Consider the following 144,179-nt stretch of genomic DNA (forward strand, 5'->3'; position numbering starts at 1 on the left):
TTCCCTAAGCCCACCGACATAGAAATGCACAGCAGGAGACTTTGAATACTTTTACCCCATTTGCCACGTGTGGGCACATCCTCCTCTTTTTCCGATTTACTAGCTCCTCTCTCTGCCTATCACAAACAAAAAAGAAAGATAGTTCATTGATTAATCATACCTACAGCTCATTTTTGTCACAATCATATATTTTACATCATTTATTTGTTTATTAAATAAAGGAAAATTCTGCAAAAAATGTATTAATAAGCATCTAAATACCATCTGATTGAATAAAAATAATATTCCCTTTTTTGAATGATACTTTTTTATCATTTATTTTATGTCAGTGTCTTAATATTAAAAAGAAATCAATTATGATGATTTAATCGACAAAATGAATTTCCAAAAATATAATTTATTGGAATATCATTCAAAATTTTATGCAATTTCAAAGTTAAACCACATTAACGTAACCATATTAAAAACAACACAATCAGGCAATCGCACATTTATAGTAAAACTAAACAATATTAGTTTAAATTTCAGTTCATTTCATTCCAATATCTTCCACAATGGTCTCTTCAGAGTTTTGTTCTGTTTATTCTATGTTAAATTTTTAATTCAATTCATAAATTTAAACAAAGCAAACTGACTAGCATAATATAAAACAACGAAATTTTTTCTCAAATTTCTTCATGTTTAACCCTGTTCTTCTATTTGGATCAATTTGACGTGTAACTGTTCTGAGCTGCTGCTTGGAAATAATATCATCACTTTATATTATAGATATTTTCTAACTTTTTTAATGACGGTAAGGAAATAATGATGTTGAACGAATTTTGTTAATGACAAAAACGATCAATCAAAACCATTTTGGGTTCATTTGACTCAAAACGGTTCTTAACGGCTGATGGGAACATTGTCATCTATAGATATTTTGTGGCTTTATTAGTGATCTTTAAGAAATAATGTTGTTGAACGAATTTTGTTAATGGAGAGAAGGACTTTCTTGTATTTATATATTTTCTACAATTTTTCTCAAATCTTATCAATATATCAATTGGATCAATATGACGCATTATTGCTTTCTCTTAACAGCACTTCTATTGCAAATCACTAATTTAACTAGAAGGGATAAAAATAAATTCCTACAAATTATTCGCTATTATAATAAATCAATTTATTGAGTTAGTATATCCTATAAGTTAACTGATATTCGAGAAATTTGAGAAAAATGCTTAGAAATTTAATCAAAGCTTTTTTCTCCATATAAAAAGTTACAGTGGAAGAACAATTACTTCCTTTTGTGACTGGTGAACTGTATATATCAAATAAAGCATCCGAATTTGAAATTAAAATATTGATTTTGTGATAAAACTTTAATTATTTTCTAAAGACACAAATTCATAATGGAGTAGATTCTTAGTCAAAAATAAAAAAATCAAGGCATACGATCTGTAAAGGATCTAATGTATAATTTTAGAGAGCACAATGGCACATCTGCAAACAGAACAGCAGAGTTAAATCAAAATTTGCATTCTCTCATACACAAACATTTACTTTAACATCGAGTCAACGTTTCAACCCGAACATTATAATGTATCATGAATAAGAACACAAGAACAAAGCTGCCAGAACTTAGTAACAGAATTCTGAAAGAAATTTTACACTTTTAAATAACGTGACAAACGATTTCTTCTTATACTTCATCAGAATCAAAAAAATCAATAATTTTTGCTCACTAAAGAACTTATTTCTGAGTATAAAAAATAAAATAGGAATCTGATTTAATGATTTTTCTGGTTTCTTTTTTAAGGAATTTTTTACTTCAGTAATTATTTGTTAATTTTTTATTACTGATTTCAGATTTATTTTATATAACTCCAGGAAAGTCACTATATATAAATAAATGTTTAAATTATTTTATTTGTAGATAGCTACTAACAAATCTCAGATATCTAAATTCGTACAAATAAAATTTTCTAAGGATATTTATGCATACATTTATTCTGCATCAAACATCACTGATATTGAGTATATTATTAGCGGATTCATTTTACTCTTTTGTTTTCTTGAATTTCAAATTTCGTAATGAATTGGCGTAACTTGATCTTTCATATAGGAAAGGCTTGTTAGTTCATTATTAAAGATCTGTTTGCATAAAACTGATGTCTGATTTCGTATCATAGTTGATCTTGACCTATTTATAAAAGACAAGCCAACACATATTTGAATGTCAGGAATTTTTAAACTGATTTTATGCATTCAAGTGCTGAACACAAATAGATTGTTGTTTGTTCGTCAGCCCTTGTCTGTAAGATAAGAAATAAGGAATGTTTATGTTTACATAGGAAATTGATCTTAAGATATAAGGCAAATTACAAATTCTTCCCTTAATAAACTTTGTAAATCATTTTACAAAGTTTATACAAATACAGCAATAAGGCTATAAATCTATAATAAATTAACTAAAAATAAAAAAATAACAAAAAGAATTGTGATTTTGTTCCACTTTGAAAATATTATAATTAATTATAAATTTCGCCCAGGTTAGTGGATTAAATAGACTTAAACTATTCCGGCAAAATAGAGCGTTCTGACCGACCGTTGGCCTGCATATTCAAATGTATGTAAATACAATAACTTAAAAACTCAAAGATTTAGACAAATGCAATTTTGCATGTGATCCTGGTATCTTAATTATAGATCTGCATCAAAAAAATTTTAATCAATTAAAAATACGATATGCTTAATGCTTATTAAGGTTTGTTCACTATAATAATAACCCAGAAAAGTCAATGGCAACTCTAACATTCTACTCAAGGGACGGGAAGTAGGAAACACTTCGTTTATGTTGTAACTAGGGATTGCAATACCGGACCAAAATTTCAATACCGGTATTCGGTATTTTTAAAATCTTAATACCGGGATACCGGTTTTAATACCGGTATTAAAAATTTTAGAAAAAGAAAGAAAACACAGGTGTTTTTTTTGTTTTATTTACCAGTTTTGTTATAGAGTGTAAATGTCACAAAAAATAATTTATAACTTATAAATTATAACAGTATATAATTACAAAAAAGTAAAGAAACATCTTATTTATTTAAATCACAAAAAAAGTGTAAATATCACTATTCAGTCTGTGGCACTATTACAAAGTTTTGAAATGTGATCTTAAAAAACATAATGCATCCATTGTACTGTCATTAAGCTTGAAAAGTAATTTTGTGTAAAAATTACCAGCTGTCGTAAACGCTCTTTCGGCATCTACGCTAGTTGGTGGTACTGTTAGCAATGCGCGATATATTTCCAAGTATTTATCTCTAAATCCCTTATCTTCAAATAAAATAAATCGATTTCTCGTCGGATGATTTTGGATATAGCTGATTTCTGTATTGTATTTTGGTTCGTTTAAATTTTTTTTATTTATCGCTAATTCTAATTTTTGTTCAAGACACAATTCCTTTTCACTATCGATAGTAGTGACATCATAATCTTCGATAATTGAACCGAATTCTTCTGAATGTGAATAGGTTTGTGGGTAAAAAATTTTAAGAAAATTTACTATAAACTTAATCAGATTTGAATTATTTTCTTTTCTTCTTTTTCATTTTCATTTTTAAAATCCTTATAATTATGTAAATACCAAAAGACATTTTCTATTTCGGTATGCCTATCTTCTGTGCGATTTTTCAATGTAATATATAATTCTTCAGGTAGTGATGTGTGCTGTTCTTTCAATGACTGCAACGTGAAATTTATTGTTGCATTAGCTGTTTATAAATTAGAATCTCTCCGACATAATGCCTCAATCGTCAGTTTTATTGGAAGTAGAGCTGATATAGTTCTGGATATTAAGTCGAATTCACTATCTGAAAAATTAATTTACAGGTTTAAGTCGATTATTGCTTTTGGATTGGATTTCTCAGTTTCAAAAATCGTTCCATCATTAGGAGCAAACTGTTCCAACGTGTTTTAGAATCTATTAACATATATTCTGTTTTATTTTCAGTTAGTATATATTTTAGTAATGTGTCATTTTTTATAGGGGAACGTTTAAATATCTGAACAATTTTTCGAACTTCCTATAAATTATAGGAAGCATTTCTTGATAGGTTAATATTTCATCCTCATTAGAAATATCTTCTTCAACAATTACATTGTCATTATCTTCATTGTCAATATCACTCTCACTCTTACACTTTTCAAAGTTGGAATCCGAAATTTCTATATCCACAGTATTTGGATTCTTCTGTTCTTTATTTTTTTGCTATAATACATCTATAACTCCTAAACTTTTTTCATAATTGTTGCTCCATCAGTCGTTATGGTTACAATATTTTCTTTCAGGGATAATCCATGTTTCGCTAATATAGATTTAAACAATTAATTAAGCCATTAATTAGCTAATTAATTTCGCCCGTTAGGGAGACTTGAAAACAAAAACGTTTACTATTTTGCTATGTTTCGCGATATCTGAACAGATAGTGGAGACAATTTTAAAAATTTCTAGTAAATACCGAAAAACCGGTATTTAAACTTGTGAATACCGGTATTACGAAATTGTACAAATGGCTCGAAATACCGGTATTCGGTATCCTATACCGGTATTGCAATCCCTAGTTGTAACCTTTCGCCTTGCCGCGAGCTCCAATTTGAAGGGTAATAAAAAATTTGCGTAATCGTGATTACATATTACTGTGACCTTTTCAAAAATTTATAATTTTTATGCTGGTGGGGGTCTGCTGGTCTTTATTAGGGTATACACGAAAAAATTTCAGTAAGCCTATTTCCTCTGATTTTTGAGAGTGGTGTATTCGCAATATACTGCATAATGTACAAATGGTGTACAATGGCAAATCGCGATGTCCAATTGATGTACAATGGCATATCGTTAAGAACAAATGATGTACAATAACAACCGCTATGTACAAATGATGTACAATGACAAATCATTATGTCCAATTGATGTACAATGGCATATCGAGGCCGCGGTGGCCTGGTGGTAAGGTCTCGGCTTCGGAGCCGGAGGGTTTCAGGTCCGAGACCCGATTCCACCGAAAAACCGTCGTGTAAGGGGGTCTGTTGTACGTTAAATCCGTCCTGACCAAACGTCCTCCCGCTGTTGTGGTGTGGTGTGGAGAGGGGGAGCCAGCTCAGGTGTCGTCCTCGTCATCTGACTACGGTTCAAAATTACGAGATTCGTTCCAAAACAGCCCTAGTGTTGCTTCAAACTAGGGATTGCAATACCGGTATACCGGGATACCGAATACCGGTATTTCGAGCCATTTGTACAATTTCGTAATACCGGTATTCACAAGTTTAAATACCGGTTTTTCGGTATTTACTAGAAATTTTTAAAATTGTCTCCACTATCTGTTCAGATATCGCGAAACATAGCAAAATAGTAAACGTTTTTGTTTTCAAGTCTCCCTAACGGGCGAAATTAATTAGCTAATTAATGGCTTAATTAATTGCTTAAATCTATATTAGCGAAACATGGATTATCCCTGAAAGAAAATATTGTAACCATAACGACTGATGGAGCAACAATTATGAAAAAAGTTTAGGAGTTATAGATGTATTATAGCAAAAAAATAAAGAACAGAAGAATCCAAATACTGTGGATATAGAAATTTCGGATTCCAACTTTGAAAAGTGTAAGAGTGAGAGTGATATTGACAATGAAGATAATGACAATGTAATTGTTGAAGAAGATATTTCTAATGAGGATGAAATATTAACCTATCAAGAAATGCTTCCTATAATTTATAGGAAGTTCGAAAAATTGTTCAGATATTTAAACGTTCCCCTATAAAAAATGACACATTACTAAAATATATACTAACTGAAAATAAAACAGAATATATGTTAATAGATTCTAAAACACGTTGGAACAGTTTGCTCCTAATGATGGAACGATTTTTGAAACTGAGAAATCCAATCCAAAAGCAATAATCGACTTAAACCTGTAAATTAATTTTTCAGATAGTGAATTCGACTTAATATCCAGAACTATATCAGCTCTACTTCCAATAAAACTGACGATTGAGGCATTATGTCGGAGAGATTCTAATTTATAAACAGCTAATGCAACAATAAATTTCACGTTGCAGTCATTGAAAGAACAGCACACATCACTACCTGAAGAATTATATATTACATTGAAAAATCGCACAGAAGATAGGCATACCGAAATAGAAAATGTCTTTTGGTATTTACATAATTATAAGGATTTTAAAAATGAAAATGAAAAAGAAGAAAAGAAAATAATTCAAATCTGATTAAGTTTATAGTAAATTTTCTTAAAATTTTTTACCCACAAACCTATTCACATTCAGAAGAATTCGGTTCAATTATCGAAGATTATGATGTCACTACTATCGATAGTGAAAAGGAATTGTGTCTTGAACAAAAATTAGAATTAGCGATAAATAAAAAAAATTTAAACGAACCAAAATACAATACAGAAATCAGCTATATCCAAAATCATCCGACGAGAAATCGATTTATTTTATTTGAAGATAAGGGATTTAGAGATAAATACTTGGAAATATATCGCGCATTGCTAACAGTACTACCAACTAGCGTAGATGCCGAAAGAGCGTTTACGACAGCTGGTAATTTTTACACAAAATTACTTTTCAAGCTTAATGACAGTACAATGGATGCATTATGTTTTTTAAGATCACATTTCAAAACTTTGTAATAGTGCCACAGACTGAATAGTGATATTTACACTTTTTTTGTGATTTAAATAAATAAGATGTTTCTTTACTTTTTTGTAATTATATACTGTTATAATTTATAAGTTATAAATTATTTTTTGTGACATTTACACTCTATAACAAAACTGGTAAATAAAACAAAAAAAACACCTGTGTTTTCTTTCTTTTTCTAAAATTTTTAATACCGGTATTAAAACCGGTATCCCGGTATTAAGATTTTAAAAATACCGAATACCGGTATTGAAATTTTGGTCCGGTATTGCAATCCCTACTTCAAACGGGACGTTAATATAACTATAACTAAAACTAAAACAATGGCATATCGCTAAGAACAAATTATGTAAAATAACAAACCGCTATGTACAAATGATGTACAATGGCAATTCGCAATGTACAAATGATGCTGAATGAGAAATCGCAATGCATAAATGATGTACAATTGCAAATCGCAAAGTACAAATGATAACAAATTTCCCTTTTAAATAAATTTCCCCATTACCAACAGGTTAGTTCACCTGTCGTACAACTAAAAACAATTTAAATTAATTTTGTCCTCACGCTGTATTAATAAATTTTTCTCTTAATCATCTGTGGCATAAATTTATCCTTTTTACTCATTTTATGTGTGAAGGCTATAATTTTAAATAATAAGAGAAGATAATATTTGCTGTACAGTAATTGTACAGGAGACCTAACATTAACCTCGATCTTCTCACTCTTTTTATTTCCTCGTTAAAATAACTGGTTTATGAGTACACGCGATTTCAAGCTTGTCATCAAGAAATTACTTTATATTTCAAATCATAACTGTCCAGTTTTTATCGGAACCTGTAATTTTGATAAGCTTTAAAGGCCATGCCACTTCACATATTTTCACATTTATTCCTAAAAGAACAGTGCCTCACCGGTACAGATATTTCAATAAACCGTTTTATGGTTGAGATAAAACTAGATTTGTTGTTTCTTACTTGAATTTAGTTACAAACTGTTTAGAAAAATGGGTAGAAAATAACAAAAGGGCTATGCTCATTTTTTTGCTTAAAATTTTAGAGTGATAGATTTTGTATACATCTTAATTAATTAAGTTTTCGCACATCTAAAAATTATCAAGGGAATTAGGTTTCAGTAAAGGTAATAATTTGGAATAATTATGAAATAATAAATATTATAAATTGATAGAAGACTTCAAAATATAAACCTTCTAACTTCTTTATAGTTATGAAAATTAAAATCTTGGGAGAAAAAAATGAAGTTGCCATTATTTTTAGAGAAAATCGATAATATCGCACTTCGAATTTAAGAAGGAGTCTGATGGAATTTCTTATTTAATTTTATTTTTAATCAAATATTGAATAAAATAAAGCAACATGGCTTCAGTGCAAAAGAAAATGCACAAAAATCAATTCATAGGTTCGTTTTCACTGAATATTCAAATTCGCTAACCTCACTTTATTTCATCACTTTTTTGCATAAATTGCATAGTGTGGTGGAGTAAATTAATCATTTTTCGCCAAAAATTGGCTTTACAAGTTTTATCTAAAAATAGCAGCATTTCTGAAGATTGAATCACGTATGGTTGGTGGCTAGTGTATAAAGGTTTGAAGTAAATAAAAAAATAATAATAAATTGAAAAAAAGTTTGTTGTAATAAATTGAAATATTCGATTTAACGGCATAGCTGTTGAAGTGTGTAGGAGAGATAAAGAAATTATGCATATTTTTTTGATAAACTTTTTCAAATATGATTAATTTTTTTCTTCCATGGAATTAATTGATAACTTCAAAAGAGATTGAATCTGCAATACGATGTGTAGTGTAATTGAGAACACTTCTTTCGTTTCACCTTTGATTAAAAAAGTGCTATTTTAGAAAGGCGGGGAAGCGCTGCAAAAATGACATAACCTTTGACCAAAATAGCAAAATGTTAATTGGATTTAAGGGAAAGATTAATTTTTTTAAAAAAAATTTCTAAAATCCACTTACAGCTTTTTTAGATGTAATTTATTTCTTTAAATTATTTTGAGATTTTTCAGCCCACCAGTTTGATCACACTGAAGCTTAAGTTTCAAACATTTTTCTTTCTATTTAATATTATGATAAAAGTTAAAAGTAAATTAAAATTTGTTTTAGAAGTTATTTCATTTCTTTTTAAAATTTCTCAAGTGAAAAAAAGCAATAAGATCAGCATTTGGGAACTTGAACATGTTCATTGCTTGAGACGTTTGTTAACGTTACCTGAATTATTATTAAAAAGAGAATCCTTAATTTTTTTTGTCCTTTTGAATAAAATCAAGGATTTTTTTTTTACAAAAATGAATTACTCTGCAGCTCTATTTTTGTGTAATTGACAAATTCCTTGATTAACTTCTAACTGTTGAATCATATTTAGTAAAATAAAAACAAATTTTTGTTTTATCACTAATATTTCACTAGTTTTGCGGCTACGATCTTTTTAAATCGTTTCTTCTCTGCTCTTCTCTTTTCTTTCTGCTTTTTAAATCGTTTATTCTCTGCTTCTTCCACTTTCATAAATGCTTAATCTGATTTGTTTTCGAATGAATATTTTATGGTTTTAAACAGCATTGTTTTTTAAATGTCAACAAATTTATATTTCATTTTAATACCTCATTTAAATTTTATACAGTATATAGACTGGAAAAAGTTTGCATTGCTTAATGTTAAATAAATAGAAAGTCTTTAAAAAATATATAGGTATTATCTAGTGTATAGAGATAATTGGAAACAAAGAAATTTTAGAATTCTCTTCAGTAAATAAATAGATAATAAGAATTGAATGAAGTTGATTGAAGGGTATGATAAATATAATATGATAAGTATGAATATGATAATATAAAGATAAATATAATCACCCAGAAAAGAAATTGTGTGATTTTAAAAGCATTATTTTACTTGGCATTGCTTTATATGTATGCATAATATTGATTTGCTCTACTGGTACATTTTATTGATATGTACAAATGATAAGTTCATTGCTTTATTGATCCTAAAAAATTATACATATAGTTATACAAACAAGTAATTTTTATTTGATGATAATATTAATTTCAGAAAAATATCTTCTAATATTTTCTGCAGGTAAATTGCGTATATTTTTTAATCTTTTTTTTTAAATCCTGATTTCCACCGCGTTCAGGGCTGCTGGTAGAATTTATACATACTATTTTATTAAAATAATAATTTTTTCTAGTTAAAGAATAACAATTGTTTCAAATCATCAAAGATTGTTAAATAATGCATTTTCGAATCCATTAATATTTTTCATATTATTAAATATTTTTAATGTAATAAATTTATTTTATATTATCAAGAAAATAAATAAACCACTCGTGATTTTAGCATTCAGTTTAATAACTCGCACATGGAGTTAGCCAAAAGAAATAGTTTTTATTATTATTTTGTGTGTTTGTGTGTGCTTTTATTGAAACAAAAAAAATAACGATTGATAAAATCTTCTCTTTCTCAGATCTGTTTACGAATTTTTTTTATTCTGTGCATTAGTTTTAGCTACGTATGCCTCTTCCAAACAGGAAAAGATAATTTATAACCTCATTATAAATAATTTTAATTCATTGTATAGGAAACTAGAATTTTAACAAAATTATTCATATAAAATATAATTTCGTAAACATTAAAACGGCTAAAAGATTTTTTTTTTCAACATTATCTAATGAAGTAAAAATATAATTTAATGGTGAAATAAGTGTGAATATTTTTACTATAACTTACATAAATATTTACGATTCAAGTATTTTTAGTGGTATGTAAGCATACTTGACCAAAATATAGTGATTTTTTTTTCTCAATTCGATTATTTTCTGTGGTAGACATTATTTGGATTATTTCTTTACCTAACAGGCTTAACAATCTAAGAAGACTTAATTTATTCGAATTATTCTCATAAGAGGAAAAGAACTCTTTAAAACATTCTTAATTCAGTTCTTGTATAGAAAAATTAAGTCAATCCTTTCCAATTTTATCTGGTTAAAAAATAATTTGATGTATTTTTATTGTATTATTGAATAGAATATTTTATAATAAAATTAATTTTGCTTCTCTCCTTGAATAACAGAAATATATTTTCAATATTTCCAGAAGTAAAGGAAAAGTATGTTTAAGTACTTCAACACAGAAAGAACATTTTATTTATTCAGGTAATTCGAAAAAAAGAGAGAGAGAGAGAAATAGAAACTTCTGAAGAATTGCAATTTACATAATTAGTTCTAAAAGTAAATATGTCTAAATTTTTAAAAATCCACAGCATAATTTTTTTAAAATATCAAAAATTATTCAGCTATTATATATGATCAATAAACTACCAAGAATTAATAAGTTATGATTTATGATTAATAAACTATTAATACAATTAAATATATTTTTTACAAATACAAATTTTTAAAAACTATAACGATATATTTTTAGATATGTAATGCATTTATTGCACTTAAGTTGCATGATGTTGTTGCACTTAAGGCTTATTTTTTTTAGCTGAAATTTGAAACACAAAATACAACAATAAATTTTGAGAGACTGCAACTGCACTTAAATGTATAGGATTACTATTTAATTCTTAATCTAAAAAAAGAATAAATATAACTATATTCGAAATGAATTAAGTTTGAGATTAAATATGTTAAAGATCCCCCCCCCTTCACTTTTGAATTTGTAAAATGCAAATAAAAAAGAAATAAGTAGAATTCCAATTGTAATTTTCATCTTGAATACAACTTTCATTTGAAACATAAATAATTTAGAATTTAATATATATATAACTGTTTTCAAAATGTCTTAGGTAAAGACATTTTTGAAAATTTATATCATTAAAAATTGTGTCCTATTATATAACTTATTAAAAGACAATTTGAAAATTTTTGGAAAGAAATGCAAAACAATAAAATGTATTATCAACAAAAAAATTCCGAAAATATTTTTATTAACTTATCTTTCAGTAAAATTGATATGATTTCTCATATTTTGTTGAATAATCTGTTTGAATGTAAATACAGAAGGTACAAAGTTTCTGTAAATGATAATGGGACAATATCCACTCTTAATACGTACCATCTACAATAGAATTGTAAAGACTAGGAGTAAGAGTCTTATCAGTTCAGACAAAAGAAATATCATGAGAACTCATTTTTAGAACAAATTATTTAAACATGCATTTCTGTTAAAGTTGGAAACTGTTTTTTAACCTCAGACACATGGGAAAACTAATTAAAATAAGTGACTACGTTCGGAATGAGTTTTTTTTTTTTAATTTCTTGTGGGTTATCATTTCACAAAAAGGCATAAATCTAAAATTGTGTACTTCAAACTCAAAGGGGCTTGAAACATTGAGATTTATTAAAATTTCAAGTTCGATTTTTTGGCGATAAATTCAAAATCACAACAATACTGCAGGTTTTAGAAAATATTCCAAATGATTACAAAAAAATTTAAGAAAATTTAAACTTCCAAGCTTAAACGTAGCATGATAATAATTCATTTAACTTAATTCTATCAACAATTATTTTCTTTTTTGTGTAACAATTTACATTATTCAATTTGGCAAAGAACCATCCAAAACACATTATTATTTTTAGTTTTATATTACAACGAGAAATCTCAATCTAATATATTTAACTTTAATTCATAAAAATTCTATGCACATTTTTTTAAATTGAAGCCTATTCTTCTAATGACCACTCTTTATGTCAATAAAATATATTAATAATTTTCGATAACTTTACATATACTCATTAAATTATGGATTTTCGAGTATTAAATTTTAAAAGCAAAAATTTTCACAGAGTATCGAAACCTACATTCCTATCTTTAAATAAATTGCGCAAATTTAACGTATTTTTTTAATGTAATGAAAACAATTATTTTAGCCATTCATTCTTTTTCTTCCATTTAATACTATGTTATAGAAACTGAATCAAATATTTTGAATGATATAATCAAATATTTTGAATGATATAATCAAATCTGACGAGCATACGTTTTTTTTTTTTTTTGACCGGTGAAAATTTGGGCTGAAAAGTAATAGAAAAGAGCAAAGAAGGAAAATATAAACCATTTGAGATTTTTTATTAAATTTTGGAAATATTGGAGAGAGAGAAGGAATTGTATATTTTATATAATCAGTCAGGATTTAGGATTTCTGAGGTGCAAAGTTCATTTATTAATATAAATTTTTTTCATAAAATCCGATTGTAGTATGCTGTTATCTTGTCAGTAATATTGCATTCAGGTCAAGAACTTTGTTTCATCTTATCACAATAATGTTAGTGACCTTAAATTAAGTATTTTGATCACTGTTATTTATTTGAATTTGGATAGAGGTGAATTATCAGAGCTATGTACGTGTCATGTAAATTATGATCAAACGTATTGGGTTCTGTCAGTAAAATTTTAATATTTTCGCTAAATTCTGAAAAATAAATCTAACATCTTAATTCCGTCATTACATGGTTGGTTCCGTCATACAAATATACATTTATCATTAACAATTCTATTTATATGTCTGCTTTATGGAATAATGCATTTTGAACAACCTTAACAATTTAAAGACATTTTTATTATTATTAGCATATAAATAAGAGGATTCTTGCATGGTATTCATTCACAAGAGTAAAATCTCTTTTGTGTGTTAAAAAGATTGCTTTGTATGCCAGAAAATGTATACTGTATCACTTAATGATATTTTTTTAAATATGATTTTTTTTTCTGTATTCTCCCCAATTATGACAATGAAAAGACCATCCCACATACATTAAAAGATTGCTTCAACAAGAAATCAAAACATCAAATGGTGTAAAAGATTAAATATTAATGTTAGATTTTCAGTCAGATTTTCTATTGCAAAATATGTTTTAATCGCAAAATAAACCACATTTCAAAGTAAATTATACATTATATGCTAGATAAGAAGAGAATCAAAATATTTCGAAATTTCTTTCCGTCTAAAAATGTTATAAGTTTTGTAGAAGTGTAACAATAATGGTAATTTTTGGATGTTTTATTAGTCTCACTTTCATTCTAAAATTATACTTATGTTTATGAAATATTTTTTCTTCTTCTTTTGCAATATAATCATAGACGTTTACTTTGAAATTATGTAGCAACGAATAATAATTTATAATATTAGAAAATATGGAATTTTAATAAAGAAGTAGTTATTAAACAATAAAGAAACAACTTCTTGTAATAAATATCAATCAAAAATTTTTATCTACATCACTTTTTAATAATTTATTTCATTTATTAAGCTTTTCCTGCTTCAATAAATCAGTTCAGTTTAAAATCTCTTCTCTCCTTTAACTTATATTTATTTTATAAAAAGTGATATATTTCATATGAAAAATAGCTATTTTAAAATTCCATCTCTATGAAAATAGGTAAATTTTAATGATTTAAATTTTACAATAAACCGAATTAAAAAAATATTTTAATTCTAAAACCTCAAAAAATGCTGGTGAAAAAAACATATTACAAAGGAAACTTCTTTTTTTTAAATGATGATTTAAAAAAATTTTTTTAATTTCTAAATTAAAAAGTAGTTAGCTAAAAAAATCCCACAACAGAAATTTTCCTGCAAAAAGGACGAACTTCTTTTAAAATTAATATTCTTAGTAGTAAAAAAAAAATCGTAGAAATTTTTCAAATTATGCTTCATCTAAAATTAATTATATTAAATTCATGCTCACATAATACGAGTCAAATACGTGGCACCATTTAAACGACAGATTAAAAATCTGCAGAAGCAAAAGGACGTAATATCACAGCAAAAAGTAGGATGACATGTAATTATATGTTTGACTACTTTTTCAATTACTTTGCCGTTGAGTAGTAACCGTAACTGGAAAAGAATCTACGTTGAGCTGTAAAGATGACAGAATTCATAATATCATTACGCTTCTCAGATAAAAATTTAAAATGGCATAATTCAAAGAAATTAAAAAGAAATCAACTGTATGTAATTGGGAAATTAGAGCATTTCTTTTATTCAGTGATTATGCGTTTACGGTGTTTATTGTACAATGCTAGATAATGTAAATCTATCTAGTGTATGTTTTACGTACGTTTTCAACGTCTGATTTCACTACTAACATCTAAAGAAAATTAATCTGAAAATTTTTATTAAGATATGGAATAAAAAAGCTCGAATTCTCTTATTGACATAATATCAATAAGAGAATTCGATTAAGATTCCAAGTGAAAGAAACTAATAAGTATTCACCGTAATAGCATAAAACATGACATTTTCCTCAAAGTACCTTAAAATTTTATGATGAAAAAAAGAAAAATACCTTTCCTAAAGTAATGGCAGGAGCAGAAAATGTATCTTTTCTTCGATCATATTCATAACCATTCGCCACTTCATTCAACTGATACGGCTGAAAAGAAAAGAAACTTCACGATTATTGACTTTATTACGAATTATTACTTTTATTTAAATTGTATGAACACAAAATTGTAAGCATTTATATTAATTATAAGTTTTTGAAGTAGAAACTGAAATATTTATTAGAAAAATTAATGGCTGTAAAATTATAACAACAATTTTAAAATTAACATTTACTTTTTTCAAAAACTGGAAGAAATAGAATTTTTAAACAAAAGCATAATATTGAGGTCATTCCGATTACATTGGTGATAATACTAACAATAACATCAATACGATAGATATATAAAAGAATGATTTTTTTAAATAAAAATTTGTCTCCATATTTGGCGCATTTGAAATGCAAAGTAAAAGGAATGAATTAATATGCAGTTCACTAGAATCAATAAATAATCGTTGCAACAATCCTCAGATCAATCGAGTTTACAGGAAGATTGGGATCGCTTTATTATTTTGAAATAATTTGTATCTGTGTAGAGATATTTTGTTGTATTTGTCATCACGTTACAAATTATCTTTTATTCGTGAAATTTGACAAAAAGTTTTTTTTTAATTTTTTATTTCAAACTTCATGTTTACCACTTTATAAAAAAATATCGCCTTAAATATACAGAATATCCATTTTATAGTGACCTAATAACGATTCTTAAACCGTTAGTGATAACGCATATACTTCCAGTTAGAAAAATCCTTTTATCAACATGAGGAATTGTATTCGTTTAAGTCAATAAATGTATTCTGAAAAAGATACGAAATTTATATTTTTATATTATCATATCAATCATATTTAATAAAAAATTTTTATGTAATTCTATCAATTATATTTAGTAAAATAATTTTTACACGCTTATATTTTTTTTTAAAAAGTTACACTCTTTTGCGATTGAAATTGACTGAGTTAGAGAGCTCTGAATATCGCTATTTAAGATGATTTTATAGCATTTTAAAATTCGCCGTATAATGGATGCCTTGAAAAACAAACAGCCATTAATTAGTCTAAAATGGTAATTATTATTTAATCACAAAAAAGTGGAACTTTTTAGGTTTAGTAAATAATAAAGGTTATTTTATTAAATATGACGGACAAAACTTGGAAACTGTCTAAAAGTAATTTTCAGTAATTTTTATTTACTGAATTAAAAAGTATAAATTATGATTTTTCTATTTCATATAAAACATTTGTTTGAAATCAAATGCTTATTTCAAACAACGCAAGCAATTAATTGTTAGGTTTTGATTAGAATGAAGACCCTGCATATGTTTATATTCAAATTAACAGGGATATCTCTCTTCATGTCATATTTTAATTAACAGCAAAACTTAAGAAATATAATGACTAGAGCAGTAAAAAACTATAGAACGTCAAAAATGATAATTTGACAGTGTAAATTATTGCCTTTTAGTTTTTCTGTTTCATTTTAAATCATCTCATTGAACACACATTGTTACATTTTATAAAGATTCTAACAAGGGGTGGACATGAGTTGGAAAACTGTGTTAGGTATGTGATTTAATATAATGGTAATATGTCTTTAGAAAAATCCTTCATAAAAATATTAAAGCGCAACAGTCAACCAATTCCGAGAAAATAGTCTTCAAACTCTTGACATGATTTATATGCTAGTAAGTTGTCGGCGTTGCTCAGCAGCTGATCAGCTCATTCGAAACGGTCCTGACTCGTATTTGCGAGGGCTGGGCTCGGTCTTTTATGTATTTATTTTTTTATTTTCCCTTGATTATTTAAATTAAATAGACGATTTACAAGAAAAGATTCATTGCTATAATGTGTATATAACTAAGGATTAATTATAATGAGTAAATAATTAATTGTTTTGTTATTCATTTTTTATGCAAAAAATAAATACTTATCCTCTTAAAGCCTGAACTATATTTTAGCTTTTGAACAATAATTGTGAAAATATTTTTTTATTTATTTCTTACAAAATCATTTAATTTAAATTATCAATTTAAAAATACATTGAATTATTATATTACTCACAACCAGGCCTAAGCATTTGCACTTCAGAATATTTAAACTATATTTACTGTGCTGAATTAAGTAAAGGACAATATCCGACTTGCCAATCATTATAAAATCTAAGAAGAAAAGAATTGACACGTTTGGCCAAAACTTCTAGGAGAAGAGGAGTTGCAGGACTGAAGAATTTCAAAATATAGTTGAGATACCATATCATCTTACACCTTGGGTTTTTTTTTTTTTTTTTTTTGTTCTTACATGTTTCTGCTAGTACGTTCTGATAACAGTTCTTCCTTTGGATTCTTGTTCGTGTTTTTTTGAGTGTGTGTCTGTATGTATGTGTGTATATATATATATATATATATATATATATATATATATATATATATATATATAGTGGCTCAAAAAACTGATAGTACACCTTATTTTTACTTGCTAAATCAGACTTTCAATATAAATAACACGTTACTGGGAAATGCAAATATATTTTTATTTTCACCCATAACAAATGGTTTAATTTAGAGAAAAATAAAGAAACATCAACGAAAAACTTCTAAATTGAAAAGTTTCAGAAGCATTTTAAATAAACATACGCAGAATTTTTCCTCAAAAAATTGAGAATACACCAGAGAAATTCTTGTAATATCTCGCATAGAAAGAATGTGTCAGTATTTAGTTGCATATCTGTTGGTTTTTATAATGGCCTCTAAACATAGTGGTACCGATTTGATCCATTTTTGGTGGTATTTCAAGATATTTTACCCCATTCTTCTTGTACCACTTGTTTTATATGGGTTTTGTTTCTAATTTTGTGTTTTTGGACCACTGCTTCGGGTGTGGCCCACAGATATTTAATGGTATTGATGTTGGGGTAATGTTGTGGTATGCGTAACTGCTGTTTACAATGAAAAAGACACCATATTTTGAAGTTACATGCATTCTGTTTGGGGACATTATCCAACTGGAAAATGAAATTTCCATCTAAACTCAGATTTTTAGCACTCTCCTTTAGATTGTTGCTAAGTATATCCAAGTAAACCATATCGCTTATAATGCTATTTATAAAAATAAAATTTCCTACCCCGGATGAAGCCATGCAACCTCAAATCATGACGGAGTCACCATCATGTTTAATTGTAGGAGGTAAATTGTTTAGATCCAAAGCAGTATTAGGCTTTCTCCATACAGTATGATGGCTGTCACTGCCAAAAATGATGAGTTTTCTTTCATTACTAAATATCGCTTTGTTCCAAAGGTTATTGATATTCAATAGATGAATTTTTGCAACTTCAGATGCTTTTTCTGAATTTGCAAGCTGATGAACGGTTTCTCTCTAACAATGCCACTTTTATATCCAGCTTGTCTAATGGCATTTCGCACAGTTTCAGCACTTACACTTCTGCCTATGATTTGAAAAGTTTCTGCAACAAGTTGGATGAACCATATGGTCACAGCAAGCTAAAGGAAAGTGTAAAAATTTGGGTTTAGATGGAAATTCCATTTTCCAGCAGAACAACGACCCCAAACAGAATGCACGTAACGTCAAAATATGGTGTCTTTTTCATTGTAAACAGGATTTACACTCACCACCGCAGTACCCCGACATCAATGCCATTGAATATTCTAGGGCCATACTCGAAAAAATGGTTCAAAAACACAAAATAAGAAACAAAACTTATTTATAACAAGTGGTGCAAGAAGAATGGGGTAAATTATCATCAGATACCATTAAAAATTGGTTGAATCAGTACCATGACGTTTAGAGGCCGTTTTATAAGAGCCAAAAGACATGCAACTTAATAGAGACACTTTGTTTCTATGCGTGATATTGCAAAAATTTCATTGGTGTATCTCAATTTTTTGAGGCAAAATTCTGCGTATGTTCATTTAAAATGCTTCTGAAACTTTTCAATTTAGAAATTTTTCGTTGATTTTTCTTTATTTTTACTCTAAATTAAACCATTTGTTATGTGTAAAAATAAAAACATATTTACACTTCCCGGTTATATGTTATTTATATTGAAAGAAGGATTTATCAAGTAAAAGTAAGGTGTACTCTCAATTTTTTGAGCCACTGTACACACGCACGCACACACACGCACGCATATATATATATATATATATATATATATATATATATATATATATGTATGTATATATATATATTGTATATATATATATATATATTATATATATATATATATATATATATATATATATATATATATATATATATATATATATTATATATATTATATATATTATATATATATATATATATATATGTATGTATATATATATATATATATATATATATATATATATATATATATATATATATATATATATATATATATATATATATATATATATATATATATATATATATATACCAGAAATATATTTGCTCGCATATTTAATAAATTAACAGGTGCTATTTTAAATTTTCAAGACAAACACAGTTTCGTAACTTAGAACAAATAAGTTTTCTCTCCTAAAATACAAAATTCAAAAGCGTTAACCGATTTTAAGATGACCATCTTTATTTAAATTACTTATCATCATTAAAGTTATATTTATAATTAGTTTGCTGTTTAAAATTTAAATTTTCCTTATAATGCAAATGTTAGGTGAAGGTATATTTATTTTTATACTAGCCGCCTTTGGCGACCAGCTGGTTCACCAATCTCAATGTTCGTTTAAATTTTAATAATAAAATATTTTACGCAATTCCTACTTTAATAGATTCTTCATCAAAATATTTTAAAACTTCAAGTTTTGATAGTCGTAACATAACGTAATATGTATCTCTCTAATTTTCTGTTAGCTCCCGTAGAATTTATGCTTTAAATTAAAGTGGAAAGAATTAATCTGCAATTAATATAATAATATTTTTTACTGAAACAAAGCATTTTTTTTATAATATGATTACTGATAACAGAGTCACTGAGCGTTTATACTTTATGGGCACTAAAGAATATCTTTCTTAATTTATGTAATATCTCAAGAATTTGTCAACAAAATTTTCTCAGATTCATCATGAACAGATCGATGAATTAGCAATGTTTAATTTTAAATGCATCAAACACTAAGAAAATAAAATGAATCGTTTAAAACAATCGGTCGAAAACAAGTTTAAAAAACTACTTAAAAAACGATGTACTTAAAACTATAAGCGTATACAAATATTATATAACTAACATAAATACAATTTAATTACAAAAGCATGCAACTAACCTAAAAATAATTTAAATCAAGAATCATCCGTTGATAATATTGTCAACAATCAGAAAGCAATGCGCATGCGTGAATTTTCAACGCCAGTTACGGTAACGCAAATGCGTGAACTTTTCTACACCAGTTGGGATAACGCTATGCAGATTAGACATTTTTAATTTCATTTATTCTGTGTTATTTTAATTCAAAAGTACTTCAGAATGAATCTGAAAGATCCATTCATTAACAATGTTTAATTTTAAATGCATCAAACACTAAGAAAATAAAATGAATCGTTTGAAATAATCGGCTGAAAATTGTTAACCCTAGCCTCATTACTGTTGGGGGAAAGAAAACATCCCTAAAGCCTTACTCATTTGGCAGTGGGGAAAATGGAAGATTTTTTGGCGGGAAGTTAGTTTTTAATTAATAATTAAAATTCTAATTAAAAATTCAAAAAATAGACCCCAGGTGCACATTTTCGACCTCTAAGGTATAAGTGTACCAAATTTGGTAGCTGTAGGTCAAATGGCCTGGCCTGTAGAGTGCCAACACACACATTGAGCTTTATATAAGTATAGATTAAATATGAGTAACATATGATAAAACCTATTGGTAAATTAGTAGTTAATTTAAATAATTTTGAAAAAAACTTTTAAAATACACGCCGAGAGCCTCTCCTGACCTTGCGGGTGCAAAATCAGCATATTGACGACTGCTTTAATCACCTGTTGATTAAGACTTATCAATATATAAACTACGTCAACAACTTCAATGCTATTTTCACAAAATTGGATAGCGATTGCGTTTGAATATTTTTACCAATGATAATCTTAAAGGCATATTATCATAACACTAAAATCAAATTCCCTAAATTTTCAGCTCGTGCCCTCTCCTTGTAAATATTAAAAACAGTGAAATCTAAATAAAATTTAAATTACGTTGACAAGTTATTTCAATAACCAACAAGAGATAATTTCATGAGAATGATTTAAGTTGAACATAAGAATTAATAAAATTATGAAACTTTCAGCTTTAACAAGAAATAGTTTCATATACTTCCAAAGTTCTTTGTTTTTAAATATTTTCGGTTAAAATATAGGCTTACAAACATAAGATAAATAATATAAAATGTGCTTACATAAGGAAAACCTCAACATTTTTAATTACTTTTCCAAATTAATTAAAACTTATTACCTATGTCAAATCTAATTAAATTTAAAATTACGCTGATAAGTTATTTCAACAAGAAATAATTACATGAGAATGATTAAATATAAGAATCAGTAAAACGATTAAAACTTTTAGCTTTAAAAAGAAGTAGTTCCATTTACTTCCAAAGCTCTTTGTTTTTAAATAATATTCGATTAAAATATAGACTTGAAACACAATATAAATAATAAACAGAATATAAATAATAATATAAACACAATGTAAATAATAAAAATTTGCTTACATAAGGAAAACCTCACACTTATAATTAGTTTTTTTAATTAATTAAAAAATATTACCTAAATATAAATAACGCCATCAAAAAATTAAAATTCTAATTTAATTTCAAAGAAATACAAGGAAAAAAAATAAAAACAGACGATTCCTGTAAAAACACAAAAATAATAATTGCATAATTTGATAAACATCAAAATAACATAACTCCAATAAATATGAATAAATTATTTTATGGTTAAATGAAATCTGGAATGGAATTTCTTTTAGGATTTTATAATGTCTCCCAGACGATTTTTTTTTTTCCTTTTCAGACAAGAACTTAATTGAAAAAAATCTAAACAATACAGAAATGCATTTTTTTTGTTAACTATAGAAATCCAAATTAGAGAATAGATTTTTTTTTTTTTGAAATTTTTCTTGCAAATATTTTGAAGCACAGAGAAAGATTTAATGAAGCTTTCAAGAAAATTAATTTAAGAGTCAATTTTGTTTACTAACTAAAACTGAGGTCCATTGCGCATGTCCAGTATTGCACTAGCAAACAATGTGTAGCGGCGAAGATTTGCTTATTATTCTAATTTAAAATAGACAAAATATATGAGAAGAGATATAAGATTCCTCTTATCTAATATCCTAATATTCCTCTTAAGATATCTTAGGATATCTTATATACTTATCCTCTGTTTCTAAAACTTAGAAAAAAAGTCTAAACTTTTCTTTTATCAAAAAATTGGTACAAAACTTTATTACTTCATTATAACGCAAGATGAACATTTATATTCCTCGTTCATAATGACGCTCTGTAAACTCATATTTCAGTTCGCACTCATGATATTCAGTAAAATATTATATCATTCTTTAATAAATCATTAACAATCTTTGAAACATTAACTTCTGCAAATTAAAAAATCATTTGAGGTAATGTGTTATGATATCTGATTTGAGTTACATTTTTTATTATCATTTATATTATATGTATGAAATTTATATTCTATTATCTTATTAAATTTTAATCAAAAATATAAGAAAGGTTTCGAAGAAAAATTTGTGGCAACCAATTTGTAAATTGACCATTATTTAAAATTATATAAATTTCATACTATGCATTGTTGGATATATCAGCTAGTAATCAATAGTCTATCAAACGTAAAATTTATTTATATTATCAAATTATAAAGTTTTTGTTATTTTGAAAAAACAACATACCGAAAGTAATATTTGATAATATTTTCAAAAGATTATTGAGTATAGTTTCACTAAATTTTTTTAATATTTTTTTTTATTTTACTAAAGCAGATGATTCAATATTTCAGAAAACCATTACAATTTTATGTATATGATATTGTACTTGTATTCAGAAAATTACGCTTACGTCATTAAATCAAACTTTCTATATCAATAGTGATAAAAGCAGATGCATTATTGTCATAATATCGATGTTATTTGAACATTTTAGATTTTATTTATGAGAGAACACAATGGATCAATTTTCTTATTTACTCAAAAAGGTCAAACTGGTTAAATAGCAAACATATATTTCATAGCCGACATATTAATCGTCACTTGTGAGTATATTAGAACTTTCTTCTGTGATATGCATTGGTATGATTTTTTTCTTTAACTTTTTCATCTCATTAATAATATTGTTTTAATTTACTAATATTTGAAAGTAAATTTAGAACAAATTAACTAGAAATAGAATTTTATAATTTTTCCTATTTGTAGAATAAAATTTCTCATTGTATAAAATTATAAGTTACAGTTAATATCAGGTATAAACTAAAAATGGAAAAATGATCATAATTTTTTTTTAATCTTAAAAGGATCTATGGTTTATTCATAGTTTCATACATTAGCTGTTATTTTTGAAAAGCTGCTAATTTAAAGAAAGCTGTTACTTTCACTACTTATTTTTAAAATATACCATATATGAAATCGTTTGCATTAAGCAAATACTTTAGTTGAAACTGGCAAGAAATGGAAAAAAATCTTCAATTGTAAAATTAATTATACTGCTTTTTAGTAAACTACTTTAAAAAAAAGTGTTAAAAATGAAAAGAAAAACTATTTTTTTTCAAAACAATTTTTTAGAAATTTTCGATCAAGAATTAGTTGTATTTTATTTTAAACTCTATATATGAATTCTGAAAATTCACCTGGGTATTCATATTCGAAACTAAGTGTTTAAGTGAATAATTCCATTAAATTTGCTAATCTGGTGGTTTACACTAATGCATGCGAGGCTTAAAGCTCCCTTTACTTTATTGAAGGTTGCTATGTTTAATGCAATAATAACTACAAAATTATTTGCAAATATAAAATTTGTCAGCGTATGAAGTTTAACAAAAATTTATCCGTTTGAAAGTAATATGCATTATGAGCTTTTCTGTTTCCAAGTTTAACTTATTTTATTCAGGAAATATAGTATTAAAACATTGTTTGTATAGTATGCCAATATATTTATCATCTTTCATTTTAATTTGCACTTAATGTAATGTACTAATGAGTAATTTTAAATTCATTTTTAGGCTGCTATGTTGCAAATATTGCAATAAAATAAATGTAGTAAGAGGATTAGCAACATATTTTCGTTGTATTATTCCATGAACAGGATCAAAAATTTGACTTAACATCAAATTAAGTATGCATTCGTTTTACGTCCATATCTATAATAATTAAAGATCGAATGAAGTTTCATTTTTCCAACTTAGCTAAAATTGTAAATCTTAAACAAAAATTTAAAAGAATTTTTTTTTCAATTCTCTTAACAAATATTTGCATTTACTATTCATGACTAAAAGCTCCAAAACTTTTCTAAAATTTCACCTGACACTTTTTTTTCAACTGAAAGTTAAAAGTTGAATAAAACTAATTTTAAGAATTTTTAAGTGATTTCAGTTGAAATTTTTTTTCTAAATAAATTCAGACAAATCTTAAATGAAATCGCATTTTTACTAAATTTATTCAATAAAAAAATAGAATGTTCTTTTAATAATGAGTAATTTTCAATTAAAATGTGAAATACAATTTTTTAAAAAAAATAATGTTTAAAATAAATGTTTAGTAAAGTTAGTTTAAATTCATTTTTATTTATTAGTTTAAAATAGTTTTAGTTATTAGTTTAAAATAAAATAGTAATACTTTACTTTACGAGTAATTTAATTTGAAAAATGTGAAAATGCATCACTTGATAACATTTATTCATATATTTTTAATATTTTTAATATCTAAACATTGAACTGGAAAACTTTTAAATTAATTATTAATTTAATTTATTAAATTTTTAAGTTAATTTTAATTATTAATTTTTATAACAATGATGTTTATAATCTTATATGATTATGTTTATATTGCTATTTATGGAATAAAATTATAAATAATTTAATATTTAAAATTCTAAAACATTCCAAAGTAAATGAAAACAAAATATTGTTAATACAATTCAAAATTTCTAAAAATATATTGTGTTCACATTCTTTTTACGAAATTCATTTAGAAATTGATTTCTTTTCAAATACAGTTTTTTTAACTCTATTCCAACAGAAATTTACACAGATATGAAATTTAAACGATTGAAGTTTCACACAGATTTTAGGCATCTTAATTAGTGCAAAGCATAATTTTCAGAAACATTTATGGAACTGCAATATGATTAAGTTATTATCGAAAATAATAACTCATTCAATTTCTTAAATATCTTTTCTTCATATTAAAAAAAGGTAAAAATGTATGAAAGCGGATTTTTAACAAATTATATAATATGTTAGCAATATCATAATAAAATATTTTATTAACTTAAATAGAATTTATAATTATTCAATGCAATTTAGAAGATATTTATAATCGGACATTATATATTTAAAATTGGTATCTATCATTCATAAAACACTATTAAACGCAGATTTTGTAAATGTATTCAAACTTAGAAAGAGGAATTATTTAAAATTATTAAACATTTTCATTCTGGCAAATGAAACAGTCTTTTAATTTGAATAGTAACAGTTTTATTGAATTTGAGAACTGGAACTGATTTTCAATATTAGATAAATAATAATATAAAGGCAACAAAAATTTTAAAACGACATTTAAACAATTATAAATTACTTACTTTGTCTTGCATGATATTTTTCTATCAAAATGCCACTTTCATGCTACTTCAATGACAAATGGAGGATTAACAGTTTGCAAAAGATTTCACAATAACAGTACAAACTGAAGTTCAAAACTCATTTTTGTAACTGAACAATACAAAAATTTGCGGCTAGATAAGCCTGTCAAATTCAATATCCTTAACCTGATCTATTGCCCTTAATACTGATACGAACGTGTAATGTTCATTCATGGCTAAATGTAATCTAAGATAAAAAAAAAGGTTAAACTATCAAATCAAAACCAATATCTCTGTATTGTCTCGTTTGAGAAGATTCAAGAGTATTAAAAAATAACGTGGAAGTTTTATCTCAAGAATGCAAGGATGTAAACAAAAATTGGAAACCACAAAAAAAATCAAAAATAGGAAGAATTACTATGTGAAATGACAATAGAAAATTAGATAAGTCACCATTTATGTTTATATTTAAAAGATAGAGACAAATTTATAAATGTATATCAGATAATTTTTTGTTGCCTTTTAGATAAATCTTGTCCTTTTTTTAAACAAGAGGTAATTAGGAATTTAAATGCTTTCAAGAACATAATAAAAACAAATACTTTTGGATATAATTAAATATTCGAAATGATGATAACAGTTTTGATTTTGATGATGGATTTGATGATTTTTAATGATTGATGATGATTTTTAAATGAATGATGATTTTTTAAATAATGAATGAACAATGATTTTTAAACAAGAGGCAATTATGAATTTAAATCATTTCAAGATCTTAAAAAAAAACACTTTTGGATATAATTAAATATTTGAAATAATGATTTCTATATAATAACATTTTCCTTTTTAAATGATTTGATTTTTTAAAAATAAGTTCATAATATAAATTATATATGTTATTTTATAAGCTCATTATCATGAAACTTAACAAACATTTTATGGAAACTATCGAATTGTGAATGTTTTCGTTAATTTTGCATGCTATTAATTAAATTCAGATAATGAATTCAAATTACATGTTCTTTATTCGATTTTTTTATTTTAAATTTAAATTTGAAAAGAATAAATATTATTTCCTTGAATGGTCAAATATCCTTTCAGATGAAATTATTAATGACTAAATATTAATTTTTAAAACCTAGATATGCAAAAGTAATTTTTCTTAAATTAAGAGTATGGAATTAGAATAACAAAATAGATTGGAATAAAGCATATTTAAATAAATACTTTTACTTGCAAATTTCAAACCTCTGCAAAAATTCGAAATTATAATTTAATGTTAAGATTTAAGAAAATGATTGCATCTAAAGATTTCATTTTCTATATAATTTAATCTCTAAATAATTCAATTTCAAGGTATATCCAATATTAGTTAGTGTCTTCTAGGAAAACAAAAGATCAAATGATGCTTTCAAAAATGATACATTTCGCCTTGCATGGGCAGTTAAAATAAATCAATATTTATACAGAAACCGGTATTTAATAATCTTTTAGACTCACTATTCACCATTTTTATCCGAAATTCCAGAAACAGCGTGGGTTTGAACTTATTTCTGAGACAGTTTTGCGCCAGTCATCAACATTTCTGATTCAATGTTTTGCAGCTGAGCAATGAGGGATTTCCAAATAAGCAGACTAGCCAGATGTCTAGACCTACTATACCAAAAGAATAGATGCGGGAATGTTGAATGGGAAAAAATAAAATAAATAAATTTGTAACAAATACATTTTTTTTATTATTATTAAATATTAGTATACTATATTGTATACACATACATGCACGCGCTTGTGTGTGTGTGTTTAATAATATTTAGCTTAATATTTGTTTGAAATTTGTTAATTCTTCATAATCTTTCTTAATAATTAAATGTTTCTGTTTTCATATCTTAAGGCAGTCATTAATTATGATTAACTTTGACTTATGACTAAATTGTATAGAATTCTATTACTTTAGCCATTTTTTCCAAAATAGGCATACTTGTATTTCATAAAATAAAGAAATAAATTAAAATAAACATTCGCAAATTAATTTAGTTAAAAATGTGAAGCAATACTGAAGAGTCATTAAAAGAGATGTTTCTTAACATGCGTTACAGGGGTCACAAAATGCCTAACTCCATAGAAGCTGAAGATAAATACTTCTTTTTCTTTCTTTCTTTCTTTTTTTTTTTTTGTTAAATTTGCCTTGATAAATAAGTTTGAAAGTTCTTAAATGGATTCTAAAGATTTTTAGCATGAATATCTTGGATGTATTAATTAATCTTCAATTATTATTTATTTTTTGAAGTTTTATTCTTCGACATGTGTAAATAAATTTATCTATCTCATTATAAAAAGGTTTCAATGGACAAGTATTCAATAGCATTGTTTCTGTAGTCTGTTGAGTTAAAGTTTTTTAATGAAAAATCAACAGTCTCCACTACACTCGACAAAAAGTATCATTATATCAAATACTAATAATAATAATAAACCAATTAAGTGAAGATTTGAAAATAATTTTTGTTCTCGACCCAAATATTAGTAAATTAGAATTAATAAAAACTGAATCTTTTACAGCTACTTGATTTTACAAAAAGTAAAGGAAATTCAACAAAAAAATACTACATATGCATTTTATTTAATTGATTGAAACACTGGCTCATTTTAGTTACGCTCAATAAATGAGTAATAATGCATTTGCTAATTCTTTTTAAAACAATTATTTTATATAAAAAAAAAATTCAGCTTGGCTTTTTATACTATAAAAAGCTAATAATGGAAACTAAAGTAAAAGATAGAATTTCTTTTCATTTTTTAGACTTTCTTGAAAAAATTATTCCACAGATCAAACAAACAAAAAATTGTGTCAATAAGTACTTAAATCTTACAATTTGATGGAATTTTGGTTAGGATAAAAGTCCTATCTATGTGATGGTCCAAATTTGAAGTAATTTTTTTCTATTCACCAGAAATGCAAAGGGAAAAAAGGGAAGTATAAAATACAAAATAATTATTTAATTGTCTGCAATTTCCTAGAAACATGCACGTAAATTTAGAATCATACATTTAGAACAAATTGAAAATTACAATGACAGCCTTGACAAAGTTTCTTAAAAAATAGACAGTAATTTGCAAATACTTTACCTGCAAATAAAACATTAATTCCTGGCACTTTATTTAAGAACCAAGCTTTGCATGTGGATATTGCACTGGCATGTGGATTACACGTGCTTGGAATTATATATTTAAACATGATATTTAAATTATTCTGTGCCGAAAAAATGTGTGATTGAACAGGCTTTCCTACTTAGAATAAAATGAGATATTAAATTTCAGATTTATATGAATTTATGTGATTTTAAGCTTTCTAAATTTGTAAATGATATTTTTTTCTGAGAATTAATCAGCATTTATTTTTTAAATTATTAATATGAGTTCTATCTCCCCTGTCATGAACAGAACGTTTATTATTGTACAGAAAAAAATGAATTTAGTACAACATATTTGGATAAATTCATTTAGAAAACATTCATAAATATGATTCAAGTACTGGCTTGTAAAATAAGCTACTGAATCAAGAAAACTTTTTTTATTTAAAAATTGAAATTTCAAAAATCTTCTATTTTCCTTTTGTTTCTCAGCAGATACTTTTTTAATTATTTATCAAAACCAATTAAAACAGCAAGCTATTTGTAAATAATTAAAAGGCACGTATATTTTCAAAAGTTCTGTAGCAATTTAAAATAAACGTTGAACATTTTATGCCGGATTTTCTTGAGAATTCTTAGCTAACATGGTTTTAGACCCCTATATGGTGCTGGCTATTATTTTATAAGTATTATACTAATTTTTCTACTTTCGAGTAATGCCAATGACTCGGAATTTTTAATTATTTGTTGGTTAGTGACACAGTATTCAATACAATGACTAAGTGAAACAATTTTTCTCTCACATATTTAACAAGTTTCAAGAATTTGATCTAAATTCTTCACATTGTATCTCCATGAAAGTATGAAGTAATACTAGGAATTATTCTTTTAAAAATTGCCAGAACAAGTAAAAGAACTAATTATTACTTATATTTATTTTAATTTGATTTTAAAATGCTTTCTGCGCATTTTGTTTCGTTCAGTCCAATAAACTAAGCAAGATATAAAGTTTTAATTTTTATTAAACTGAAAATTATAGTATTGTTTACTAAAATGCATTATTATATACATAGAAATTATAATTTCATATATGTCCTCTGACTGCAAAATTATAGATAAATTCCTTTTTAATAATTTTATTCCAAGCCAATTTCTCCCATCCCATTTATTGTTTTCTACATTCTTTGTAAACACGGTATCAGTCAATTCATTTCAAAAGAAAAGTAACTAAGATTTCGAATTCTAGGATTTCTACTAAAAAGCAATAACTAATATTTTTTCCATGAAACCTTCTTTCCTTTATAAGAGACATGGAGCATCGTTATCGCACTGACATTGATTGATTATCAAATGCTGTACATTGTAAATGCGCCAAATCTTAAGACAAAGTTTACAGTGAGGCAACCATTCTAACGCTTGAACGCATATAACACAATTAAAGAAAATGCGACAACTCATCAATTATTATTCTATCATGTAAATAAAAAAATATCATAACTTTTTTTCGATACCAAAAATTTTCAGATAAATTAATAATAATCCAGATAGTTTTCTTTTAAGCATCTAAATTTGTCATTTTTGAATATTTTTCTGATTAACGCTAATTTGAAAATTCTTCTTTCCCCTCTGAATGACAAAATTAGACTCCTATGTTTTTTCCCCTCTATTCTCATCTATAACATCTGAAACACTTTGATAATTGTTTTAAATCTCCTCGTTTCTTTTTATTAAACCTCTTTCCTTTATTAAAAAAAGCTGTTTCTACTTTATTCAAAATAAAAATTATTTAATTTGTTTTTGACAGTGTTATCAAAATAACAAATATCTTAATAGAAAATGTTAAAATATATTTAACAACCTTCCATAATTTTAATGATCTAATCAATAATAATAGCAAGTATAAATATTTTAAATATAAGGGTGTGATATGTATTTTTTTACGAGGCTTAAGTCATGTTTTTAATGATTGTCTTATTTTTTTAATATTAAAATGTTGATAAATATTACAATGCTGCTAGCTTTTTATAATTTTTTATTAGATTTTCAGTTTAATGATAAAATTAAAACACAATTCTGTTTTCAGATTTTAAAATTATAAGTAATCTCAAAATTATTTAACTGGCCTTAAGTTCTGCTGTTTTTTTTATCGAAACATACAAGAATGAACCAATAGATATCAGAGCTTAAGTACGATATCGCAAATTTCAGTAATTAGATTTTTAGTTTAAAGAAATAGATAGTCCTTTACAATTGTTGTTATAATTTAATTCTTATATAAAAGCATTTTCTATATAAACAGCTGATTTAATATGGAGTTATATTCCATTGGAGGGGATTTTATAATACGAAAGAAGAATTCTAGACTAAAATTATTTTTATAAACATATTTATAATTGAGAATTCTTCTTTTCATAACTTCATTTATTTGTTCATATTTGTCATAATAATATTGTTTTAAAATAAGATTCATTTCTTTAAAGAAAATTCGTGATCTCAAAGTAAACGTCAAAATCATGAGATTCGGAACTTTCCGTGAATTGTTTATATTCTTAAAGAATATTTTACAGGTAATTTTCTATTCTTTGTCGTTTAATTGTGAGCTATATGTTACGGAGAATCTGGCCGGTGATAAGTCCACCGAGTTCTAGAACAGATAACTATGCTTTCTTCCATGAAAAATCACGGAGAAAGATAGAAAATACAACTGAAACGCACAGAAATACATAATAAATGCACACGAAAGCAACGAATCGCTTATTTAATAGTAGCACAACACAATGGCTTTTAAGAGCTTTTTCTGTGATAAAACTTCGATGTGAGAATTTATTTAACACGTTTTAACCTCCATAGCGTACTTTAACGTTCCGCCTCCTCCATCCTCCATTTTACATAGATTTGAGGAAAAGACATCGAGAAATTAGAAAGAATAATCAAACCTCGAGCCTTAATAGAGATATCGCTTTATTTCATGAATTTTACCGACCTTTCATTTTTGTCGCCAAAGTCATCAAATATTTGTCGCCACGGTAAGAGGTCATTAACCTGTCATTTATTCAGCATCCATTAAAATATTAATCAAACTTTCTTCGTTATTATAAGACCAACTGAGCGATGAAGTAAATATTAGAGATACATAATAATATTAATATTAGTATATTTAACAACGATTGATAAAACTGTAAGAATTTATCGAATTTTACGACGCCCATCAAAGTACTAATGTGCAAGACAATTTACGCAGTGAAATATCAATTTTTAAAGAGGGCAAAGAAAATAATTTTAAATGCCCACGTCATTTTTCTATGATAACAAATGGAAAAAGAGCCCAGATATTTTTTATTTACAGAATTCATTTAAAAATTTGTTCTCAGAGAGAAATTTTGAGATGATTTTGTTAATTAGTTTAGTTGAAATTTTTCTGTAATTTTGATAGAAAGGTAGCTTCAAAAGTCCATGGAGCAACTAAATTATTACTTTTAAATTATTTGTTAAAACATAGGAAAGCAGATAATAGAAAATTTAATAATGGAAAATCATTAACAACTCTTAATTGCTCAAACAGCATAGTCAATGAATTACTCCAACCATATGGAACCTAATTACTACATATAAATTTCATTTGATTAAACAATTTTTTTTCCGGAATGCTCGCATGTTGTCCGAGTTTTATTTAATTTGAATCAAAATAATGCTTCCAAAAGATAAAATAATTTTTGATTTAATTGTCTCCTACATCATTGCCCACTATGATGAGATTCCTGGATAGCAATTGTGTGCTCGAAAGACCAAGAATTTCAACTCAATTTCACCAATGATTCTTAGTAAATGCGGGTCGTTGTGGATAAAACCTGTTTACATCAGAATGATCTTTCTCAGAAATTTTTATCATAAATGTTTTCTTGATCATTTGGCAGTTTCGCAAGCCGCCCGCAACAAATTATAAAATTGACTTTTTAGGTTTCGAACAATTTCATTAGCATGCTAGGCTTCTTCAATTTCCTATTAAACTGCAGATGATGAGAGATTAAAATTTTCAATATATCACCAAATGGCGGCTATTTTTGAATCAAATAATGGGGAGAGACATAAAAAAGTAATATTATATTTTAAATTAGAAAACTAGTTAAAAAATAGTTATTGCACATTATCAGTTCATTCGTCCATTCTATCAGCTTGCCTTAATTCTATTGTTTTTGGTAATCGTAGATGGGAAATAAGATGGTATTCAAAGTTAATATAAATTTAATGTAAGTTTCATTGAATGGAAAAACATTTTCTCTTCTGACAACCAATGAAGGCATTGGCAGTCAACATTCCGCTTGCAAATAATAAACACCTAGAACTAAATGTTGTCGATGCTTTCTTAAAAATTAATTTCGTTTAAATTAAATATTTGCAATCATTTTTGAAACATTTTATGTTGATGTGACGATGGACGAGATGATATATTTATTTAAATTGATCAAGACAGAAAAAAAGAATTTTAAAAACGAACCATTTTAATACAATAGATACAAATAAACATTCACAAGTCACAAAAAGTTTTAACATAAACAATATAAATGCAGTTTGTTTAAGTATGGCAAACATTAAAAAGTACAAAAGTGGCAGTAGTCGTATGTATTAGATGCCGATTCGGGTACATCGGTATCAGCTATCAGAAAACATCTTCTTTGTACCCTTCATTCGCATAAGTGGAGTCTATTGTGGCAATACTGTTTTTAGGGAGTTTCGTTGAGTGTTTGGAATCTTTCTGAGCTCTCCATTCGGCGTTGTGGACAGGATTGCTGGGCCCCCAAGCATCGGAAGGTTTTAGTGCATGCACAAATTTCTGAAAGAAACAATATGAATTTTTTATACACTCACAAACTTTGTTGAATTTTTTTTAAAAAAAATTATCAAATGGAAAGTTTTTATTTATAAAATTAAAATATTTCAAATAATGAAACAAATGGTTTTTAAAAATACATTTTTAATGGTGTATTAAAAAGTGAGTATAATTTTCTAACTCAAAAATGTGTTGGTTAAATATAGCAATTAAAATATAGGATCTAATGAGTTAGCTAGAATTTTTTGTAATCAACTTATAAATTATTTCATTCGTTAATTAATGTTAATGAATTTTCTTTTCTATAATAAATTTTGAGGTTTAGCTTATTTGAAGTATTTTTTTTCTAGTCTTGACGCCTTTGTAATCTTTTTTTTTAATTATATATTTTTAATAAAAGAATCCCTTTCCACTTTTTAGTAATCAAATAAAAGCACGTTTTAAAAATATCTTTATTATTATTGTTTTCTCAATTTTATCCTTTAATATTTCTCTTAGTTCATACTATAAATGTTATAGAATCACGTAATTCCATGCTCATTACCAGATAGGGTATCTGATAGGGAATGAAACTTTACATTAAAAATCATTTAATTGATAGTTAAGTTCCGAAAATATTTCTACACACAACTATACAAAAATACAGAATTAGTACAGCAGAAAGTGAATGAAAAAACTATTGCTTTTTCCCATTTTCCTAAATACCAAAGGAACTAAGTTTAATAAAAGTGTCTGTAAAGAAAGAATAACATTCACGTCACAGTATTTATAAAAGGCATAGACCAAAACATTTTTTAATGTATCAATAAATTGTTTATTCGTAAAGTAATTAATTTGTAATTGAAATAATTCAATTTCCTTTTGATCTAGAAAAAGTATAGCTCGTAATATATATACATTAAAATTAAAAAATATGTTTATGAAAAAAGATTGTAATGGTAATGGAGTTCATCGCAAAAAAAAATGTTTTTTTTAATTTATGCTAAATTTTAGGAATTATACGTAGGACAAAAAAAAGAGGATTTAATTTTCTGCTTTATGGAAACAGTGTCTGCTTCTTCTGAGCTCTGATATTAAAAAAAAGGTTTTGTCAGGCTCACGAAACACTAAGGTGCAGGACATAAAGAAGTTTTCCAATGTTCAATGCAAAATAAAAAAAAACTCTTTCCTAAAAAGAAATTAATATTTAGGAGTAATGTAACGAATTATTAAAATCAAAGGTTAATATCACGATGTCTGAAGAATTTTGGCTATAAACACATAAGCGATGGATTAAGAAGAAATGCATTTGTGTGTAGAAATGAATAAGAAGTGCATAAATTTATTATTCTCCAAAGAAATTAGTGATACGGTCAGTATTGTTCTTCAGTATTACTCAGATTGTATAAATAAGACTCTTTCAAATGATTTAATAAATTTGCAGTCCAGGGCACGTCAACTTCCAGTCCTTAAAGGCTCAGGAAGGAGATAGCCTCGATCCGAAGCGGGAGCTCCAGATATTTCCAAATCAATGATATAATAAATGTCTGGCAAATGTTAAAATCTCGTTTTTCTGGTTCTTGCTTTAAAAGTTTTTGAAACACTTTTAATTATATTGAAAGAATATATATAAGCACTGAAATTTTTTTAATTCCAATTTTTAAAAGAAAACTTGGTTTTCGGTTTCAAGTCTGTCTGGTTTCTAAAAATAATTAAATGCACAAAATGTATCGTTCAACCATTATAACCTGCTATCAGTTTCACAATAGAGAAAAAACGCAAATAGTGAAAAAAAAAAATTTTCTAACAGATATTTATATAAAACAAAATATAAATTATTTTAAAAGAATGACAACTTTTAAACAGAACAAATAAAAAGAGGAAAAAATAATTGCTATTTTTAGAATAATTGTAGATGTAAACGGATAGGAGTTGGGAAAATTTGAATGAAAATGAAAAGACTTTTGTGAAATATCTGGAAAATATGTTGCAAAAAAATTGCATCCCAGAACATGATATGATTTCTTGTTCCCACTCGTCATTATTGATTTAGAAAATGAAAATGACGTTTGGAGAATGATATTATATTCTCGACCTTTTATCATATTTTTCTTTAAGAAAATATAATAATGCAATAATGTTCCTCCTCCAAGATTGGCGCCAAGATCAGTACCCTCTTTAACCTCTGTTCTCTATGCCATTGATAAGTAGCTATGCATTATTTTCTTAAAACTTCCCCTTCCAGGCACTAAAACTGAAGACTTTTATCATTCCAAAGAGAAATTATATATGAATTCATATAATGAATATTTGTAATATTTTACGAGATTACCTTAAATATTCCACTGTGTGGGTTTCTGTAAACCTCGATGATGAACCATAGCGGTATTTGAACAAGAGCCAGAGCAGCCAAAACCCATCCAACATTAGAAGCCCAGTCGGAAGCGGATGAATCGCTTTTAGATTCCGCATCAATAATACCAAACACGAAGATGATCTGAAAAAATAAAGTTTTTATAACATTCAAACAACTAATGGAGTTTAAAATTTATAATTTTAATTTCTTTATCTAAATATATATCTTTTATTTATATATATATATATATATATATATATATATATATATATATATACAAGGTGTCTCAAAAACCTTGACCTCGGCTTTTATTCCTTAAATACTGATCACAGACATATACTGTAAATTACAAAGTTGCGTATAAAAAAGTGCAAAATGTTATGAAATCGATTAAAATTTTCAGGGGATTAAACTTTAAAAAATAAAAAAATTAAATTTTTATATGGATCCCGTACAAAAAATTCACAGTGAATAAAAGATGCCTCATCGTTTAATAGGTCATGTACAAAATTTCAGAATTTTATCATGAAAACTCTCAAAGATATAAAGACATTTTGAGGTTAAACAGAGAGAACTTACCATGAGAGCAACCGGCGCAGTGAAAAACCAAGTGAATTTCCAAAATATTCCTGGTCTTTTATTTAACATGAATTCGACGTCGTCGCAGAAATTCCTTAAACCTATATTGAGAAAATAAAAAAATTGATCCAAAAGTCAGAAAAAACATAAATACAAAAGCTTCTTTAAATGCAACTTTGATTATCGAAGATTAATTTGAAGATTAAGATCTTAAAATCAACGACAAAAGTGGACGTTTACCATAAATCCAAGCAACACCTACAACTTCCAAGACTGCATAGAAAAAGACCGCAACGCCAACTCCATAGTTGTTGAGTAAAACCAAAATTTGTTGACCGTACTGAAAAAAAGAAAGAAGGCGATTAAATTTTTACTTGATAGTTATAAGTATACACAGGGTGCTCTGAAAGAGACTGATGGTTTTCAAAAATGCGTAACAGGAAAGCGGTTCAGGTTAAAAAAAAACAATTCTTGCAGCAAATACATGTGATTTTTCCTTCCTCAATTTTTGGTTTTAATTCAAAAACTTGTCGGTAGATGGCGTTGTAGAGCGTAAACATATAAATAAAGAAATAATTGAAAATCCTACCACAATTTTTTGAAATCTTCCAATAAATGAAAATCACTGTATAATATTTTCGAAATGTCCACCATCAGCCGCAATCATATGCTGTAATTGGAGGACGAAAGTGATAGACATTTTCTGGAAAGGAGAAAAAAGAAGAAAAAAAAAGGACCCAAATACACCTCAACTGAAAACAGCTGCCCATACAGTTACTTTTCGGGAATAGAGAGATTTTAGAGCACATGAGAGTTCTCAGTTCCATAAATTCTCCAATTTTTCTTATTCACGAATTGATGGAATTGCGATGGAAATCTGCTTCATGTGAAAATCATATGGAGTTCACATCAATATTGTTACCGTCTATCATATCCAACAATTCGTTATCAAACATGTTCCTCTTCTCTACGGATATGGTAGCAGCTTCTGTGTTTGAATTTTATACTGGAACAAGGCTAAGCACTCACACATTATCTTATGCATCACCGTTTTGTTCGCTTGGAATGCGACTACAGTTTATCGGACTGATTTTCTAGAGGAGCTTTCAATTGTTTTATAAACGGCATTTGCTTCTGTAATAACCGAAAGGTGTCGTGCAAAAGTTCCGACTTCTTCATCCGCAACACTACTTGTTCATTTGAATTTCTGATACAACTGCTTTATTGTATACGGCTTCGGACCATTAGCGACGTGGAATTTGCACTGAAAGCTTCACCTTGTCGCAGTAATACTCTTCCCCAATCCGCAGAATTCCAATACAAGAAAAATTCTTTTCTCCAACGAATGCGCCTTTTTCAAAACTTTCCTACATAATCTGCTGTTCAGCTCTCTACTATTGTCCAATCACAGAACACTCTTTTTAAACTCGAAACAGTAACCCCTTCAGAGGCTGCATATTTCGATTATTTGCATTCGGAAAAAACGATTAAAAAAAGGACATGCAGCGCCATCATCGGGGATTTTTTTTAACTAAAACCAAAAACTATGGGAAGAAAAATGTATGCCCTGACACGTGAATTTGCTGCAAAATTGTTTTTTTTTTAACCTTAACCGTTTCCCTGTTATGGATTTATGAAAATCATCAGTCTATTCCCGGACACCCTGTAAAAGAATCATACTTTTTAATGTTTCAGTCAATAAATGTGCAGCTGAAAAGATTTAAAAATCTAAATTTTTGTACAGATCATGGGTGCTATTAGCCCTATTTAGTAAAATATTCCAGGGACAATAAAATTTTAAATATTTCCACTTTTCTGTGATTAATATTGATTTAGTTACAAAGCTTTGTATAAAGCTATATAAGGTCTCTTCGAAAAAAAATACCACGCATTTATTGGTAGATCTTCCTCGAGGTGCCATGCAGATTATATAAAAATGAGTACAATGTTAATAATTAACACTTCATAAATCAGTCAGTCGTAGTAAAAAGGAACGTTACAGTGTCAAAATTATTTGAAAATACGTTTAAAGAGTTGTATAATAATCCTGTTTGTAATTTTTTTTCAGCACTGCATTTATGAAAACAAGTAAAATAAAATATACTCATTTACATCATTTAAGCATTTTTCAAATTGAATGTATATGTCTGTCACTGATCGTTAAGAAATTAGCTCTTGGGCCACAGTTAAAATGATCACTTAGTATATAAAAGTTAAGTGCCTAAATGGTTAGCCGGGAATATTATTTATATTTGATTTCAGAGAAATCCTTTAGATATAGCTTCATGACCATGATTCTGCCAGGTTATTCCGCATTAAAGCCGTATTATTTCGATTGTCTCATTTAAGTTCTTTTTATTATGTATTTGAGCCTTGCTTATGAAGGCAGTCCCATAACATCATAGCGCTATTAAAAATGCAAATATCCGGTTCATTTATCTACTAAAATTCGTATTATTATAATTTTTTTACTCAACTCGTAAACCACATAGATATTAAACAAAATCCTTCTTTACCTTTCAAAAACAGAAAAAAAAAATTCGTACGATTAAATATTTGACGAAGCAAAAAAAAAAAATGATTTGAATTTCAGTGTAAAAATGTAATCTAATAATAAAAATTGAATTAAAAAATATTTTTTTTAAAAATTGTCGAAATTCGGCAAAAATTTGCATGATTATTAAGTTGATATCATTAAAAAGACAATTTTCTTTTCAATTTTAAATTGGTGTAAAATCCATTTTTGTACAATAATATCATCGGAAAACGTCAAAATTCAATTGAATTTTTAGTTAATTAAAATTCTAATAAAATGTTTTAAAAGTTCGTTCCGAGGTGCACGTTCCTGCCCCCCCCCCCTCCACATACAAAGTAACTTTGAGCCAATTCTTATAGCTATAGGTCAAATGACCTTGTCTGTGCAGCTCCAACTCTCTCTTTCCCTCACGCAAATTTTTATTAGTAGTAAAAATAAGTGAAAATATTATTTAGTAATAAGATTTTCTGCGTAATAAAATACTCATCAAAATCGGCACTACTTACATTCGTCGTGAGAGGCAGACCCAGGCCAAAAAACAGTACGCACGCAGTAAGAGCGAGGAGCCAAATTCTCTTTCGCAGTTTCGGGAATCTGTCCTTTATGACCGTTAGAAGCGTTTCCATTTGAGACATCTGGAAATGCAAATCAGGCGTTAAATAAAATAAAAGCTATTTAAATAAACCAATCATTATATCAGTGATAAACAAAAGGCATAATCTGAAACTAGCATTAACGAAATGCATATTTTACAAATTTAGGAGTACCGTTCGGGAAAAAAAATGTGGAAAAATACAAAACACAGTTTTTTTTTGTATGAAGTGTGGAGTTTGAATGAAGTATGGAGTTTGAATGAAGTATGAAGCATTCTATTTTTCAGAATTATGAAACGATGCAATTTGCTTACCGAGCTACCAACTCCAAGAACAAAGAGCATAAAAAAGAAGACAACGGACCATAGCTGCGGGACGTATGAAATGGCAGCTAATGCTTCTGGATACACAATGAAGGCCAGACCTAAACCTACAAAGACAAATAAATGTTTTATGATTGATAAGTACCCTCCATTTTTGTGTGGTTTATCAGCTGCTATAAATATATAACTTTATAAATATTATAAAGTTAAGTTAATTGAATTAATATCATAAAGTTATAATATTATAAATATTATAACTTTATAAATTTTATTAAGTTACAGTGTAAATTTCGAATTAAAAAATTTAGAAACAAACTCTTTAAGCAAATACCTTCATGGTCTACCACCTCGTGTATGTTCTTTGCGTATTTTTTAGCCAGAGAGCCTAAAACAGCAAAACTCACGCATCCAGCCAGTAAATTCACAACAGTATCCAGAACGCTGATAAGAATGGCATCTCTGTAAGAAAGGAGGAACACACAATAAATTCATGGTGGAAAACCATTTAAAATAAAGTAACATTAATCAGACAATATTGAAAAATATATAAACATTTTTTTAGTCTTGCTTAAATCAGGACTTTTGTAACCTGAAAGGTTTTATAAACCTTAACATAAAGGTTTATAAACCTTAGTGTTTATAAATAGACCTTAGAGCATTTCTGTTTCTAAAATTTTGATTTATTTCTATAGTTCATTAACAAAAAACTGGAAGGTAACTACTGGAAATTAACTACATTTTTACCGTCATAGTTATGATGACAGTAAAAGAAAATGCTGATACTATTTATCTAAGGCAGCACATGCGTTCTTATTAAACAGCTAGTTGCACAATTGATTAAAAAAATGCTCATTTTTATGTAGAAATTGTCTAATCTGAACTTGAAGTTAAACATAAAAATTTACTCCTTTCATTGTAATATTAAATACAATCAGCAAGAGTTGTTTCAATTTTGTTGTATATTCTTCAAAAAGATCTTAGTCTACCCTCCGTATAAAATTGTGGATTTCATATAAGGCGACGAACGTCTAGCATGGCATTGGCAAATAATGTTTAAAAATAGATCTTTGGCATAAATCTAGCATTTTTACTGATTTGTCGTGCGAATATATATTTTGGACGCTTTTTCCCGTGCGATTGTAACCAAAACTTGACGTGGAATTATAATTAGTCTCAAAATCACATACCAAATTGCATTGATTTAAATCATTGTATTTAGGAATTACAGCGCTAACATGTATGCGAAAGTATAGACAGACAGACGATCAATCTTTTGACACATTTTGTTAAAAATTTGGTAAGAATATAGAATTTAAATGCTTAATCTATATATCAACTATTATCTATATAACATCTTACGTTTTATGGTTACCAAGTTTACTTGTACTCGAACAGATAGATAGATTCACTGAATGGATTTTGTTTAAAATTTTTCAAAAATCGACACATTTAATTGTAAATCTATATACAAAATCTCATCTGTCTAGTTCAAAGCGTTTTGTAGTTATCTTGTTAACAGAAAGACCGACATAATGCAAAAAAAATGTTTTTTGAATACAACGATTCCTTAAAATCGCGCGTAAGAATTGTTTAAGGATTACTATACATTCTCTGTACTTCGTGTACAAGAAAATAAAAATATAAAGAAAGCATTTTCGAATGCTTTTTAAAGGGCTTTCTTTTTTTTAAAAAAAAATTAAGATAAAACTCCACTACAAAAAAACTGTCTTTACTAAAAAAAAATAAAACAATGCTATTAAGATTAATACTCACCTATAAATATTATTATGAAACTTGTTATAACTAGCAACCATGATGATGCTTCCGTAGGCTATATTTAATGAAAAGAATGATTGTTCAGTAGCCTTATACCAGACCTAGAAAGCAAAATAACGGTCTGCATATTTATAATAAATTGCTTAATTATATAGTAAATCACTTTCTAGCCTAAAAAGTACCTTCATGATAACAAAGAATTCGAACTTACTGTTATGTCTTTGAGTTTCTCCAAATTGGGCCTGAAGAAATACTGAATGCCTTCCCAGGCTCCTTCTTCCAAGCATGCGATGACAAGTAATACAAAAAGACCGAAAAACGGAAATATGGATGTGAAATATGACATCTGAAAGAGAAGTATTTACAGTTAAATAACTGATGTAACGAGAACGATTGCAACAAAATTTTAACTTTAAGTAAATAAATAGGTCTCGAAAATTATATTTCTATTCATCAACGCAGAGTTTAGAATATTTTTGAAAAGTAGATGGTATAATCCATTCACAAGACATCAAACTCTTATGAAAAATGTAAGTTGCATATCATTTAAATCATATTACACTTAAATTTAAGCAAAATTGTGACGCTTCATCCTTTTTACATCTTTTAAGATTTGAAAGATTTCCAAAATCAAATGTAGTATATTTAGTGTGTATCTTGTAAGCAAAAATTACATTTATTATGGAATTCTTGCTTACATGATACACGCTTATTTATTATCTTATAATATTAATATTTTGAATTTATAATTATTATTATAACACTTAATATAAGGCTTAATTATAATTATTTTTTGAAAGATATCATGGGTTTCTATTTCATATTTCATCCATTGTGCAATATTTAATCTTGTTTTACCTAATATTTGTTTACTATGTCGAATCACTACTTTAAAGAAATTTGTTAATTACGCATAATATTGTTCATTTTGATTGGTCGATAACTGTAGTAACAACTTTATGTTGATGGGAAGAAAAACTTGAGTACTGAACATTTAATATATCTAGAAAGGAATACTGGAACACCCAGCAGGAAAATAAAATTCTTTGCTTGCTGTTGTGAACTTAATAAAAGAATGATATATAAAAGAAAGATGACAATAAATGCTTGGATATGCTGAAGATTTAAGTTGTATGCAATCCTAATGCTGGCATAGTTGGAGAAGAGTACAGAAGACATTTTTCTAATTCCCGGTATCCTTTTAGGAAGCATGTTTATAAAATAGTTTAAGGATTACAAACTACAAAAACCTTATTTTTTTATAGAAAAACGGAGATAATGAGGAGTTCTATATGTGACACAGAGATTAGCATTTTGGTTTATTTTTCAAATTACTCTCATGCTAGAGTACGAACAGTTAATCCAAAACTCAATATTGCAAAAGATGAAGAGAACATCTCAATGCAATAACCGACATCTATACAATATTCGTAGAATCCATGGTCTGGTACAATACTTACAAGAGCAACTATCAATCAACGTCTAGAAATTTACAATTGGGCCCTACCGTATAGAATATCAAATTCTTCTTTTCTGAGAAATACAATTTGAACTGACGAATATTGTTTTACTCGAGATGGGAACAGTAATTTTCAGAACTATCATTTTTAGAAGGGTAAAAATTCATTTTTCATACAATTCATCATCATTAGTGGCAAGTGTGTATGTGTATGTGAGGTGTGGCATTTTTGGCAACTATTTGATTGGTTCTTTTTCATACAATAGTATGTTGAATGGTAACCGATTAACTGTTCATTTTGATTGGCATTATGCCTGAATGAAAGAGCGAATTGGCTATAGAGTATACACTCTGCAGATCATTGCTAATGAATTCAAAAAACCTTTATTTAAGTCACAATTGATGAACCTTGTCTCATATGTGCAAATATTGTTCAAGGAACAACCCTGTATAGATGTCGAATATGCTCATTTGAATAAGTTTTAAATACTTCGATTGATTTATTATATGATCATTTTAAATGAATGATAATTAATGAATGCATTATTATTTTTTTTATTCTGCCCTTTTAATAATCTTTCGTAATACATATATATATTGCCGCATTGAACAGAGGTGGTGAACCCTCCATGGCAGAATGTTCATAGTATTGCTCTCATAATCAAGAGATCGTAAGTTCGAATCCCGCTAGAGACAATGCGATTCACAGTCTGTGTAAATATTCAATTCCTTGATTTTATGTTTTTCTTTATTTCCTGTTCCAGAAGATTCTGGATATTTCTTTAGTTTACCAAACCAGTATTCTGGACTTTTCTTACTGTCTCCAGAAAAGTATTCTGGAACTTTCCCTGCAAGTATAAAAGCAGATCTGTCAGTCACTGTGTTCTGAGTTGAGTTAATAAATTGGTTTAGTTCTACTTTCTGTGTGTGTCATTGCGTTTCACACTAGAGTACCTACGTGACAATGTTATGCCTATATTAAATCTAAAGTCATACTCAAATACTGGCTAGAAGTATGGAATAATAATGAAAGTCAGTAAGTTTTCCTTTTAATATTTCAGTAAATTTTACAGATAGGAGCATGAAACTGTGTGTCCTTATAGATGAAGGAAAGAAAACATTTTCTATATTGACACTTTTCCGTTATGGAGGTCATATAAAAACTTAATCTTTAAATTATTTTACTATCAACTTTTAAACCAAAATATTTTCATGCAATTAGGTATCTTATTTGATGAAATTCGCGGTTGAAATTATTTGCCATAATAAAAGAAATCCAATTGCCATAATAAAAAAAAAAATGCTTGTTCCGATTTCGGCACACTCTATATAATGCAATGTTTTGCTCATCATATTTTTGTGTCACACACATAGAACAATATCTGAATCTTTTATCTTTACTTTATACGAACCGCAATGCTTACAGCTATTTCGTACATAATACATATTTTAAATCATCGTTTTAGCAACTCATTTATAATATAATGAGGAGCGTTTTCTCACATTTTTGCATTTCCTATAAGACGTAATATTTTTATATATATATTTCTTCTTGCAATCTATTATTCTGTCATTCACACATTCGCTATGTCAAACATACGTTTCTCTTTTTCATTCATAGTATATTTTCACTTTTATTTTATCCTCTTACACCTAACATAAAACATTATTTTTTATTTTATCTTCTAATCACTTAACTTTGTATTCATATCATAAACAATATTTCATTTATACGCTAGGTATAACTTTTTTAAGAAGTTCATCTGTATACACGAAACCTGATAGAAGTCTCCTAAGTTACGGTCTCATTAATATATCTATCCTATGCGTTAACAACGAACAATATCGTCTAGTTGCTTTTTCAATTGTGTAATAATTGCGGACAAAAAATTTTAAATAACTTTTTTTATTATGATAAAAAAAGAATGGTTAAGTCGCATGACTTTTTAGGAAATCACATTTTCTTAACTCTGAATGATGTGCATAATGGAAAATTATCTTTAAATATAATATCTTTTCTTCCCCCTTAGTACTCTCACATTATCAGCGAGACGATCCTTCTGATAAAAAAAAATTTACTCTTGGTATTGCTACTCCATGGGACTCGGGTTCAATTCCTAGATAAGACAATGCGAGTGTGAAACTTAAATAACATCAGTGATATCTCCAATGATATCTCCGTAAAAAGTAAAACGGCACTTTTCTCAGAGATTGTGCAATGTAAAAATGCTTTTTTGCTTTTGTATGTTTTGTCTTCGGATATCAGTGAAACTGAATTTGATGAATCACCATCAGTAATAATAGCATTATTAGTAAGCTTTTCTGCAGTGTACATGATTTTTTACTGATTATGTAAATGAAAAAAGATCTTACATTATCTAACTAATGTTCGCGATTTGAATCCAGTTGATGCAAGAAGTTCTGTCTATACTTTTCCCATATATATATTTATATAGTATGAATACAAATTTTTATATATGCATTATAATTCCTACTTCGAAATATCGCACATAACAATTAATCGCATTTGACGCAATTTCGCATTTGGCGACAGCTTGTTCTCACAGATTATTGAATTTTTATGTTATTAAACAATTAGAATATAAAGTGTTTTTTTAATCTCACCTTTTTATTTAATACGATTGCAAAACATGAAAAAAACCCGCATAATTCTTGTGGAGGCGAATTGAAAAGTGTATATACTACGAAATAAAAGCGGAAATGAAATTTCTATTGGGAAGTTAAGGTCCATAGAAATCCATTTTTTATCTTAATTTTGTTACTGAAAAAAGCACAAGACTAAACGTTTTAATGGAGGAATTTTATTAAAATCATTTTTATTAGCAATTTTAAAAGCATTATTATTATTTTTATTTTTTAGCATTTTTATTTTAATTATTAAAACATTTAAAAACATTGCATTAAGTTTAAAAATTTTATAAAAAATAACGAATAAAATTGCATAGAAATGAAATTGATATCATTGAAAGGGCAATTTTTTTTCTCGTTTTAATATAACGCGAAACCTTTTTTGTGAGATAATAGTTTGAGAAGATATGGTCATCAACTTCCATAAATAAGGCATAACGATTACTAATATATTTCCTGATTTCTTTTACATGTTCTTACCACTGACTGGAATTTTTCGTTATTCGTCAAACCCTTTTCCGAGCATTTCTAATAATATTTTGTAATTCTATTAGTTAGAGAATCATTAAATTAAGTGCAGCTGTGAAAAGGTTCAATGAAACAGTCTAAAACATCCTATTGTTACCATTCGACAATAAATAACAAGAATGATTTCTTATCGTTTTATACACATAGATGTTTTAGATTTGATTCCCCTCTCTTCAGATTTTAAAATTTAATTTTAAACATAAAACAGCAATAGCGTGTAAGCAAAGATATAAATTTAATATCCTCAAGCATACGTCAGTATAATTGCAATAGTTAAACGTATAAAAAATGCTATTGTAAAATACAATTTAAATTTTTTTTAAATTTATTATAGTTAAAAACAAATTAATTAAGAAATATAATTGGTGTCCTTTTAAAACCAATTTTGATAATTAAAAATATGTGATTTTAGTTCAAAAATATGCTTCAAAATCATTGAAGGAAACTGTAAAAATTTAATGAAAATATAATAGAGCCATTTCTTAGGGAGCATCTCCTCTCCGAAAATAACTCTGAGTCAAATCTCGTAGCTTTAAGTACAACGATTTGTTTTACAAAACATATTGAATAAATTTAGGCATATCAGAAAAATTATTTTTCTACTTACAGATAATATGCTAACTTATAATCATTTTTGCACTAAAACAGTATCCAAAAATACTTACCAATGAACCACTTTAGATAAATATTGCACAAAAATATTATATGATCATCGATTCCTCAATATCACAAAACTATTTTATTTATTTGTTAATATATTTAAGAAGCCTTTTAAAAACACTTTAATTAATATACAAAAAGTAAGAATTTTGAATTTTAATTATTTTCAAAAGTTTATTAAGCGCTTTATTTTTAATTTTTAAAATGTATGATATCTTGAAAGCAGTATTTTCTCCAAATTCATCATCCATAGACGTCATTCTTACGCGATAAATATTTAATTGAAATAATCAGTTATGATGAATTATTTCTAGAATGATATTTGATACGATATTCCCAGACTAAAAATAGTACACTACCGAATATACAAATATACAAAATTTAGAACATCAAAAATGAATTAAAAAATCGATTAAAAATTTACATTTTTAGAAAATAAAGTCAAATTAAATAAAGATGTATGCTTAAGAGAATAAAAATTTATTTTCTGTTCCCCTTCTACGGATTTACTGCTCCGAGTCATCTTATCTTTTACTTCTTATTGGACCTTATAACTTCTTTATACTATGCAAAGTAATTTATTGTAATCTAGGATAATTTAAATTAATTTTGAGCCAACAGAATGCAATAATGTAAAATCCTGTTAAGATAAGTAATATCTTTTACCTTATTTAGAAAATTGAAAATGGAATAAGGTTTAAATGCTCACATTTCTCGTTGTTGCCCTGACTGAGACAGAATTACGTCAGTCGATATTAGTTTCTTGAAATAGCATCCAATTAACTTTCTGCTAGGCTTATCCAATTCAGCAAGCAAAAGGCATGCTTAAATAAATTTAATACCGCAAAATCATTTTCCATGCCATGGTTCTCTAAACCAATGAGTGAATTTTCAACAAATTGTCAAAGTGGTCCGATTTAAATTCATAATTATGTACGGAATATGTTTTAAAATTAAGTTTTAATGCTTTTTAATTATGTTTAATGATTCTTATTCATTAAATTTCTCTATTCATGGATATTATTTTCTTAAATTACTCAAAAAATGCTTTATTTTTGCGTTAAATTATGAATTGATTATTTTCATAATTAAAAACGCACAATGAATAATGCTATTTTTAAAAATAAATTAATTAATGTTACAAAGTATACATGATTAATTTAATTATACTTTAGGCTCTTTTGTTTTATTATAATAAGTCTTTCACTGATGTAAAAGAAAGCTAAATTATCTTAAATAAATATCTAATAGTTCCTGAAAAAAGCAATTGTAAAAGTAAATTTTTATAAAAAGAAAATGAAAATATGTTCTTCATAGTTGTTTTTTATTTCTAACAATAGGTTTTCTTAAGGGACACACATACATGTGTGTATGTGTGTGTGTGTGTCATATTCAGCATTTTTCATATATTTTATAAATTAAACTAATTAAAAATAAAAGTGAATTTTCATTTTCTAACAGTCGTCGTTTACCTAGTGCTTTGATGCAACACTATTTTAAAATGTTACTGTACTTTACTGTCCAATCCATTTTTACTATTAACCTGTACACGTGATAAAATAAGTGATTCTTATTTGATATTCGAATGAATCAATCAAGAACTTATACAAATCTAATGTCTAACTATTTCATGATTATTTAATGTAAATACTATATCATTTTAGCTAAAAAGCAAACTACCTTTAACTCAAAAAGCAATATATTTTTCCAACCTCCGATAACGTACTATTTTTGACCCGTGGTTACATTATTGAATAAGAGCATATCCATTTTTTTAAAAAAAGCAAATTATTATGAAAACGCTATAAAAATAAAATATTATTTATATCTATAATAATAAAATGGAATTATTCTAAAGCAGTCTAAATATTATAATGTAACTTTCAAAATAAAATTGGATAATAGTATTTCAATATCTGTTTTTTCGAGAGGATAAAGTTTAGTAATTAATATGAAATTATTTATAAGATCATCAAGAAAAATAAAATTGCTACATATCAAACGTAATGGCTGCGATATTTCATCTATAAATACAACAGAATTTTTTTATTTAATTTTATAAGATAAGTACTATGTTTGGAAGCCACAGTTTATCCCTTAAGCTCAATGAAAACTTTTTTTAAAAAATATGCTCTTTCGTTGACATATTTTTAGATTATAACAAATTATAACATTAAATTATATTTTATATAACTTATATGGTTAGGAATTCTACTTTAAGACAAACATATACTATGGAAATTTATGAAACAATTTATGTAAACTGAAAAACGTAATTTTCCTTACAGTAACATCTTTTTAAAATATTTGAATCAAATACTAGAAATAAAATTTATTTCATATCTGTTAATTAGCAGTCATTAATTTGTAACTCATGAGAAGGAAATATATATTATGGTCAATTTAAATTAAATCTCTAAACGTATAACTTGATATTCAATAAGTATATAACTTGATATTCAATAAGTAACTTGATATTCAAGTAAGAATTTGATAAAAGCAACCAAATCGCATGATATCACAGTGGCATTAACATTTTATTTTTTGCCTAACTTATTTCAGTTTGCAGGCTGTCTTTTGAGGTAACTTTCATATTTATCACGTAAAAACTTCAGACAGTTAGCAGAATCCCCATTAGTTTTCAACGAAGGTAGAAAATCACGCGATTAAATATTTAATAAGGCGATGAAAGCGGTTTTAACTTCAGTGCAATGATGAAATCTATTGCTAACCAGCGGAAATGCCCTCTTCCAAGCTTCCTCGCACACTCTCTAATAAAGCAGTTGTCCCACGAGATGTTAACTTTGGCGAGAATCTAGCATTTTTACTGAATTCTATCGTGTGATACCTGACGAGTCATTTGGCGATTAATCCATTTGCGTGTGGTTAATAGTATCCGAAAATCTAGTTTGTGTTTTAGATAAGGTTTCTCAACCGACTGAAACAAAACTTCGACGCAGGACACTCGTTATCATAAAATCTCCAAAGCCAAATTTGATATATTTAAAGCATTTTTTTTTTAGTTTGTTGAAAGCACAGATCGACGGACGGTTAATCCCTTGTTGCATAGATATCTACACTATAGATTCTAAATCTGTGTAACGAATTTTATCCGTCGAGCTTTCTTCGTTTTATAGTTATATTTGATCAATCTTACAGACTTCCTCTAAATCTGAACGGAATTTGCTGAAAATTTGACAGAAATTTACAAATTTGGTATAAAAGCAGAAAGCGAAATTTCATTCCATCTAGCTGAAAATATTTTTAAGGTATTTTTGTCACAGACAGACGTTTATCTTCCAAAAATGTTCTTTTCAAACACAGAGAGGTCTGAAAGCGTCGAGAGTAGTCAGAATCTCGAGTTCGAATTTTTTAACAATTGCAACACTTCCTCCATACTACGTATACAAGAAAGTAAAAAATAATTTTTTTTTTAATTTTCTGAAATGAAGAAAAATTTACACAGCAATTAAAGTGTCAACATTAAAAAAACATTTTTTTTTAAAATTTTAAAATAGCTTTTAAAATCAAATTCATGCCATAATATTTTTTAAAGTTATATTGAAAGAAATTAAAATTTCACTTAAATTTTAATAAATAAAAAAATTTTAAAATATCTCCTTGGAGTTCATATCTGAAGCATACTTTTACCGAATTTGATAGCTGTGGGTTTAAAGGTGAGTTTACAGAAGCGACGACACACACAAACACTTTCTTTTATAAGTATCAAATATTTCTGACTGTATAAATAAAAGCAAAGTCATTTCAAAGAAATGTTCCTTAATCCTTACCTTTCCCAGAGAGTTAGTACCCTGCATAACAGAGGCGTACACGATAATCCAAGTCAAAAGCAAACACAAAACTAATTTCCAACTTATGGATAAAAACTCCGCATCATCTGACTTTTGCAAAACCTCCTTCCTAAAACACACAAAATAATCTGATTACTAATTCCTCCTCTATATAGTCTGCATAATGTAAATATTAAGCAGACTTATCTTTTTAATTGAACGAGTTATTTATTATGTTCGCTATAATCTATGCTGTAAAGAACCAATGCCAAACGATATTTTCTAAAGCTGCCATTTTCGCCAAATATTTCAGAAAAATTTTGATAAATTAATTATTGAATTTTAAGTAATCTGTTGTGCTACAGATTCTGATTTATTTATTTTTTTATATTAAAAACTAAAAAAAAAATTTTATGTTAAAACTACTCAGCATAAGTACAGATCTTAGTATGAATCCGAAATTACATAAAATAATAGCTGGTTCTTTCTTGAATAACTGTGATTAATCTATTTAAGATATGGATGCACTCGAAAAATTTATTTTATTTTAAAATTTCACGACATTTATTTATTCTAATTATTTATTCTAATGTAAACACTTTTTTAATATTTTAGTAAAACCCCTTTAATGCTCAGACTTAACCCCTTTAATGCTTTTAATGGTTCAACATAAAATATGAAAGTCACCTGCATTAAGTTATGTTAAATATATATTTTATATAAACTAGAAATTTTCATTTGTTTAATGCAGAAATAAAATTTATTTGATATTCGCTGTTAAGACTGTCTGAAATTTATTTCTGGATTAAAATAAATATTTATTCAGTTTTAATCTAGCATATCAGAATTCTTTTTTTAATAACAATCAGCGGAAACTCATCGACTCAAAAGACAGAAACGGAGAAAGGTTAAAAAGTTAATTTTTAAACTTGCTTTTAAATTCTTAGGATATATGTCAGATTTTATCATATTTTTAACTGTATCAAGTAAACTAAATTAATATTTGCTGAATTTTTTTTTCCCTTTTTGATTAATTTTAAAATTCATTTTAAAAAGATGTTTTCATGTCTGAAAAAAAAGTTACTTTTGTTTAGATAATTTGTAGCAAAAGAATTGAGGGAGGCATTTTAATAATAGTTCAAAAACAAAATCTTTCATTGTAGAATATAAAAGTTAAACCATTATAAATATTAACTAATTAATAGTTTAAAAGAAGAAGAGGTAGTTTGAAAAAAGTATCTATATTTCATATTAGAAATGGAGTAACAATGGTAAAGTCACATGAATGCTATAATTTTATTTTTGAAGTTTATTTTGTCCACCAAATGATTTAGAATAGAAAATTGAATTTTTTCTATTCTGCAGCCCAAAGAATATTTTTCGAATTAATGTTCGCAGAAGAGCAATAAGCATCCACAAATTATCTAATTGCTCTTTCGGTATCATAGAACCTTTTTTTATAACTAATTACATAAGGCCAACAAAATCCTAATAAAGAAAAAACGACGAACTTCATGAAAAAAGAAAATTATATTTTGAAATAATCTGTATTATTGCTCAGCTCTGCAAGTCCTAATGAACTAGATGGCATTAATAATAGTATTGTTTAAAATTTTAAATTTTTAGAATAGATAGATTAAACTAAATATATAGAACTCTTTTGGCGCTTTTACAAATTATTTTTATACTATGATTAAAAATTCCAATTTCTTTCCATTTGTCAGTATCTAAAAAGTCTCACATTTCTTCTAAGTAAAATGCCAATGTCCTAAATATTTCAAGGGGGCCCTTCGTCTGGGCGTACCGTTTCTATTACCTTACATACATATGGATATTCTAAAAGTGCCTGTCGGGCCTCCTGTTCTAGTTTCATTTTTAATGATCACCTTCTTGTTTTACTTCCTAGTATAATACTGATATCGTTCTTTGACTCACAACATATAACCGGCGTCATTGGGCAGTCCCTAAACAACAAATGGCATATATAAAATGCAAAAACAGAAGGAAAATGTATTATTAAAATAAGAACTGAAAAGGTATTCCATTAATATAAAAATATAGCATTATCCTTAAAATGTGAAGAAAGGAAGCGATGAAAGCATTTTGACTATAAGTAATAAAACTTAATTTACTATTATTTAATTTAAATTACTGCTGATACATATATACATATGATATTTTCAGGTGTGGATATTATTTTTATTGAAATATTTAAAAATTAAACCTTTTAGCCATTTTAAAGAGAAAAAAACAGTACTTAATGTTATTTTAGATACATATTAATAATAAAATGTGAGTCAAATAACCATAAAAAAATCACATTACTTGTATTCACATTACTTTACCAGATTTTCGATATATATATATATATATATATATATATATATAAAGTCTTTGCAAAGATAACTCTGATTAAGAAAGCCAAAGTTTGTTCTTCAAAAACAACATAGGTTAATTTATATATCTTAATATTTTATAATAATATTTTTTATGCTTTTTAGTAGAATATAATTTTTTGTTGCCTCCCTTTCCTTTTCTTATGCAATAATCTTCATATAATAAGAGGTTTTTCTGATTTTTATTTTCTCACATACGAAAAATTACAAAATTGTACTGTAATTACAAAAAATGAAAGAAAAAACACTGCAATTGACTCAACTTTCGACCAAATGTTTAGTCATTTTTGAAGTTTTTGAACATCTTGAGTCAAGTTAAAAATTATATTCAAAAATAAAATCTTTTTTTAAATATAGATATGTAATCATTAAAAAGACAATAATTATTTCTGTCAGTATGCAAAAATTTAAGGTATTTTTGTACTGATTTTAACATAAAACTGGCATGTGATTTAAAAATTTAGTAAATTAGAAGATTGATTTGAATACTTGATACTTGATTGATTTGAATACAGCAATACAAGATATTGCTGCAAAAGTTTAGTTAGAAATTCTTTTAAATATTTGTGAAATTTGATTCTATTCGACAATTAGCTCTGTATCCTTAAAAAAAATAACTTTTAAAGTGTGAAAATCCTATTTAGCAATAACATTTTCGAAAGTTATAGTTACTAAATTGTGCATCTTTTTTAGTTCTATAAAATTTAAAAAAAAAATCTATTTGTGTATTCCCACTCCAAAATAACAACCAATCAAAGTTGGCTCTAATTTATTGGTAAATTATATTATATTGTCAGTACCAACTGAAAGAACCTGTACAGAATCATTAAATACAGTTTGCAAAGTGTAGTCTAAATAGCTATTTTTTAATACTACAAAAAAATAACGGAATAAAATTTCAAATAATATTTATTCTAAACCCTTAATTGATACTGAATAAGTGTACTTATTTGCTTTAACGTTATTGACAATATCTTCAATAAAATACTTCTGAAACTCCAAAAGGAATTATGAAATTTTCCTGTAAGCGCCTATATTTTGGGAACTTTTAAATAATTAAAGTTTTAAAAACAGAATCTCTTAATCTACTTATTCGGTTCCCATAAATCGACGGAAGATGGATTATTTATTGTTATTAGTAAATTCAGAGAGAATGCTCTTTAGTTTCATTACTAGAAAACGCTTCTGTTTCAAAAGGAAAATATAATGCAAGAGATAAAATATACTTAATGAAATTTCCGTGAAAAGATACTTACATCCAGAAGTACTCCGTCGGAGGTTTTCCATCTGAGGTTGTTCCATTCTAAAATTAGAAAAAAAAAAGGCGCTGTCTGAAATAATAATGATTATGAATTGACTAGATACTCTAAAAATAAACAACTGCTTTTAAGTTAATGGGAATTCCATTTAGATCAAATATCAAATTTACCTCATTAAATGTTCCATTAGGAAAATGGCATTCAGTCCAAGGTAGGCACGATTGCATCGAAGCAAAAATATAAAATATGCTGAGAGCCATTAAATAGTTGTAAAAGATGAGGACGTAAGCTATGGAAACCACCTGAGCATATCCGATACCTAATTAAAAGAAAACTACTGTCACTGAATTATCTGTTTAGTAACATTATTGAGAAAGTAAGACCACTTTTAAAAGGACGAACATTTAAAAAAGGAAGCCGATGAAATGGTGTTCATCAGCTTCTATTTCATCTGTTGCGTAAATAAGGAAAGTAGATGAAACAGATAAATAAAAATAATTATGTCATATTTTTGTATTATATAATTATGTATATATATTCGATAAAATAGTGTTAATTTAGCTCATTTATTACAGAAACATAGAGAGTAGATAAAACAGAAAAATACATATATCACATTTTTGTTTTATTTTGAAATATTTATTACTATATACTATTTATTGTATCAGCTTAATTAGAGACATTTTCTCTCTTTTTTTAATTTAACTACATCTTTTTAAAAATGAATTTTCGAACCAGTTTCCCCCTCCTGTATGTGTTAGAATTTAAGAATTTAGATTGTTTGTTTATTCTTACTACACAAGTCCATTTAGGAAGGTATCGCAGATTAAGAGATGAGAAACTCCTGTTTGAAGGCTTGAAATTTCTATGACCACCAGAGAGATTAGCTCCCGCCTCATAGAAACAGTGGGCGAAAAAAGCCCGGTGATGACAGAAATGGCAAGCAATGGCAATCAGGATTCGACCATAATTCTCACCCATTGCTTTCGCGGCGTCAATCAAATCCGCATGCCTTAAGGCAATGCAAAGTCACTCCAATATGATATTCTCCATGATACGATATTATTTCAATATTTTCAGTCTTAATTATCAATTTTAGGATTAATCTAATAAAATTTTGATTCCATATAAGTGACTCCATTTGTTAGGGATTTTGAGAAATTATATAGGATTATTATAATATTTATAATTAGCTTCCTTTCAGATCAGTTCATTCGTCGGGATTATTGCTTCTTAAAAATTTCAAGTAAATATTTTGTGTAACATGGATATAGTGACATTCTCAACAAAATATTTTTAAGTTAAAATTTTGATAGACATATACTATTATATAAATCTTATACTATTTTGCTCATTATGCTACTCATTTCTCTAATTTTCTGTCTATTTCATTGTATGTCCAAAAAAAATGCAGTAGGTTTTAAAAATGAGTGAACTTTAAAAAATTTTCCCCGTTACTTGATTCTATAATGAAACTTTAATTGTAACTTCAACAAAGTTTCTTAAATTATTTTACAAATTTATTAATTTTATTAAATTATATCTCATACTGAAACCTCCTAAACATAAAAAATGAGCCTAATAATCCTACGACTTGGATCATCAAAATGAAAATAAGGTTAGGATGTTATATTAAAAGAAACAATAAAAATTATTCCTTTATAAAAAATATTCAAGCATATTTTACTGCAATATGTTTCCAACAAAACATATTGAAGTAAAATATATTTTTAAAATTATTTTAATTCATTAAAAATTGCAAATCTATACGTTATAAAAGTTGATATAATGGAAAAAAATTTTTTATTTTTATTTTAAGATGATATATAAATCATTTTAGAGTTATAATATTTTTTAGAAGTTATCGCGAAAGAAAGTCAAAGTTTCATTTAATTTTTAGTTATTTAAAATTTTAAATAAAATTTCAAAAAAATTCTCTTCGAGTTACACATTTTCACTTCCAAAGTCTATTTGTGCCAAATGTGGTAGCATCTTTGCCAAACGGTCTCGTTTGTACAAGACCTGTATTGCAACCTACACATATACATTAATTTTTAATTTCTCGTATATAGTATAGTAACCTTCAAGAATTTGAATATAGTATAGTAACCTCGGGATTGAAGAATTCCTGCGTTTTAGACCTCCCTGTGTTCGAGAAACACGTATCTGGGAAATGCCCGCCTGTCTATCTATAACAAAGGTAATTCCAAAACGATATGAGCTAGACGGTTAAATTTGGTATACGGTATTTACATCAAATTTTCAGATTTCTACCAAATTTTGAGTAAAATATGTTCAGAAGAAATCCATCTATCAGATTGTTCGAATATAATTTAACACGATAACTAAAAAGCGAAGAGATCTAGAGTGATAAAATTCAGTACACAGATTTAACATCTATAGTGAAGACAACTGTTAAGTTTTGAATCAAATCCAACTACGGGTTGACTGTTTGTTGGTCTGTACTTAGAATAATAAGAAATAAGTAATAACAAATTTCTCTTAGAAATTTTAAGAATTGAGACTAAAAAATTTATATCCGATGTTCTAATTCCATTATATTTCCCAAATTTTTATTACTCATAGAGACAGTATCACAAATTAAAAATCACAAAATAGAAGACATCTTTTTAAAAAAAATTCACAGGTTAGTACACAGATAAAAACATATTTTTAAAAACAGTTTTTACTACACTTTGTTCCACATTGTAGCTGATATAGATTTATATTTATACTTTTTAGAGCGATTAAATATATATTTTATTGAATAAATTTATTGTTATTAAACAATTTCTTCCTCGTGCGGTGTTTTTTTTTTTTTTAACTTCAATTAAAATGTCACCTAACATCATCTATGTCCTTCAGTCAACAAATATGGCAGTCAATTCACAAAAAAATGCCACTCCATATCCTTGAGGCTAGAATAATAAGATCCTTGATCACTTGAGTAGGCATCGAATGGAAATAGCATGCGTGAGAGTTCAACTGAAATTCATATGCATATGTGACTGAAAGATAACTATCTAAAATCAAAAGCAATGACGCAGGAAAAAAATTCGGATATAGAGTAAAAAAACACACACCCACGAAGAATACATACACAAAGGAATATAATAAACAAATGCGACATAAAACACAAAAAATGGGCAAAAAAACATAATATGAATACATGACAAACTAAAATACAAACAAGTAAATAAAAAAAAACCTTCAAAGGATGTGCAAATTGAATAATATCACTTCAAAAAACTTAAATAGTTGGCTTTTGAATCAACTTTGAAAAACGCTATTGTCATCTTGTCATTTGTAGGGCGAATAATATGATTTTATTCTGGGAAGGTCACTCTCTGGAACTAAGTTAACCGCAATTTCAATTCTGGTTTCTACATCCGTCAAGAGCATAATAAATGCTGGATCTGGATTTCATGGCTATAATTCGATTGGTTAAATAAGCATGAGGGTATTTAACATAGGGTCCATGGCGGGGAAAAACATTTCTCTTTATCTTATGATAAAGAAGAGTCTTTTCCCTTGGCTTATTGAGTGATAAACTTTCGATAAAATGTTATAAATGTTCTATATTATTATTGTCTCATTAAAACTGTTATTTGCCTAGAAAAGTTTCTTGAGACACAGCTCACGTGATACTATAGTCACATGAAAATCCTATTGCGTAAATCATCAAATTCCTGATTACACGTTATCTTAGGCTGCCTAACTTCTAAATGCAAGTTGAATAAGGAAATCTAAAATTAAATAGGAGCACGACTTCAAATTAATTTGTACTGATTTCGAACTTTTATCAAAATTCACATCATTCAATAAAAAAGTTATATCCAGAATTTTTGCATTAGTATAATCACACATTGACTACTCTGCCCTGAGGCACACTTATAAAATCTAATTGACAGGACTTCCGCGACAGCATTGGTGGAAACTAAGATTGATTCCTAAGGACCATCACCGGCCACGATACAACCCCTCTCGGGGGTAGCACATCCCGTCATCGGTAGAGGCGGGACTATCCTGAGCCATTGTCTAAGAGTTGTTTACTCCATCTAAACAGATCTGAACACTATAATATAAAGGAAAATTCTATCACTCGCGGGTAATTTATTGAACAGAATTGCTATTGAAAAAAAGTTTATTACATACTGGTTTAGCCAACGCAAAGGAAAGAAAATAATAATCTAAAAGCAAGTAAGTCAACGGAGTTACAGCCATTTTATCCGCCAAAATTTACACCAATACACCTCTTACGTCCTGGGAACAAACACATTTCTCGTAAGTGCCACAAGTTGTTATATAAGAATCTAAAACTCAGGGAGTTTTAATTCCATTAGTTATTTCTCATTTATGTCAAGTTAGACTTTTGAAAGTTCGAAAATAATAAGAAAATCAATGCAGAAAAGAAATTAAGGTAGATACGACCATTTTGTTACCACAATGTGAGAAAATGCGTAATGGTTAGAAAGTTCATATATTCGCTAATTATATTAAATAAAATTTGCTCATTAAATTATTATGTAATTTAACATTTATTTATATTTACCTGAATTATACAAAAATTATTAACTATTTTGGAAAAAAAAATACTTATATTTTTAAAAATTCCTGGACTCAGCAAGAGCCCCGAGAATTGAAAAAAAAATTGAGAATCAGTGATTTAAACAACTTGATAATTCAGAATAAATTCGTATAGTTATGAAAATGTTAGTAAAGAGATTTTTTTTCACTTTTTAGCAAACAAAAAATTGCATTTCAAGCCACGTATAAGTGCATCGACAAAACAGCAAATTTCTCTAGAAAAACGTTTTACCAAATAAGTATAAAAAAATTAGATATTACTTAAATGTTTTATTAAGGTTTTATTTTCTTTTTAACAATATGAACGTGGTGTTGGAGTAAAACTGTATTCAAGAATTGATATAAATAATTTTTTTGTAAATTGCTTTCGTACATTTTGATCATATATTAAAAAAAAGGAAAAGTTATAACACGTTTTTACAGTTAATGATTTTTTATTAGATTTCTTTTAAATTTATGTTCTTGATAAATTATCTTAACTGTCCTTATACCTTGCGTAGTAAACTGATGATGCAATAAATTGTAATGTCAGTAATTTTTGTTAATAATTGGGAGAAAGATGACTTTCAAATTGTTTCTCATTGCAAATTTCCAAACATTATCTCAAATAATCTTAAAACGTAACTTTTCTGTGCAAAATATCCATGCAGTAACTTTTTCAGTGCCTTTTCTTCAAAATATATCTTAAAAGGTGATAAGGTGAATAGTAACAATATTTTTTTCAGAAACGTTTCGTCTCAAAATTTATCTTAAGTTGCCGCAGGAAATGATCGCTCACAAACTGCAAGAAAACCTTATATATATATATATATATATTAATGGTAGCAATTAATATTCATATTTGTACTTTCTGCATAATTAAAAAAAATACCTAAAAAGTATTACATTTTAATTTTTAAATGAAAAAAAAACTTTCCTTGGTTGTTATTCTTTTTTAATCTCTGTAGGCCTGTAGGCTGTATGTCTTATCCGTAATTATGTCTTCGCTATCACGGGTGAGACAAATGTCCAACCTTATCTGTCAAGCTAAAGAGTAGAGACATCCATATTGCCCAAGCTAAGCCCATATTGCGTACGTATAAAAGTAATTTCGAACACCCAGGGTTTTTCTATCATAAATTACCATTAGGGCACAAAACATCAACCGATTAAAAATTTGTCCATGGCTTTCTTCTTAATGGCACGACTAAATCCTTCTTCTGTCACAAACTCTAAAGAAATATTTAATTAGACAATAGCGCAATGGCCTCTTTAAAATTAAGTTCATAATTATTCATGTCAAGGAACAGGTTGGAGCGCACATTTGCATATTCGCTGAGTTCATTCTGTTCTAAAATAACGAACGCCTTCAACTAATTTTAGTCATTCCCCGCAGGTAGGATATTGAGAAACGGTTTTTCCACCTGTAGAGTATAAAGTGAGGAGTTGTAAGGTTACCGAAAGAACCATTTCCAAATCTGAAATTATTTGCGGCCTTTATTTGGGTCATTTTTTAAATATTTATAATTAGGAATGGTTAATATGATTGAGACATTATTGTTATGAAAAAACTTACTTTATATTCGGAGTTTGCTTTTAAGATATTTCCAGTTATTTCAGTACTTTCTTATTCTTTTGAATTTAATATGTTTTGTTTAGTCAATAAATTGTTCTATTTCTTGACTAAAGTTATTATTTTTGAAGATACTAAATAATTTATTTCTTGACTAAAAATTAATTATTATTCTTTTTAAAGAAGTAAAGGAGGTTTATATTCTGTACTAACGTCATTATAATATTTGTTTTTATGAGTCCAGTGGCATTAAAATAAAAACAAGTAATATGTATTTAAAAAAATTTTAAGTCAATTCCTACTTAGGCCAACATTTTTTTTTATTTTAGATATTTTTTATTATTTATATATATCTTATATTATTTATGATCGGGTGTCGCGTCAGTAATCTCAGAGCTTGGCGACAAACTGGGTAACCATCTGAAGAGAGTGAAAAGACTTTTTACATTTTTAAATTCTTTTTAATCCATCGGGAAAGCATAATTATTTACAAGAAGGCACGGACATGGCACGTCCGTCACAACGCGGCATAAAAGCGGAAGTGGGGAAGAAGGCTGAAATAAATTATCCCTCGTCTTATATAACCAGAGAAATTGATAGGGAAAATATTTCTTCATAGTGCCAATATATTAATAAGATTCTGAAGGGGATTTCTGACGCATGTCATCACAAGTAAGGGAAACACAGGGATCTTTAAAAAAGACTGTGCTTACTGGACATTTGTCTATCGCTTCAGCGGAGAGTGGGAAAGTGTCGGCGTTTAGTCGATTCAGCAATTTTATAAAGCTTCTCTTGAATTAATTAAGTAGAGAAAGTGGAATTCGATCACGAAATAAGAGAATATTTTTAGAATGAAGTTACTATGGGCTAAATTAAAATAAAATCTTGGAAATTAATTAAATTGTTGTTTAATTAAACCGTTTGAATTTTGTTTCTAAGTTTAATTTTTGGGAATTTCTGCTGATTTTTATATTTGTATTTATATACATTTTAATACTATTTTACAAATTGAAAAATTATTTTCACAAATTCTTATCTCTAGTAGAATTTTCTTACGAAATACCTCATACATTAAAATATATTTTTTATGTTCTGTTTAAATTTAGTATAATAATTTTTATACATGTTCTGCAGTTTCTGAACAAGAGAATAAGTAATCTATTCATTTAGAAATATTCTATAGTTGTTTTAATGCTTCACAATTCGAAAAAATCGAAAATTTCGTGTTATTTATCAGTTGGACAAGAGGGGTTTAAGAAAATTTAAATAATGATTAGGAATGCTTATTTTTAGTTCAGGTATTAGATAATCTAGTTTTTTAAGCTCGCAGCAAAATTTTATGCAAATTATTTGACAAACATTTAAACTAAAAGGTTTAGTTTATATTATAATATTTTTTTGTCTTTTTAGTTAGGTGTTTATAAAACAATTTGCTTAAAATTTTGAAGCTTTTTGACATTTAGCTGCTATATTTAGGTTTCATACATGTTTTTTCAAATGTTTATGCAAAACTTAAAAAGAAAATATAACTATTTTAAATGTATTTCATGTATTTCAAAAATAACATCCCAAGCCTTGTCACATACCTTTCAAAGAAAACCTAAAATTTACTCGTACCTTTGAATGCCGGGACCATTCTCCAAACTTTGATAGGGCCTTGACTCGAAAACTGACCAAGGATGAGTTCTAAGTAGTAGAGCGGTCTGCCAATAATAAACAGCAGCAATAAATAGGGTATCAAAAAAGCACCTAAAATTGACAGAAAGATATTTTCAACAAAACACAAACTGCTTTTGGAAGAAAACTGTATTATATAGTTTCATTGTTTTATTTTAAAAGCAAATACTTTTTACATATCTCGATTTAGCAAATCACTTTTTTTATTCATCTCTTTTAAATTTAAATGCTTATTTTTTACAAATGTTTTTAAAATATTTATAATGTAATTCTTATTTTTATTTTATTATTTAAACTACATAATAGAAAAAATAAATAACTATTATGGGAATGAATTAAAATAATATTTGGTAGCATTAACTCACCATTAACCACATCAATGTGGAAAGAAAATTGAATATGTAAATGTTTTATTTAAATCAAAGAACAATGTAAATTTGGTAGAGAAAAAAAATGGATAAAAAGTAGAGATTACTTCTTCATGTCCAAAGATTTAAAAAATTAGTTTTCCAGAGAAAATATATGTTTATATGTATTTGGTTAAAATTTCGTTCCAGCTATAAAAGTAGTTTAGAAAAAAAATATGTACGATTATTAGAATGAAATCATAATATAAATCGCCTGACAATACGTGTTTTTTTGTTTAATGCGTTCCAAAAATTCATCTGATGCCATTTTATAATTAGAAAATGTAGTTGTGATGATTGTTCATTCAATTCATTTCTCACACATTTTTTTTTATTATTTCAATTTTAATGTTATGTTAATATTACCATCAGTTTTGTATTTAAAAAGTAGTATTTAACATAAAGAACGAATATTTCTCATTTGTTGAAATAATCGAATATTCTATAAGAATTTGAAAACCTCGTTTAACTAACTTTTAAACAATTTATTTTTGTCCGAAAAGAACATTAAAAAAAAGATTTAAATTACTGTCAGTGCAAGCTAGTATTCGTTTATTTAAGACTAGCCGCCTTTGACAACCATCCAGTTCGTCAATCTTAATGCTCGTTAAAATTTAAATAATTAAATATTTTATGTAAGTTCTACTTTAATGGCTTCTTTGTGAAAATATTTTAAAACTTCAAATTTTGATAGTCATATAATTCACTCATAATATTATAAAGGCCTTCAGTCATAACGTAATATGTATCTCTCTAATTTTCTGTTAGCTCCCGTAGAATTTAAGCTTTAAATTAAAATGGGAATGATTAATCTGTAATTAATATAATAATATTTTTTACGGAAACAAAGCATTTTTTTTATAATATGATTATTGAAAACAGAGTCACTAAGCATTTAAACCTTATGGCACTAAAGAATATCTTTCTGAATTTATGTAATATCTCAAGAATTTGCCAGCAAAATTTTCTCAGATTCATTATGAGCAGATCGATTAATTAACAATGTTTAATTTTAAATGCATCAAATACTAAGAAAATAAATAGAATCATTTAAAATAATCGGTCGAAAACTGGTTTAAAAAAACTACTTAAAAAACGATGTACTTCAAACTATAAGCATATACAAAAGTTATATAACAAACATAAATATAATTTAATTGCAAAAGCAAACAACTAACCTAAAAATAATTTAAATCAAGTCCGCATCCGTTGAAATTATTTCTCAACAATCAGAACACAATGCGCATGCATGAATTTTCAACGCTAGTTATGGAAACGCAAATGCTTGAATTTTTCTACACCAGTTGGGGTAACGCTATGAAGATTAGAAATTTTTAATTTCTTTTATTCTGTTTTATTTTAATTCAAAAGTACTTCAGAATGAACTGAAATATCGATTAATTAACAATGTTTAATTTTAAATGCATCGAACATTAAGAAAATAAGCAGAATCTTTGAAAGAATCGTCCGAAAATTTACTAAGCCTAACCTCTTTAGCATGGGAAAAAAACTGAAGCTTTACTCATTTAGCGGTGGGGAAAATGAAAAGATTTTTTGGCGGGAAAGTTAGTTTTTAATTAATAATTAAAATTCTTATTAAAAATTCAAAAAAGGGACCACAGGTGCACATTCACGACCTCCAAATTATACATGTACCAAATTTGGTAGCTGTAGGTCAAACGGTCTGCCTGTACAGCGCCAACACACAAACACACACACACATTGAGCTTTATTATAAGTATAGATAATACTTTATGATTGCGTCTTGCAAAACATGGAATCAACTCATAACTGTGGATTCACTCCATAATCTAGATCGATTTTATTGCAATAATTATCATCCTTTCTTTCCCTTTAAAACTCTTTATAAAAAATATAAACTTTTTAAAAAATAATAAAAATTTCTTCGTTTTTTTTTTTTTTTTTTTGCTCACATTTTTTAACAATGCAACTTTTTTCCTTTGGTTTAAGTATTATATAACTGAAATGACTTTGGTCTATTTAGTCTACTACCGAAGAGCAATTAGATGGGGGAGGGGGGGGGGGTTCCATTGTATTTTAAAATTGGTAAGTGAAATTGTTAAACAAGTAATTCATCCATAATTAGGTCACAAAAATGCGATTCACTATATAAATACTGTGCAAGTTCAACCTAAATCTAGTTATAATAAATATTAATAAGTGAGAACTTTGTATCATCAAATTAAAATAAAATTAATTCGATATAATTTTTAGTTTTTTTTAAGAAAAGAGCGAAAAAAATTTTATTTAAGACACGGTTCAAAAAATATTTCAATGAAAAAAGAAAGTTTTTTTTTTTCATAAGAATTTTCACGAAAAAAAAGTTTGAAATCAGTAAAAGAAAACGATCTGGGTCAGAATACATTTTTTTTTTTTTTTTTTTTTTACTTGAGGAAGAGGTTGATTGCCATTTTATAATAAACAGGAGTTGCGGCACGTGTGACGCACGTGTACAGCTGCAAATAACTTATTAAAAGTTTTTTTGGAAAATGTCGCAGAGATTTGTAACTCATTTATGAAATTACACGTATTCTCATAATTAATAGAAAATGAAATAATACAAATCCAGTGCCTAAATTCTTTGATTGCACTTGATTGTTTATTTGCTAAATCTTTTCCCAATTTATACGTTATCAAACGAACGAGGCAATTATTATACATCACTAAATGCAACCATACTATATTAGATTTTTTTTTCTCATTTTACAACTATTTTTTTATATTTTGCATGAAAATCTTAAAAGATTCTCATTGTATGCAAATTGTCTTTCTCAATAAATTACCTTCCTTGAAAACAAAAGCTGTAGCAATTGTAATATTATATAGCATTCACCTACCTCCTCCATTGTTGTAAGCCACATTTGGAAATCGCCAAATGTTCCCAAGACCGACAGACATGGAAAGGCACAGTAGTAAACTTTGAATTCCTTTGGACCAGGTGGCTCTTTCCGGATTCTCATCTTCTTTGATCGGGACTTTAGGCTGCTCACTGAACTGAAATGAAATCATAAAATTTTCAGATTTTTTAGAGCTAAAAAAGTTTTTATTAATTCGTATTTTGAAAAGATTTATCAAGAATAACATGAATCTGCACATTTGCTCACAACTCCATTTTTTCATAATTTTCATACATTTCATTCTTATAATTATTATTAAATCTTTTTTTCTTATAATTGTTATTAAATCTTTTTATTCTTATAATTATTATTAAATCCTTTTATTCCTATAATTATTATTAATTCTTTATATTTTTATAATTAATATTAATTCTTATCATTCTTCAAATTTAACACAATATTAAACGTTTTCTTTGGTGATATTTTTACTTTCTCGAATACAAAGCAATACAATGCATTATCAACAATTTCTGCTTCAAGATGAATCGCCAAGCTCCAATCTTCGCTGAGGCCAAAAAAAGCAATGTTTACAATTACGTCATTTTTATTTCTATGTGGATGCAATAAATTCTGTTACTAGAACTAAGGAATAAAATTATAGATTTGATTCAAATTTTATAATAATTCCACTCAGAGGTCCTATCTGTTCATTCATACTTGCATGCAGAATCCAAAATGCAACAAGTTGTATGACGGTACTCAGTATATGATTTATACGCAAAAATTGCTAATAAGAATAAGAATAAGTACTTAATCCGACGAAGTGATTAGCTCCTCTTATATATATATATATGAAATGGTTAACTCTAAAATAAAGTATTTGGGTAAATTAATGTATGTTATACCATTACACTAATTTATAGACCTCTATCTAATGTTAAATTAATCCATCAATGACTAACCTCTCCATTTTGCAGTCTATTCCTGCGTATGATCACAATAACTCAGAATGTTAACAGGATAGCTGACATTTGGTATATAGCGACGAAATATGAACCAAATATGAATAACTAATTGAAATCTTTCCACATATTCGGTCAATGGGAAAAGACACAAAATCTATACTCGGTTCTATACTTTTCTTGTCACATAAAACAAAATGCATTTGATTGTCTGACTAGAAAAGAAATTGAGTGGATAATGTTAAGTTTTTTATGAATTCGCTACTTAAAATTTTTACTCATTGAAAATCTTTAGTTAATTGCTCACATAAATAAACTTTTTTTACTACTTTGAGCGCTTACAAACTAGCAAAAAAGGCGTTTCATTTAAAAATGTAAGATAAAATTTGATTTATACCGGTTTGACAAAGAAATCATGCTATTGACTTCAAATCTATTTTAGTTTTCTTAAGTAAACCACATGAAAAACCACAACTGACCTGCGAAATAGAGATCCGAGGCACTGCAAAACTGTCTCGACTATTCCGTTGCTTTTCAAGGTCGTATGAACTGGAACTGAATCCCAGATTAAGAGCCTGAAAATAAATGACACAATTCTAGTTAATTATTTAATGATGTTGCATTTGGAAATAAGAAAAAAGACACAAATGAATGTTTATTTCATAATATATAATATTTATAAAATTTCAATATTAATTTCAAATTTAAACGAAAAAATGAAATTCTCCTCCATAAGAAAAATAAGGAAAAAAACTTTTTCTTTGGTAAACGAGAAAAATATTTGAATTTGATGATTTCAACGAATTTATTTCCCGATATGAATATAATAAAATCCACTTATCTTTTCCAATCCTGTATAAAATTGTTCTAAAAAGAGATTTATAATTAATTTAATTTATTATCATTACAAATTAAGTAAATTTACTTAAATCTATTATTGATAAACAAATAATTATTAGATAAAATTCGAAGGAAAGGTGCGAACGATCTGTTCTTCACATACGGGTCGTTCTACAGTCCTCCTTCAAAAATTCAAAAATACTCCAAATCTAAATATATATATATATATATATATATATATATATATATATATATATATATATATATATATATATATATATATATATATATATATATATATATATATATATATATATATTCCTCTCCCTATGTTTTTGCTAATGTAAAATTTTAAATTTCAGAAACTTTAAACCTTCGGTATTTACAGTTTAACAATATAAAACACTGGATTGTTTAAATTAAACTTGTCAAATTATGAGGGCTGTAGTTGACATTCTGTTAGTCCAAATGATACAAAAAATATTTCGCCTCATGCGCAATCTACATATAAATATCTACAAAAATTAAATTAAAAAAAAGTATAAAATGTCGATGAAAGATGATGTTGTACTATACAAAAATAATAAAAATGCAAATAAAATATCTTTACTTCTACAACGAAAGATTATACTGCAAAAGATTCAAATGACTAGAGAGATATTTAAAAAAAAACTCTTTAGAAGCTTTAAAAAAATCTTTATTTTTTATATTTTATTTATTTATTTATTTTGTAAGCAGTAACTTTTTATAGGGTATCAAATTTTTTTCCATTACTGGACAAATGAGTTACAGAAAGAGTGGACAAATGAGAACTAGACAATGAATGACTGGACAAATGAGTTGACAAGCTTTTAATTCCAGAACTTGAACAACCTCGGCGTATTCAAGGCTTAATATCAAACATTGAACAAATTGGGTAACGGTACACCTCCCATTACTCAATTCGCTCAATCTTTATAACGACAAGCTTTCATAGACTAATCGGTGATCAACCGCTTTTCGCTAGTTTGACATCCTTACTAATCTACCCTCATTCCATGTGATATTTGGTAAAGTTATTTCTTAAACGACCCACTTTGTCGTGAAAATTCTGTGACTTTTTTTACTTGTTTTTTTGTATTAATTTTCACTTTTTTTTTCTCAAAACTTTTAATGATTTTGTATTTAATAAATAACGACCGTATCATCTGAAGAATACTTCTTGAAACTTCATATCAGTCGGAATAGTAGTACAATAACCTAAAGATATTTAAATTGAACAATTTTGAACTTTTATATGAATAATTTTAATTTGAATAGCTTCAACTTATATTTGTTATTTATCTATGCAGTTAAATAATAAATTTGTTCATTCCATTTATATTAAATCATAGTGAATTATGCTGTTTATTAACACAAAAGAAATCTATAAAAACACAAATTAAATGAAAAGTCAAAATCCAGGCTGGATGTTTCTGCAAAATCTTCCCTTGAAGGGGAAATATTGCTCATTAATTACAGTAAACCAGAAATTGTCTTCTTGCTCTCGTCTTCAATGACTATAACCGTACTATAACCTTTGATTTATGCTTTATGTTACGTTTGTCAAAATAAATTAGTAAAAATATAACTAGTTCGAGCAACATCGGATATATCAGATAGGGTTCAACAACTGTAAAGTTCGTATTTCGTAAAAATATACATTTCTTTTGTAATGAAAGGATGGATTGAGAATTACTTGTTGTAAATTTAAAAATGATTTATTGGTGTCTCAAATATTATTTGCTTTAATATTATTAATTTGCTAAGTAACATATATTTTGCAAAACGATTTTTGCGATGTTTAATAAACGTTCTGAAAAGGACAAATTTCGAATCGTTGTTTAAAATACTAATTTAAAAAAAAACAAGTATATATCTTGAATTTATTATTAATACATAGTATAACCTAAATTCATCATTAGATTTGCTAGACTGTATTCTGCAATAAAAAAATTTCAAATAATCTCTTATAACTTTGTAAATTTTAAAAACATCCATATTTGAAAATTCATGTTTCAAAAATTAAAGGGAAAATCTAATCTCTAGTACGAATCATCGCTGTAAGATAATGATCTACGATGGATTCCTTTACTTGTGTATAATTTTTAAGATGTAAGCTGAATTACAACAACGATAATATACACACAAAAAATGTACTTAATATCGTCACAAAAATCTGAGCAAGAACGCAGCTATTAAATTAATGAAAAAATTTTGTTATTTTGAAAAATTATTTAAAATTAGAAATAAAAATTAGGAATAAAATAAAATAAATATTAATGAAATGCTCATTTTCCTTATTTTAAAATAATGCAAAATAGTTTTTGTACAATAATTTGTTTCTAATTATTGAAGAAAATAGTGAGGAAATGATTTATTTTAATTACAGCTCTAATTAAAATTTTGAAAAACATTGTCTTTCTGAATATCTGCAACCTAAGAAGTAATCATATGCCAAATTTTAGTGCCGCAACAATCCATTTCATAGAATGTTTTGCAGATTTTTTTTTTCCTCTAGCAAACTATTTTATTACGAAATAATAAAATGATGTAATTTACAAATATTATGCCAACTTATATACAATAACATGTTCAAAAGGTAGAAAGAGTTATTCTTATGAACCTAGGAAAATTCTCCTGCAAATTGTTTATCTTTGTTAAAAATAGTTTCTTACTTCACATAATAAGGTTAATCGAAAAACGATGCTTCGGTCGTTACTCTAAATGACACAATATGTATTTGCGTTGCATTGTTTTGCTCACTTATGTTCAACAACATATTATAAAAAACGCTTTAATCAGCATTTGTTGAAATCCATTAGAACCCTCAAACCATGCGTCTTCGCTTTTGTAAAGGAAATTATCATGTTTTTTTAATGACCCGTGATTAAAAGTCGACATATATTGAAATTATTTTCTCAGAAATGCTTTTGAACATTTTGTCAATAACCATTTTCTTTTTCAATTGAACGCATTTTGCGATGTAATTTAAACTGGTGTATTACAGTTAATTATAACTAGAATTCAATTTCGTATCCTCATTATTCTTGTTAAAAAGAATTATTGTTAATACGGGGAATTAGAAATGTCATTTTACCAAAAAATTACAGCTTTAATGTTTCTTTCAAATGAGAACGCACTTAAGGTGTCACTGTTAACAAAATACGAGCTTTTCAATTCACTTGTTTACAATACGAATTTCCAGAACTTGTATAATGTATATTAAATTATATAGATTGATTAACATTAGAAATGTTCTATCATTATCATATCCATTTCTTTCAACATAATTATACGTCGTAATTTACTGTAAAACGATTTTTTGGTCAATGGATTTTATTTTAATGTCAATGCTTCAAATCCCCAATATCCCCAAATTAAAATTTTTTCACGTTTTAAACGGATAAGTAAAAATGTAATTTATTATTTCCTTGTATACAAAGAGAAAGTATTGTATTCGTCAAAAAAAAATTCGACCTCGAGATTTTGATGTGAAACTCCTCGTTTCAAACCTCTTTGAGTCCAAGAAACCTCTATGCTGCTCTGTAAACACGATAATTCAAAATCATTTTGAGTTAATTAAATGAAATTGTGCATATAGACTTCATACTATATTTCCAGATTTTTATAGATGCATTTCATTCGTTAATTAAGCTAAATCCATTTAGAGGAAGTTTGTCCGTTCAGCTGTTCACGTGAACATAATAAAATATATATATATATAAAAATCTAGATGAATAAAATTTTGTATACAGTTTTAGCATCTAACATGTAGATTCTAACCAAATTTTAAAACAAATCTGCCGAAATCTGACTCTCCGTATTTTGAAATCCATGCAAACGCGATAACAAAAAAACAAAAAAAAAACAAAAAAAAAATTCAATGACTTTAAATAAATGAAATTTGGTGTGTGATTTTGTAACTACAATTATATTTCTGTATCAAAATTTGATTTCAGTCTCTCAGAATTAACATTCAAAATGCAAATTCCATTGTCGGGTGTTTGTGTATTAACCGCATATCAGGAATTAATTGCCAAAAAATTTCCAAAGTTTATAGATTTGATTCAGCAAAAATGCTAGATTTATGCGGATGATCAATCATAACTTTAACTTCCCAATGGCATGCAAGGCATTCGTTGCCATGCCCAAGATTCAAAATTTTATGCTGGGGGTGGGAAGATAACACCTTTATTAGATAGTATGTGAAAAAGATTTAAGAAATCACTCCCTCTGTTTTTAGATATTTAAATATTTATTTAAAAAGATTAGTAACAGTATTTTGATTTCTCTTTGAATTTTTTTTTATATTGACATAAAATATTTTATATACAGTATCCCAAAATGTCGGTTACAACTTTAAAGATTGGCCAAGAAAACAAAAATAAATAATTTTTGCACTAGATCTAGGAGTCGAAACTCCAAAAAGGAACTATAAGGGCTCTTTATTAACGAACTTAGTAAAAGAAAAGAAACTTCAAGCAAGTTTTCAGGGCATGTATCCCAGATTTTATGGAATGAATATATGTAATAACACAACAGTCCAGTTGCCTTGTTGAAATTCAAAGTCCTTTGAATATATACTTTATGTGCTCCAAATACTAAGCAAGCATGATGTTGATACTGCATTCTACTTGCCATTGTCGCATCTGCAATGCTGTGTAACCCTTGTTATGTTGCCTCACAAAATAGCTTTAATGGAATATATTATTTGTTTTGTATGATTGTGACGAAATTATTTGTTTTAGTATGCCTCATTAAACCTTAAATTCTGTAAACAACCTTTCAGTACATTCTGTGGATAGATCAACTAATTAAAAAGATGTGCACTTTGTAAAATGGAAAATATGAAACGCAACTTTGAATAATATAGTACAATGATATATATTAGTGTTGTTCCAGCAATACAATTAAAAGGGCAACTGTTGCAATATTGGGTACTTACGTATTAACGCAATCAGGCCAAAATTCGCATAAATCGCCAAATTTGGCGACCCTAATTCTTACTCAACTTGTACAAATTTATCGATACTAATCGATATATCCAAAATTGCAAGATGTTTATTCTGTCTCCATTATTGAAACTAATGAAAATCTAAAATGTTGTCATCTTGAGTTTATTCCAGTAACTTTCGCCTTAGCAGTATTGGTTGGTTGACAACATGCAATTGGATGAATTTTTCTTTTAACATATTATTCAAGAGGATTTTACTAGGAATTCTTCTGATAAAATTTTGACTTCACAAACACAAACATATTTTGTCACTACATGAATAGCTAAAATGGCAAGTTGTTAAAAAATCAGATTTTAATAGAAGGTAAGATGATGAGAGCAAATAACTAGAGAAAAATTTAAACGGTATTATCAAACTGTTGCAGAAAAATAACTGCATCGGGATGTTAGTTTCGCTAAATATTTTTTTATTTCACAATGTTTATAGCCCGGTGACATATAATCTTTAAATTGCGGCATATGTAGTGAAAAAATAGAGCAAAATTCTTTAAAGAGAAGACCGTTGGACTTGATACTACAAAATTGAAAAAAATAGTGAATTTTTGGGTAGTAGGTAGAAAAATGTTTTAAATTTTCAAATTAACCACAAAAAATTTATACACTACATTAAAACTTAAAAAATTCGACTTTTCAGTTATATATTTCTTTGAGTACAATTTTTTTTTCTTAAATTTTAATATAGTATTATGGAAATCATCCAGTAAGTGTACGATGAAAAAAGTAAAAACATTCGAGAATCGAAAACGACGCTTTATTCTACATGAAAACATGAAGTACCAGTAACAAATTACAGCCAAGTAGTGCACAAAATATTTTCGTTTGTAGAAACTCAGAACATAAACAGACAGAAAATAACAATAGTGCTCGAAGTGTAATTAATTATAGAGCTCACTGAAAAAAGAAAACTCAATTGATTCCACGTGCCAGTGCTTCGTATTTTATGAACCCACAACATAACACGGAGTTTAGAAGAATTAGGGATAACTCAATGAGAAACAGATATCTAAAGATCTTGAAAACTCCGTATTCTTTAGATAAGATAGATAAGATCTTTAGATATATGTTTCTCATTGAGTTATCCACTAATTTTTATATTTTCCAGATCTTTTATTTTTATAGCCAAAGTCGCCAAAATGGAAATCAATTTTGTCGCCAAGGCTGAAATCACTGAACTGGCATCCATTCAACATACATTATCAATATATGTAAATCTTTCTTTTTAGTGGACATATTAGTACTGCAGGAAAGAAAAATTATAAATTCGGAATTAATATCACAGAACAATATATTTTAATATGTTTCGCAGTAAAACTTTTCATTATTTTAGTAACTGCTTTTATACATATACATGTTTGAACGATATTAAATATCTTTTTTACTTATACATAATCGTTGCCATAATGAAAAGTAAATTTTTAAAAATAATGTAAAGATCGATAAATTATCCTACGGTCTTATCGAGCTGTGATAGTTTTCAGATCAGAGATCCAAATATATTTTAATTATTTTTTTGGTATTTTCTCAGGATCAGAAGCATTATAAATTAATTGGACGAGTCATTTGTTAAAATTTTATGGTAGAGACATGCAATAAAAGAAAACTTTTATTGGAATTTATTAATATTAAGGTTCATCTTTCATTTTGTTGTCTCAGCAAATGGCAACATAAAAACACAGAAAAATAACTGATGTAATACAAAAAGAGATACATCTGCATACAGATTATAAACCTTCTAACAGGAATACGAAATCTAAAAAAATTCTGGGATGCATTTATTCATACATGTTTCTGCTGCCAACAATAAAATTAAAGGTTTGAGGTATTCCACATTGCATAAGCTGTTGCAATCTTCAAAATGCAAAATTAATTCTCACAAGTCAATAACCCTCAAATTATACCATTTGTGTTTTCAATAACAATGCGAATGAATCGTGAAACATTGTTTATGTTTCTTGTAAAAATGAAAGACTCTGAGAAAAAAATTATTACAACAAACAACCTTGATGAAACAAGCCTTACAACAAGCATGCGATCAATAACAATGGCCCTAAAGCGAAAATACAAAAAGATGTCTATTCTTACATCAAAATTGTTTTCGTGTTGTTTTTTCTATCTTCTTTATATGTGACTTGCGTGTTTGGGCTGTTTTATTTCTACCAACACGTTGTATCATTAGTCCTCCACCATAAAGTCATCTACAGAAGCAGGTGTTTATAAATGAAAGGGAAGTAGGTAATATTATTGCATTCTCAGGTCGTTTGCTTTAACGATTGGAAAGAACCAATCCCTAAATGTAGAAATTCCAGCAGATTTTTTTTTGTTATTATTATTCTTTCCATTGAATAATGTCTTGTTTATATATTTTCGTGTTGGAAATCTATTCCTCGTCCATAAATATTTCATCATCTTCACGCGATAAAAACATTTTCCGCTATCAGTCACTGAAATCGGAATTGATATCTAGGTAGAAAAGTTTAAAAAATTTTGTTCGAAAAAAAAATAGAAAGGGAATCAATTCCCATAATTTTTTATTGCCTGATGCCTTAAGAGAAAAATTTCAAATTTATATGTATGCGTTTCGATAAAAGTGTTAAATATTTACTGAAATGTAATTTTCTTGTTGGCACGAATGAAAAAAATCTATCTTGAAAAAATAAGAAATTATTGATATATTTCTGTTGTATTGCTGTTATATTTTGCCAGCAAACAGGAATAGCAAAATTGATTCATTTGATATTATGATGAGGAAAAATTTGTCGTTCGATTTATTCTCCATCTGAAAAAAAAATTGCTCTTAGCTTACTTACTTATTAACTTATTTATCTGTTCATATTAACTTATTTATTAACTTATTAACACATATATTTTTATCGTCAACTTATTTATTAACTTATTAACATATTTATTTTTATCGTTAACTTATTTATTGAACTTTTACCATATTTATTAATTTATTAATGAATATATTTATTTATTACTAAATTCCTCATATGTATGATAAAATTTTTACAGGAAGAATAATATATAAATAGGAATCCCATTCGGCCTCGGCACACAGAACTTTCTGATGAGAGAAATATAATGATATTTTAGCTCTAATTTCAATTTAATTAATTTCCAAGGTTTTATCTTAATTTAGCCCATAGTAACTTCATTCTAAAATATTCTCTTATTTCGTGATCGAATTCCACTTTCTCTACTTAATTAATTCAAGAGCAGCTTTGTAAAATTGCTGAATCGGCTAAAAGCCTAACTTTCCCACACTCCGAATGAAGGAACAAAATACCGCTGACAAGACAAATTCTTTTTTAAAACCGCCCTGTGTTTCCCCTGCCTTGTCGACCGTCTAACGAAAATCCCTATCGAAATCTCATTATATATTAGCATTATGAAGAAATATTTTCCCTATCAATTTCTCTGGTTATATAAGACCATGAAACGACATCATGAAATCGAAAGGCTTTTCACTGTCTTCAAAACTGCAGCCTGCTTCACATGCTATATATATATATATATATATATGAAATCATTTTTATTTTCTTATTACATATTCTTGAATTACAACGGTCGAATATAAACAAATCACTATACTAACGTTTCAGACTGCTTCATTGATTTTTTAAAGTTTTATTTTTCAAGGCTTTGCTTATTAATGAAACTGCAAAATATCTTTAGAAATGTTCTAGATAATGTTCACCGAAAACCTTATTTACTCAGAGAAATGAATGTCAAAAGTCAAAAGAGTCAAAAAAATTTAATCGTGCGTTAAATTAGACTTAATCATTGACAAAATGATTAATTTCTATGACTTATCTATGTAAATTTTTGCCATATTTTGCAAAATTATCACACAAAAGTGGCTTTTGCACTATTATCAAACTCAAAAAAATTATATTTTTAATGAAATCAATTTCGTCTCTATACAATATTTTCTTTATTTTTAATATAATATACGATTTGTAACAATTATTTTTTTATATTATGAGGAAATTCGAACTCATCCATTAAAATATTCCGTTGCGTGATTTAGCCAATGTTAAAGTTAATATTTTTAAAAATGCTTTATTTACATTTTAATTCTTAAGTAGGATTTCCTCTTCCGCTTTTCTTTCTTGCACATACACTTTTTAATTTGCACACACTATAATTTGTTTTGATTTCTCCAGTTAAACTCATATTTTTTTCTTATCAGAAAAGAAAGTTAATTTTTTTTAAAAAAATATGCATTTTACAGTAATATTTATCAGTCTAAAAAAATCAAAAATCTGGGCGGCGAACTAGCTGATCTCTACAGGCGGCTAGTAATTTGGAATAATGTAAACCTATAATCAAACTTAAAAAATCAATCATTTTAATGAATAACTTCCAAAATATTCCGAACTGTGTGCCTTTTACCAGTTTTAGCCACCTTATCTTGATCCAAGTACAAAATATTCAAAGTATAGAAGTTCTTTAAAAAATATTTGTCAAATGTATTTTTTTGTTATAAACCACCAAAAATACAGTGTCTTTCTTTAACAATATCTGTTCCATACGCTATGTAAGATGATAAATAACTAAAAATTTATAACTTCTTCCTATCTTTAATAATTGGCAATATTAAAAAAAATATATCATAAATAAAGAACTGAAATATTTATACAAACAAAAATTTATTCCTCATTTAAATTAAAGTCTATAGATAAATAAAAAGATCTAGTAACGTCGTTAACTATAAAGATTAACGAAAACTTAATTATAAACATCATCTAATAAACTTGGAATGTACTGGAAAATTTCCAATCTTATAATTTCTTTTTACAAGTCAAACATTATTCCTACGATTGCGTAACAAGCAGTGGATCAAAGCACGTGAAATGACACGAGAGTATGCGAAATCTTGCATCGTTTCATCAGAATTAAATTAAATTTCGATAAGATTATTGGTATTACATATTTAATTGCATTTTCTCTTTAAAAAATTGAGTTATGAAATGAATAGGCAAGATATTTTTCTATGTATTCCAAGGATATTTTGATCAATAGAAAATATCACACTTTCGCTTTCATCAAGAATATTTAATTCGCGGATTTTGGTATGCATAGTTGGGTTACAAATACCTTCAGAATAAGGAAAACATTTAATAAAAAAATAATTTTAAAGATCCATACCGCAAATAATTTTTTGGAATGAAATTCTATGGCTAAAAAAAAATAAGAGTTTTAATAATAAGTTGCTGAATAGGAAACTGAATTCAAAATAAAGAGAGATAAAACAGGACTAAAATAAAAAAGACTGGAAAGTGACCCGTTTCGTATTTCTTTTTAAAGACAGTGCTCAAAATGTAATAAGTATGTGTTATAAAATGAATTAAAACCATATTTTTTTAACATTTATTCATAAAAATATATAAAAAAATATAAATTATTCTTTCATTCGCAACCCGAAGTTTCTTTTCAATTATTTCGAACGAAAAAATAATACTCATTGAAAAAGGGATATGTATCCTATCAAACAAAGAATAAAAACACTACTTTTATTGTATTTTTTACATCCAAATTACTTATTAATACTGCAACACTTTCTCAGATAATGTTATCTCTCCTATCCATATTGTTCTGGATAGAAATTGGAAAAAAAATAGAATTTTATCTAGTTTCACTTTTTTTATATTATATATCTCTAGCTTGAGTCAAAACTATGCTATTTCAAAAAATTACAATTTATCGTAAAACCAAGTGTATTATTCTTGGCCGTAATTAACTGTATTCTGCTGGGTTTAGTACTATTTAAATTCAATATTAAGTTAGGAATTGTATTACCTAAAAACTTATCCTACCTTAAACTTTTGAGTATCTTTCTTAAATCGAAAGATAACCAAAAAATTAATTTAACAGTTTAATACTTCGTTGCTGTTCAAAAACTAACTAGATGTTTATAATTCTTTGCTGATAACATCTGCTCGTTAAATTCCTTAAAAAGATCATACAAGTACTTTGATTAACAGCCAAAATTAGCAGTTGCAATCTGAATAAAGGTTTGTATATATTGTTTGAATAAAAATCTGTATTTAATGTATCTTAAACCAAAAATATGCATGCAATCCAACGTCTTAGTGATGAAGCACCAGAAAAATCTAAAAGTTAAAAACATTTAAAAAAAAACAATAATTAAATGAACAAGTTGAAGTTCAAAAGTTTAAAATCAATGTTAAATCAATCAATGTTTATTAAATTAATCAATGTTTAAAACCTCTAAGTATTATATGCTAAAAATTGCAAATAATATGAAACTCATTCAGGTTTTCTGGAAAATAGAATTTCTGTTCTGATTAAAGAAGATGAATCTTACCTTTACTATCGTCATGAATCTTCTCAAAATTCATATTGAATTAAATTGTTCTTTTAAAGAAGTAAACGTCGATACAATCTGACCCTGATATTACGGAAACACGTTATACGATTACTCAATCTGACGTTATCTCTACAGGTTAGTTTGCCAGGTCATTTGCGGTTTTCGTATTTGTATTTAACTATAAAAATGGCGCGTTTTTAAATAAAATGAAGAATAGTAAGATTTTTTTTTTTTTTTTTTTACAAAATTTGTGCAAATGTGATAGCTAATGATGGTCTTGGGGAAAACATATGCACTTATATTTCTGTCGAGTCAACCTTTTTATTTTTCTGTCACCAGTATTTTAATAATTTAAATGCTGGGAAATATTATGCATCGCGTAATAAATTTATGCCTAAAATATTATGTAATTTTGAAGCTGCGTCAATATTTCCAGAATGCTTTAATTTCATGCTCGTAAACTTCCCAACTATGTTATTCAATGTTTGCATTGCAAAAGGTTGTTTTGATTTATAGGTGAGCAACACTAAAGAGGAATCTTAAGCACACCCTTTTGTAAAGCAGAAGGGGTTACTCACAAACTAAAACATTTTTGAATATAAGTCAATCGCAAACAAGTGAAAATATAATGAATTGAATAATATAAAAAGTCACTTATAACAATGTGGCTTTTGCTGTCATATTTCTACACAAGAAGAACATACGAACCAGCGATTTTTTAACTGACTATATTTGGTGTTCCGATATATTTGGTATTTTGACTGTATTTGGTGTTCCGATATATTTGGTATTTTGACTGTATTTGGTGTTCCGATATATTTGGTATTTTGACTGTATTTGGTGTTCCGATATATTTGGTGTTTCGATACCAAGCAAGGAAACAGTATATCTAGCAGCTCTAGTTTGTGAGATTAAGTGTAACTGAATTATTAATATCCCTCAAACTTATGCCACCACTATGGGAACATAAACTACATGCAAGCTTTAGGCCTACAACAAATAAAATAAAAAACATTTACTCAAACACATAAGCATGCCTTTACTGAGATCTCAGCTACTGTTTTTGGTCGTTAAATTGGTAAAAGGAATCGGGTTGTATTTTAACCCTTTAATGGGCCATTTTTTTCTAGTCATATTATGTTAAAATATTTTTAGACTTGAATTAGAATAAGAAAAGGGGTTCATTTAGCTTATTAGATAAATTTAATTTGATTAATTAATACATTTGGTTAATTAATAATTAAGTAACAAATCAAGACACATCATTTTATCTGAGATAAAGAACTGAAGCATCTAAGTTTCTGACTTACTAAAAAAATTTGTCAGAACTTATGCCAACCTACATAATTTCATACGAAGATTGATAAATTTGGCGGGAAGCATACTTCTCACGGCCCTAGAAAGGGTTAAGGAATTTAACTGGCGAATGAGATTGGCAAAGCATTATAAGTATCTGATTAGTTTTCGAATAACAAGGAAGCGTTAACGATTAAGATCTCTAAATTAAAGTTATTCCTCGGATAGATTAATCATATGAAAATAAAAAAAAAGAATATTGGTATCTTGTCCATTGCCAAACGCCTTTAGGTGAATTGAAAGAAGAATATTACGATCATAAGCAAGATTAAATTTAATAAACATGAATAGAAACTTTGTTAAGATTTAAAAATAGTTAATTTTCTCTTTGATAAGTAATGAAACCACACGTAATATGCTTCGTATGCCTGAGAACAGCAGAATCAGACAAACCTCTAGATAAGAAAAGAGCTAATTACGACAGAGAACATAGTCGCTACAAAAAGAAAGTTCATTCGTGAATTATTAGTCGAACGAAACATTTTTATTGCCACCGTTTCAATGGAAACTAGAGTTAATGAAATAGTTATAAAAGTTCTTGAGCAGGGTGCTTTTTGCTTTGCGTACATAACAAATGCCAGGAATAAGTAAAGAATAACTTAACTTTTAAATGCATGAATTTTTATTTTTAATAAATAAAATTATAAATCAATCGGGAAATGAGTGTAGTTAACAGGAAAAAAAACTCATAAGAATTTTTTTTGAATTTTCAATATATATATATATTATATATTTTTACATTATTATGAGCAATCACTCCTTGAGTTCTACAAATCCACTGCGTACAATAATATAATATTTAAAACACAAATAATACCTCTCATTACATGTAATGTATTACAAAATATGAAAATTCAACAAATAACTATTTTTAGCATTTAAAGATACAGAAATATTGCTAAATGACCATTGTGTGGTACCCTTACATAGTGGAATTTTGCACCTCAGCCTGTTTGAAAATATAGTTTTTTCTTACATCCATACACGGCAAAGGATGAGATGACCTAGGTTTAGTGAGCTTATGTAGAGCCTACTTTGCGTATTGATGTATTTTTACATCCCAAAAAAGGCTACATTTTTCTTGCATAAATTTATCAGTATATACAAAAAATATAAATATTATTCGTTACTCTTACATTGTTTCCATCCGAAAACAATTTTTCCTGTATATTTTTATTACTTTTTATATAAATAATCGTAATGAGTAACACCCGCCGAAATCAAATTGTACTCAGATAGTGCACCAACAATGAAAATTGTCACAGATAAAGAAATAAACTGTCGAAGATTCCAGATTCGTTTGGAAACGATAAAAAATTTTTGAGAAAATTAAAATTAAAAAAAAACATTATACAAAGGTTGCTATATAAAAAGATATGAGATTTTAAGCATACTATGCAGATCTACATCGCTATACATTTAAGGGTTAAAACTCAAACTTTTTTGCGTTCTACAAATCATTTACCTCATAAACTGTCCCCATTTTGTGGATTCCATGAATGAGACAAAGCAAAAAGCATAGAGCGCATTTGTTCTCGTAAAGAATTTTCTATAAGGTCGAAAATTACAACGCATGCTTAACAGTTTCTGAGACCTTGGTCGTACACGAGCGTAGAAATTCACTTTTTCGCATTACCATAAAAACTGTTTCTATGATAATCTTGGCGATACTAGTGAAGAAAATGATAAACGATTTCATCATGGCATAAAGACAATGTAGAACTCATATGAGCTCAGATGCGATATAAATATGATGGTAGATTTCTGTTCGTTCAATAACATTCGTTCAAGAATGCTGAACAAAAGAAAGTCTTCAACAAACCAATTTTAATTTCTATTTATATCTTCCAATTTTGAATTGTTACAGTTGTTTTTTATTTGTGTTTGTTAATTAATTAAAATGTTTTGCAAACCTTTTTCAAGAAAAGGTTTTTATTTTTTAATTTATTCCCAAACCAAACCTAATTCAATGAGCTGACGTAACTAAAGCTGCTGTCTCATATATTTTACAAACAAGAGGCAATAAGCAAATATTTATATCATAAAATACTTAAATGGCAGCACATACGAACTGGTATCAGCAAAGAAGCTATGAAAGCTAAGTTCTCTTAAGAATGTCAAATAAAAGAAGTTTTCGAAATGGAACAAAATAACTTTTTCTTTGATTCTTATCTGATTCCTTTCGTTTCTAATTTTAATAAAGCTATTTTAAATTTTTAAGAAAATCACTGAATTTTTTAATTAATTAGAATGTTTTACAGATACAGTAAAAATGTTTCTTTAATTAGCTCCTAACATTCCAAATCTTAAACCTAATTCAATGTACCGAAATAAATAAAGTTGCTGATGGCAAACACGTGTATCATATTTATTGTCAGAACATAAAATACACATAAAATCAATTTTAAACATCTCCGGCGCCAAAACAACTGTCGGGCTGTGTAAATCTAAAGTTCAAGAAAATGGGAAAAGAAAAAAAAACAACTGGTTCCTTTTCAAGCACAACAACTCATGAACTTATTTTCGCTTATTTTATTTTGATTATTTAACATTTAATTGCACAGGTTAGAAGAATGAACAGATTTTTAAACTATAGTTTTGTTTTCAATATTTTCCACATTTTAGTTCCCAATTTATAACTTATTATCATAAATACTAGGGAATTATAAAATCTATTTTTCGGAAATTTGTTATCATATAGCATCCCTTCATAGTGTGGAATCAAAAATTAATTTAGTTAATTGATTGGCATATAATTAAATTCTAAAAATATAAAAAAATATTACATTGTACGCAATCTCTACAAGCAATAAAAATGAAATTGTGCATGTGTTTGTGGGTACTCTAAAGACCAGGCTATTTAATTCAGAACTACCAAATTTGGCACATATATACTTGGGAGGGTAGGAATGTGCACCTAGGAGAAATTTTTTTTTTTTTTTTTTGGAAATTTTAATTCATTAAAAACTCACCGAAATGTTGATTTTCTTCCGCGATAACTTCTGAGCACAAATAACAGCACAAAAATGATTCTTAAGTAATATAAATTTTTTAAATATCTTTTTAATGTTTTCCAATTTTAAAACTGTACAAAATTTTCCTGAATTTTGGCAATCTTTTCAATTTTTTTTTTTTTTTTTTTTTTTTTTTTGCCTAATTTTTATAAGTAGATTTTATTGCTACCTTGCAATTCAAACCATTTTCATTGCTTCATCAAATACTGAATCGGATGTGTTTTTTTCCATTGTTGAAAGCTAAGAGGAATTCTGTTTAATATTTGACGATTCTATTTAATAACGTGAGACGAATAAGAAAATGGTTACAATATATTAAAAGACAGATGAACTGGGTATTTATGTTTTTCTAAAGCTATACTATTATGGGACACTCCCCAGTAAATAGTTTCATGTATTCACTGAACAAATGTTGAACAATTAAAATAGCTAAACTTTAATGTCGGATAATTTGACAGAATTAGGGATATAAAGTTATATCTAAGGGATTTAGCAGAAATTAAATAAATCAACATTCTCGGCGAACCAACAGGTCACCAAAGGTGATTAGTAAAAAATATGCAAATGCACAAAATTTCAAGACTAAAATACCAGAAAACATTTGAATTACCCTTAATATTGAAATACCCTTAAAATTCTAAAAAGGTTGAAATCTACTTTAATAGCTCCCTTGAAATTCACACAAATATGGTATCTCAAACAAGCAATTGGAGAAGCCCCATGTATATAGTATTGTGTACCTTGCTGGCTATCTTGATATTTGATATCGGCATTGTTGGCATCTTTAACACATTAATGTAGATGGCAAACCCTTGAAACAAGTCGAGTTAAATAAAAGAATATAATAAAACACAATGTTGAACAACAAATTAAAACTTTTTTTATAGTTTAATGAAATAAACGAAATTTTATTTTAATGTAATAAGAAATTTAGAAAATATCATCCATTTCTATAAATCGCACATCCAAAAAAAGAATGCAACGTACTATGTTTTTTCAAGGCATATAATTTCAAAAATGAGTTTACCTGTTTTGCAGAATTTGAATTCTTGGAGAATTTCCCATTTTGAAAGACATAGTTAGTAATTTCGAAAAACTTTCAGATGCAACTGAGTTGGCACACCGATTTTCCAGATAACCCCAATAACATGAGAACATTGCGCTTATTGCATGCATGAAGTCAACGATCTGACGAAAATTCAGATATCATACACAACATAGAAGATTATATCAAAACGCCATGAATAATTGCGACTGGAAAAATTCAAATTACACGCATCTGTTCCATTGTTTATGTTTCATTTTTATTTGTTTTACCAGTATAATGGATAATTCAAGAAGGCGTGTATTTAAATAAGATATAAAACTTGAGTGCCCATAAACATGTAACCATTCCTTTAACTTCGGGACTATAAAATAAAGTATGCCAAATATCTATGCCATATATATGGTAAAAGTGCACTGGTGATATAACTTTAATTCACAGTTTTAATCTTTTTCATTACTAAGCAAAAGCTACATCTTCAGAAGTTTTAAAAAATTATTTATTTACACTTTGATCAATGGCACGTTCATTAAAATAAACATATATACATATCACATTTAAAAGGGAATTTAAAAGAAATCTAGTTCAGGAAGTATTTATTTTTGCCATATGACTTTCGCATAATGACTGCAGTTCATTTTGAACCGTTAAAGGTATACAGAAATTAGACTCTGAAGAGAAAACCAGAACACTGCACAGCTCAAAAATCAATATTATATGTTAGCAAATAACAAAATTTTATTAAAAGAATTATACTAACATCGTTAACATTGATAATCAGTTATTAATTCGCAACAGAAAAATTTCATCTCCAGAAATCAATTAAGATAAAAGAGACGCTTTGTCCAATTGACGCCAAACTAATAAAAATACAAAATAATTTTGTACCCCAAAGTGACTCAAAAGGATAAAATAAAGGCTGTCCCAAAATTAACGCAAGATTTGAATTTGCCACTTTTCGTGCAGTAAAGTGTTAGCAGCCCTGTAGTGAATAGCATATAAGCCAGTTAACAACGACGTTACATAAGCATATGCTTTTGTATCTTGGTTATGTTACTGGACTACGAACCACAAGGTCCCTCACTCAATCCTCTATCAATCCTCGGTTCTATCCTCACTCAATCCTCGGACGATGAACCATCAACCTTCGTATAGCTGGTGTGGTACCCGCAACCAAAGTTGCCAGGCTCACTTGGCACAGCAACATCCACAACCACTCACCCACACACGCTCGCCATAACGCTTGGCGCTACTCAAACTGGGTATAAGCCCATTAGACAACAGCTAATAAATATTACATCATCACTCAACAGCCATATCGTTCGTCTCACCTTCGACTCACTGGAGGGAGAGTGTGGTGAATAGCATATAAGCCAGTTAACAACTACGCTACACGAGCATATGCTTTTGTATCCTGGTTATGTTACTGGGCTGCGAACCACAATATCCCGGGTTCTATCCTCGCGCATCACAATCCGCTAAAGCCTTATTAAAAAACCATTTGACAGCTGATAGTTTAGGGTTAGTAAAAATGGAGCGTTACACGATAGAACATGTTTTCATTGCTGAACAATATTTCAAAAATAATGAAAGTCTTACGACCACAGTTCGAAAATTTGAGAATTGGCCCCCTCGTTTGTGTGATGTAACAACACAGAATTTCTTTTTATGGGGTTATTAAAAGTCAAAGGTCTATGCCAACAAGCCCATAAGCATGCGTATGTTGGAGAAGGAAATTCAATGCTGCATCGAATGAAATTCATCCACATTTATGCAAAATGGACATGGGAAATTTCGACTAAAGAGTGTGTATGTGCCATCAAAGCCATGCAGGCCATTTGCCTCATGTGTTATCCCATACATAACCCAATCCAATGTACTTAGGGATTCAATAAAAATATAACCATTTAAAGGAAAAATCTGTGTTTTTTATTTCATTCAAATCTTATGTAAACGCGTTGCTCTAATATGTAACGCTCCATTTTTATTAACCTTAAACTATCAGCTATCAAACGCTTTTTTAATAGGCTTGCCAACACTTTACTGCACGGTGACAAATTCAAATCTTGTGTTAATTTTGAGACACCCTTTATTATATATGCGATATTCCAGAAAGCACGTGATAAAACATGTATGTTTATCTTATTTTAATCTCTGATACATACCTACATATCGATATTTTTTTTTCATAATATCTATGACATTATTACTGGGAGTACATACTTGGTCTTAAATTATTTTTTATTCTATTTTTTCATTTAATTTCACTGTTCAAAAATCAGACAGAGCACATCCACAAGTTCTTGGAGATTCAAAATTTCAATTCATGCAGATGATATGCAAGTGTCCAGAAGAGCATTAAACTGTGAAATCTGTAATCAGTGCCAATTCAGTATAGCAATATGTAAAAAGATTAAAATGACCAAACGATAGATGGTAAATTAGATGCACAAAAGGATAGAAAGGTGAGATAGACAAAGAGAAATGTACAAAATTGAAGAAAATAAACTTTGATTTGAATTCTTTTTAAATACATTATTTATTATTTCTTCGCTTACAAAGACAAAAAATAACAAAATAACAATCGGCCAAAAAACTCAAGATTATAATGAATCTACACTTTTAACCCTTTTATTCAAAAAGAAAGTCAATTTTTCAAATTATATTTATCTGTCTGCAAGCACAACTCGAATGCACAAAGAAGTGAAAAAACAAATTTGATACCTGGTCTTTATGCCAAAATTGTTGATTTCTGTCAAATTTTGGATATATGTCTACAGGAATTTTCTTAGTTCATCCGTCAATCCGTGTACATATGAACACTTTATTCAAAAGTTCAAAGAGTTTGATATGTAAAAATTTTGCACATGGCTTTATTTCTAGATATGTAATTCTATATCAAATATTGTGCCATATCCATCAAAACGTTGACTATTTATTGATAGCGTTTGTGAATACGATAATTCAAAAATATGAAATAAATAAACTAAATTTGCTATGTGGTCTTTTTGGCCTAAATTTTTCCCTGTATTTTATCTGAAGACTGAAAACGCTGAAAGTCATTAAGGATTGCAGATAGTTTTAGGTATTTACAGGCCTGATTAAATAGATTTGTTTTCTTTCAAATCGATTGAGTTTAAATAAGAAAAGGCAATGTTACAGTGCATGCGCATCAAAAGAAAATCAGGAGGTAGAGAAAATGCAGTCCCTTAAGATGTCTCTCAGCAAAGAGGGGTAAGAGAAAAAAAAGGCATAAAGAATATAACTTGCTGTTTAGTTTTCCCTTTTAATCCTGCTTTTTACTTGAAAATTAAAAACGTCAAACGATTATTGGATTGTTATGGGTGAAATAAATTAAATAAATGGTTAATAATTATTTAAATGAGTGGTTAAATTTATTTACTGAAAAAAATGGAATGCTATAGCTTTTTTAGGATTTGCACAAGAGTGATCTTGTAAATGAACAAGAAGAATCCAAGAAACTACATCGAGCGCAGAATACGATTCATTCGCATAAACATGATTCTACGATAGCAGAGTAACGGGACATTCTTCTTATTTTCCTATTTAAAGATTATAACAGTCTGAAAAAGACTAATATGTCGAAAAGATTACTTTTGTTTTGATAGGATGTATTTTCGTCTGTTTAGAAAATAATATTGCTCGTTCATCCACAAAATGGAATTTTTCAGATTGAAATAAAATAAGTAGAGCATAACTGAGTTCTTTTTTTCTGCTACAGTTGAATTATTTATGCTTTGTTGCTCCCATGTACATTCTTTAATCCAAATTTAGTGAAGCACAGTTCATTTGTTTTACATTTATTTCAAACATACGAAAGAAATTTTAAATATAAACATTTCCTAATTTTTTGCTTTGTTTGCTAAAATGTAGTCGTTGGATACGAATTCTTTTTGTTTCGTTCTTTTATTTTAGACTAGCCGCCTTTGGCGACCAGCCGGTTCGCCAATCTTAATGCTCGTTAAAATTTTAATAATTAAATATTTTATGTAATTCCTACTTTAATAGCTTCTTCATCAAATATTTTAAAGCTTCAAATTTTGATAGTCACGTAATTCACTCATAATAATATAAAGTCCTTCAGCCATAACATAATATGTATCTCTCTAATTTTCTGTTAGTTCCGGTAGAATTTATGCTTAAAATTAAAATGGAAATGACTAAACTGCAATTAATATAATAATATTTTTTACTGAAACAAAGCATTTTTTTTAATAATATGATTACTGATAATAGAGTCACTGAGCGTTTAAACTTTATGGGCACTAAAGAATATCTTTCTTAAGTTATGTAATATCTCAAGAATTTGTCAACAAAATTCTCTCAGATTCATCATGAACAGATCGATTAATAAACAATGTTTCATTTTAAATGCATTAAACACTAAGAAAATAAAATGAATCTTTTAAAATAATCGGTCGAAAACAGGTTTCAAAAAACTACTTAAAAAACGATGTACTTAAAACTATAAGCATATATCAAAAAATATATAACTAACATAAATACAATTTAATTACAAAAGCATGCAATTAGCCTAAAAATAATTTAAATCATTGAAAACAGGTTAAAAAAAACTACTTAAAAAACGATGTACTTAAAACTATAAGCATATACAAAAAATATATAACTAACATAAATTCAATTTACTTACAAAAGCCTACAACTAACCTAAAAGTAATTTAAATCGTCCGTTGATAATGGTTGCCATGCCAACAATCAGAACACAGTGCGCATGCGTGAATTTTCTTCGCCTTTTACGGTAACGCAAATGCGTGAATTTTTCTACTCCAGTTGGGGTAACGCTATGCAGATTATACATTTTTAATTTCCTTTATTCTGTGTTATTTTAATTCAAAAGTACTTCAGAATGAATCTGAAACATGGATTAATTAACAATGTTTAATTTTAAATGCATAAAACATTAAGAAAATAAACAGAATCGTTTGAAATAATCCGCCGAAAAATCTTAAACCTAGCCTCATTACTGTTGGGAGAAAAAAAGAACTAAAGCCTAAATCATTTGGCGTTGGGGAAAATGGAAGATTATTTTGGCGAAAAAGTTGGCGGTGGGGAAAATGGAAGATTTTTTTGGCGGGAAAGTTAGTTTTTAATTAATAATTAAAATTCTAATTAAAATTTCAAAAAAAGGGACCCCAGGTGCACATTTCCGACCTCTAAGGTATACATGTACCAAATTTGGTAGCTGTATGTCAAATGACCTGGCCTGTAGAGCGCCAACACACACACACACACACACACACACACATTGAGCTTTATTATAAGTATATAGATAAGGAAACATCATAAAGATTCTTTAATAAAAGTAAATTTTCTTTTGTCAGATAACATGAAAAATATATGAGAAGACGAGTAAATATAGCTATTATATTTATCGTCTGCATGATTCTGTAATGTTAAAAAATCAAATGCTAAAATTGTGCTTTTTTTTTTTTTTTTTTTTTTTTTTTGCTATTTTAGCAATTATACTTCTTTGAAAAAACTTTCTTTACTTTCTTTTTCACGAAGTAAAAAAAATACGTTTTATATTTATATCTTTCTAAAAATTATTCCATACAAAATTTATTTGACGTTAGTTTCATTTTTTGAAAAACAAACATTTGAAGTAATTTTTTAAAAAATCTTTTAGCATATAAATATTAGATTTTGATGTCTCATACATTATCGACTCTTGTAATTTTATTGAATGTGATGTATTAATTTTACTTTTATTTTAAATAATAATTTTAAAAAATTATGCCCTTACATTCTGTAATTGTAAAAATTATTAAGAAGTTTTACCTAATTTCGATTAACGATAACGATTTAAAATTTCATTTTTCAAAAGATAAAACATGAAGTGGAAATTTATTATTATTTTATAATTTGCACTAAAACAATAAATCGCAGAAAACTTCCAAGTAAAATGTTATCAAGATTATCTATAATAAAATTTTTTATCATAATTCCTTTACTTATATTAACTCAAATCGCAAATAAATTTTGTAAAATAAACTATATGAATTCAATTTCTAGTTCCACTAAAAAAATAATTTTCTATACTTTAATAGATCAAATGTAGTAATAATGTTCGTGCAACAGAGGAATTTACTGATCACAAACCGTGTATAGATTTCGAAATAATACTAAATTAAAACTGAACTAAATTAAATTTTCCTCAAATGGTGAATTTTTTGGCCACATTAATGTTCAAGATTATGTATAAAATATCTGCATCAAATGTAATACAATGTTACAATGCTTATAGATATGCACAATTATCATATTTTATAAAGCAAGTAATTTTCACTGTTTAGTTATTAAGAAACGTCTCTAATCAATTTCATAATCGTAAAAATAAACATTGTTATATTGTTCCTTAAAACTTAGGAACCATACTTTTTTTTGAGAATTATAGTTTAATTTGTTGGTTGATTATGAATGCAACTGAGCAAACCGAACATTTTTTTTCTACTTATGAATTTTCAATTGAAACAAATGCTACCTACATAAACATCTTTTTGGAAACAAATATGTAAGGTTATCACTACTAGTTTACTTAAAATCAACTATTTATATTTTTAAAGCATTAATTAGTTTCGTACTTGTAAAAATAAATATTGTTCAAAAAATTTAGGAACCACGGGTTTTTTTTTTTTTTTTTGAGAATTATAGTTTAATTTGTTGGTTGATTATGAATTCTACTGAGAAAAACGAACATGATTCTTTTTTTTGTTACCATTTATAAATTTTCAATTGCAACAAATGCTATCCAAATAAACATCTTTTTGGTAACATATTTGTAGGCTTGTCACTACCACTTTACTTAAAAATCAACATTTATTTATATTTTTCTAAGCATTGGAGCAAAAGATAACTCTTAACACATGATTCTTGACGCCATCTTAGAGCGGTTGTAAGTTTAAGTATCCTCAAGTTTTTGAGAAAACATTCTGAAATCTTAATTTTGAGTACAAAAAAAATTAAAAATATCATTATGATTCAAAATATTTTATTAAATTTTGACCAATAGTTTAATTTGATTTCTTTTTATTTATATTGATTTATTATTTATAAATAATTTATTTACTCAATTTTCAATCGGTATCACGTGAAAATGAAAACGAGGTATCTTTTGTTTCATTGATCGAAAAGCGGTCGCAGGTGAAAACGAGTTAGTAAATACGGGCTTAGAGGCTTCTAAAATGGAATAAAACCTCCATATAGTTATTATATTAATAAAAAATATTGGATAATCAGTTACACTCACCATTTTAGAAATCTTTGTATATTCAATATGAAGTTGCCTTAACAGAAAGTGAAATCCATAATGTGATTCGAATATAAAAACTAGCACTTCACATGTCCCGAATACGCGCGCGATCACCGGTTCCAAACCTGCGAGTGTTGAAGTCTACAAGTGACAGAAAGTGTGAAACACACTTTGAAGAGTTGGCAAGACTCCAAAAAACCTGTTACGTTCGTGTAGAGAGAGAGGACGTTGTTTCTTTTATTATTGCCATCATTATTCCCTTTTTGTATCCATTTTTTTTTTGTAATATCATCATTAGGTAGGTCAGTGAATGGCGAGGAAGTTGGCGATCGCGAGCGAGGTCGCTCTGAGTTTTGAAACGGGAAGGTGCTTCCTACTGTCATCTGCTTTTCAGTATCACGCAGGTTTACATTACGAAATTGGCCTATAAAATGTCGTTTGGTATTATTTGCTTGCAAACGATTTCGTTTCAAATATGGATGAGTGGCGCAACCGATGTTTGTATCATTCTTCTGAACAGTTTATTTGTTCGTGACAAACTCGCAATTGGAAAAGAACACTGAAAGGCTTTTGATGATGCGTATCGATTTTGTCAGATTGAATTACTTCAGTTACAAATAAATAATGCGACTCGCTGATTCCAGAAAACTGCAGATATGTGCGATTAGCAATAAATTGGCGAATGCGTGCATGCAAATAAAAGAGGATTTCGGTTATAACCTTTCAGTTGGAAGAAAAATGCATTTTATTTGCATTTGTATATCTATGAATGAGATATTTATTGCCAGCTATCTTTGGTAGCCAGCTTCAGTTCGCAAGGATTACTGATTGTATTTACTTTGAATAAAATCAATTAAATCTCTTATGCAGGGCTTAATGCTCATGACTCGCTAAAGAAAACAAATTTTACCGAGGACACCAACATACTGGCTTCAGTTCCCTTCAATTTCATATTAATCTTTGAACGGCGCCTCGTTGATATTATGTTGCTACGTTTCATTTGCATGATCACGAATTCATTCCATAGAAATGTATAAAAATAGGATTTGTGTATAAAATGTCCGTGAGAGGAAACATATTTTCTCTAAATATGTTCTATGAGCATTATTTAAATAAAATGAAACCTTCGCTTTTCCAAAAAATTTTTCAGCTGTAAATGATCGAATGAAATGGGGTTAGTTGCAGATAAAAAAAATAATGAAATGAAATGCGAAATTTAAAAAATTAAATAAATATGGTAGCGCTACTTAACGGTTCAGAGGAATAAAATAAAATGACAACAGAGAGTCTTTTTTTGCATGCAAAAATTTAGCACGAAATAACTGTTGAAAATAGTAAAATAAATTTTTCATCAGGTCTGAGATGTCCTGGCTTCAAAACGAGGGTTGCAGTGTCGGTACCCAACTCCATAGAAAAGCTGACCTGAAAGCGAATGTTTTCTGTTGTGCATGAAATCCAGCAGGTCTAACGGTTCTTCCGCTGGTGTGGTGTGTAAGGTAAGAGAGAGTATGCCAGCTCAAGTTCCGTTCTCTTCATCTGATCACAATTTAAAATTACGATAGTCCACATTTTAAATATAGTTAAGCTAAAATTTTCATTATTGCTCAGCTTCTTTTTTTAGTTTCTTTATCTCCAAATATATAATGTAGCTAATCATATCTAGAAATAATAAAAGAAATTTTGATGAAATGGCATCAGAGAAGAAGATTATTTAAAATACTTCAATGTTTCATGAAATCAATTTTCTTTAAAGGAAGTTCAGATATTTTTAAAGACGTTCTCAGTTGTGTGTAATCCTCACGTTTCTGTTGTGTCTTACGACACTTTACAAGCCCGCTGACAATTATCTATCAGTGATTTAAGCCGAGTGAGCGTCTTTTGTTTTTTCAGTTGCACTAACTAGGGCCAAGAGTACGACTTACCTACTTCATGCGTAACATACACTTGCACAACCCCTTTTTACAGGGGGAAACATTCACACACCTCACAGATAAAACACAGAAGAAGAGCAACCATGTCCGAACCGAAACTCGAACCCGGTATGCCCAGATCACGGGGAAGATGCGCTGCCCCTATGCGAGAACGCCGGCAGTTCACATTTCTGTAAAGGTGGGTTCAGACGAGGCTTATTATTGCGCGCAATAGAAGGTCACGCCTACTTCAGGAAAATCACGTGACTGCAACGGGACAATGGCAAATGGTTGTCCCGTCGGGACAACTATTAGCCATTGTCCCGACACGTTGTCTCAACTGTTCACACGGGGACAATAGAGGGACAACAGTAGAGAGACAACGTTTGCGCGCAATAAAAAGCCTCGTGTGAACCCACCTTAACTCGTTTGTTGCTGGGTGAGAAATTTCCTGTCTGAGATTGGAAGAGATGAAACATAGGGTTTCTTGATCTTACTACTCTTGTTTGCTTCTCCATGAGTTATATTTAAGAAAGTATCTTTGTCATGCCATTTCGCTACATTGAAGTCTAGGATAATAAACGCTGTGTAAAGTGTTCCTTAGCAAATGTTGGCCAACTCGTGATAAGAAGGAAAAACGTCCCTTATTTCTTCTTATTACAAAGAGAAAGCATATTGTAATATACTAAATTAATTTGTCTTATTACGAAATCCATTGCGATATTTTCCACTTAGTAAAATAAGCATATGCGTAAGTGTAATACTTTCAGAGAAATAACTGTTTAGCCTAGAAAAGACTTTGTCCTGTGTCATATTAACTTTGGAGCACTAAGGTAAGTTCGATTTTATTTTGTACGTCTACCATTATTGTTGTTGTTTTTAAATAAAAAATGTTTAGTTAAAAATTTTTAGGTATTCTCCTACAATATTATCTTTCATAGTTTTGCCAATTCAGTAAACTTCGCACGCTTTGTTTTTACAAAATGTAATAAGTTTTTTCTGTTCTCTAGATCAACAAACGTCATCAAATACTCGCATAAATGCGAGAAATGCTGGAATTTGTTCGTGAAACTCGGACTTCTAATTGTATTCTATTTATTGATTGCCATAGCAATGAACAAATACAAGTGCATGTTATACATTACTATTTTATTATTTTGAATTTTCTACTTTATTTATTTGAATTTCCTTATTCAAAATAATATAGATATTACATTTTTTTCTCTTTGTAATAAATGCTGACTGCTAATATTATATCGGCATTTTAATCAGTTTCCTGATTTTGTTAATACCTATAAAATCAAAGTGACTCTATCTTAAGAAGTAAGGCAATATTTTGTACTTAACACTATGAGTTTAAAATTAAACATTAAGAGTGCTCTCTCCAACACTTTATCGCATACTCTATCATAAAAATGTTCTCTCCTTTCTCCCGCTTAAAACCGTTTCCCTGGACCGCGAATAAAACTGGGGTAAGGCCACAAAAGACAGGCATGCTTCGGTTTATAATAATTACAAAATGCTGATCTTTGGCGTAAATCTAGCATTTTTATTGAGTCTGTCGAGGATTTTTTTTACGACTAATCAGTTAATACACAAGCACTAGAAAATCAAATGTGCATTTTGGATGTGTTTTTTTCAAGCGATTGCAACCGATATTTGCCACAGAATTATAATTGTACTCCCAAAATTACATATCAAATTTCATATATTTAAATCATGGCGCTTGTGAGTTTTCATGTTTACAAGTATGCGAAAGTACAGATTGACAGATGGTCAGCCTCTTGTCAGACATTTCATTTCAAGTGCTAAACCTGTATACTATATTTTGTCTGTATAGCTCTTAGTATTTTGTAGTTGTAGATCTCACTTGTACTAGGACAACCATAAGATGATTTTTCTCTAGATGGATTTCATTTAAATTTTGATTTAAAAAAATCTATAAGTATGATGTCGGCCCATTTTTAAATTTCATTCATTTAGTTCAAAACATTTGTGAGTTATCTTGTTCATAGACAGACATAATTCTAAAAATATCTTGTTGTTGTTGTTTTTTGTCTTAGGAAGGTCTGAAACAAGGGTATTCGTCAAAAATCTGGAGTGCTAATTTTTTTACAATTATGGTACTTTCGGTTTGTATACTTTCTGTACAAAAAAGTAAAAACAAAATAGTACAGATCAAATGAATTCTGACCTGCGCCAACTATCGCCAAATAATAATGAGTTCATAAAAGAAACTTTTCCCAACATCATTAACAGACATTCATCTGGTCAAGTGAATCGGTATTGTTTTATTCGTGTCTGGGTCTGAAGAGCACAAAGAAGAGCGATAACTTCTGACTTTCGCTTGCTCAAAAGTTGCACCACTGTTCATGCAAGTTGTTCCAAATTGATATGATATTGATATAAGTATTGATGTCAATATGAGATGTGATATTTTGGCATGATTTTGTTTAATGATAATCTGCTTGAAATGATCATTATCCCATCATCCTGCGGTAATCAAGTCTATTCTTTTATTCTGATTCTATGACTCTATTCAATGAAGAGTTACTAATGTCCTAAGGGAACAATTCTCATGCCTACTGATAAATGGGTTCAAACTTGGTTCAAGGAGAATGAACAAGATCTTCTTGTTTGAGTCCCTGAATACTCTAATTTGAACCTCATCAGGCATTTTTAAGAACATTTGTAATTCAAAGGTCATACATATATTGCACCTCCATTCACTCGGCCATAGAGCCCTGCATTACTGGACATTTTGGGAGCATTTGTAATTCAAATAATATGCATGTATTAGGACTCCAATAACATTTTCTGAATTAGTATCCTCTGATTTTAATACTTCTTCTTGTGTACTGCTATCACTCCACTACCACTAAATGAAGCAATATCAAAAGTAGATTTAAATACTATCGGGGATATTTTTTGGAACTATTTGTTGAATTTTAATGCATGTTTTCTGCTTTCATCGACATTTTGGAAATTATCAGGCATTTTTGGAAACATTCGTGCTTCAAATCTGTTGTATGCATTCTGCATCTCTTCACATTGTCGGAATGAACGACCGCTATTACCGTTTCTTGGGCTTTGTATTCACTTAAACATTCTTCGTAGCTCTTAGCCATCCATCTCAAACCATATCGAGTTTGAATGAGGCCGGGATAGCCTGGTTGGTAAGGCGTGGATGCGCATCCTGTGGGTTGGAAGTTCGAACCCTGCCGGCCGAAAACTCTACGCTTGCGTGGTAGCTGGCGCTTGTATAAATCTGTCGTGGTCGCAAAGTTCTCCATGTCGAGAGTAATACCACTGGATGTAGTGGTTCAGAGATGATCTTTCTCTGATTCAGGTCTAAATTACGATCTGTGGACGAGTAAATGAAATGCATGAATGACGTCCTCTCCATAAAAAGAGTTGTAACGCATGAGTAGCTAAGACGTACTCTTGGCCCTAGATGGCGCAATTGAAAAAAACAAGAGACGCTCTTTCGGATTAAAATCGCTGACCTCGCCAGCGGGCTTGTCTATGACAAACAACAGCATAATTTGATTCCTTTTTTTTAACCTCACGGAATATACTTCGCACCCGTTTAAACCATGGGAAGTATTCTGGCCTCCCTTTTAAAATCACAAAAAGTATTCTTCTCTTGTCTTTTCACGTATACGTAGCATTATGTCAAGTGCTGTATTCAACTTCGTATTATAATAAGAAAAAAAATCAAGCAGGCTATGTGGATTTCCTTTGGAGTAAAGATTTAATACTGAGTTTATATTTTTACGTGAAAGAAGCATTCTAAATTTACTTTATTTTACTTTGTACATTTTTTAATTAAAAAAACTTACACTCACATGCATATAGAAACCAATAATATCATAACCATAAATTGATAAATTTGGTAAATATTTGATGCAAATCTATAGTTTTGAGGGTAAAATCATACGCTAAGTTGCGTCATCTAACTTCTTGTGCTTTCGATTTGCCGTTTGGACATCAGGCATTCAAAATTTGATATAGATTTACAGTGCAAAAATTTAAATAACAAATAAATAGAGTGAGTAAGACACATTGCATTTGAAATTATATATATATATATATATATATATATATTGATCGCTTAAGAGTGACCGACTAATCTACAAAACTATTTAGCATTTAATTAACAAATTATTTTGGCAGTGAAAAAAAATGGATGAATACTGCTTCAAAACATTTTTTTTTTTTTTGTTTAAGTAATTAAATTGCTCCAGGACTGTTACAAAAAAATTTTATAAACGTATTCTTTTTTACTGTTTTTGATTAGAAAGCTCAATATAATTTAATTTAGCATGTTTCAGTTACTAACTCTTAACTTCCTGAAATTATTTTAATCGTGGTGAATATGCAAAAATATTTCAACAGTATATTTTTAATTAAAAAAACGTACATTTAAAAAAAAAACCTTAATGATTTTTGTATAAGATAATATCCAATTTTTTTTAACAAGACTCGTTATACGAGCATCAATTCATGTTTTAATTAATAAAATTATAAGTTTTAGAAGAAGTTTACATAAAAAATAGAATTCCGACAGCTGTCTAAATATTTCATTTCCAAAAAAATATCTCTTAAACCTTTAAATTTTTAAATAATAAAGAAGAAGTAAATTTTTAAATAATAAAGTCTCAGAAATGTAAGAATTTTTGGAATTCAAAGGAATTTATATTTTCTTAATTTATGAACTACATCAAACTCAGTTTTCTGGAAAATATCTCGTTATGCTCAGAAAATAGCAAAAAATTCTGCATATTCTGAATTAAAAAATCTCAAAAACATTCTATATGAAAAAAAAATTGTAATTAATGCAAGTATTTATATATTCTGCTTATGGCATACTTTAAAAAGGAAAATATGTGAAAGACTTTTCCGGAACAAAATTTGTAGCTTAAAATAAAATTTTAGGTTTAGAAAAAAAGGACCATTTTTATCATCTTCGATATTTTTTCTTGTGTATTATTTAAATAAATAATAAGCTGCATTTCAAAGCAAATGCATATAATTTCTTTCTACTTCAAAAAAGTTGATTCCTACTTCAAAAAATTCTTTGTATGAAAGATTCATTCTAGTCTAAATAAAAGCACTTACATTACAAAAAGTAATGTTAACTTCAAATTCATTTATAAAAAGTAAATTGTTTAAGCATCATACATTGCATAAGATTTTGAAATATCCATTAAAAATGGTAAACAACAACTCAAATAACTCATTTATCAAACATTTAATTTACTAATTAAGCAATTTAATTCATTTATATTAACTGTATAAATTCAAGGGCATTTATAATGGACAAGAAAATAACAATTTCATTCATTCATTTATGAATTGGAACATAAGTTTCACAATATCCATTGTGGACAAATAAACAACAATTTAATTCATTACTTTCAAAAGCATGAGCTATATAAAAAAAATGCAAAATATCCACAATAGTTTGATACCAGGGTCAAGTAAGCAATACTTAAAGCAATTTACGTTCTTATGATTGAAATCAAACTCTTACTGACAATTTAAATTCGAAATCCATTATGGATTTTGTTTTAAGAACATCTGCGTATTTGTGTGTATACAGAAGAGTATGAGATATCGTGTAATTAAATATATGGAAGACGATAGGCATAATTACATTTGCCACGTGACTGTGATGTCATGTGATTTTATACCATTTTTTTTAAATCACACATAAAACTCGACAGCCATGAACTTAGCCTTTTACATATAAGATTAATAGCTTATAGGTTATGATAGTTCATATAAATATTTAATAAAAAATAGAAAGCTTAAAAAATCATTATTTATTTATTTTAAAAAGGTATAAGTTTTTGTTTCTTCATTCGGAAACACACAAAAGCAACACTTAAATGAGTTGTGCCCTGGGAATCGACTTACAGATGAAAAAAAGTGAAATACTTTTACTCGAAATCACAATTTATTTTTGTGACTCAAATGGAAATTGTGAAAAATAAGCAATTCATAAGGCAAAATTTGAAAGAAAATCCTGTTAAACATATGAGGTTTTAATTGTATTGAAACTCAGATCCCTGAGAAACAATAGCCATCGTATTTAATTTCTTCCTATAAATACGAAGATCACTCAAGTTTTATATATATTATGTAAATTCCTTCCCTCTTCCGCGATGAAGTTACAGCGGATTGGTGGTAACGTATCTAATTCGGGTCCAGATTCGTAACTTAATTCCATCACCCATATGTGTGTATGTACAATACACATTAAGTATGAAATCGAGAATTTCATGTCTTATAGCTGAATTGGCTCAAAAGTTTGGAAAGGGGATGCCGGAAGAGATGTCGTCTTAATCATCAAACAATAGTTCAAAATTATGAGGTTGGGTTTTCAATGACATCGTGGTGATTCAAATTGCAACGTTAATTTATTTAAACTAAACAATCTAATGTTACTTTAGATAATATCCTTACAGTGTTCCAGTTCGAAATCCAAGTTCATTGAAGAATCGCTAGAAAATGGGAAAATGGTATACCTTAAACCACTCATAGGCAAAAGTCTTCCCATTGGTATTGTGCTGTAGATGGGAGAGAAAAATGCCTCCTCGGGTTAGAATTCGCGATCAGACCTCATTATCTGATTGTGGTTCATAGGCACGAACAGTTTTGTTTGAAAATATTTAATTTTAATTTTTGATAATAGCCGCTCAAGCGTCCCTATATTGATCAACTCAAGCTATTGGAAGCCGACATTCTTGCATAGGGGTAGCCTGTTATCTGGGCGTTATCTGGGCGTTCCGGGTTCGAATTCTGGTTCGGGCATGGTTGTTCTTCATCTGTGTTCTATCTGTGAGGTGTGTGAATGTGCCCCCCTGTTAAAAGGGGTTGTGAAAGCGAATGTGTGAGTTTCATCTTCATATGAAGCTAGAAGTCAGACTTCTGCCCTCGGGTGCTCAGGGGTCTTTACCCTCAGAAGCTACTGCACCCCCTTTCCTTGGTAATGTGGACACGACATCATCATCAAGCTATTGGAAGAGAGCGTAAACTTTCCCAATAACCCAATAAAATCGAAATCATAACGTGTGCCATATCCATGAAAACAAATCAAGTTTTTAGTGAAATCAGGTTTCGCCGGAGATATCTAACCACAAAGCCAAGACTGCAAAGCCATATCTAACTGCAATAGCCTCCAGGCTATTGCAGTTCAGACTCCATGTAGTGGAGGAAATCGTAATTCCAAAAAAAAAGAATTAGGACATGCTACATTTCAGATTTCCAAAAAACATCAGAATAACTATCATATTTATAAAATAACCACCTCTGGCGAATATGTAATACGACAAAATGCTATTCGTATTTCAATTGAATTTCTTATACACGACTTGAGGTTCATGATTTCTCCCGAAAAATTTATAAAAATTAAATTGTGGCAGGCATTAAATTTGTGTCAGTATAATATTTTCATATGTGTTCTATTATTATATTTGAATAATCCAGATGGAGTCAAGTCCTGTGACGTCATGGCTCTATTAAAAACGTAATTGTCCAATTTATCTAAGTTTTCTAAGTTTCGTGTCACTGTAACTTCTCTTGATTATTCCTCATGTAAACTACTCAGGTGTTAAACAAATTTATTCTTCTTTAGGTTTCAAAAATGGAAAAGAATCGCCTAATTAAATATTTGATGAAACAATAAAAACGATTTTAATTTCAGTTTCAACAATGAATTCATTTGTTGAAAATGAAAAATATATTTTTAAAAATGTAAAATTAACATGACAGGAAAATTAAAGTGAGAAGATTTGTATCATTAAAAAGATAATACACAATAATATACAATAATAGTAGTAAAAAAGATAATATACAATGTATAATAAAAAGATAGTATACAATATACAAGATAATATACAATATATAATAAAAAGATAGTATAAATATACAAGATAATATACAATATATAATAAAAAGATAGTATAAATATACAAGATAATATACAATATATAATAAAAAGATAGTATACAATATACAAGATAATATACAATATATAATAAAAAGATAGTATATAATATACAATATATAATAAAAAGATAGTATAAATATACAAGATAATATACAATATATAATAAAAAGATAGTATACAATATACAAGATAATATACAATGTATAATAAAAAGATAGTATACAATATACAAGATAATATACAATATATAATAAAAAGATAGTATAAATATACAAGATAATATACAATATATAATAAAAAGATAGTATACAATATACAAGATAATATACAATATATAATAAAAAGATAGTATACAATATACAAGATAATATACAATATATAATAAAAAGATAGTATACAATATACAAGATAATATACAATATATAATAAAAAGATAGTATAAATATACAAGATAATATACAATATATAATAAAAAGATAGTATACAATATACAAGATAATATACAATGTATAATAAAAAGATAGTATACAATATACAAGATAATATACAATATATAATAAAAAGATAGTATAAATATACAAGATAATATACAATATATAATAAAAAGATAGTATACAATATACAAGATAATATACAATATATAATAAAAAGATAGTATACAATATTCAAGATAATATACAATAATGGTAGATAATATACAATAGAAAGAAAATATACAATAATGGTAGACATTTCAATGATGTAAAAATTAGAAAATTAAAATGGTGCAAAAATTATTCTTGCTCAATAATATTTTCGGAAAATATAGCGGAATAAATGCTAGACTTTCGTTTAATTTTCAATTAATAAAAGTTAGAAAAAATCGTTCTGGAGTGCGCATTCTCACCTTCCAAAGTATATCTGTACCACATTTAGTAGCTCTAAGTCTAACAGCCTCTACTGCAAAACTCCAATACATGCGAGCACAGAAACGCATGTTCATCTTTATTACTTTCTCGTGTATGAAGTATACGAAGAGAAAGTATTGTAATCGTCAAAAAATTCGAATTTTACAAATGTCCACGTTTCAGAGTTTTTTGAATTCGAAAAACATATTTCTGTCGTTATATATGTCAGTGAAATACATAAATCACACACCAACTTTGAGCTAAATGAATGAAATTTGGTTTATGGTATCAAAGTTTTAGATTTCTATCGAATTTTGAAAGAAATCCATTCAGAGGAAATCCGTCTGGTTAGCATATCAATATAAATCAATACGCAAGTAGTAAAACGAAGAGAGCTAGATAGATAAATTTAATACGCAAATTGTGAGCTAAACGAATGAAATTTGGTTTATGGTATCAAATTTGTAGATTTCTATCGAATTTTGAACGAAATTCAATCAGAGGAAATCCGTCTAGTTAGCATATCAATATAAATTAATACGCAAACAGTAAAACGAAGAGAGCTAGATGGATAAATTTAATATGCAAATTTAACATGTAAAGTTAGATGCATATCAAATTTAGGAACCAAATCTCTAAAGGGGTTGATCGTCTGTCAGTCTGTACTTTCAGAAGCATGTAAACATGATAAGTGAAAAACAAAATGACTAAAATATATAAAATTTCGCATGTGATTTTGTAGTTTATAATCAAATTTTAGTTTCAAACAATCAGGAAAAAACATTTCAAAATATACATTCTATTTTGCTACTTAAGGGTTAACCAAATCCTGTTTATTAACCTCCAAAGATCGCACTTTTATAGACTTTTTCGTAACTATTGATGGCCAATTGCTTACGGTTATTAATACTCAGTACATTTATTATAGAATATGTGAGAAAATTTCAGGGAGTCAACTTCCGCCGATTATTAGTAAAGATAGAGATATTAAGCTGAAAGAGACTATTACCCAAACAACCTATTATTTCAATAACACTTTTAGAATTATTTATAAATAATTTACATTTCCCCGAAGTCTCCGATGAAAAATTGTAGAAATAATTAACAAAATAAAAATAAAACAAAATCCCAAGCATCTGCCTAGCTTAAAACAATAAACAAACACTATTTTTTTCTGAAGCAATCATCGTAAAATTACTGCTTCTGTATTGAAGACAGAACTATAAAACTTTCAACAAAACTGTCCTTTATTGACTTCTTTTATTGAATTTTTCTATTGAAGTTTGATTTATTGCGTCAATTCTTAAAAACTCTTTCAGCTTTATATGATTGATTTTACTTAAGCGATAAGACAAATAAACTTACTAGAAACTTTTTTTTTCATTTCATCGATCACTTAAAAGAAAGAATTTGATAGCAAATCCATTTTATTGTCCCGATTGCTTATTCTTATTCAAGGTTATTCCTTTATTTTTAATTCTGTGCAGTAAAAATGATCCTTCTATTGTTTGGTTTATGTTCAGCTTCTTCAGCATAAATGTTCAACTTAATTTTATAGCTTTTATTAAACATTCGTAATAAGTTTGTAAAAATGGGTTTTAGCTTTTACTACTTTTTACCAAATTCGTATTATGGTATACCTTTCAATATACAATTGTGTGTTCTCGAATATAATAGCCTATTTCAATAATTTGATATCTTACTACCTAGCAATCAAAGCTTCTAGTTCTAGTCATTCATGGAGAATTTTAAAGTTAGAATTTAACAAACGTAATTATAATCCTACAAGTTCTCATTATTCTAAAGTTATAAAAAATAAATGCGCTTATTATTTTTCCAACGGCTATTATACAATAACTGATGGGCTGAATAATTAAAAATTAGAGAAATTTAGCATAATAAAGCCAATAAAAGCAATTTTTAGAAACATACTACCAAAATGTATATTGAAAAGCACTTTTTGTTCTAATTATTCAATTATAACATTTATTTATATTATAACGTTTTTTTTTTTTCAAATCATTCTTGCAAATTTAATAATAGATGGCACCACTGATATGGAATCCTAATTTAATTTAATTAGTCATCTGATTGATAAACATTTCTGAAAATAGTTCATTAATATCAACAGCATATGAATATGCAAAATTTCAAAATTTTTCACTGTAATTCCAATTTTACAACATTAAAGAAATCAAGTTGTGTATAAAAATAAATTTCGAATCTATGCTAATAAAGTTGGAGATAAATTAGGTGCTAAAAAAACTAAATAAACTATAATATATATATATATATATATATATATATATATATATATATATATATATACTAGCCGCCTTTGGCGACCAGCCGGTTCGCCAATCTTAATGTTCGTTAAAATTTTAATAAATTTTATGCAATTCCTACTTTAATCGCTTCTTCATCAAAATATTTTAAAACTTCAAATTTTGATAGTCATATAATTCTCGCATAATATTATAAACGCCTTCAATCATAACGTAATATGTATCTCTCTAATTTTCTGTTAGTTCCCGTAGAATTTATACTATAAATTAAAGTGAAAAGGATTAATCTGCAATTAATATAATAATATTTTTTACTGAAACAAAGTATTTTTTTTTTAATATGATTATTGAAAACAGTCACTGAGCGTTTAAACTTTATGTGCACTAAAGAAGATCGTTCCTAATTTATGTAATATTTCAAGAATTTGTCAACAAAATATTCTCAGATTCATTATGACCAGAACGATTAATGAACAATGTTTAATTTTAAATGCATCAAACTCTAAGAAAATAAAACGAATCGTTTAAAATAATCGGTTGAAAGGTTAAAAAAAAACTAAAAAAACGATGTACTTAAAACTATAAGCGTATACAAAAAATATATAACTAACATAAATACAATTTAATTACAAAAACATGCAACTAACCTAAAAATAATTTAAATCATCCGTTGATAATGGTTGTTATGTCAACAATCAGAACACAATGCGCATGCGTGAATTTTCAACGCCAGTTACGGTAACGCAAATGCGTGATTTTTTCTACGCCAGTTGGGGTAACGCTATGCAGATTAGAAATTTTTAATTTCCTTTATTCTGTTTTATTTTAATTCAAAAGTACTTAAGAATGAATCTGAAAGATCGATTCATTAACAATGTTTAATTTTAAATGCATCAAACATTAAGAAAATAAATAGAATCGTTTCAAATGATCAGCCGAAAAATCTTAAGCCTACCCTCATGACTGTTGGGAAAAAAAATTGAAGCCGTACTCATTTGGCGGTGGGGAAAATGAAAAGATTTTTTGGCGGTAAAGTTAGTTTTTAATTAATAATTAAAATTCTAATTAAAAATTCACAAAAAGAGCTATCCTATCTTTTAAGTTAGATCAAACTGCACACGGTGTGCAAATTTGATTAGAATCGGTTAAGTAGTTTAGGAGTCCATCGCGGACAAACAACGTGACACGTAATTTATATATATTAAGATATATATATATATAACCAATCTAAAGTAAGAATTAGTTTGAAAACGAAAATGAATAATGAAAACGAAACAAAAAAAAAATGAAAACGAAACAAAACAGTTTCGAAACCGCAACTAAAATTTATTACCTATTTAAACTAAAACCAAAAAAGAACTTCATAGTATTTAGAGAGCGCAATTGCAGCTACTTCTAAAACACAGATGAATTGATACAAAAGTATTAGAATCAAGTTAATAGGAAAATCAAAAAATCAAATAAAAATTAAACCAAAAAAATTATAAAAAATACATAAAAAAGAATCCGGCTATCTAATCTATTAACTTGATTCTAATACTTTTGTATATATATATATATATATATATATATATATATATATATATATAGAGAGAGAGAGAGAGAGAGAGAGAGAGACTTTTTGTGCAATGCCTTATGTTCTAAAAAGATCTTTTCATTGATAGATCTAATAGATCTTTTTACTAAATAATAAAAATGATAACCAATAAAAAATCATACAGGTTTTTTACAACTTAATTTTTCAAGTTTTGAAACATTAATTTTCATTCTTGTAATGCAATTAAAGATAATTTCATCGTTTAACAAATCTTTAAAATAGAAAAAAATTATTAAAAGAAGAAAAATATATGAAAATTCTACTACAAATAAATAACTTTTACGTAAAATGCAAGTGTTTTGATTTAACTCCCTCACCCCCTTTTTTTTAACATATTAAATATTAAAGAATATCACCCAAAAATCATCAATAGCTTCGAAGAAAATACCAAATAAAATGAATACCTATGATACAAACAACTTCTAGAATACACATAATGTTGTTACAAAACATTTATATTGTTTGCCTGTGGCCATTCATTCCCATAAGATAATTTGAGCTTGTGGTCATTCACTCCCATAAAATAATTTGCATAACATTATTATTATTTTTTGAGTTAAGAGTTTCGTTTCCAAAATGTTTAAAAACGCACGAAAAACTGATTTGCAGCTTGCTGCTACAGAGTTAGGAGTGGTAGTAACTGATAAAATGACGATCGTCGATCTGATTAATATTATAAAGAATACTGAGAAGTTCAGAGATGAACCTGAATTTATTTCGACTCTCATAGACGGGATAATCGAGGATCGGAAAATTGAAGTAGAGATATTCGAAAAGAATAAACAATTAGAACAAATTAAATTGGAAAGAGCAAAAGCTGAAATAGAATTGTCGCACATGCAAACAGTTAAAAACACCAACGACGACGATTCAGAAAATAAAATTGAGTAACGTGATTCTCTGGATTCGCTAAAAAAAAGTATTAAAACTTTAACGATTAGAGTTCCGAGTCATCCAGAAGGGTAGAGTCTTTTTTTTTTTTTTTTTTTTTTTTTTTTTTTTGCGTCTGGAAAGAGCCTTTGCAACGAAAAAGGTACTCGATAAATATAAAGCGGAAATTCTTTTGAATTTATTAGATGAAAAAGCTTCTAATGTAAATTCGCACATAAATGATAATGAGTTGAGTGATTATGATAAAGTAAAGAAAATTGTATTGAGAGAGTTCGAACCAACCCCTCAGTCGTACTTAGAGCAATTCAGAAAAACTACTATTCAAGCAAATGAAACTCATGTGCAGTTGGCATCACGTTTGAAAACTAGTTTTGTTTATTATCTAAAATTGAGAGAAGTGTCTGATTTTGAGAAACTTAAGCAATTAATTGCATCAGACAAATTGTTTCAAAAGCTTGATAATGAAACCGCGTCCCATGTAAGCGTTAAGCAATCAGATAGTTGGTTTCATCCCATAACTTGAGGAAACTTATTTTGTATCACGAGGAAAATCTTTAACGGAAAACACTAATCAAAAATCTTCTAATTCTAGAAATGTATTGAGAATATTTCTTGCTGATAGCAAAAATGTAAAGTGTATATTGTGTTCTGAAAATAATCACCCCTTATATAAATGTAAAAATTATTTGGCTTTGCCTGTTTCTGAAAGAGTAGAAGTAATTAAGAAAAATAGTTATTGCTTTAATTGCCTTGGCAAACATTTAGTAAATAATTGTAAATCCCATTTTTCATGTTCTTTATATAAACGAGAAGAAAATTAAGCGTCATCATTTTTCTTTACATTTTTTTAGAAGTTTTGAATCATTGCGTAATGAATGTGAAACCAATGAGTGGGCGGAAATTTCCTTCCCTCCTTCGAGAATCTGCAGTCCCCCCCCCCCAATCGAGAGTCTGAGCTTTCACCAAATGCTCCGATGTTTCAACCAGCTATTACTTCTCAAAACAATAATTCAGTACTCTCTACGAGAGTAATAAATCAATCAAAAACTGTTTTGCTGAGTACTGTGAATTGCTTACTAAGTGATGATAGAGGAAATACTTATCCAGTGCGCGCGATTTTAGATCAAGGAGCAATGAATAATTAATGACCTCAGACGGTGCGAATAGTCTTAATTTAAAAAGAAAGAAAACGAATATAACAGTTTGTGGTATCGGAGATACATGCACAAAAATTAAATATGTTGTTAATGCTGCAATTTCTAACTTCGAAAGAAACTTTGTAAAAGAGTTGGATTTTTTGATTGTATCTAAAATTACCGATTTCATGCCGTCAAAAATATTAAAGATTAATATGCCACAATTAAAATATATAAAACTTGCAGATGAGAACTTTAATGTGCCAGGTCATGTAGATTTGCTTTTAAGTGCTGAATATTTTTATGAATTGTTGCGGCCAGGTCAGATTTGTCCGGCTAATAACAATCTAATTTTCCAAAATACTGTTTTTGGATAAGTAGCTAGTGGAAGTGTTCCCGTTGAAACTCAGAGAAGGGTACATTACGGCTTCATTGAGAATAATGCTACTTTAAATGAAACTGTACAGAAATTCTGGGAATTAGAAAACGTGCAGATTGAGGTACCAAAAATGAAGAAACAATAATTTGCGAAAAGCTCTTTAAAAAAAACGTTAAAAGAGATAGTACAGGAAGGTACGTTGTAAAAATGTCATTAAAAGATGACCCACTGTGTTTAGGGAAATCTAGAGATATTGCCCTTAAAAAATTTAATTCGTTGTGGAATCGGTTTTTAAAGGAACCTGAGTATTTAGCATTATATAAGGAATTTTTACGTGAGTACGAAAATTTGGGTCACATGACAGAGATTTTGGAGTGTGAAGAAAAAAAAAAGGCACATATTATATACCACATTTAGGAGTCTGGCGCCCTGATAAAAGTACTACAAAGCTTAGAGTGGTTTTCAATGCCTCCTCACAAACAACATTAGGGAATTCTCTTAACTCCTTACAGTAAAACGGTGGGGTTATTCAGGAAGACTTGTTTAATAACATATACATACGTAAACATATTTATGCATTCGTGGCTGACATTAAACATATGTATAGGATGATTTTAATTGATCCGAGCCAAACATTATGAGAATTCTTTGGAAAGAAGGAGTGAGTGAACCAGTTAAAACCTATGAGCTCAAAACTGTTACTTATGGAACAGTAAGTGCACCTTATCTCGCAACAAGAGTCCTACTTCAATTATCTAGAGATGAGTGCGAGAACTATCTATTAGCTTCCCCAGTGTTAGAGGGAGACTTTTATATGGATGATGTGTTAACCGGTTTTTATAATTTAGTTACCACTAACGAACTTCAAAGGCAGTTAATTGATATTTTGGAAAAGTCTGGCATGCAACTAACTGCATAAATGGCATAGTAATTGTGATGAGTTAGTGTCAAGTAGAGAAGAAATCTATAATTTTACATACTCCGAGGAAACGCAAGTTCTAGGAGTTTCTTGGAATACCAGAAAGAGACAGCCTTTACTTGAAAGTCGATTTCAAGGCGTCTCAAGGTAAAGACGGCCAAGTCACAAAACGTTGCGTTTTATCCACTATAGGAAGACTCTTCGATCCTCTTGGATTACTAGGACCTGCAGAGACAAAGGCAAAAACATTTTTACAACATTTATGGTCTTTGAAGCTGGACTGGCATGAGGTATTGCCTGAGAAACTAACTAAAGAGTGGAAAAAGTTCGTCGAATCATTACAGAGTGTTAGTAGCATTGAATTTGAAAGATGTATACTTACTGAGGGAGCTGACGTGATAGAAATCCATGGGTTTGCTGACGCATCAGAAGCCTCTTATGGTGCAGTTTTCTACTATAAGTGTATTAAAGATGGTCACACATCAATCAAATTGTTTGCCAGTAAGTTGAGAGTGTCTCCATTAAAAAGAGTTACCATCCCAAGATTGGAGCTTTGCGCTTCAGTGCTTCTAGCCAAGTTAGTGTAAAAGGTGATATATGCTCTCAAATTACCAATATCCCACACCTAACTATGGAGCGATAGAATGATCGTTCTTTCATGGATTCGCAAAGAACCATTTCTTCTTAAAACATTTGAGGCAAACCGTGTAACCCAAATTCAAGGCCTCACTTGCATTGACGATTGGACATATGTCCCTTCTTCTGAGAATCCTGCTGACGTCATCTCAAGAAGACTCGATCCCGATAAACTTCATCAGTGCAGACTGTGGTTCGAGGGACCTACTTTCCTGTCTGATCGAGAGTATCCCAATCGGGAAATTCCTACATCTGTCATAAAAGACGAATTTACTTGTGAACTTAAAAATGCAGGGCAAAGTGACTTACCTATTAGTAATAATTATCTAAAAATTTTGCATGCTGTAAGTTATCTTTTCAGATTCTTCCACAACTTGAAGTACCCAGCTGAAAGGAAATTGGGACCATTAACAACAGAAGAGATCCACAAGGCTGAACTTTTTATTGTGAAGGAAAATCAGCGAATAGAGTTTTCTGAGGAGCTAAGATTTTTAACTCAACAAAAAAGTATTCCGATTAAAAGTAAGATAAGGTGTTTAAATCCCTTTATTGACAGAGAGGGAATACTTAAAGTAAATGGCAGAATCAAGTATGCTAATGTAAGTTTTAATAGTAAATTCCCAGTTATTCTGCCGAAAAGTCATAAATTAACTAAACTTATTTTAGAATCCTATCATAAGCGATATTTTCATTTAAGCCCTACTGCCTTGCTACATTATGTTAGACAAAAGTTCTGGCCTGTTCAGGGTAAGGCAACATGTAGGAAAGTCGTGCACGATTGCATTAAGTGTTTTCGAGTTAAACCCATGGGTGTGGAATAATTAATGGGCGAGTTACCGAGAGAGCGTGTGACTCCTGACTTCCCATTTAACTGCTCAGATGTTGATTTTTGTGGCCCATTCTTTGTTAAGCACAAACACCAAATGAAAAGAATTTATCACAAAATTTATGTGTGCATTTTTGTATGCTTAGCCACAAAAGCCGTTCACCTCGAAATTGTCACTGACTTGACATCAGAGGCTTTCGTAGTATGCTTAAAAAGATTTGTGGCTCGCAGAGGTTTATGTTCGAAGTTATTTTCTGATAACGCCACAAATTTCATTGGAGCAAACAAAGAGCTTTGTAAGTTATATAATTTAGTTATGAACCCAGACTATTGCCTTGCTACTTATATGTCATCTGAAGGAATTAATTGGAACTTTCTGCCACCGAGAGCTCCTAATTTTGGCGGCCTCTGGGAAAGCGGAGTAAAAGCTTTTAAATATCATTTCAAAATAGTTTTAGGCAATACTAGATTGAGCTATGAAGAATTCCTAACAATTGTTAGAGGGAATTATAAATTCAAGACCACTTGTGCCTCTGTCGTCCGATTCTGATATGTATGATGTGTTAACTCCTGCCCATTTCTTAATTGGCAGACCATTAAATGCTGATATAGAGCCAAATTTAATTGAGATTAAAGACAACCGTTTGTCTAATTGGAAAAGACTGACAAAAATAATACAAGTTCTTTGGAAAAAATGGCATATACAGTATTTAAATAATTTGCAACAGAGGTCCAAGTGGATGGTAGTAAAAGATAATGTGAAAGTCAATGAGTTAGTGCTTCTTAAGGATGAAACCCTACCGCCGCAAAAAGGGGCATTAGGAAGAATAATTGAATTTTATTTTGGTGAAGACAAACGGGTCAGAGTAATTAAAGTGAAAACTCAAACTGGAGTTTACAGACGACCCATTTCACAAGTCTGTATTTTAACTAATAATGTGTAATCGAGTGTTCTTATAGTAGTAATCTTATATTACTGTTTCTTTGTGAATTATTTAATGTTATTGTATTGTGTTAATTTTCTATTTACATTTGAAATAACTATATGATTTATTGCTTGAATGTAAACATTGCAACGTGGGGCGGAATGTTCCGCAACCAATGGCAAGCGCTGTTGCAACAACTTTCAGTGTAATATGTGAGCAGCATGATGTGAACGTCATGTTTTTTATCTTAAGAAATGTGAGCATAAAATAAACTGAGTTTAAATTTACAGTCCACGAGAATGAGTTTGAGAATAATTTTCCAAATACAAACATTAGGTATCTCTTAGGTACATAGGTAAACATAGGCAATAGCTCTATTTGAAGCCGAGATCCACAAATCCTTCTAGAGAATTCCATATCCTTCTGAGAAATTATAAAAAGAGAAGCGGCCACACGTGATCACACGTTTACCTCTTTGGAGTACTGATCCACGAAGCGTTATTGTGGTGTTGCGATGGTTTAATAAACAGAAGTGTGACTACGGTGGGGCATGCTGGGTATTTGACCTGGGCGCAGTTGTCTGGGAGTACAAAATTAAGGAATCAATTCACTGTATTTAAAAGAAAATTAAGCTTTTAACAAACTTTTATTCTCAAGATGTTTAAAAAATTAAAGGTATTTAAGTAAAATGACAGAAAATTAAAAGTTTTCAAAGATAATACGCTTTTCTAATTGGGTATAAGGGCTCAGAACTTATGGTTATTTTATATGCTAAATAGAGGAGATGATAACAAAACTCATCTTAAATAACCTCGGTTTTCGTCTTTTTTTCGGCATGGAAACTAAGCAAAGAAAATAAAACAAAGACATTTATTTATACCTCTTTTAATAGAGTATCAAATACTATTTTTTAAATTTATTTTTTTCACTAATACTTAGTATTTAATTTAAAATTCATTAATATAAATATTCTGAAATGAATTTTTATCAATTTCACAACCAAAGAACGCCACTAATATGAATAATTCAATGAATTAATTGATAATTAAATTCTGAAATTATTAATATCTACAATATATAATGTCATCTACAATAAACAAATGTTCAAAATTTGAGAAATCTGTGGCATCATTCAGTGAATGAAAGATCTACATTTAAAATTCGATTTTTCAAATTTCCATGAAATAAATAGAAATGTTTTAAAACATTATTTTATACAAATTTATTTTAAAAAGATAGCTGAATATTTGCACTAACTAGCCATGAGCCGTCACCCTCAAAAAAAAATTTTCTTCTCTCATATCTCTGTACAGACGATATCTTAGAGACTTGTCTATTTCTCTGATTTTCGTATCTTTACTGCTAAATCTATACAAACTTTCTCATAAATAAGCCATAAAGTGGAACGAAAGTAACTGCATCCGTGATAAAAAGCACTGCACGAAGTCGTAATTTTCTTTTATGAATTTCCATCTTTTAAGATGCTTGCTGAATACAAATAAACTATAATATGCCGTGTTCTAGCGTTCATTCTTGTTGCGACAACCCTAATGAGATGGCTCATCACGTTCCAGAATGGTAAATTTAGAATCGAAACGGATGTTCTCTGATTCAAAATCTATTTTCAGTTTCGTATAAAATGAAAAAAATAAATTTGAATTTTGTAATTATAACTGCCTCGAGAAGATACGACTTGCATAATTTTCTTACTCAATCCCTACCGAAATAACTTGATTTTTATCAAATTCTGTGCACTTTTCTCCAATTATTATGTCAATGACTTTCCATATATGATAATAAAACTTTTCTCCTTTGTCTTGAATTGTTATGAAGATTAGGTTAGGTTAACAGTGCAAGGTAATATGTGAACATTATGCGACAAAATGGTCGTGAAGTGAAGGAAAAAAAGCTATAACTCTACTAATAATTAAGGTGTGTGTGTGTGTGTGTGTGTGTGTGTGTGTGTGTGTGTGTGTGTGTGTGTGTGTGTGTGTGTGTGTGTGTGTGTGTGTGTGTGTGTGTGTGTGTGTGTGTGTGTGTGTGTGTTAGCACTGTATAAAACAGATAGTTTTACTTAAATCTTTTCAATTTTACTTTGATTTTTTGAAATTTTAATTAGTTATTAATTGCAAGAAATTTTGGACTTTTTCTGCTGTGAACACACAGAAAATTATACGATTTTACGATTTTAGTTGTCGTGTCAATTGTTTGGGGAATTTGGATAATTTTTGAAAATTTATTTCTTGTGATCTTCAACTATAATTTCCATTGTTGTAATAAAACTCAAATATTTAAGGTTTTAATTTCTTCCATTGTCCAAAACTAAAAAAGAAAAATTCTACTTCTTATCAACATGGTTTATATGAGGAATCAGAAAGTGAACTTTTATTACTATAAAACAACACCGTACAATTTGAAATTCCTTTAGCCAGATACATAAATTTTAAGGCACTTTGATACTATCACAATTTACTCCATTATGAAGATTCATATATACAATAAGCAGGTATAAAATTTTTCAAATATTACAATTTTAATGACTGTCACAAAAATTGCTTAAATTCACAATCTGATGCGTAAAAATTATTTGTTAATGGAGGCACCGATTATCAAGTTGTATATTAAAAATTACTTAAAATTAAATATAACCTTATTCCTGATGAATCAGATGAAAATAAAACTGATTTGTTTAAGAAATCAAGAAAATTTGTTTTCAAAGTGCAATGGCCAGAAAATAATTTAATCTTTTTTTTTCTCTTGGAAGCTAAAATGATGGCCAATATTATATGAGTCAGAGGTTACCATCATTTACTGGTGCAAACTCATCGTATAGAGAATTATCTATCTTCTGAAATTTCTACAACTGTTAAATTTGCATTTGATAAAAATATTCTTAACATAATTTTAATAAACAAAAAATTCAGTTGATAAAAATTCAATTGAACAGTCAAATTCAGTTGAAAAACTGTTATTATAATAATACGATGATATATTTAGTCATATATTTTCATATGAAACAAAAATTGGCGAAATCAGAACACTAATTGTTGCGACAGTACTCTGTCTTGTTATTATTTTTTATTCTTTCTTTTATTTATTTCTTTATTTCTTTTTCTGTCTCGTTTTAATTATAGCAATGGGAAAAAATTGGTGATTATTTAATTTCAATGCAGCAGAGCGAGAAAATAATTTTAAAAGAATATTTTACAGAATTTGCTGAATTTTCATATAATCATACCATTCTCATAAAGTAATCCATAGTTAGTCTAGTTTCCTTGCTTGTTTTAATTAATATTTCTTTGCTTGTTTTAATTAAACAATAACTATGCTTTTTATAAATAAAAGCTTTAATGTCATTTAAAAAGGATCTAATACTTTTTACGCGAATTACAATTCCATTTTTTAAATATAATAAATCGCTTTGTAAGAGATAATAAACCATCTAGCTTTTAAACAGAAGATTTAAAAACTAAACTCATACTGACTTTAGTACGTAGGCACAAATTCGTAATTGTGATCTATATATTATGGCATTTGCCTTAAAAAAATGAAAGTTTTAATGATGAGTCAGGAATTGCATATACTATTATCTACATTTTTGGAGAAGGGGATGTTGAAAAATATCTTATTATGCTATTAATAAATAATAATGCTTATTCTTGATTATGATATCATAAGCTTTGGTATGAAATCAAAATCTGCGAAATTGGATTTGTGCTTGGATCTGTACAATAGGTTCATTAATTTCTCCTTGTTATTTTAAATATATAGAGAAGCAAATAATTTTAATCATAAAAATTCCAAAAATTATTAAAATGATATATTTTCTCAAATGGCAACCCTAACAAAGAATTGCAAAGTGTCAATAATTTAAATCTAAATATTTTTATTTACCTTGTTGTCCTTGAAAATCTAATGAAATGCCAGTTGCTGTAATACATTCCTTATTATTCAATTAATCGTATTGATAGCAGTTTCCGTAATTCAATTCCCAATTACATGTGCATAATTACTGTTGCAATATATCCCTTAAGTTGACTTTTGTAAATATAATATTTATTTGAATTCTTATTTGAATATTCTTAATGTTTTAAACTGTTGTTTAATCATCAGCTGGCTTCTAAGCATTTTATTCGTTTTGCAAACTAGTAATAAATGTTATACATTCCCGTTGCGATATAATAAATTCTTATCAGAATTCATTTCTCCATATCTTTATATCGTAATAGATTGGTTTATGAAACTATGTTTGTGACACATTATGATGCGTATGTTGACTACTTTATGATATTATAAATGCAATTTTACCGTTTTATTGTAAGTAATCATTTTTAATTTATTGGCAATAATTTGCTTGTAGGTTTTTAAAGGTTTTTCTATAACATACACCATTTTTCCACCCTTTTTGAACATGGTAATATTTAAAGGCTAAATACTATTATTAATTATGGGACATACAAATCAAATGCTCTGGTCGCTATAACTGGGAAGAACAGAAATGAGAAATCTTTTAATTGTTTTTAAGAGAAAAGGTACATTTTTCTTAAATTGTTTTTGATTAATAATTAGTAATTTATGATAGTTTTTGATTTAATTAATGGCAAATGATTAAAAAAAATTCTTAAATAGTTCCTTAGATTGCTAAAAATTTGAATGGTTATATTAAAGTGTGATAAAGCATATAGCATCCGATAATCTTTTTTTTTCAACCTAGAACTTAATTAAAGGCAAATTGTTTTTGTATTGTTTCTCAAAACAAAATTTTAAAAATATGTTTTATAGAATTGATGACCAAAACCACAACCTTTGAAGGAGAAAGCTCTTTTAGATTTTCTTCAAAGATTTCTGTCTCATAGTTAGGGAAAAGGAATATACTTAGGCAAATTTTATAGAATTAGGAAGAAAATGTTCTAATCAATTACACAGAATATGTCAAAATTTCTCATGGCAACCAAAGAGATAAAATGTTATAGCTTTCATGTCCATATTGATTCGATACCAGTATCTTCTGAAGTTTATGGCAAATAAATAAATTTCCTTATGCTGCGATTCAGATGAAATAGCCTCCCGAATATTTAATGCAAATTGTGTAGCTATTAATATTACAAATGAATGCGTGTCGTTTGTTTGTCTTATGGTGCATTACAAAGCTGACTATATGTCTTAAAGTTCTTATATTTGGGGTGTGCTTTGAAAGATACGGATTTGCACTTTTAAGCGATTTTTCCGATCATTTAATGTAATTAATTTAAAAGTAAGCGAAATTTTGTAGGGGTTGTTTTCTGGGGGGGGGAAGAGATGACAAATTCCAAAAATATTACTTCAAAGAAGCAAACTTTTACATCATTTAAAAATTTCAAAAATTATCCCTTTAATGATATAAACTGTTGTTCCATATTTTCAACATTCTTTAAAAATGATTTGCAACAATATCACAATTACAACTATTTCTTAATTTCATCAAATATTCCAATCATTTATTGAAAGAAGTTGATTTATTTCGGGGAAATTTTAATCAAGAATTACTTTAATTAATTAATTATTTTTCTCATAAGTCATGAAAAGGCGATAGGTGATTCCATGATTTACGAATAATATATTTTCTTTTACTAGAACTCAGTATGATTTTAAGCAAAGGTGATTTTGCTTTTGATAGGTATTAAATGCAGATAAATTATTTAAGAGATTTTCATAGCTTCTAAATCTATAATTATTTTGAATATGCATTTAACTACAAAATGCCAATGCTTCTTATTCCCAGAGTTGAAATATCGACAGCTATTAATTGATTTTACTCATTCATGCTATATAACTAAATCAAATATGTATTTTCTAATCATCTCAAAATTGCAATTAATGTGATAACCGTTGGAAACATAAACATTTTAATGACTAAAAAAATCGTTACGTTTCGCTTTTTTTTATTAAAAATGTAATCTTTTACGTTTTTCATATCTTATGGATGCAGCAGTTTTTTCCCCTGTGCACGTTGCTACGAACATATAATTAGAAATAAATTTGGCATGCCATATATTTTTTTATGTACATGAATGATTTAGACGGTTGTTATGTTTTTTTTTTTTTTTTTTTTTTCTTATTTGCTTGCAATTTGTGCATTTTTCATATGGTAATATTACTTATTTTAAAGCTAAACGCATCTGCAGGAACTAATTTGCATATTCAATTAAATGTAATAAAATACCTCAAATACGTATTTTTTATTTTGCTAAGCAATGTGCAATTATTATAATTTAAATTAAATTCCTGTTGACTAGTGATTAGTAATTTTAATTAAATCGAAATCTTCGAAAATGGCCTAATATTTTTTAAAGTTAAATAATAAGATTAAATTATTAACTTCAATAACTGCAAAGCATTCAGCGTATTTTTCTTTTGTTTATGTATGAAAATTAAATTTATAAAGTGATATATTTTTTGTGCTTTATTTGTATTTCCCAGTTTATTTCTTGATTATTTGTGGCATTTAATACTTTCAGAGTACTAAAACTTAAAGTCAATATCTAAATTAAAATTGATAGACAATGAAATAGTTTACCATTAATTTGATAGATGTAACTGTTACATCATGTTAGTTCAAAATTGCTTTATGTATTATTAATTAAATATGATTTCAAATTCAATATTTGATCACTCTGGCATAAAATCCTATAGGGAAAAATATGCAATTGGAAGTATAAAAAAAAAGAATGGGGCGCCTTTATGGAATTTGCATTGGAATTTGTATCTATCAAATTCCAATTTGGAAAAATCAAAAACATTTATTGTGGAATCTAATTTTCAATTATAAATAGTTAAAAATTGATAATTATTTGTTTACTGTTTCTTTGCTAAAATTTGCCGGCATTACATAAAAGTAAGGATTTGAAAGAAAAACGTGATATAATTTTAAAATGAATATAGAAGAATACAAACAAATTCTCAGCTTAAAATATCTCGCGGGTTTCATGTTTTACGCACTAATGAAAATAAATTCCAAAGTTTCATCTTTCTTGCAAGTATCGCAACAATGAAAAAAGTTTAATGTTATTTGAATAGCTTTGTTTTGGTAAGATTTTTTTGGTTCGGAAAACGGGTTAGTAGGACATTCATGTTTCTTCTGTAAGGCATTAAACGATGTTAAGGTTTGATGCTACTGAAATACATAAATTCTTTGTAATTTTTCGAATTCTTCCATATTGCTTCTGTTTCGATCTACTTTATTTTCAAAATAATGGTATCCATTTAGATATACTTATATTTATTTTTGTGCAAGCTAGAATATCAAACAGTAAGCCTCTGGCGATTCCGAAAATATCTGCAATCTAAATGTATTCAGTGGAGATAATTTTTTTGGTAGCTTTCGAAATTTCTTGTGCCAAAATTGATGACGTGTTACGATGCATACTGAAGGGCTTTTAACATTTTAATGATCCATTTTTTTTTCTAATCATGATATATTAAAATATTTTTAAGACTGAGATTAACTTAAGAAAAATGATTCATTTAGAGTAATAAATAATTTAAATAAAATTAATTAAATCATTTGGTTAATTAATAACTAAATAATAAATCAAGATACACCATTTTGTGTGAGATAAGGAACTGAAGCATTTAAGCTTCTCTTTTATTGAAAATTTCTCTGAACTTATGTCAGCTTACATTATTTCATACAAAGATTGATGAATTTGATGGAAATCATACTTCCTATGACTCTTCAAGGGGTTAAAATAGATGAATTCTCGATTAATAAGATGAGTTGTTTTGGTTGATTAAAGAAAATATTAATTACATGCATTTTCCAAAAGCTTTTTCAGTAAATCTGCTATAATAAGCTGAAACAGAAGCAGACACTGTTTACCGTGTAGTCGTATTTGAAAACATCTTTGTTGTTCGATTAGGATGAGTTATACGCTAAAAGCGTTTTATCCATCTTATTATACCATTTATGCTTTAGATATAGGTTTTCGATAATTAATTCTAGCATGTTTTTGATTTGGAAAAGAGTGGAATCAAGACAAAATATTTTTTTTTTCATAATACTGTAATGGATAAAATTTAGAATGCAGCAATTAGGTAGGAAATTCCGTTTATTAATGAGATCTGGAAATTTTTTAAGGGAATGGATCTTTTAAGTCTTGGGGGTTGTGAAGAGATAAAGCACTGAAACTAAACAGCAGAGAAATCAAATGCTAAATATTTATGAGGAAACGTACAACTAGCCTTTCAAAAATAGATACAGAGGTCTCTTTGAAAAGGATAAAAACCGGGATACTTTTTATAGACTTTTTTGCAGTACAAAGTGAAGAACAGTACAGCACAGGATTTCCAAAATAGATGAATTGCTCATACTAGTTGTTAAATATCCAGAACGCCTGCATTCAAGCTTACCTCTAATGGTTGTATAATTACGTTAACTAAATGAAAAGACAGACATCCCTATTTGTCTACTGCAAAGAATTTGAGCACTTTCTACTTTTTAAAAATTGAACTTCTTTTTTCAGATGTCAAATTATGCTTAAAAGTTAAGTACAAAGAAAAATATGTTCAAGGATTTTAATATATTGTTTCCATGGAATTTTAAAGTCATTTGTTTTAAAGCGACATTCAAGTGATCGTCTGATATTGGAGAAATCAATTGTTTCACATTTTTCTAAACGTTTTTTAATTTCTACCATTAGATTATTTTATAAAGAGTAAACTGAAATTTGTAGGATGGTTGAAAGATCTAAATTTCAACTAATAAAATATCTTTGATTTCATTTAGACAATCCGGTCTTCAAGCATTGAAAAGAGAAGTTAGCTTTGCACGCTGCCTTATGGAAAGAATACCTCAAAATGATTGTTTTATTATCAATTAAAAATTTCTTCATAATGCGGAAAATTTGTCTAACACAAAGATAATAAGATCATTGAGCTGTTTTTTTGTTGTTGTTGTGGTTGTTTTGTTTTTTGGTATCAAGGCGAAGAAATTTGTGAAATTATCTCTCTCCTAATTATATCAATTGCTGATGTTGTATCAAATTTGATGAGAATGAAAGTTTTATCATTATTAGTGTTTTTATGCTTTTACAATTTTATGATGACAGAAGGAGAGAATGGCAATTGAAATTTTTATAAGGAAAAAAATTAGCATAATGAGAGAGTAATATTGTAACAATATCATTATTGATTATTCTATACGAAATACATACCATTAAAATAATGCATATACAATTTCGCATGTACGTGTTTATTTTAATTGTTTTAAATTAATTTGAATTCAATTTAAATTTCTCAAAAAGTAATGCAGATATCGATCTGAAATTTTTACATGCCATTTTCTTCTATTTAAAATTGTATTTAGATGTTTTCTTCTATTTAAGTGAACTCATAAAATTTTTAACTTTTAAATGGACACATAAAATTAATTTTATTTAATTATTAAATAAAATTAATTAATTTTATTTACTCATAAAAATTTAAAGCTAATTGAAAAATTAAATATCTTTTCATTCTTTTTAAATTTTATTCCTAACTTGATTAACTTCTTCCGGGGTGGTGCTAACAAGAAGGGTAAATTTTAAAATTTTCCTTTAAAACAAACAATCTTTTCACTTTGAAAATCGGAAAAACTATTGAAAAGCATCATCTTACTTCCTTTCAAAACTATAGATGGCAGCACGATAGGATATGGCCTTTCAACTCGTATAACGTTTCTTGGTAATTATGACCTTTTAACTTAAACATTTCCTCTCAGATTAATAATATATGTCTTTTAAATAAAAGCAAAAACTTGATAATAGTTATTTTTCAGATTCTCTTTACCTCATCTGGAGAATAAATAATTCGGCTGCTTTAGATGAAAAATTTAACAACCTGCATTTTTCCCCCCGTTTTGATACTTTACACGTAATTTCAAAGTAACTATTAAGTTTTAGGGCAGGCTGTAAAAATTTAAGATAAAAGGAAAACAAAAGATCTAACTAATCAATTGCAAGAAAAATTAGGGAAGGGTTAAATATTATAATAAAGCAAACTAAAGATAGTATTATATAAAGTTGATTAATTTTCCTTTAAAATACCTCCAACATGTAATTTACCAGATAAAAAACAAGTGCGGATGTTCTTAAATAATAAAATTGGAAATTTGGCAGCTGCCAAAAGTTTCAAATAAAATAGCAGTTACTAAATGACCTGCGCCCTATAGTTCTCGCCTTTCAAATGTTATTGATAATGATGAGAACAAAAGGTTCGTTCACATTGTTACAATATCTATTTTCAGCTTTACATTTTTTAAAAATTAGAATAATGAAATGTACGTTTTATCTCTCTTTCATTACTTTTCAACTGTCAATTAAGAAATATGGATTTTTAGTTACATTTATATCATTTTCTAATACATAGAAGGATTCAAATTAAAGTATCTCCGTTTAAGAAACCTTGGCTAGAAAAGCAGTGAATATAAAACTTTTATATTTGGAAAGAAGTATATATACATGAGATTATAAAAAAATTTAAAGGGAACAAAAAAATTAGATCAAACAGAGGCCGCTAGGCGAACATATATAAATAAATTACTGTTGCTTTTCTTAATTACACAATAATTTATTCGATAGTGAAGATTGTAGTCTGGGTGAAATGACTTGAAGACACAGGTTGTCTTTTATGTCGTTTATTGGTAACATCAACAACAAAAGGCATGAATACGCCATAGTGTAGCAAGTCTAGAGAACTACACATAAAATTTCTCGGGAGAGAGTCGAGATCACACTTCCCCTAGTACAGGAGTCAAGTTCGCTTCTGGTGATGGTGGGGAATACTAACATAAACAGGGAGACCACGTGATATTTACATGATTTGCAGCTAGCTCCGCCCAGGAAGATCACGTGGTTAACTGAATTCTTAACAACATATGGTTCTTTGATTGATTTAAGATTTAAAAAATGCAACATGTTATAACAAAATAAGAACAGAATACGAGGTATTGGTAAATAACTTTATTATTACTTATTTATTACACACAAACTTATTACTTATTTATTATTATTACTTTATTATTACACACAAACCGTGCTAATTAGGTGAGGATTAAAATATTCGTCTGGGCTCGCAGTATTGGAGAAAAAAAGTTTGAATTACTAAATGATCGTCGTAACCAATCACAAGCGAGAATGGCCTTCTCGAACCATTATCGTGAACACTCTAATAAAAATGTCATCCTTCTACATTATCGTAAAACTATGGATATTTGGCAAAGTAAAGAAAATTTATGCTTGTATATTAATCGCATGTTAGTGGCGAACAATAATTATAAATCAACTTATTAAGCTACTATCTTTGACGACTTTTTTGGCGATTAATCGTGGCATGTGGTTGTTACAAAAGAGCCAAAGAATTTAAAATATATTTCAGACGAATTTTTTCGATCGATTGAAACCAAAATTTAAATGAATTGCAATTGTAGTCAAGAGATCACATACCGGGCTTCAATAATTTATGGCAAAGTGCTTTTCAATTAATGCGTTTACATGTATGCAAAAGTACATACTGAAAGCCTTGACGGATTTGGTCTGAAATTTGATAAGGGTTCTACATTTTAAATTTGTGCACCAAATTTTATCCAGATAGATCGAGACAGTTCTTTTCATTGTATAATTATCGTAACAAATTGTGTTCAGACATCCAGCCAGATTTCCTCCTCATAATTTAGTTCAAGATTTGTCAGAAATCTTCAACTTTGGTATTGTTGTTTTTTTCTTATGGCACTTGCCACGGACAAGCCCGCTGATACGAAGACAGCGATTTAAGCCGGTGGGGGAGCGTCTCTTGTTTTTATAGTAGCACCAACTAGGGCCAAGAGTACGACTTTGCTACTCACGCATCACTCATTCGCTTGCATAACCCCTTTTTACCGGAGGGCACATTCACACAACTCACAGATAGAACAATGGAAGAACAACCATGCCCAAACCGGGACGCCCAGATCACGGGGAAGACACGCTATCCCTATGCCAGGACGCCGGCTCAACTTTGGTGTAAAAACCATATATAATATTTCACCCTTCTAGCTCAACCCGGTTTTGAGTTATTGTGTTCGTAAACTCACAGACATAATTCTAAAAATGTATTGTCGAATTCTCGAAATTCTAAAACAAGGGGAATGGCGAAATCTTGAGTTCGAATTTTTTGACGATTACAATGCTTTTTCTTTTCACACTTCGTGTATGAGAAAATAAAAAGCAGGGTGAACAAATTCTGGACATTCTTAGACCACTACGATATTCTCTCGTCGTCGAAGCATACTTTACTATTAGAAGCAAATAATGCTGTCAAATAGTTTCATTGAATCGGTTTATAAACAGAAGATTTTACTTTCAGGTTCATGAAATGATGTATATCCGCGAATGGTCAAGCATTTCGGGGAAACTAATAGCTTTGCAGTTCAAGTAGGTCGAGGGGAAAAACAGATATCGCAAGTGAAGATGATGTCACAACCACCGTTCTTGAAAGAGCAATGTTAACTAATACAGTAGAAAGATCTACGTCGTAAAGGGCAATTGGATTTGCTATAAATTAAGGGATAGAGATACTTGTGGATTGTACTCAAACTCTGTTCGTATCAGATTCGCCACTAACAAGAATTAAAACTTGTTGATAATGATCGCGAAACATTCGCTTTGACATTCTTGACACAGATAAAGACTCATCGGAATTCCTATGTACTGATCCTATGTACTGATAAAATTCACTTTTACATGTATAAAATGGTTAACACACAAACCTCCCACATTTGGTCGTCTAAAATTACTTGCCTCTATATGTTACTATATGGATAGGCCTTATTACAACCTTTTTTTAACTGAGCTATTTTTCTCTGAGAAAATCTTTCTTCAAGGATTAAAAACTCATTCCGCAACTACAATAAGTTATCGGATCATGTTGTGAGGGAAAGTCATTTTAGAGCTCCGGTAACATGGTCGGAAGCACTCCAACAAGGAAAGCATCATCTTCCAATAAAATGGTACACCTCCTCACTTTACATGTGAGATTCAACGATTGCTGCGTTGTCATTTTATAAAAGATTGCTTTATCAGTCTTGCATTTCCTACAGCATGATCTCCACGTTCACTATATTTAATCTGGTGTTACTTTTGGTATTTGGGTTACTTCAAAAATAAAGTTTAAAATATAGAAAATTTTGTGGGTTTGTAAAATAAAATTATTTGTACATAAGCAACATCGGTCCCGATCAAAAACATATCACTGTAGATCATACTGTAATCAAGTTACGTATATTAAGCATGAAATAATGATCACATTGTAAGCAACTTATGAAACTTCTGTGCATTCATTTGTGCTTGCACTAACATTTTTGTAGGATTGACCATTTATGTCTAAAAATGTAATGATAAAGTTAATTATCGACATCTGGTATTCTGTTCTTTATTGATAGTGTCATGTTACATTTTCATTATCTTAAATTGATCACAGAAAAATTGACAGCATTTTTTTTCTGTTGTCTTAAAAAAATAAGTATGCAAAATTTCGTTGCATTTTTTATTTAAGAAGAGATATCATGGAACTCAGACTTTTATTTATATTAATATTGATGGATTAAAAGCATGTAATAAACTTTTAAAAATATTTTTAATACCAGTATGTTTTTCTATAATATTACATTAAATATCAAGATAATGAAATCCGTCGATCCTATAGATTAAATTTATTTTCATTCAGAGATTAGTTATGTTAGCTTCCTATTTCAAAGAAATATCTAGACTAATTTAAGATGGATCTCGTAATTTGAACCTTGATCAAATAAGAAGATAAAGTTTCACTTGCGTTTCCTTTTTTCCAAGCTTCCATATTGCCTCAATGAGGGAGGAGAAAGCATTTTGGATTTAGCAAAGTTGGGTTTAGCTTTCGCTAGAGACGGGAGGAAAGAAAAGTAGATCTTTGGTGAAATCTTGTTCATGTCTGAAACTCTCTGATCACCTTACCACTAGGGGACTGAACCCCATATTTTCATTATAGAAAATCATTAGCAGATTTATTGAACCACTACCACGTGATTTAAATGCTCTAAATTTGAATCGCAGTTAGCATTTTGAAGACTCAAATATATGCGTACGTTCTGAGGATGATCATCGCTCCGTTCTATATTTTAATCGTAATCGCCGATTGTCATGCATGTTTGAAGTGGAAATGGAAATGTTTGTATTTTTTTCCAACTGTTGTTGACAAGTTATTTTGTAATGCTTGATAAGACTATGTAACTGCAAATTACTTATATTTTAGGCATTGTATATAACTGGTTTAAGAAATTTGGTTACGGCATGGTTAGTTTAGGGAATGAAAATAGAAGTGGATCCGGCGGTGTAAGTTGTATTCTAACTTGTTAAAATGCGTCAAAAACCGCGTGATACATATGCAAGTAGATGTCTAACTACTTTTGCATGTAATCTTTTATTATTCAATGAGCTTAACGTGTTAATGCTGTAATTGTTTTTATGTGAGACTTTTCAGATGTATTGCAAATAATTGTCATAACATTTATTGTTTCATTTTTTTTTTTTTTTTCATAATTACTGTTTTGATGAGTGCGTTTTCACGTTTACTTTTTTTAAATATTTGTAAGTAGCTTTTCTTTCATTTGGTTTGCATTGACATTTTATCTTGTACATGGCCTTCATTTTGTGACAAGATTGATAATTGTATTCCACAAATATGAATTGGAGAGTCAGAATTTAGCTTAATTATACGTTCTTGTTATGGCTTCTTTGATTTATTTTTTTTATTAGAATGATAAAATTCATCTGTAAATGACAGATTATAATGGAAATGATTGAGATCCTTTATATCTTTCATTATTAACATTCCTTTTTCAAGTTGATTAGACATTTCAAAATGTGTAACTTTTTGAGCAATGTTTAGATTAAAAGACTATGTATAATTTTCCTTATTTGATAATTTGATAGAGAACTTATTGTATCATCAACATGCCAGTGATTAGTCACCAAAGACATTGTATTAATCTATTGACTATGTTTGCCAATGGTATGTAGTTAAGCTTAAAGTTTCCTAGTAACATGAGGTTAAGCCAAAAGTTCTCAAATGGCATGCAGTTAATATGCAAATACCTTTGAATAGATGCTGAAGGTTGGCAATAAAACTGGAAAATTACAGAAATTTTTAAAAATATCTAAAAGTCAGAGAAAATCACCTATAACAACTTCAGACAGTTTTCTTTCAAGTATATGGAGACTTGAATTTTATTATCATAAGAAGTTAACAGCAATTCTAATAAAATTTTCGGAATGATCGTTTTTTTTTTTTTTTTTTTAATTTTTCAAAAAACAGAGTGAATAAATTTTGGTTCAACCTATACTCAACCCAAAACCTTACAATGATGCCATATCATTATTTAAAGATGACAATTTTTACTATCTCATGACAACATTGTTGTTAAGAGGGGATTTTTGATCAATAAAGATTGTCTGTGGGAGAATATGAAAGAATAAACTTTCATTTCAAGAAAAAAAATTTTTTTTTTTTTTTTTTTTTTTTTTTCTGCATTTAAAAAAAGAAAACCAACATTTGAATGAATAATTTTAAAGTGCCAAAACAATTGATTTTAAGTGTAAAAAATTTGTGTGCTAATTATGAAGAATATAAGAAGAAACAATAGAAATTATGTAAATATGAGAAGAAAATAAAGAGCAGAGTATCAGTTCAAAGAATTAAAGACGAAAAGAAAAAGATTAAAATTCTTGAAGCAGCTCAAAGAACTTGAAGAAGGAAACTTCTTTCGTAGAATTTTGATTCCACAAAAGCTTTTAAAAGTTTTAATTCTCTTCAAGCAGGATTGGCTATTCTGAATCAAGTATTTTTTTATTAGATTTTAATAATTGATATTTCAATTTTAAAATTAATATTTGATCATTATGTAATTTTTTGTATTTTAAGTGTAAGAGGAGAACAGCTGTTATTTGTTACTTCCATTATTATCTTTAAGCATTATATGAAATAATAAATAGAATTTTAAAAAGAAAAAATTTATCTTCGTATATAAATATGTACGCTTTTGATTAGAACAAATAATTTCTTCTAATTTGGTAAGGGAAAAAATTAGTAAAAATCTGGCAGTTTCACTTGTTTAAATCTTTACTAAAATACAGATTATTAGGTTTTTATTCTGCCTTTATATTTATGCTGCAACATGTTATTCTGATACTTATGTAAAAAGCATGAATTAATTATTGAACTGATTTAAAATTTTGAACAGAGATTATATATGTTAGTAATTTAATTAAATTTGTATTTCTTAGAATTTCTTGCAATTTTAGAAGCAAAGTATTGTGTTAAAATTTCCAGTATTTTTTCCCATATAAGAAATGTAATACACTATTTGAATAGGTTTTTTTTTAGGATGTTCATTCCATTTTTGCATCTGCAAATTAACACCCCTGCATTTGTCTACACTTGGCTAGTCTAGAATAATCATTTTTAATGAATACAATATTTGCTTTGGGACATTTTTGAAAATTATAGATGCTGATATATTTTATATTTTTCCATAGAAGAATAGATTTAAAGCTATTTTAAGAAAATTTAAATTTTAATAGTATTTATTGACAACAAAATCTCATTCTGTATTCAAAGTCACATATTTCATCTGATGTTTAAGCTTGATCTCAAAATTGAATTCATAGAAATTTTATTATTTAATTTTCAAATTTTTAAGTAGGTTAATTTTTTAAAAATATATGTCTGTTATATATTTCTTCTAATGCCATTTAATTTATTAAATAATGTTTTTTTTTTTTTTTTCTAGGGATACTTCTTTGATAGAGATACAGCTCAGCTTTATGATGAGACAGATGAAGCATCTTTAGTGTCAAGTGTTCTAATTTCAAATGAAGAACCTTCTTTTAAGAAAATACCTGTTACAGGAGTGATAGTTCTAGAAATATTTCTTACAGTAGGTTTGTTTCTGATGTACAATAAAATATGTGAAATTGAGAAAACTATAAATTTGTATAAATAGTAATGAAATACATAAATAATTTGAGAAATAGATATACTAACTACTGAACAGATTTCTTTCATATTTAATGTAGACTTCTCTAACACCTTACTGTGAATATAACAGGTACTTTCACTGATATCTTAAACATAAGAATGGTATTAATGAAAGCTGTGTGACAGTTAATTGAATAGCTAATTTTTGTATTAATAAAAGTATGAAAACATACTGTTGAGCAATGCCAGATATATCATTTGACAATATAGTAAATATATAATATGTAAAAGTAAAATTTTAAGTAATAGTTTCTTTGTGTGTGTTTAAAATAGCAAATTCTTTTACAGATTTCTTTGATTGCTTCTGCTATAGCTGTACCTTTCTTTTTTGAAGAAGACTCATGTTTTATTTTAAGTTGTTCTCATACAGCTCTTTGGCTGATCATGTTTGGTACAAATTGCTATCGAAACTATCAGCATAATTATATTCAGAAATGTGGATATTTGGAATTCTTTCGTAATACACAGTTGCTTCAAAGGGTGCCTTTGATTGTTCTCTCAATTGGTAAGCTATTGCTCTTTCTACTTTTTAAAACAATTACAATCATTTATTTTTAAAATTATGTAACTTTAATGTTGACTTCCTGTTATCCAAACTTTTTTTATTCTTTTGTTGCAAATGTTTTATAAATCATATATAGTGATAATGTTATTTTGCCTTTACAATTCTGAGCAGAGGATTATAAAAATTGATTTTTTTTAAATTAAAATTTATGATAATATGTATCATTCTGACAATGGTTGAAAACCTTGCTTTAGCTTATTTTCATAGCAGCATGTCATTGGTTTTCTTTTGTTATAGTCACTTTATCTTTCTCCAAAGATGCCGAGTCATAAAATTTTGAAAGATAGTGATCATGAATCATGTTTTTATGAATCTGTATTCTCTTGTAGTTCATAAAACATGTTATGAGCTTTATATTATGAGATTACAAAATCTGCTACTAATGACTGTGTGTCTAAAAGGAATGTAATTTTATGGAATATGATTATTCTGTCATAAAGTTCTTCATACTTGTCATTATCTTTCCAAGTTGCTATAAAATTTTATCAAAATAGCCAATTTACTTAATGTGCAAAATGAAAATAACTGCAATATTTTATCTGCTTAGTTTTCAGTCCTAAATTTGAACTTGCCTGATATTAAATGTATAGCACAAAAAGACTTCCAGCTTTATCAACTATGTTATATATGACTGTATTGAAATAAAATGTAACTGCAATATAGTAAAATAACATTGGAAATTTTTTTATTTTCGTACTGGTTTTGGTTCTTATCTCTCTTGGATTGGCACTTCTAGCAATGAATCTAAGGTCTAAAGGGGAACTGTGACAGTTTCTGTTAATCAAAGTGGCCTTTGAAGTACTTAAACAATTCCTAAGGAGAAACTGTGACTTAAATTATAATAAGTGGTAGTTCCTAAGGGAGTTGTAAGAGAAGCTGATCTACTTTTGTGTATATGATTGGGAAAAAAATCTCCTGCAATCATCCAATTACAGTGCAAAATTCTTTGTTAAAGTACATATTGGTCTACCAGTTTTGAATAATGCAATTTACGAGCACAGGACCTAGTACAGAGCTCATAATTTTCTGATTGATACTCTTTCCCATTGTAATATTTTCTAAGTCACTAGTGAGCTTTTTTTTATTTAATAGATTTTTCAGGCAGGGTTAAAAGTGTTAGATGCCTAATAATTTTAACAATTACAGTAAATCTATTAATTATGTGATTGTAGCAAACTGAGGTTGTTAGAAAAAATATTCCCTAGATTAGACAAGTGCTTTTGTTAGATCTTTATACACCAATATTAATTGAGTTTGCTATTGGTAATAGACACCTCTATGTCAAAAACACACTTTAAAAAAAAGCTTCATTTACTTTTGAAAATCTATGCAGTAAAGTACTGGCTTGAATCTCAATTTCATCATTTGGCCACTATTTAAATTTACCAAGCCTTTTCATTATAGCACCTCAAACAAATAAAGCCTAGAAGATTTAGAAATAGTAACTTTAATATTCTAACAAATTAAATTATGTAAACATTTTACTTGGCTATGCATCCCAAAATGAATTTAGATCAGTGTAAGGTTTTTTGAATTAAAATATATTTACTGTAAAATAGCTTATTCTAAACTTCAAATTTTTACTTAAGTTTTCTAGTTAAAAGCTGTCAAAATTGTAATACTTTTTCCTAAGATCAGAGGAGTAATTGAGCTCTTGAGAAACATCAGACATTGTAGATTTGGTAATTGGTTAATGTATCTAATAAAAATTACTCGGTTTTCTTATTGTGTTTAAAAACAATAACTAACAATATGCTTTTATCTTTTGGTCTGTTATTCATAATATAATACATGGAGTACAAAATACAATTTTTTTTTTTTTTTTTTTGCTTTCTATTTTCTTATTTCAAATAAATGAATGACAAAAAAATTTATCATAAATCATAAATGTCATGCTGTTATAATTATTTTCCTTTTAGTAATTGAAAAATAAAGATAAAGCAAAGGCCAAAATTAAATATAATGAAATTATTTGTTTAGAAATAACTAATAATAATTTTTATTCGTTTAATTTTTTTTTTAAATTTAGATCAAATTTAGTAAAACATTTATAATCTTGGTTTATGTTAAAAGAAAAATTAAATTCAATAGTACTAAATAGCAGAATTTTTAAACTTGTTATAAATAAATGTGTTAACTGCATATCTGTAAATTGTATTGGGTTCTTTTTCTAAACTTTCATAACATTTTTTTTATTTCAGGAAATGCTGTTCTTGTTTTGGTTTTAGCAGTGTTTCTGAGATTTTGCCCTCTTCCTGAAACATGTCCTCTAAGTAGTGATCTGCATTGTGAGAATTACTTGCAAATTTTCTTCGGAGTTGAAGTTTTCATCGTTTTGCTCTGTCTTGGCAAATACCTAGGTAGACTCTTTTATGCATCAGTGTCAAAGCTTGTATATTGAAGTGTCTAAAAAATTTAAAGTTCTGTTGTCATATCCATCTTTAATGGCTCTAAATTTATGAACATGTTTGAAAAGGAAGGAAAAATCAAACTTAAGAACTCTTCCAATTAGCAAAAGTTAAATGCAGTATGATCTTTATTTTAATAAAAATGTTCTTTTATTTTCTTTATCTATTTTTATATGTTAAAAGTAATAATTAGTTACTTTCTCTTATAAAATGTATTATTTACAAGTAAATTTACTGAATTATTTTGATGCAGCTTTGTGGAATTTTTGGATATTTTAATAGATTATATTATTTAAGTATTGTATTACTGCTTTCTAAAATGTTTATTCATATGTTAGTTCATCAAATAAAAATATATTAATTCTATATTTGTTCTGTTGAACATTGAATTTAAAATCTCAAATCTTAGAGGCAAATTCTATTTTAGTCTAGCAATGCTTAACTTAAATATATCAGCGATAAATACTCAATAAAATTAAATTATATAGAACATTTTTGTTTTAATATCTAAAAAATTTAAAATAATAGTATCATGACTTCAAACTCAGGTTAATAGATAGTATTTGCTTATGAAAGAATTTAGATAAATATTTACCTTTTAGATGAAACAAAAAAAAAAATGGAAAACTTGAATGTATGATCAGAATTGAAATGTAACTATCTTTTAAATGGAATACTGACTTCAATAGTTATAACATAACCATTGAAGGATTTTTAAAATTTAAATCTATTTGTTTCAGACCAAATGTATGGAACAGTTTACTTTCTTTTTTCTTTTCATTACTTTTCTTAAAAGGTAGTAACGAATAGAATAGAAAATTAAAAAACTAGAAGATTCTGTAGAGTAAAAATAAACTTTCTTTAGAGAATGTGGTAGTAATAATCGTAAGCCTTATAATGTGCTTAAATTATCATTCATGAAATAGCAGAAAAATATCATTATGATATAGTAATATATTAATAATAGTTTTAAATGAAATATTTAGGAAATATGATTTTCTTTTTTATATAATTTTATTTAAATAGTTTTATAATTTCAGACATTTTATTTATGCTGTTTCTAATTTTTCAGTTATAGTTGTAAAATTCAATAGCAGTAAGGCGATTCCTGATGTACATCAGGATGATTTATTGATAAGTTATTTGCAATCTTATGCTCCAACTAATGAAGTAGGATTTCGGTGAGTTGAATTTGTTTCCCCTCTTTTATTTGTTGTAGAAAACTAGCATTTTAAATTATACTTGATTTAGATAAATAACTGTTAATTTTTTGAAAATAACAATTTGATAATTTTTCAAAATAATTGTCACATAGAAAATACTGCAGCATATATAAATCATGTTTGTCCATTATTTCATTGGTATTTATCCTTTCAGTGTCTTGCCAAATGTGTTATCATTAAATTTACTGAATCTGTAAGTTATTACTGATGTGAGATTAATATATGATTATATTACTAGACTACCTTTTATCAAAAAGTTTTTAATTTTCTAAAAATAAATTCTTGTTAATTTATTATATATATTAGTAAATGCATTTGAAAGCAATGCTAAATAGAATGTTGAATTTTCTTTCCCCTAATTTTTTCTACAATAATAAATTTTCTTAAAATATACAAGACATTGTGAATATTATTAATGAAAGTAGTAAGAAAATAAGTTCAATTTAATATTCTCATGTAAAAACAAAATCAAATCACCTATATTTAATTACATGCAAATTATTGTTTGATAGTTATTAATATTTTCATTTTATAAAATTATTTGCAGGGAGAAATAACTTATACTACTTAGCATGGTGGTTTGCTGAAATTAAAGAATTGAAATAAATAATATAGATTTTCTCAAGAATTCAATAATGTGGTTATGATTTTAAGTTAATATATGCAAATTTGATACTTTAACTATTTATTTTTACATTTTATTTTCAGGGATGAAAGTTACATGGGAGAAGTACTTGAGAAACAAGCTGATATGATACGATACTTAAAACAACACAGCAACAACTTGAGCCGAAAAATATTGCGCCTTAATGCTCAACTTGAAAGCATGCAGAATAATGCACAACGCTACTGAACAATTTTAGGTTAAAAATGCATGTATGGTTTAACAAATGCTGTGATATATCTCAATTATTTATTGTATAAATGTGTTGAAATAAATATGCTTCCTATTTTTGTGTCTTTTAAATTTAGTTCATTATTTTAAAATTGCTATACATTACATTTTTTTTCAGCCATCAGATAACTTATGTACATAATATTGCAATTGAAAATTTTCATTAAAGTTTTTTTGCATAACTGAAAATTATTTATATATATTAATCTAACTAATGCTAATTTATTTTGAAATTAAAAACAAAAAGCTCTTACCATGAGAATTATTATTAGAGAACGAAACTGTGGAGATTATCAACCCTGTGCTATCCGTACACCTATTTGGTCGTTTTTTTTTTGTTTTTTTTGGATCATGTGGGTCTGACTCGGATAATTCCAATTATCATTAGTTCAGACAAATTTCAAGGGATACCAGTATGATGTTGTCGGAAGACATAATATTAAAATACTGAAAAAAAGGACTCAAAAGTAATTATTTTTTAGAAATATACATATATATTTATCTAAAACATCCTAATAATGTAATTATATCTTAAATTAGAATTGCATTTACAAGTACAATGACTACAATAGAAGACAAATTTAATTTTTTTTAAATTGATATATTTATAAAAAAGTTAATTTTAATATAATTATTACTATGATACATTACTAATTTTTACATTCATTTTGATTTTAAGTTATCCTGATAATTAACAATATGAATTTTCTCTAATTGTTAGTATTTAATATTAATAGGTTGATTGTATATAATGAGAATTGTATTTAAAATAATCGTATATATAAAAAAAAATGTGAAGTGATATATTTATTGGTGCTAATTCAACTTCGATACAATTCTAAAATTTGATACTTGAAAATAAATGAAACAATGATATTTCAAAAAATAATTTCTTACAGCATGATCTGTGAATTTTTAAATATATAAAATTTTTCTGTTTTGTAACAATATTTATAATTAGTTTTATATTTTACCTTATTAAAAATACACCAGAATACTAAAACTTAAATTGTAGAATATTTTCTTTTAAAAACTAGTTTAGGATTCTATAACTACTTGGTATAATGATATTTACAAAGATTTTTTTTAAATTTATGTTTACTGCAAAAACATGTTTTTAAAATTTAATCCACTAAGATGAAAAGAAATTACAAAAAAATATTTTCCTTCTTAAAATATGTTGTTTTCTTTATCCATAATTTTCAGAATTGGCACTACAAACTATAGAAATGTTTTAAGCCTTCTTAAATTATTTATTTCTATAAAAGACCAGTCATTTTCTAAACAGTCTATAAAATAGTTTTGAAATTTCTTAAGCTTTTCTTTTTACTTATTTTATTGCATTAAAAAATTAATTTCTGTTTTACTTCAACTTAAAAATAAGCTCAAATTTATTTGAAGAAAGCAAAATTAGAATTTTTTTCATTTTAAAAATGTAATATTCCATAATTAGCAAAATTAAAAATTTTCTCATTAAAAATTCATTGAATCCAGGATTATTTTTTTTTGTAATATTTTTGTTCTTAAAATCATTTTTTATTTAATATTGTTATCTAAATAAAAAAAAAAAAAATTCTACATTCATTGTTTCGAGCAATAAACTGAACTTTAAATCATTCATATCCACTAATAAATATTAAGAATGCTACATCACATGAATAATACTATTTGCCAACAATTCGTAAAAACAGGATAGCTAAAGCCAAAATGAGATTTAAAAAATAATTCATTTTCTTGAATTATCTGTTCAATAAAGTATAATTAGAATTCAGAAATTTGATTTTGACTAATTTCTTCCATAAAGTAGAAATGATAAAAAAAAAAATTAGAAAAATGAAAATACAACAATAATAAAAATCGTGGTTGCAAACGGCATGGCAAATGTAAGCATTATAATTTCATGCAGTCATATCTTATATCTGAATAAAAGACAAAAATAAATCAAATTACATTGTCAATAATAATTTTTGATCCACATCATCAAATATAATAAGGGGAATTAATTTTAAATTTGCTTACACCTTTCTTTATAATATCCTTTTTTGAGATTTATAATAATTATAGCGATAAATTGCGCTTAAAGAAAAGGGCAATGATATCCAGGCTACTTGGGCAGGTGTTGTTGCATGAACATCTGCAACCTTTTCGATAGAATTAAAACACTAAAAAACAAAATCGCTGTATCCAAATAATCATAAACTGACAATTTGGAAAACAGTACAAAGTAGTAGACTAAAGCATATTTTCACCAAGTACAAGCTAGATAGCCACAAGAATGAAAAATGCGAGATTTTTATATCATTATAGGCAATAAATATTCACAATGTTAATGCTAATACATTTATATATAATTATTAAAACTGTATAATATCAAACACTAAGTATAAAAATGTCCAATTCTGCTGATTTATGAAACTTCATCATAGAAATGGGATAATGTTATCTAAAATGCAAATTATTGACACTTTATCCAATGCAAAGATTGTAAAAGAGTATCAGAATATAATATGGTAATGCTTAGTTTAACAAACTTATTGCTTAGTAGTATTACATGATTAATCAATATATGTTTACACTCAAAACACTGCTTTAAATTTTTAAATTGGGAAAAAAAAGATTAAGGAGGAAGAATTTTGTTTCAAAATAGATTTTTAAAAATAATTATAAAGATGTATTGCAAGTTCAATATTTAAAATCAACATATTTCCTTTATTCATTAAAATTCTACAACAAATATAATCAATAATAACAAATTTAAACCAAAACAAATTCATAAATATTACAACACAACTTAATTCTACTCATTCTTAAAATAGTAAAAAACTTTTATGGCATTTGAATAAAATATGATAGTTAATGAAGTAAATAAATCATTAAAGAAATGAAAAGACAAAAAAAAGTATATAAATTACTTTGCATAGAAAACCCCTAAAACAAGTAAATTTCATTTCTAAAAATTCATTTAGCTATACATCACTTATTCAATATATCTGCAAAAAAAAAATAATTGTAAACAATCTTAAACTAACACTAAATACAAATATGCTGCAAATAATTAAAATATTTTAAACAAATTCATAATTATATAATAAGCATATGTACATATGTTCATTACAACATATTCCTTTTAACTAACATAACATGAAAAAAATAGTTGTTATAACACAACCCTCAAAATATTTTATTAGATATAGAATTGAATTATTTCATTAAAATTAATTATTTCATATTAATTAATAAAATTTCAGTAAAAAAATATTTTTAGTGATATTTAATATATTTTAATACTGTAACTTTAATACTGTAACTGTTATACAGAACTATATTATGTTTACCTGTATAAATTTAAATTTTTTCACTTTTTTTATTGTACTTCTTAACAATTTTTAGATCAAATGATACATTTCTTAATTGCTGATCATTTAATCTTTCTCCAATTTGTGGGAAAATTGTATTTTTGGTTAAATATTCATTAAAATAATATTTAACTTGTTCTTCATCCATACCTTTCATTTTTTTAAATACACAGAACATATCTTCAATAATAAAATCTTTAGAATGCACAAGTATTGATGTTTTCTCTGGTAGAGTTGCAATCAAAGGCCTTGAAAATAATGTAGAATTCTGCTTCAGATTTTTCCTGTCTAAGTTATTGTCCAATTTTTCTTTCTGCCTAAGAAGTTCTTGTTTCAAATCTGTATCATTTAACTTCAAATATAACAGCAATTTTTTGAATATAAATAAACCTTCATTAAATCTATCAGGACCAAATTCAAACTTATTATGATGCATCATTACTGTTTTGATCTTCTGTATAAAATCTTGAGGAGTTTTATTAGACAATTTTGCTAAATTTTCAGCTTCTATGAATTTCAAAAGAATACTATACGATGAAGATTGATGAGTCACATCCATATCGCACCTTGTGTAATTAGGACCACTTGGTTCGAAACAAATAATATCGGGAATATCATCAATATTAATCATCTTACTCTGAATTTCATTCCATATCACAGCATCAACTGCTTTTTGATTTTCATCAGTCAGAGTTCTTGTATCACCAGAATATTTAAATATTGCATTTATGTTTTTAGGGTTTGCTACCCAACCAGTCACAAGTGATTTGTGATGATCATAACCAAGCCTGCCAGAACGATGATCAGCCGGAATGCTTACGAAATCCACAATGCTTTCACCTTTAGAAATAGAAATCTTAGTAAACCATTCCACTTCTTCAACTTGTTTAAAGCCAAAGCCTTGAATCAAATTTTTATCTCCCATAGGTACCAAAACCACAGGAAAAGGCCAACTTTTCTTTTTATGTTCTTTCATTATATTTTGCAATGAGGTTTTATCAATGTGATCAGGATGATTGTGAGAAATTAAGATGACATCAATTTTTGGCAACATATCTGCTGTGGGATGAGAAATAGTTTTAGCTGGGTATAAAACCCAATTTAAATCATTAAAAACTGGATCAGTTAGAATATTAAAACCTGGAACTTGAATAAGTTGAGTCGAATGACCTGCATTTTGGATGGCATATTTCTCTTCTGGTTTCAGATCTTCCACATTGTCAAGCTTGTAAATAGCACGTCCATTTTCTTCTTGAGAGAAAAAGGACAATTTTTTCTTGATGACATTTGATGTAGAAACAGTATTAATAAGGGCTCTCTTCACTTGAGTCTCAGTGAATATTCTAAGATCATTGGAACTGCTTTTGTTCACAGGATTAGTAATATACATACCATCTATTTTTTCAATACGTTGAAATGCAACGTCATTAAATTTGCTTCGAATTTCGTTTACGTAGTCAGCAATAATCGTCAGTTTAGATTCGATTCCAGAACTCATTTTGATCAAAGAAATACTGGCACACAAAAAAAATAATATAAATATAAACAAATTCCTATACACTTATTTCGGCTTCGCCGACAAGCTTCTTTTAGTACGTGTAACAGAATTAGAACAAAGCAAGTACTGACACTGCAGCTAAATAAACTAACTTGTCTTCCGAGTTGAATATAATCACTTTATGAAACACCTACACTAAAAATTTCCTGAACACAACCATCATACAAAAAGAAGGAAAAATCATTAATTCGTAAGATGCTATAATATTCCTTTCAACAATAACATAAAAATAAAACAATTCAATCAAGATTATAGACTAATTTCCTTGAATTTCTGTTTTATATTGCAAAACATGATCTGATAACTATTACCGATACAAGATGCAATACAGTTTGCTATTCAAAGCACAGCACACAAACATACCCTCTACTGATTGCTTGATTGGTTTTTACCGATGTAGAGCTTAAAAGCTTGCTTTCACCAATAAACTCATCTTGAAACTTGAAAATAGTAATTACACAGTAACCATTCAGGGCCGGACGCCATTAGTACCGTTGATTAGTGAACGTTTCGAAACATCGTACCATGACCTTCGTTAGCCTGGATAGTTTACAAAGGTCACGATCATAATTAGCATTTTTTGACTCCTCAGAAGAATAAAACATCACCTCTATGCATAGGAGGTGATGGTAATGTGCAGCGAGGAAGAAGAGCCTTTAGCTTGACTTCTTTTTGGGAATGTTTTACTTTTTTGCTATTCTTTTTCGATAATTTTGCTTTTGGATCGTACTAATACTTGTTTTAATTCGAAAGCATCAAATGTTCACATGTAGACTCCTAAAAATTAAATTGCTCGATAAAAGATTACTCTTCTCCGTCATCTAACTTTATTTCGGTGAAAATCGAAAATCACCAGACACAAGTGCGAAAATGTGAAGAGTTTCTATTTCTGAAAATTCACAATACCAGATGATATTTCATACTAGCTTTTCGAAAGCAAACATTCAAATAAAAAATATCAAATCTAATTTTCTAAAAATAATAATAATAATAATAATAATAATAATAATAAAAGCATTGAAATTTAATATTGAAAAAAGAAAGGTGCTCTTTGAAATCGACCTTCAATGTTTCAATCTGCAAATAAATACATTAAAAATGCAACAATTTTCATCACATGCTAAAAATAAAAATTAATTAAAATAATAATTAACAAATTGAGACGAAATGTGCGATAATTTATTCAAGGCACATCATGAAAATGTTTAAACATGCTATTTGTGTGTTGAAAATATAAGAAGAACAAAATTAAATAAAGTAGCTTATATATTATTTACAAAATAATTTATTAAAGACTGCCTAATGTAACAGAATGAACTAGGCTGAAAAGGAGAATTAGGCTACTGTAAGTAATAAATCCTAAATATATAAATTAAAGCAATTCAAATCAAACGTTCAAACATAAGTCAGCTATAAATAAGCAGAATGCTACTTGTGCCTTTCATGAGTTTTATAATATCTGCAGAATGCTATTTGTTCTTTCCATGAGTCTCCCTGCTTACAAAATGTCTGTAGTCGTTTTGAAATTGCTATAAATCTTATATTCTCGATATCATCTTTCATTCGATTGAAAAAAAAATGCTTCATATTGCATAATTCAATTTAAATTAAAGAACGTGCACGTAACATTGATAGAATAAAGTTTTTTGCCCGTTGTCTCTTTATAAAACTAATGTAATTTGATATGCCTCAGCAAAATTTATCGCCTTGTATATTTAATTGTATTATAAATTTTTAATTCCTAAATTACAGAAAAATTTATTTTAATTTAAATTTTATAATTCTTACCAATTTACTCAATAAAATTGAGTAAATCAATCTTACCAATTTACTCAAAATGATGATGTTTCACTCAATAAAAAAATTTGTATTTTAAGTTTAAGTACTGTCCTATTTTTGTTGCATTTTTCAAACGCTTGAAAAATGTTATATATCCAAAATTCATGATTTTCTTAATTAATGTAAGTACATATTGTAAAAAGCAAACAAACAAAAAACTAGTAAGACTGGTCTTACCGAAACTTTTTCCCATATTCTCTCATAAAGATGTTAACTAACAAACCTCTAACCTCTAACAAAATTGTGAGCCTCGGGTAAGGTTGTGAATACCTTTCATAATATTAACGTGCAATAATTACGAAATGTAGATCTTTGGCGTGAATCTAGCATTTTTATTGAATCTATCGAGTAATTCTTAATTTTTTGACGATTAATACCTGGCATGCAATTAATAATACCCGAAAACCAAATTTTTGTTTTAGGCTCATTTTTTCCAAGCAATTGAAACTAAAAAAAACTGTAGGCACAAAAATTGCTTTGAAAAGCTCATATATTTAAGTCAGTATGTTTTTGAACATCGCAATTACATGTTTGTGAAAATACAAGGCGGCAGACGCCCAACTTCTCAACGGATTTGTTTCCAAATTTTATAGGTATCTACATTTTCGATATTAAGTTTGTGAACCAAATCTTATTCATCTAGCTCCCTTCGTTTTATAGTTATCAAATTAAATTATAATCGGACAACCGGACAAACATATTTCCTCCAATTGGAAAAAATCTACAAAATTTATGTAAAGTCCATTTAAAAAATTTCATGCGTCTGGCTCAAAACATTTTTGAATAGTTATGTTCAAAGAGAAAAAGACATGATACCAAAAATATGTTTTAGGAGTTCAGGAAAATCTTGAACTTGGAAATTCGGTGAAAACTCCAGTTCGAATTTAATTAATTATTGAAAAAAATAGTTATTTGTCAAAACTGGCTTTATATACGTGTGTAGACATTTAATAAGTGGCCATTACCATTCCACTGTTATACCGAACACACCCAGATTTCAATTTAGTTTTAATGTATTGTAATAGATGGGACCATGGGTTCTACTAATCCAAAGTGCTAAGTCACATGACCATAAGTTTGACTAAAAAGCGAGCTGTTGGCATTCCCTCGAAAAAAGAGAAGAGGGTTTTTCGTTTCCGGTAACGATGAGTGCTTAATAATCTTACGCTATGGGCTGCAGTAGTTAATTTTGCTATGTGCAGACCTCTTGTTAGGCTTCGCCTTTTGATGCCATCTAAGTAACAGGACAGGAAATGTAATTAACATTTCCTGTCTCAATTATTAATGCCCTGTTAATTTTATTTACTCTAAATAAATTATCTGTTTTTCTTTAAACGTAATTTCTTTTCTTAATCAGTACACTATATATCTAATATATAAAAATCTCGTGTCACGGTGTTTGTGTTCGTAATCCTCCGAAACGGCTTGACCAATTTTTATGAAATTTTTTTATGTGTATTTGGTAGGTACGAGAATAGGTCGTAAAGTATATTTCATAACGCTAGGTAATTAGGGTGTCCCTATCCACTTTCAACGTACACTGATGAGACCAACGCTTGCTTGAAATCCTTGCTACTGTGGCGTAATGTGGAAAAAATCCAGCTAAAAATGTACATGCGCGTCCAAATGGTACAAGATCCATCTGCTGACACATTCTCGGACCAATTGTTAGATATCGGCGATGGAAAAGTTGCTGTCTGTGAAAATCCTGGATGCATAAAATTGCCCACTAATTTCTGCGCTGTCGTTAATCTGCAAAATGCTCTCATTGACCACATATTTCCCGAGGTACACACACAATACATAAATCATGCGTGGCTGGCAGAAAGAGCCATTTTGGCAGCCAAACATGTGGACTTTGACGATTTGAACTTCAAGATACAGCAGTCATTGCCAGGCGACTTGGTATCATACAAATCGATCGATACAGTTTGCGGTGCTAAATTATCCAACAGAGTTTTTGAACTCACTGGATTTGCCAGGCATGTCACCACACCGTCTAAAACTGAAAGTTGGATCTCCGGTTATTTTACTTCGGATTTGGAACCCACCACGACTGTGCAATGGTACGCTATTGGTCATTAAAAAATTAATGAAAAACGTTATCGAAGCCACCATTTTGAATGGCAAATTCCGAGCCGAAAATGTTTCTCACAGACGTGCCAATTGAATTGAAACGCGTTCAATTTCCTATTAGATTGGCATTCGCAATGGCAATCAATAAGTCGCAATGCCAAACGATGTTCGTTTGCGGCTTCGATTTGGGCACAACATGCTTTTCACATTATACGTGGCATGTTCTCGCGTGGGCAAACCATCGAGCTTATTTGTGTTGGTTACAGACGGATTCACAAAACATATCGTACACTCAACTGCTCTTCGAAATGAATATTGATTTTCTTTATTTCATTTTTATACTTTAGGATAAAAAAATATATTACTTTTTTTATTTCACGTTTAACTTTGAAGAGATCAAACAATGTATATGTTCGTTACATTAATGAAATACATTGCATTGAGAAAATGTGTGGTTGGTGTTTTTTTTTGTTAATGTTGTTGTTTTTATCGGCGATCATTGTCTACAGCACTCCATTCCTCTTTCTGACAGAGATCCCATCCCCACAAATTTACAATAAATTCGTTATTTTTTCGTTAACAACCAAAATATTCATTAAAAATAATTTATATGGCAGAACAACGTTTGCTGGGTCAGCTAGTATATATATATATATATATATAAATTCAGTAGATTAGACTTCTGGGAAAGAAAATGAAAGACATTCAATATTCAACGAATAGAGTTTTAAGATCGAGAATTTGCTTTTGAACTTGAAAGAACCACATTCATTTGAACTGCTGTTAACGACAAACTCCTTTTTTATGAAAATCAATCAATTCAGTACTACAGTATTCACTAAAAACAGTTTTATCGCCTTCTACATTCCTATTAATATACTTTGATATTTAGATTTTTTTAAAATCCTCCGAATGATGAAATGTTAAAAGATTTACAATAAAAGATAAATATTTAAGAATAAATTATTAAAAAATGAAATGAGGAAGGAAATTCTGTTTTTTAGAAACAAAAACGAATTATTTATATTCAAAAATTATGTCAATAATAGATGAATTTTCAGATATGCATATGAAGGTTGACAAAAGAACAGAATATGAAATTCTTGGCGTCATAGAATTAGCTTTGAAAAAAATAAATTATTCAGAGAGAAAAAAATTGATACGGCTATTTTGGATTGACT

General features: G+C 27.9%; 3 protein-coding genes across 3 annotated transcripts in view; 1 reads left to right on the forward strand and 2 right to left on the reverse strand.

The window, feature by feature from the left end:
* LOC129967090 (sodium-dependent nutrient amino acid transporter 1-like) overlaps positions 1–26,080 on the reverse strand; it is a 47,881-nt gene extending 21,801 nt beyond the window's left edge. The window contains exons 1-3 of the mRNA XM_056081758.1: positions 25,871–26,080; positions 15,025–15,111; positions 1–116 (exon numbers count right to left, since the gene is read on the reverse strand). The exon at positions 1–116 is cut by the window's left edge and continues 41 nt beyond it. Of these exons, the coding sequence (XP_055937733.1) occupies positions 1–116; positions 15,025–15,111; positions 25,871–25,882 (215 nt within the window). The 5' untranslated portion in view covers positions 25,883–26,080. The remainder of the gene's footprint in view (positions 117–15,024; positions 15,112–25,870) is intronic.
* Positions 26,081–33,508: 7,428 nt separating this feature from the next.
* LOC129965894 (sodium-dependent nutrient amino acid transporter 1-like) lies at positions 33,509–92,440 on the reverse strand. Its single transcript, XM_056080163.1, has 16 exons — positions 91,666–92,440; positions 67,233–67,328; positions 65,792–65,948; positions 62,467–62,598; positions 54,881–55,029; positions 54,708–54,754; positions 51,056–51,185; positions 42,180–42,314; positions 41,966–42,069; positions 40,524–40,651; positions 40,184–40,299; positions 39,783–39,911; positions 36,981–37,080; positions 36,741–36,841; positions 36,138–36,302; positions 33,509–33,829 (listed from the first exon to the last, which is right to left on the reverse strand). The coding sequence occupies exons 1-16, from the start codon at positions 91,666–91,668 to the stop codon at positions 33,656–33,658; spliced, it is 1,866 nt and encodes a 621-aa protein (XP_055936138.1). The 5' UTR covers positions 91,669–92,440; the 3' UTR covers positions 33,509–33,655.
* Positions 92,441–126,158: 33,718 nt separating this feature from the next.
* On the forward strand, positions 126,159–134,241 carry LOC129966006 (transmembrane protein 192-like). The gene is made up of 6 exons (XM_056080336.1): positions 126,159–126,374; positions 128,831–128,977; positions 129,367–129,583; positions 131,845–132,003; positions 133,124–133,232; positions 133,983–134,241. Exons 1-6 carry the CDS (start codon positions 126,333–126,335, stop codon positions 134,125–134,127), a joined length of 819 nt encoding a protein of 272 aa, XP_055936311.1. The 5' UTR covers positions 126,159–126,332; the 3' UTR covers positions 134,128–134,241.
* Positions 134,242–144,179: the final 9,938 nt, after the last annotated feature.

This window comes from Argiope bruennichi, chromosome 4, assembly GCF_947563725.1.
Source record: "Argiope bruennichi chromosome 4, qqArgBrue1.1, whole genome shotgun sequence".
NCBI classification, from domain to species: Eukaryota; Metazoa; Arthropoda; class Arachnida; order Araneae; family Araneidae; genus Argiope; species Argiope bruennichi.

Coding starts and splice junctions, on each gene's coding strand:
- LOC129965894 (XM_056080163.1), bottom strand. Junction 65,949..67,232: donor CTCGGATCTCTATTTCGCAG/GTCAGTTGTGGT, acceptor ATTTCATTTCAG/TTCAGTGAGCAGCCTAAAGT. Junction 51,186..54,707: donor CCGACGGAGTACTTCTGGAT/GTAAGTATCTTT, acceptor TGTGTGTTTTAG/GAAGGAGGTTTTGCAAAAGT.
- LOC129966006 (XM_056080336.1), top strand. CDS start 126,333: ATGGTTAGTTTAGGGAATGAAAATAGAAGTGGATCCGGCGGT. Junction 126,375..128,830: donor ATAGAAGTGGATCCGGCGGT/GTAAGTTGTATT, acceptor TTTTTTTTCTAG/GGATACTTCTTTGATAGAGA. Junction 129,584..131,844: donor TTTGATTGTTCTCTCAATTG/GTAAGCTATTGC, acceptor TTTTTATTTCAG/GAAATGCTGTTCTTGTTTTG.